This window comes from Gopherus evgoodei, chromosome 1 (assembly GCF_007399415.2).
Source record: "Gopherus evgoodei ecotype Sinaloan lineage chromosome 1, rGopEvg1_v1.p, whole genome shotgun sequence".
Classification (NCBI taxonomy): Eukaryota; Metazoa; Chordata; order Testudines; family Testudinidae; genus Gopherus; species Gopherus evgoodei.
In genome coordinates, this window is record NC_044322.1 from 224820936 (window position 1) to 224965114 (window position 144179).

The 144179-nt window shown below is 48.4% G+C and overlaps 1 protein-coding gene across 1 annotated transcript; it reads right to left on the reverse strand.

The window, feature by feature from the left end:
* Positions 1–45367: 45367 nt before the first annotated feature.
* LOC115644505 (alpha-2-macroglobulin-like protein 1) lies at positions 45368–101050 on the reverse strand. Its single transcript, XM_030548940.1, has 37 exons — positions 100983–101050; positions 98098–98281; positions 96740–96781; positions 96139–96283; positions 95375–95427; positions 93548–93568; positions 92736–92904; positions 84809–84893; positions 83645–83768; positions 82006–82120; positions 80519–80628; positions 79340–79504; positions 77350–77583; positions 76769–76832; positions 74756–74901; positions 74378–74524; positions 73111–73299; positions 68960–69074; positions 65025–65145; positions 64178–64403; positions 63305–63431; positions 63046–63167; positions 62680–62731; positions 62207–62290; positions 60766–60942; positions 59893–59974; positions 59613–59769; positions 56023–56097; positions 54030–54192; positions 51551–51753; positions 50934–51149; positions 49030–49154; positions 47982–48072; positions 47080–47148; positions 46772–46874; positions 46074–46115; positions 45368–45402 (listed from the first exon to the last, which is right to left on the reverse strand). Exons 1-37 carry the CDS (start codon positions 101048–101050, stop codon positions 45377–45379), a joined length of 4437 nt encoding a protein of 1478 aa, XP_030404800.1. The 3' UTR covers positions 45368–45376.
* Between the last annotated feature and the right edge of the window lie 43129 nt (positions 101051–144179).

Below are 144179 nucleotides of genomic sequence, written 5' to 3' on the forward strand. Positions count from 1 at the left end.
CATCCCTGATCCAAGAGTATCTGGGCTGGGAATCCATAAACTGAGAAATATTTTTCCCACAGTACTCGAGCGACAGTGGTGGCCCTCTGATCACGTGTGGGATATGCCTGCGCATATCGTGTATAATGGTTGGTCACTATTAGAATGTTCCCAATATTCCTCTTGTCCATTTCTAAAGACAAGAAATCAATGCAAACCAGCTCCAAAGGTTTGTTGCTGGTGATGTTCTTCAGATATGCAGCCCTCGTGGGCAGAGTTTTCCTTTGAATACATCGAGCGCAGGTCTCACATTTCCTGCGAACATCTTCAGTCATCCGGGGCCAATAGACTCATAGACTTTAGGGTCAGAAGGGACCAATATGATCATCTAGTCTGACCTTCTGCACAAAGCAGGCCACAGAACCCTACCCATCCACTTCTATAACAAACCCCTAACCTATGTCCAAGTTATTGAAGTCTTCAAATTGTGGTTTGAAGACCTCAAGCTGCAGAGAATCCACCAGCAAGTGACCCATGCCCAACGCTGCAGAGGAACGTGAAAAACCTCCAGGGCCTATGCCAATCTGCCTCGAAGGAAAATTCCTTCCCGACCCCAAATATGGCAATCAGCTAAACCCTGAGCATGTGGGCAAGACTCACCAGCCAGCACTCAAGAAAGAATTCTCTGCAGTAACTCAGATTCATCCCATCCAACATCCCATCACAGACCACTGGGCATACTTATCTGCTGATAATCAAAGATCAATTGCCAAAATTAAGCTATCCCATCATACCATCCCTTCCATAAACTTATCAAGCTTAGTCTTAAAGCCAGATATGTCTTTTGCCCCCACTACTCCCCTTGGAAGGCTGTTCCAGAACTTCACTCCTCTAATGGTTAGAAACCTTCATCTAATTTCAAGTCTAAACTTCCTAGTGTCCAGTTTATACCCATTTGTTCTTGTGTCTACATTGGTACTAAGCTAAAATAATTCCTCTCCCTCCCTAATATTAATCCCTCTGATATATTTATAAAGAGCAAGCATATCCCCTCATAGCCTTCTTTTGGCTAGGCTAAATAAGCCAAGCTCTTTGAGTCTCCTTTCATAAGGCAGGTTTTCCATTCCTCGGATCATCCTAGTAGCCCCTCTCTGAACTTGTTCCAGTTTGAATTCATCTTTCTTAAACATGGGAGACCAGAACTGCACACAGTATTCCAGATGAGGTCTCACCAGTGCCTTATATAACGGTACTAACACCTCCTTATCTTTGCTGGAAATACCTCGCCTGATGCATCCTAAAACCACATTAGCTTTTTTAACGGCCATATCACATTGGCGGCTCATAGTCATTCTGTGATCAACCAATACTCCAAGGTCCTTCTCCTCCTCTGTTGCTTCCAACTGATGTGTCCCCTATGTTGTCATAAACAGATAGCTAAGGGTTAATGTCTCTTTCACCTGAAGCACCTGACCAGAGGACCAATCAGGAAACAGGATTTTTTTTCAACTCTGGGTGGAGGGAAGTTTGTGTCTGAGTCTTTGTCTGTCTGCCTGCTTTTCTCTCAGCTTTGAGAAGTGATTTCTGTTTTCTAATCTTCTGTTTCCAAGTTGTAAGGACAAAGCGATCAAATAGTGAGTTATATGATTTCTTTTCTTTGGTATTTACATGTCTATAGTTGCTGGAGTGCTTTGATTTGTATTCTTTTTGAATAAGGCTGTTTATTCAATATTCTTTTAAGCAATTGACCCTGTATTTGTCACCTTAATACAGAGAGACCATTTTTATGTTTTTTTCTTTCTTTTTATATAAAGCTTTCTTTTTGAGACCTGTTGGAGTTTTTCTTTACTGGGAAACTTCAGGGAAATTGAGTCTGTACTCACCAGGGAATTGGTGGGAGGAAGAAGTCAGAGGGAGATCTGTGTGTGTTAGATTTATTCTCCTGACTTTGCATACCCTCTGGGTGAGGGGGGAAAGAGAGATTAACTCTCGGAAATTCTGTTCTCCAGGACTGGAAAACGGGGAGGGGGGAGTCCCTCTGTTTAGATTCACAGAGCTTGTGTCTGTGTATCTCTCCAGGAGCACCTGGAGGGGGGAAGGGAAAAAGGATTATTTCCCTTTGTTGTGAGACTCAAGGGATTTGGGTCTTGGGGTCCCCAGGGAAGGTTTTTGTGGGGACCAGAGTGCCCCAAAACACTCTAATTTTTTGGGTGGTGGCAGCCGTACCAGGTCCAAGCTGGTAACTAAGCTTGGAGGTTTTCATGCTAACCCCCATATTTTGGACGCTAAGGTCCAAATCTGGGACTAAGGTTATGACATGGTGGCAGCGTTATGGGAAAGATAGAATCCAGAAGCCAGTAGGAATATTATATTTTTCTTTTCTCTGCTAGGAGCTTTTTAGCAGAGAGGGTTTGGTTTTCAAAGAAACCAGAGAGAATTTTTTTTCTGCTCTCTCTGGCAGTTTGTGGCTTGCATATTAAGCAAGAAGCCATTAAGAGACTGTTAAGGGTCTTTTGTCACACAATAGCACTCCCATTAGGAGTCGAATACCAGCACTACATACATGCAAATAAAGTGGTTTTTCTGGTTTACTTTACCTTGAAAACAAAGGGAATAAGGCACTGTTGCTAGGCAGACCCCAGGAGGCAACAGAGCCTGCAGTTCAGAAGATAAACACCGGAGGGCACCCTGTCATAAACAGATAGCTAAGGGTTAATGTCTCTTTCACCTGAAGCACCTGACCAGAGGGCCAATCAGGAAATCAGATTTTTTCAACTTTGGGTGGAGGGAAGTTTGTGTCTGGGTCTTTGTTTTCTGGCTGCCTGCTTTCTCTGAGCTTTGGAGAAGTAGTTTCTACTTTCTAGTCTTCTGTTTCTAAGTGTAAGGACAAAGAGATCAGATAGTAAGTTATATGGTTTCTTTTCTTTGGTATTTGCATGAATATAAGTGCTGGAGTGCTTTGATTTGTATTCTTTTTGAATAAGGCTGTTTATTCAATATTCTTTTAAGCAATTGATCCTGTATTTCATCACCTTAATACAGAGAGACCATTTGTATGTATTTTTCTTTCTTTTTATATAAAGCTTTCTTTTAAGACCTGTTGAAGTTTTCTTTACTGGGAAATTTCAGGAAAATTGAGTCTGTACTCACCAGGGAATTGGTGGGAGGAAGAAATCAGGGGGGAGATCTGTGTGTGTGTTGAATTTGCTAGCCTGATTTTGCATTCCCTCTGGGGGAATAGGAAAGTACTTTTTGTTTCCAGGACTGGGAACAGAGAGGGGGAGTCACTCTGTGTAGTTTCACAGAGCTTGTGTCTGTGTATCTCTCCAGGAGCACCTGGAGGGGGGAAGGGAAAAAGGATTATTTCCCTTTGTTGTGAGACTCAAGGGATTTGGGTCTTGGGGTCCCCAGGGAAGGTTTTTCAGGGGGACCAGAGTGCCCCAAAACACTCTAATTTTTTGGGTGGTGGCAGCAAGTACCAGGTCCAAGCTGGTAGCTAAGCTTGGAGGTTTTCATGCTAACCCCCATATTTTGGACGCTAAGGTCCAAATCTGGGACTAAGGTTATGACATGAGTGGCAGTGGCTGGGATATAGACAGAATCCAGAAGCCAGTAGGAATATTATATTTTTCTCTTCTCTGCTAAGGGCTTTTTAGCAGAGAGAAACAGTTTGGTTTTAAAAGGGAACCAGAGAGAATTTTTTTTTCTGCTCTCTCTGGCAGTTTGTGGCTTGCATGTTAAGCAAGAAGCCATTAAGGTGCTATTACGAGTCTTTTGTCACACAATAGCACTCCCATTGAGAGTCATTACCAGCACTATATAAATGCAAATAAAGTGGTTTTTCAGGTTTACTTAACATTGAAGATTAGCTAAAGGCACTGTTGCTAGGCAGACTTCAGGAGGCTACAGAGAACCTGCAGTTCAGAAGATAAACACTGGAGGGCACCCCAACACAAGAAAACAGGAACCATGTCTACCAAGACAAAAATGGAGGCTGAAGAGCACTTCAAAGAAGCTGAACACAGGCGAGAGATGGAAAAACACAAACAGGAACTAGAAATAAAACAAAAAGAGATGGAGCTGAAAGAAAAGGAAGAAAGCATCCAACTGGCAGCCTTCCAAAGAGAACAGGCAGCCAAAGAGGCAGCACACAAAAGAAAACTAGAAGAAGAAGAGGTGGCCTACCGAAAGAAACAAGCAGAAGAAGAGTTGGCCCACCGCCGAGAAATGGAAAAACAACAAAAAGAAATGGAAAAACAACAAAAAGAGAATGAAGAGAAGGAAAAACAGAGAAAACATGAACTGGACTTGGCAAAAGCTGGGCTGCATGTGCCAGCCAACCCTAACAACCCGGCGCCAATTATTGCTCCACAGCACAGGAAATTTCCCACCTACAAGGCAGGTGATGACACCGAGGCCTTCTTGGAAAATTTTGAAAGAGCCTGTCTTGGGTACGGCATCCCTGAAGACCAGTACATGGTAGAATTAAGGCCACAACTCAGTGGACCTTTAGCAGAGGTGGCAGCTGAAATGCCTAAGCAGCAAATGAATGACTATAAACTTTTTCAAACCAAGGCCAGATACAGAATGGGGATAACCCCAGATCATGCCCGTCGGCGCTTCAGAACCCAAAAGTGGAAACCAGAGGTGTCATTTCCCAAACACGCCTACTACATTGCAAAAAAATATGAGGCCTGGATAACAGGAAACAACATTCAAACCTTGGAAGAACTGCACCTCCTCATAAAAATGGAGCTGTTCTTGGATGGTGTTCCTGAAGACATCACACGGTACATACAAGATGGAAAACCCAAAGATCTCGCTGAGGCGGGGGAGATTGGAGCCAAATGGATGGAACTGGCAGAAAGCAAGAAAGCTACTGTCAAGGGGAACGATTACCCCAGGGAGCACACAGACTATAAACCCTACAACCGAGGACAGCCAAAGACCCCACATACCACCCAAGTAAAGCCACAGACACCCTACCCTTCCACCTCACCAGTCTCCAGTAACTCACCTCGGCCCAGTGACCCATCAGATGGAAGATGCTTTAAGTGTAATGAACTGGGACATATCAAGGCCAACTATCCAAAGAACACCATGCGAGTGCAATTCATTACACCACCATCACACCAAAGATCCCCAGGCCCAGATGCCTCTCAAATACCCTTGGAGCGAAGGGAAAATTTGAGAGTGGGCGGAAAGAAGGTTACTGCGTGGAGAGACACGGGGGCACAAGTGTCAGCTATCCACCAATCCTTCGTTGACCCCAAATTCATCAACCCAAAGGCCAAAGTGACAATTTACCCCTTCATGTCACAAGCTGTAGACCTGCCTACAGCTCAACTACCTGTCCAGTACAAAGGCTGGTCAGGAATGTGGACTTTTGCAGTCTATGACAATTATCCTATCCCCATGCTACTGGGGGAAGACTTGGCCAACCAGGTGAGGCGGGCCAAGAGAGTGGGAATGGTTACACGTAGCCAAACCAGGCAAGCTTCCAGACCCATTCCTGTTCCTGAGCCGTCCACAGAGGCCCCGTCTGTGTTACCAGAGACCCAGACAGAGGTAGTGGACCCGGATTCCATGCCTACCACTGAAACAGCCACAGCATCTCCAGTCCCAGGCCCGGAACTGGAACAGCAACCAGCACCAGCAAGTGAAACCACATCTTCAAACTCAACGCCAGTGGGCGCCAGTGAGCCAGAACTGGCAGAAACAACAGACAGTCATACCCAAAAGGTTCAGCCAGAGCCTGAAATACCCTCAGGTGCACCAGCGGAGAGCAGTTCACCAGCAACGGAAACAACCACATCACCTACACCGCTTCCAGAGGGACCAAGCCCAAGTCCACAGTCTGAGGAAGAACTGGTGACCCCAGCCTCAAGGGAACAGTTCCAGACTGAGCAGGAAGCAGATGACAGCCTTCAGAAAGCGTGGGCGGCGGCACGGATCACACCACCGCCTCTCAGCTCTGCTAATCGATCCCGATTTGTTATAGACCAAGGACTTTTATACAAGGAAATTCTTTCTGGTGGACACCGGGAAGAATGGCAGCTGCAAAAACAGTTGGTGGTTCCAACTAAGTACCGGGGGAAGCTCTTAAGCTTAGCCCATGATCATCCCAGTGGCCATGCTGGGGTGAACAGAACCAAGGACCGGTTGGGGAAGTCCTTCCACTGGGAGGGGATGGGCAAGGATGTTGCCAAGTATGTCCGGTCTTGTGAGGTATGCCAAAGAGTGGGTAAGCCTCAAGATCAGGTCAAGGCCCCTCTCCAGCCATTCCCCATAATTGAGATCCCATTTCAGCGAGTAGCTGTGGATATTCTGGGCCCTTTCCCAAAAAAGACGCCCAGAGGAAAGCAGTACGTACTGACTTTAGTGGACTTTGCTACCCGATGGCCAGAAGCAGTAGCTCTAGGCAACACCAGGGCTAAAACTGTGTGCCTGGCCCTAACAGACATCTTTGCCAGGGTAGGTTGGCCCTCTGACATCCTTACAGATTCAGGGTCTAATTTCCTGGCAGGGACCATGGAAAAACTGTGGGAAACTCATGGGGTGAATCACTTGGTTGCCACCCCGTACCACCATCAAACCAATGGCCTGGTGGAAAGGTTCAATGGAACTTTGGGGGCCATGATACGAAAATTCATCAACAAATTCTCCAGTAATTGGGACCTAGTGTTGCAGCAGTTGCTGTTTGCCTACAGGGCTGTACCACATCCCAGTTTAGGGTTTTCACCATTTGAACTTGTGTATGGTCACGAGGTTAAGAGGCCATTACAGTTGGTGAAGCAGCAATGGGAGGGGTTTACACCTTCTCCAGGAACTAACATTCTGGACTTTGTAAGCAACCTACAAAGCAGCCTCCAACACTCTTTAGCCCTTGCTAGAGAGAACCTAAAGGATGCTCAGGAAGAGCAAAAGGCCTGGTATTGCAGACATGCCAGAGAACATTCTTTTAAGGTAGGAGACCAGGTTATGGTCTTGAAGGCGCAACAGGCACATAAGATGGAAGCATCATGGGAAGGGCCATTCACGGTCCAAGAGCGCCTGGGAACTGGGAACTACCTCATAGCATTTCCCAATTCCTCACTAAAGCCTAAAGTGTACCATGTTAATTCTCTCAAGCCTTTCTATTCCAGAGACTTACAGGTTTGTCAGTTTACAGTCCAGGGAGATGATGCTGAGTGGCCTGACGGTGTCTACTACGACGGGAAAAAAGATGGTGGCATGGAAGAGGTGAACCTCTCAACCACCCTGGAACATCTGCAGTGGCGACAAATCAAGGAGCTGTGCACTAGCTTCGCCCCATTGTTCTCAGCCACCCCAGGACGGACTGAACGGGCATACCACTCCATTGATACAGGTAATGCTCTCCCAATCAGAACCCCACCCTACCGGGTGTCTCCTCATGCCCAAGCTGCTATAGAACGGGAGATCCAGAACATGCTACAGATGGGTATAATCCGCTCATCTACCAGTGCATGGGCATCTCCAGTGGTTCTGATACTCAAACCAGATGGGGAAATACGCTTTTGCGTGGACTACCGTAAGTTAAATGCTGTAACTCGTCCGGACAACTATCCAATGCCACGTACCGATGAGCTATTGGAGAAGTTGGGACGTGCCCAGTTCATCTCTACAATAGACTTAACCAAGGGGTACTGGCAAGTACCGCTAGATGAACCTGCCAAGGAGAGGTCAGCATTCGTCACCCATGCGGGGGTGTATGAATTCAATGTCCTTCCTTTCGGCCTTCGAAATGCACCCGCCACCTTCCAGAGGCTGGTAGATGGTCTACTAGCTGGACTGGGAGAATTTGCAGTTGCCTACCTCGATGATGTGGCCATTTTTTCAGACTCCTGGCCCGAACACCTACTACACCTGGAAAAGGTCTTTGAGCGCATCAGGCAGGCAGGACTAACTGTTAAGGCCAAAAAGTGTCAAATAGGCCAAAACAGAGTGACTTACCTGGGGCATCAGGTGGGTCGAGGAACCATAAACCCCCTACAGGCCAAGGTGGATGCTATCCAAAAGTGGCCTGTCCCAAGGTCAAAGAAACAGGTCCAATCCTTCTTAGGCTTGGCCGGATACTACAGGCGATTTGTAGCACACTACAGCCAAATCGCTGCCCCATTGACCGACCTAACCAAAAAGACCCAGCCAAATGCCGTTAAGTGGACTGATGAGTGTCAAAAAGCCTTTACCCAGCTTAAGGCAACGCTCATGTCTGACCCTGTACTCAGGGCCCCGGACTTTGACAAGCCATTCCTAGTAACCACGGATGCATCTGAGCGGGGTATAGGAGCAGTGCTCATGCAGGAAGCAACAGATCACAACTTCCATCCTGTCGTGTTTCTCAGCAAGAAACTGTCTGAGAGGGAAAGTCACTGGTCAGTCAGTGAAAAGGAATGCTATGCCATTGTGTACGCCCTGGAAAAGCTGCGCCCATATGTTTGGGGACGGCGGTTCCAACTACAAACTGACCATGCTGCACTAAAGTGGCTTCATACTGCCAAGGGGAACAACGAAAAACTTCTTCGTTGGAGTTTAGCTCTCCAAGATTTTGATTTTGAAATTCAGCACATCACAGGAGCTTCTAACAAAGTAGCTGATGCACTCTCCCGTGAGAGTTTCCCAGAATTCAGTAGTTAAAAAGTGTTCTTAAAATGTAAAAGTCTGTTAGTTATATACTTAGTAGTATATGTAAAGGTGCATGTGTTGTAGTAATCTGTTTATTTTAAAGTTCTAGAAGGAAATCGCCGCCAGTGAGCTTCCCCACTGTCTGCAATTTGGGGGCGTGTCATAAACAGATAGCTAAGGGTTAATGTCTCTTTCACCTGAAGCACCTGACCAGAGGACCAATCAGGAAACCGGATTTTTTCAACTTTGGGTGGAGGGAAGTTTGTGTCTGGGTCTTTGTTTTCTGGCTGCCTGCTTTCTCTGAGCTTTGGAGAAGTAGTTCTGTTTTCTAATCTTCTGTTTCTAAGTGTAAGGACAAAGAGATCAGATAGTAAGTTATATGGTTTCTTTTCTTTGGTATTTGCATGAATATAAGTGCTGGAGTGCTTTGATTTATATTCTTTTTGAATAAGGCTGTTTATTCAATATTCTTTTAAGCAATTGACCCTGTATTTCATCACCTTAATACAGAGAGACCATTTGTATGTATTTTTCTTTCTTTTTATATAAAGCTTTCTTTTAAGACCTGTTGAAGTTTTCTTTACTGGGAAATTTCAGGAAAATTGAGTCTGTACTCACCAGGGAATTGGTGGGAGGAAGAAATCAGGGGGGAGATGTGTGTGTGTTTTGAATTTGCTAGCCTGATTTTGCATTCCCTCTGGGGGAATAGGAAAGTACTTTTTGTTTCCAGGACTGGGAACAGAGAGGGGGAGTCACTCTGTGTAGTTTCACAGAGCTTGTGTCTGTGTATCTCTCCAGGAGTACCTGGAGGGGGGAAGGGAAAAAGGATTATTTCCCTTTGTTGTGAGACTCAAGGGATTTGGATCTTGGGGTCCCCAGGGAAGGTTTTTCAGGGGGACCAGAGTGCCCCAAAACACTCTAATTTTTTGGGTGGTGGCAGCAAGTACCAGGTCCAAGCTGGTAGCTAAGCTTGGAGGTTTTCATGCTAACCCCCATATTCTGGACGCTAAGGTCCAAATCTGGGACTAAGGTTATGACACACCCCAACACAATAAAATAGGAACCATGCCTAACAGGACAAAAATTGAGGCCGAGAAACAAATCAAAGACGCAGACCACAGGCGAGATATGGAAAAAAATACAGGAACTAGAAATAAAACAAAAAGAGATGGAGCTAAGAGAAAGAGAAAGAGAGGCCGCCTACAAAAGAGAGCAAGCAGCCAAAGATGCAGACCACCAAAAACAGCTGGAACTCCAGAGGGAAGCCCACCGACAGGCCATGGAATTGGAAAAGGCTAAGCAAAACACAGCCAACCCTAACAACCCGGCGCCAATGATTGTTCCACAGCACAGGAAATTTCCCACCTACAAGGCAGGCGATGACACCGAGGCCTTCTTGGAAAATTTTGAAAGAGCCTGTCTTGGGTACGGCATCCCTGAAGACCAGTACATGGTTGAATTGAGGCCACAGCTCAGTGGACCTTTAGCAGAGGAGGCAGCTGAAATGCCTAAGCAGCAAATGAATGACTATAAACTTTTTCAAACCAAGGCCAGATACAGAATGGGGATAACCCCGGATCATGCCCGTTGGCGTTTCAGAACCCAAAAGTGGAAACCAGATGTGTCATTTCTCAAACACGCCTACTACGTTGGGAAAAATTATGAGGCCTGGATATCAAGACACAATGTTAAAACCTTGGAAGAACTGCACCTCCTCATACAAATGGAGCAGTTCTTGGATGGTGTTCCTGAAGACATCACACGGTACATACAAGATGGAAAACCCAAAGATCTCACTGAGGCAGGGGAGATTGGAGCCAGATGGATGGAAGTGGCAGAAAGCAAGAAAGCTACGGTCAAGGGGAACGAATACCCAGGGGTCACACCGACCATAAACCCTACAATCGAGGACAGCCAAAGACCCCACATACAACCCAAGTAAAGCCACAGATGCCCTATTCTTCCACCTCACCAGTCTCCAGTAACTCACCTCAGCCCACTGACCCATCAGATGGAAGATGCTTTAAGTGTAATGAACTGGGACATATCAAGGCCAACTGTCCAAAGAACACCATGCGAGTGCAATTCATTACACCACCATCACACCAAAGATCCCCAGGCCCGGATGCCTCTCAAATACCCTTGGAGCGAAGGGAAAATTTGAGAGTGGATGGAAAGAAGGTTACTGCGTGGAGCAACACGGGGGCACAAGTGTCAGCTATCCACCAATCCTTCGTTGACCCCAAATTCATCAACCCAAAGGCCAAAGTGACAATTTACCCCTTCATGTCACAGGCAGTAGACTTGCCTACAGCTGAACTGCCTGTCCAGTACAAAGGCTGGTCAGGAATGTGGACTTTTGCAGTCTATGACAATTATCCTATCCCCATGCTACTGGGGGAAGACTTGGCCAACCAGGTGAAGTGGGCCAAGCGAGTGGGAATGGTTACACGTAGCCAAACCAGGCAAGCTTCCAGACCCATTCCTGTTCCTGAGCCGTCCACAAACGACTCGTCTGGGTTACCAGAGACCCAGACAGAGGTAATGGACCCGGATTCCATGCCAACCACTGAAACAGCCACAGTACCTCCAGTCCCAGGCCTGGAACTGGAACAGCAACCAGCACCAGCAAGTGCAACCACACCTTCAAACTCAACACCAGAGGGCGCCAGCGAGCCAAAACTGGCAGAAGCAACAGACAGCCATACCCAAAAGGCTCAGCCAGAGCCTGAAATACCCTCAGGTGCACCAGCGGAGAGCGGTTCACCAGCAACGGAAACAACCTCATCACCTACATTGCTTCCAGAGGGACCAAGCCCAAGTCCACAGTCTGAGGAAGAACTGGTAACCCCAGCCTCAAGGGAACAGTTCCAGACTGAGCAGGAAGCAGATGACGGCCTTCAGAAAGCTTGGGCGGCAGCACGGAGCAACCCACTGCCTCTCAGCTCTTCTAATCGATCCCGGTTTGTTATAGACCAAGGACTTTTATACAAGGAGATTCTTTCTGGTGGACACCAGGAAGAATGGCAGCTGCAAAAACAGTTGGTGGTTCCAACTAAGTACCGGGGGAAGCTCTTGAGCTTAGCCCATGATCATCCCAGTGGCCATGCTAGGGTGAATAGAACCAAGGACCGGTTGGGGAAGTCCTTCCACTGGGAGGGGATGGGCAAGGACGTTGCCAAGTATGTTCGGTCTTGTGAGGTATGCCAAAGAGTGGGAAAACCCCAAGACCAGGTCAAGGCCCCTCTCCAGCCACTCCCCATAATTGAGGTCCCATTTCAGCGAGTAGCTGTGAATATTCTGGGTCCTTTCCCAAAAAAGACACCCAGAGGAAAGCAGTACGTACTGACTTTAGTGGACTTTGCTACCCGATGGCCGGAAGCAGTAGCTCTAGGGAACACCAGGGCTAACACTGTGTGCATGGCCTTAACAGACATCTTTGCCAGGGTAGGTTGGCTCTCCGAAATCCTTACAGATTCAGGATCTAATGTCCTGGCAGGGACCATGGAAAAACTGTGGGAAACTCATGGGGTGAATCACTTGGTTGCCACCCCGTACCACCATCAAACCAATGGCCTGGTGGAAAGTTTTAATGGAACTTTGGGGGCCATGATACGTAAATTCATCAACGAATACTCCAATAATTTGGACCTAGTGTTGCAGCAGTTGCTGTTTGCCTACAGGGCTGTACCACATCCCAGTTTAGGGTTTTCACCGTTTGAACTTGTGTATGGTCACGAGGTTAAGGGACCATTACAGTTGGTGAAGCAGCAATGGGAGGGGTTTACGCCTTCTCCAGGAACTAACATTCTGGACTTTGTAAGCAACCTACAAAGCACCCTCCGATACTCCTTAGCCCTTGCTAAAGAGAACCTAAAGGACGCTCAGGAAGAGCAAAAGGCCTAGTATGACAGACATGCCAAAGAACGCTCCTTCAAGGTAGGAGACCAGGTTATGGTCTTGAAGGCACAACAGGCCCATAAGATGGAAGCATCGTGGGAAGGGCCATTCACGGTCCAAGAGCGCCTGGGAACTGTGAACTACCTCATAGCATTTCCCAATTCCTCACTAAAGCCCAGAGTGTACCATGTTAATTCTCTCAAGCTTTTCTATTCCAGAGACTTACAGGTTTGTCAGTTTACAGTCCAGGGAGATGATGCTGAGTGCCCTGAAGGTGTCTACTACGACGGGAAAAAAGACGGTGGCGCAGAAGAGGTGAACCTCTCAACCACCCTGGAACGTCTGCAGCGGCGACAAATCAAGGAGCTGTGCACTAGCTTCGCCCCATTGTTCTCAGCAACCCCAGGACGGACTGAATGGGCATACCACTCCATTGACACAGGTAATGCTCACCCCATTAGAACCCCACCCTACCGGGTGTCTCCTCATGCCCAAGTTGCTATAGAACGAGAGATCCAGAACATGCTACAGATGGGAATAATCCGCTCATCTACCAGTGCATGGGCATCTCCAGTGGTTCTGGTACCCAAACCAGATGGGGAAATACGCTTTTGCATGGACTACCGTAAGCTAAATGCGGTAACTCGTCCAGACAACTATCCAATGCCACGCACCGATGAGCTTTTGGAGAAGTTGGGACGTGCCCAGTTCATCTCTACAATAGACTTGACCAAGGGGTACTGGCAAGTACCGCTAGATGAACCTGCCAAGGAGAGGTCAGCATTCGTCACCCATGCGGGTGTGTATGAATTTAATGTCCTTCCTTTCGGCCTTCGAAATGCACCCGCCACTTTCCAGAGGCTGGTAGATGGTCTACTAGCAGGACTGGGAGAATATGCAGTTGCCTACCTCGATGATGTGGCCATTTTTTCAGACTCCTGGCCCGAACACCTACTACACCTGGAAAAGGTCTTTGAGCACATCAGGCAGGACGGACTAACTGTTAAGGCCAAAAAGTGTCAAATAGGCCTAAACAGAGTGACTTACCTGGGGCACCAGGTGGGTCGAGGAACCGTAAACCCCCTACAGGCCAAGGTGGATGCTATCCAAAAGTGGCCTCTCCCAAGGTCAAAGAAACAGGTCCAATCCTTCTTAGGCTTGGCCGGATACTACAGGCGATTTGTACCACACTACAGCCAAATCGCTGCCCCTCTGACCGACCTGACCAAAAAGACCCAGCCAAATGCAGTTAAGTGGACTGATGAGTTTCAAAAGGCCTTTACCCAGCTTAAGGCAACGCTCATGTCTGACCCTGTACTCAGGGCCTCGGATTTTGACAAGCCATTCCTAGTAACCATGGATGCATCTGAGCGTGGTATAGGAGCAGTTCTCATGCAGGAAGCAACGGATCACAACTTCCATCCTGTCGTGTTTCTCAGCAAGAAACTGTCTGAGAGGGAAAGTCACTGGTCAGTCAGTGAAAAGGAATGCTATGCCATTGTGTACGTCCTGGAAAAGCTACGCCCATATGTTTGGGGACGGCGGTTCCAACTACAAACTGACCATGCTGCACTAAAGTGGCTTCATACTGCCAAGGGGAACAACAAGAAACTTCTTCGCTGGAGTTTAGCTCTCCAAGATTTTGATTTTGAAATTCAGCACATCACAGGAGCTTCTAATAAAGTAGCTGATGCACTCTCCCGTGAGAGTTTCCCAGACTCTAGTAGTTAAAAAGTGTTCTTAAAATGTAGATGTCTGTTAGTTATATACTTAGTGGTATATATAAAGGTGCATGTGTTGTAGTAATCTGTTTATTTTAAAGTTCTAGGAGGAAATCGCCGCCAGTGAGCTTACCCACTGTCTGCAATTTGGGGGGCGTGTCATAAACAGATAGCTAAGAGTTAATGTCTCTTTCACCTGAAGCACCTGACCAGAGGACCAATCAGGAAACAGGATTTTTTTTCAACTCTGGGTGGAGGGAAGTTTGTGTCTGAGTCTTTGTCTGTCTGCCTGCTTTTCTCTCAGCTTTGAGAAGTGATTTCTGTTTTCTAATCTTCTGTTTCCAAGTTGTAAGGACAAAGCGATCAAATAGTGAGTTATATGATTTCTTTTCTTTGGTATTTACATGTCTATAGTTGCTGGAGTGCTTTGATTTGTATTCTTTTTGAATAAGGCTGTTTATTCAATATTCTTTTAAGCAATTGACCCTGTATTTGTCACCTTAATACAGAGAGACCATTTTTATGTTTTTTTCTTTCTTTTTATATAAAGCTTTCTTTTTGAGACCTGTTGGAGTTTTTCTTTACTGGGAAACTTCAGGGAAATTGAGTCTGTACTCACCAGGGAATTGGTGGGAGGAAGAAGTCAGAGGGAGATCTGTGTGTATTAGATTTATTCTCCTGACTTTGCATACCCTCTGGGTGAGGGGGGAAAGAGAGATTAACTCTCGGAAATTCTGTTCTCCAGGACTGGAAAACAGGGAGGGGGGAGTCCCTCTGTTTAGATTCACAGAGCTTGTGTCTGTATATCTCTCCAGGAGCACCTGGAGGGGGGAAGGGAAAAAGGATTATTTCCCTTTGTTGTGAGACTCAAGGGATTTGGGTCTTGGGGTCCCCAGGGAAGGTTTTTGTGGGGACCAGAGTGCCCCAAAACACTCTAATTTTTTGGGTGGTGGCAGCCGTACCAGGTCCAAGCTGGTAACTAAGCTTGGAGGTTTTCATGCTAACCCCCATATTTTGGACGCTAAGGTCCAAATCTGGGACTAGGTTATGACAAATACTCCAAGGTCCTTCTCCTCCTCTGTTGCTTCCAACTGATGTGTCCCCAATGTATATCTAAAATTCTTATTATTAATCCCTAAATGCATGACCTTGCACTTTTCACTATTAAATTTCATCCTATTACTATTACTCCAGTTTACAAGGTCATCCAGATCTTCCTGTATGATATCCCGGTCCTTCTCTGTGTTAGCAATACCCCCCAGCTTTGTGTCATCCGCAAACTTTATTAGCACATTCCCACTTTTTGTGCCAAGGTCAGTAATAAAAAGGTTAAATAAGATTGGTCCCAAAACTGATCCTTGAGGAACTCCATTAGTAACCTCCTTCCAGCCTGACAGTTCACCCTTCAGTACAACCTGTTGGAGTCTCCTCTTTAACCAGTTCCTTATCCACCTTTCAATTTTCATATTGATACCCATCTTTTCCAATTTAAGTAATAATTCCCCATGTGGAACCGTGTCAAATGCCTTACTGAAATCGAGGTAAATTAGATCTACTGCATTTCCTTTGTCTAAATAATCTGTCACCTTCTCAAAGAAGGAGATCAGGTTGGTTTGGCATGATCTACCTTTAGTAAAACCATGTTGTAATTTGTCCCAATTACCATTGACCTCAATGTCCTTAACTACTTTCTCCTTCAACATTTTTTCCAAGACCTTACATACTACAGATGTCAAACTAACAGGCCTATAGTTACTCGGATCACTTTTTTTCCCTTTCTTAAAGATAGGAAATATGTTAGCAATTCTCCGGTCGTACGGTACAACCCCTGAGTTTACCAATTCATTAAAAATTCTTGCTAATGGGCTTGCAATTTCATGCGCCAGTTCCTTTAATATTCTTGGATGAAGATTGTCTGGGCCCTCCGATTTTGTCCCATTAAGCTGTTCAAGTTTGGCTTCTACCTCAGATGTGGTAATATCCACCTCCATATCCTCATTCCCGTTTGTCATCCTTCCATTATCCCTAAGCTCCTCATTAGCCTTATTAAAGACTGAGGCAAAGTACTTATTTAGATATTGGGCCATGCCTAGGTTATCCTTAACCTCCATCCCATCCTCAGTGTTTAGCGGTCCCACTTCTTCTTTCTTTGTTTTCTTCTTATTTATGTGGCTATAGAACTTTTTACTATTGGTTTTAATTCCCTTTGCAAGGTCCAACTCTACATGGCTTTTAGCCTTTCTCACTTTATCCCTACATGTTCTGACCTCACTAAGGTAGTTTTCCTTGCTAATCCCACCCTTCTTCCACTCCTTGTAGGCTTTCTGCTATTTATTAATCACCTCTCTGAGATGCTTGCTCATCCAGCTTGGTCTACAACTCCTGCCATGTTTTTTCCCCCTTTCTTGGGATGCAGGCTTCTGATAGTTTCTGCAGCTGCGGCGACTTAAAGTAATTACAGGCCTCCTCCGCATTTAGATCCACAAGTTCTTCAGTCATCCACTTCCACTTCCCTAACTAATTTCCTTAATTCTTTAAAGTTAGCCCTTGAGAAGTCAAAAACCCTAGTCCCAGATCTATTTTTGTTTATCTTTCCATCTAGTTTGAACTGAATTAGCTCATGATCACTCAAACCAAGGTTGTCCCCTACAACCATTTCTTCTATGAGGTCCTCACTACTCACCAAAATCAAATCTAAAATGGCATCCCCTCTTGTTGGTTCTTCAACTACTTGGTGAAGAAATCCATCTGCTATCACATCCAGAAAAATCTGAGCCCTATTATTCTTGCTAGCACTTGTCCTCCAGTCTATATCTGGGAAATTAAAGTCTCCCATGATCACACATTTCCCATTAGTGTTTACTTCATTAAAAACATTAAAGAGGTCTCTATCCATCTCCAAATCAGATCCCGGTGGTCTGTAGCACATCCCAGGCACTATCTCAGGGGAGGCTCTAGTAGCTTTCTTTCCCAGTGTGATTTTTGCCCAGACAGACTCTGTCTTGTCCATTCCATTGCTTTTTATTTCTTTACAGTTAATCTCATCATTGATGTACAATGCTACTCCACCACCTTTGCATTTATTTCTGTCTTTCCTAAACAGCACATAGCCTTCAATACCTGTACTCCAGTCATGACTACTATTCCACCATGTTTCTGTTATCCCTATAATATCCGGTTTCACTTCCTGCACCAGTAGCTCTAGTTCCTCCATTTTGTTACCTAGGCTCCTCGCATTAGTATACAGAGATCTTAATTTTTGCCGTTTGGCTTCACTGACATTCTTTACCCTGTTAGGCACAGATATTCTACCACCAGCATCACCTGTTAGTCTGGTATCTACACTACCCTTCCTCCTTATGTCAATTCTTCCGTCCATGGCTGTGTCCCTCTTATTTTGTTTACTTCCCTCTCAAGGTTAAATTCTGGCGTGTAGATCTCCTGGACATCTCTCAACCATCTCCCCCAAATTCCTAGTTTAAAGCTCTCTTAATCAGTTGGGAGAGCCTCCATCCTAGAAGTCTATTTCCCTCCTTACTCAGGTGAAGTCCATCCCGAGAGAACAGTCTTCTGTCTGTAAATGCTTCCCAATGGCCGTACATCCCAAAGCCCTTCTTATAGCACCACTGCCTGAGCCATCTGTTGACCGCCATAATCTTGTCACACCTTTATTGCCCTTCTCTAGGAACCAGCAGAATCCCACTGAAGATCACCTGAGCCTTGATTTCCTTAAGCGTCTTCCCCAGTCTGGCATAGTCTCCCTTGATACGTTCCAGCGAGAGTCTAGCTGTATCATTCGTTCCCACATGAAGGACAATCAACGGATTCTTTCCTGCTCCCGCTAGGATCCTTTTCAGCCTCAGGTCCACATCCTGTATCTTAGCACCTGGCAGACAGCAACTCCTTCTGTTCTCCCAATCAGCTCTAGTTACAGGCCTGTCTATTCTTCTCAGTAAGGAGTCTCCAATCACGTAGACCTCCTTTTCCTGGTGACAGTGTGATTCTCCGGTCTATCCCCTGCACCCACTGGCTGCAAGTCCTCTCGATTCCTATTCATCCTTGCAATCCTCCTGGGGCTATATATCTACTACAGATAAGTTCCAAGGTCCTCTCCATCCCTAAATGTCCAAAGTCATCATGCAGGGCCCTCATGCCAGAGCTCTGTACTCTTTTGGCAGCACTAGTTGATTCCATTTGCTTTTGTAGAGAATCAGTGGTCATGCAGTGTAGCACTCCCTGAATCAGTTTTAGTCTGGTCCATTCTCTCCGTAGTAGTTTGCCCTCTGGGGTAGGTGGGACAACCGCAGCTGGGCCTCGTCCCTCCCCTTTGGCAAGTAGTGTATCACGAATGTCAGTATCTCACAGCTGGGCTTCCTGCTAGTCAGCCGCATTGAGCATGGGCAAGGGAGATTGGTCCAAAGCAATATAGTTCACTGAAGCAGAAGGCACACATTCAGGGGGCAGGCCCAAAGTTTCAGCAACACATCCATAAAGGCTGTCATGAGCCTCCGGCTCTCAGCGACTCACACTGCAAATAGCTCTCCCTCCATCCGTGGGTATCACAGCAACTCTTGGTGCCTGTGGACGCCTGGACAATGCATCTGCATCTACATTGCTTCTCCCTGATCGGTATTGAATGCTGAAGTCATAGCTAGCCAAAGCAGCCACCCATCTTTGCCCTGTAGCATCCAGTTTAGCACTTGTTAACACATAAGTCAGTGGGTTGTTGTCTGTCCACACCTGGAACTGAGCCCCATATAAGTAGTCTCAAAATTTCTCAGTGATGGCCCATTTCAAGGCCAAGAACTCCAGCTTGTGGGTGGGATAGCGGGTTTCACTATCAGACAGTCCTCGGCTGGCAAAGGCTACAGGTTTATGCTTGCCTTCCACCTCCTGGTACAGTACTGCCCCAGACCCTCCAAAGTGGCATCAGTATGCAGGATAAATGGCTTGATTGGGTCAGCAAAGACTAGGACTGGGGCATGAGTTAGGCAAGTAATGATTTCTCGAAATGCCCTTTCACATCTCTCATCCCACCGTGACCCAAAGGGTTCGAAGGGGCCATAGTGTCTCTGCACGGAAGGCCCTTTATTTTTGGTCTTAGATTTGTTTTGCTGGACTGATATCCCCTGGTAAGATCATTGATGGGTTTTACAATTGTAGCATAGTTTTTCACAAATCTGCGGTAGTAGCCACTAAACCCAAGGAAGGTCTTGAGTCCTCTGTAGTTGCTTGGACATGTCCATGTAGTGAGGGCTTCTATTTTATCAGGATCAGTACTCACACCCTCTTGGGACACGATGTGACCCACATACTTTACTGAGGTCCTGCAGAACTGGCATTTGTCAAACCATAATCCTCCAACCTATCAAGAACTTTAAGAAGTCTTTCTTCATGCTCCTCCAAAGTTCTTCCAAACACAATCAGGTCATCCAAATAAACTAACACTTGCAGTAAATTCATGTCTCCCACAACTTTCTCCATAAGACGTTGAAATGTGGCAGGTGCTCCAGAAATCCCTTGGGAAATGCATTTGAACTGATAAAATCCTAATGGGCAGATGAAGGCTGTCTTCTCCTTATCTTCTTCACCCAGAGGGATCTGGTAGTATCCACTTCGAAGATCCAACACAGAGAACAGCAAACAGTCTAAGGCATCTTGGATTGGAAGCATTGTGTACTGGTCAACCACAGTACGGTGGTTTAGGGTGCAGTAGTCAATACACATCCGGATTTTCCCATTCTTTTTATGGACCACCACAATGGGGGAGGTGTATGAGCTGCAGGACTCTGTAATGATGCCATTTGCAGCCAGCTCTTGAAGATGTTGTCACACATCTTCCATCTCGGAGAGAGCAAGCCTCCTAGATCTCTCTCTGAAAGGTCGAGAGTCATGTAGTCTGATGTTGTGCTCTACTCCTTTTGCACATCTCACATCTCACTCATGCAATGAGAACACCTTGGATCTTTCACAAAGTTTCCTTCTTAAGTATCAGAGGGTAGCCGTGTTAGTCTGGATCTGTAAAAGCAGCAAAGAATCCTGTGGCACCTTATAGACTAACAGACGTTTTGGAGCATGAGCTTTCGTGAGTGAATACCCACTTCCTCAGATGCATCTGAGGAAGTGGGTATTCACTCACAAAAGCTCATGCTCCAAAACGTCTGTTAGTCTATAAGGTGCCACAGGATTCTTTGCTGCTTTTCCTTCTTAAGCGATCTTTCCACTCCTCGGACAATGGTGAATCTCCAAAGTCAAACTTTGCTGGGTCTATTGTTGGCACTTGAGTCTCACACTGGGGTTTTACAATTGATTCAGGCTCAAAGAGGTCTGCTATCTTTTGTCCTTGCCTCACAACAACATCTCTAATTGTTTCATTAGCAATCAGTATAGTCACCTTTTCCTGGGCTTCAGCAGGTAGGGTTATGACTCCACTGGGGACCAGCACTCCTTCCGGGAGCTCTCCTTCAGCCAGCTGCTCTGTCATTGCTAATGCCCCTTTACTGCCTTTCAGCCTGGTACTCATGACAAGAACTTCTTGCTCCGTCCTTGCAGGCACTACTAAGGGGGTTCTACCCATGTACTTCAGTGCCCCAATCGGTAGCTCAGATGTCTTCTTTTTAGCGCTCTCAATCTTCCTATAGGCTTCAGCACAAAGCGTATGGATTATCAGGGTACTCAGGTACCAGTCCCCAGCCCATCGTCTGCAGTAATCCGCAAGCACCTTGAAGAGACTGGAGTTAGTCCCTATCAGCACAGACACAGAGGCCCCTTTAGGGTCAGGGCATATTAAGGCAGCTGTGTCTATCTCTTCCCTTACCCCAGCAAACTCCTCTGGGAATGACATACCCTTGATAGGGGTATTCATCCATGCTGAGGCCACACAGACCAATGACAGTCAGTGACTGTATAGGCAGGTGCCTAAGCATCTGTTGGTAGAATGACTGAAATATAATAGTCACTTGACATTCAGTGTCAAGAACGGCTTTACATTCTACCCCTTCAATCCTAACCATGACCTCTGCTTGAGGCCCTATCAGTCCTGCAGGGATCCCAGCTGGACGGTCTCTTCTGGGGGAATCTTCAAATCCTGTAGGCCTAGGTGGTCTCCGTCCACAGACCTTCTGGCAGCTACTGGATCTCTCCCAACTGATCCTCAGCTTTTCATACACTAAGGATGGGTTCTCTTCCTTATGGCAGTTAGCAGCACTGTGCCCATCCTGACCACACCGGTAGCAAAAGAATTGTCCTTTCCCCCTTCACCGAGGTGGGATGGTGGCTCTAGATACTGACTTTTCCCTCGTCACAGTCTGAGGCTCCTTATTCCTGGAAATCTTAGCTTGGTCAATGATGCTTTGCAGCTCAGCTATCCGTTCCGTCAGAACCTGCATTTGTTGGGCAAGTTCCTCTGTGGTGCTCACCATCAGTACACTGGCCATTGGCAGTGGCGTTGTGCTGGCTGGTTCCAATGTTTGGGCTTCCCAACACTCGCTGGCCGCCTGCCTTTCTTCCTCTTCCCTGACCTCCTTTATCAGCTGGGAGTAACTTGGGGGATGTTCCTGCCGTTCTTTTAGTCGGAGATGAAGTAGGATCGGGTTCTGATACTGAGTCCCTCTTACAACTTGAGCCAGTCTGGGCTGATCCATCTGCTCAGCAGTCACTGCTCCCCTCATAACACCTCTCTGAAGCAATCTCTCCAGCCTCTGTATATAGACTGAAATTTTCTCACCCCTTTGCTGTTGGGAATTAAGGAATTTACAGTAACTGTCCTCAGGGCCCTCTACACTCCCAAAGGTATTATCAAGGGCCTCTAAGCAGTCCTTCATGCTGACCCCAGGATCAATGAGCTTTAGGGTGCGAATTACATCTAATGCTGGGCCACTAAGGCTCTCTATTAGACATCGTCACTTTTCTACATCGGGTACGGCCCACTTCCACAGCATTTCATTGGTATGCTCCAACCAGGGCTCAAACTCCTCTTCCCCAGCAAATAACCTTAACTTACGACAAGAGTTTGACGTAGCATAGGCCAACACAAACTTTTCCAATATATGCCCCAGTGCTTTTGCCCAATCATAGGCTGCGTCTGCCGCACCTGAGCTAGAGGCTGCAGGACTGTGGCCCAACAAACCCGACATATTAGGCATTATACAAACCGTAATTTCCTCAAAATATAAACACAATCATTTCCCAATACAGTGGAACACTCAACAGGTGCTTGCGAGGGGTACTGACCCAGAGATACTGGACGAGCCCCCAAAAATGTAACCCTTCTGCCCCTCTGAGTTGGCAGCAACAAGGGCCAGGTTCAGTATCTAGGGGTTCCGTTTCAATAACACAATGCATAACCAGCTCAAGCCCCGACCCAGTGACCTGGGACACTTATATACAACATCCCCCTGGGCGCCTCTAGGAGGCAATACTTCCCCTCTCGCAAGCATGGAGTCTGAGTGTAGCAAAATCCTTTTAATAAAGGAAGGAAACAATGCGGCATCCCATTGGAGAAACACCACAAACAGGATTATACACAAACCGTAAACAAAAACCCACCTCCAAGTACGTTTGGCAATGTCCTTTCCCCTTTAGCTCTTAAGTCCAATCACCCTAAAGTCCAACAATACAAAGTCTCTGGTCAGTTCCACCTCAGAATTCAAGAGCTTATCTGCAGAGTTTTCCCCCCACCCCAGCCTGGGTTGAACTGGGAGGGGGGGAGAGTCCACACAGGATGTTAAGGGGCACCTTACATGGGCCAGGGCCAACTGCTCTGCCTCTCCGTGGAGTTCTGCTGCATCCTTCACCACGACCAGCTGTGCCACTCCTCCAGCTGTCCCTGCAAACCACTTCATTCTGCTCACTGTTCCATGGGCTGCTCCAACACACTGCAAACTGCTCCATTCTGCCAGCCGCTTAATGGTAGGTCTTCAGGCTCCCCCACATGTTAACACAGCACTCAGTGATTCTCAGCTCAGCTCTTTCAGTGATTTTAGCTCTTAGTAGGGGAGCCTTGGTGCTGGTGCACCATTGGCCCAACATGAATTCAGCTCAGCACTCTCCAGATGGACACAATGGAATCAAAATTAGCTCTACTCTTTAACAGTGGAGAGAGGAGGATGTGCAATTCATGTTCCAAGCCGGGGGAGGGGGGGTATAATCAGGTACACACACCAGTCCCCAGCCTCTCTCAGTTCACTGGGTTTTGGAACCCATGTCCCTTATCTAGCAAGTACTACTTAATTTAGGTTGAGTCATTTCTGTCATAAAGCAGTCTAATAGTTCCTCATTCACATTTTTCCTCCTGCCCCAAAACAAAGAAATTGGGGATCCCAGCTGTCAAAATAACCATGCCAGGCTGCCTTGCTGGGTGTGCCCATGCAAATATTTGAGATTTCACATTTCCTGACATTCTTTCTGCACTTCCCATAATTCGCCACCAGATGTCAGGGTAGAGCTCATCCTGACTCTGCTTATATTTATTTTTTTAATTAGTTGCTGTTTAATAAAACATATTTGCTTTTAAGTATATCTAATGATCAGTGGGTCAGGGAAGCATCCACAGTGGAGAGAGCACCCCGGAGTGGGGACACCCTAATCCATGTCCTAACTGAACACAAGAAGATTGGGGCTCAAGCCCCCAGCCTTGTCAGGGTCATGAGAGTGGAAGGGGAGTCTTTGAGGTCAGGCAGGCCTCTGGGTAAAGGAAGTGGGAGCGAGGACTCAGATCCTTTTGCTAGCCAGTGCCACCGGGATAGTGTATAAGCCAGGAAAGTTCCCCACAATAGCAGAACCTTTCCTCTGCCTACATAATTGGTGTCACGAACAAGATCTTATTCATAGGATCCACCCCTTCGGTTTACTGGTTGAGTTCTGGTAGTACTGTCCAGATCTAGTTAAGAACCCTACCATGGTTGGAATTGAAAAACTACAGGCCCAGTTTGCTGAACTTCAGCACAAATTATCAGAGCAGGCTGAGGTATTACAACAAGCTAGAACTGAACAGAGAGAAGCTTTCTCACTTGCTAAGGCAGTAATAGACCAACAGGCAGCAGAAGCTAAGAAACTCCCTACTATTTATTTCCCAAGGGAGAAGAAGGTCACAGAGTTCAGTGGTTTCGCAACTAGACAAGGAGACATTACAGTAGAGAAGTGGGTCAAGTCTGTGAAGGAGGCTCTGCATCTGGTAAGAGTACCTGAAGACGATCGTGTGGACTTCATAGGGAATACCTCAAGGGCCAGGCCAAGGTCACAGTAAAATTCCTGGCATTGGCGACAAGAAAGATGTGGAAAAGGTATTTGAACTCCTCCTAGAAGTGTATGGAGACAAGGTACTTATTGGAACCTGACTACATGAGTTCTTTGAGAGAAAGCAGGAGCCTGGTGAAACTGTCTGGGCATACATGTATGACCTCCAGGAGAGAATGAGCAAAGTGGAGCGGCGAGACCCTCAATGAGTTCCAGACCCAGATACGGTTCTGAAAGAGCAGTTGGTGCTGAGAGCTCTGGACTGATTCGTTCTGCTGTGAAATGAAAAGGAGGTTTAAGGAAGAGCCCAGTAAGAAGTTCCATGAATTCATGCAGGCTGCCATTATGTGATCCAAAGAAGAGGAAGTTCCTGTGGAAGAGATGGCCAAGCCTAACTTTGGTACATGAAGTGGAGACCTAGTGAATGCACTTGCTGAGGGAAAGACCCCGCCTCAAACACAGTTAACATTGGAAAGTTTAAATGAAGCTGTCCAAAAACTGGCAGGCCACTAGGAGGAGATACTGAAAGAGATGACTAAGGACATAAAAGAAAGAAATCCTCATTAGTATGCCCAAGTATCCAAGGGCATCGGGATCCCGAAGAGCCCCACTGAAAGATGAGCTGGGAAGGTACATTTGTTCCACTTGTGAAACTCCAGGGCATAATAGCTGAGAATGTCTATTGAGTAGGAGAACAGAGTCCTAGCACTCGGAACCAAAGGGGCACCAGGAGTGAGTGGCCCACCTACAGTAGAAGGCCAAGCAGTGGCAGAAGGATTCCTAGGCCTGTCCTTGTTGGACAATCACTCTGCATACAGTGTCGTTCCCTGAGCGTGCTGCATTCCCCCTTTCCTCCCAGCGCTTGCCGTGGTGTAAGCGCTGGGAGCTAGGGGGAGAAGTGGAGCCCAGCGTGCTCAGGTGAGGAGGCAGAGGTGAGCTGGGGTTGGAGGGCAGGACAAGGAGCTGCTGGTGGGTGCAGAGCACCCATCAATTTTTCCCCATGGGTGCTCCAGCCCCAGAACACCCACAGAGTTGGCGCCTAAGACCCAGGGAGCTGTGCTGAAGGCAGAGCAGCAGCAGTGCTGAGGCAGAGTGGAGCTGGTGCTGGAGCAGTCTGGAGCCAAGTGAGATGAGCATCTGGGGAGCGCAAACAGGTCCTGGGCAGAGGGCCCAGCATATCTAGTGACTTCTGTAAGCGAGCATTTGGAGACTGTCTAACTGCTGAAGTATGTATAGCAGCGGTGAAGAGCAGTTGTGTGTTAGATACTGGCTCAGAAGTCACCACCATTACTGAGTCACATTTTCAAAAATATTTGAAGGATAAGGAGCTGACTATACACAGTACATGGTTTGCACATCTAGCAGCAGGTAATGGACTGGCAATCCCATTGGTGGGATAGCTCAAAGCAGACATAGAGTACACGGGCTAGACAATGCCAAGAAAATGCACCTTTATCCTGAACGACAAAGTCTCTCAAGAGAGTCACATAGGAGAAGGAGTCCCAGAGATTCTAGGAATGAACATTATGAGTGAGCTGAAGGAGCTACTGTTGCCAGGAGAAGGAACCAGGAGGATGAACCATCATGGGCACTCTAAGAAGAATGTTGTGCTGAGTGAAGTACTGGCTCAAGTGGAGAGACAGAGCCATTCCCTGAGCCCCAGGAGGCAGACTGGAAATGTTAAAGTGGGTATAATTCCCCAATCTGAACCTTAGAGTCCAAAAGATGGGGTACCAGCATGAATCCCCCTAAGCTTAATTACCATCTTAGATCTTGTAGTGCTGCCACCACCCAAAAATTTAGTGTTTTGGGGTACTCTGTTCCCCGCCAAAAACCTTCCCTGGGGACCCCAAGACCCAAATTCCTTGAGTCTCACAACAAAGAGGAATAAACCATTTCCCCTCCCCCTCCTTTCTTCCTTCCAGATCTTTCCTGCCCTGGGTACACTGGGAGATCACCGTGATTCAACTCCTTGAATCACAACACAGAGAAATCAGGTTTTTTCTCCCCCTTCTCTCCCACTCCCAGGCTTTCCCTCCCTGGACTATCCTGGAGAGATAGACAGATTCAAGCTCCATGAATCTAAAACACAGAGGAAATTCACCTTTCCTCCCCCACTCCTCCTTCCCTTCTCCCACCAATTCCCTGGTGAGTACAGACTCAATTTCCTTGAGCCTCAACAAAGGGAAAAAATCAATCAGGTTTTAAAAAGCAAAACTTTTAATAAAAAGAAAGAAAAAAAAGTAAAAGTTGTCACTGTAATTTAGATGGTAAAAGTTACAGGGTCTTTCTGCTTATAGACACTAGAGAGAAGCCTCCCTCCAGCAAAAAAATACAATTTAAAATACTTCCAGCAAAATACACATTTGCAAATACAGAAAACAATCAAAAGACTAATCTCGCCTTTTTCCTGGTACTTACTAAAATTAGAACAGAAGAGATTTTTTCAGAAAGATTGGAGGAATCTGCTTACATGTCTGGTCCCTCTCAGAATCCAGAGAGAACAACAGGCAAACAAACAACACAAAACAAAGACTTCCCTCCACCGAGATTTGAAAGTATATTGTCTTCTGATTGGTCCTCTGGTCAGGTGGTCCAGGTTCACTGCTTGTTAACCCTTTACAGGTAAAAGAGACATTAACACTTAACTATCTGTTTATGACAGGGTTGGAGACAGAAGGCAGTTATTCCTCCCTGGAGCAGCAAGATCCTTGATGAATGCTCCTGGGTACCAGGAAATGCCAATGGATCTCGAGGGCTTGAGAGCCTACATCAGGTGGCAAGCTTACCTAATGGGCTCCGGCTAGCTAAAGTACTGACTAATGCTATCTGAGGAAGTGTACCAATGAGTCTTCTAAATTCAAGTGTGAAGCCTGTGGAGTTGCAGCTTCAAAACAGAACTGCAGAGGTACACCAGCCTGAGGATGTGGTTCCTCAGGTGAAGGTGACATTTGAAGAGGGTGGAGATGAGCTGCAGGTGACAAGGAGGGAGAAAGGAGAACAAGATACCTTTCCTCGAGAAAGACATGGTGGGAGACTGCCAGTTCCAGTTCAAGTGGTGCTTCAAGGGCTGATTCCTGCAGACGTGGCTAACTTAAGGGCTTTGCCAGAGAAGCATCAAGATGTCTTTTCTTAGGATGAGGTGACCACTTTTGATGACTGAGTCAAAGGTGTCCATGACAGGCCAAAGACAGGCAGCAAAGTTCCTTTCAGTACAACTAATACACATCCCAAAGTAGAAAAAGGACTTATGATCACAAGTCCACTGGGGCTCTCATCAGACCTGGTGACTGTGTACCAGTTGGTAACCATAGACACTGCGGACATCATAAAATACAGAACAAGTGAGAGCCAAATCCCCACATTGTGGTCACTCACAACAATTCCAAGCTGCTAGTTTACACTATCCAGCCTTAACAAAGAGGTTCTGAGAGAGTAGCACATAGGGACCAGATAAAATGTTGGACTTTTAGTCCGACAAGGGCTCATAGAAGGCATAGAGGAGCCTGTCCCAAGGAGACTGAAACCAATGAAGCAAATCCAAACTCTGATGAAAGTGACCAAATCCCTCAAATTGACCTGGTGTTACCTGGGGCAGGGGAATAGAAAATATGAGTAATGAACTATCAGTCTTACGAAGATACCTGAGAATTAATGACTGTACACCTGTTAAACTTAGAGATGCTTACGTTATTGGTTCTATGCATTGTGTCAATGAATATTATCATGTATAGTATAAAGAAGTGGACATGGACTGTTAAATATGTTAATTGGTCTTTCGTTAATTGTTAATATCTATCTATCTAAAACATGATGCTGGTAAATGTTGTTAATATGGAACTGGATCTCCTGGTGTGAACATTCTGGCTTTTGGCAAAATTTTAGCAAGGGGAAATATAAGGGGACTCTTGGCCCCTTACTGAAACTTAGTGGGGTTTTTTGGTTGCCCTCTCCCAGTACCAAAACAAAGGGGAAGAGACAATGACAGTCCCCAAGGCCAGTAGTGAGAGGCAAATGCCCCAGAGTAAGCCTGATTGATAGGGCAGGCAGGGCAATGAGGGAGTCAGGAGGCCAGGGGGTCCTGTCCTCCATGTTAGTGGGAGCTGCCTGAGCCAGAGTGGGGCTGAGCTAAAGGGAGAGCAGGAGCCTGGGAAGCAGAGCCACACCAGCCAGAGAGAACAAGAGAAGCAGCCTGAGCTGAGCACAGCAGCGGCAGCCAGAGCAGAGCTGCTGGGGAGACCGAACGGGCCCTGGGCAAAGGGTCCACCACAGGGAGACGCCACCAGCCAAGAGGCCTTGCAGGCTGGATGGGAAGGAGACTGTGACCTTGATGGGGTGGGGGTGGGGCTGATGCTGAGGAGAAAGGCCCTGCCACCTAGAGTGTGAGGGCATGTGGCTACCACTAGAGTAAGTGTCTGACCCACAGCAGAGCCAGGACCTGGGCAAGAGGCCTGGGATGTGTGAGGAACAGACTGTGAACTTCACTTTTATTCCAGAGATGCTGTTTGTGGTTTTCCTGTGCCTACAGAGTGGGGTTACTTGTTTTTCTTTAGCCTTTCCCATTTTTCCTTATTTTTTTAATTAGTTGCTGTTTAGTAAATCATATTTGCTTATATCTAATGATCAGTGGGTCAGGGAAGTGTCCAGACTGGAGAAAGCACCCCGGAGTGGGGACACCCTAGTCTGTGTCCTCACTGACCACAAGGTTGGGGGTCGAGCCCCCAGGAATCCTGGGCCCAGCCTTGTCAGAGTTACAAAGACTCTGCCACACAGGAGAGTGGAAGGGGAGTCCTTGAGGTTAGGCAGGCCTCTGGGTAAAGGAAGTGAGAGCAAGGCCTCAGATTGTTTCACTAGCTAATTCCACCGGGGTAGTCTATAAAGTAGGAAAGTTCCCCACAAGCGCAGTACCATTCTCCTGCTTATACAGAGTATCACTCACAATTAACTCCACCTGGAGACTTGTAGCAGGTTTTGGGGAGGAAATCTGACCACAGGCGGTATTGTACTCAGCAAGACATGCTCTTCTGCAAAAGAAGAAACCCAAACATCACATTCTGTCAAACCATTGCTGTATCTACCACATAAATATCTTCTGCCCCGTTGCAGAATATTCCCAACACACAAATACCTTTGAGAACCTGAAGCCTCCCTGAGAAAGATTTTCTTTTGTGAGTCCTGGAAATGACAGGACAGAGGAAGGTGTTATATTTTCCTTTAATATCAATTTCTCTCCACCAAAGACCCACAGTGGTGGATTCCAAACACATGGCGCTCCCACCTTGCATGACACAATCCACCCAGCGAGTGTCAGTTCACCTAATCTGGTTGCTTTAAGGTTGCTTTATTTGGATTTTTGATCTTCAGGGAAAAAAAATTTAAATGTACCAAATCAAGAAAAAAAACCTAAAACACACCCTGTCCTTGGATTTATGTTGCCCACAAAGAAGAGGAGATGGTTTGTTCTTAGTTTCCACCTGTATCACCATACAATCATCCTGAAGTTTTAAACATGGAAATGGGAAATTAACACCTGTCGTCCCAGAACCTGCAGAAATGGCCACCTGATGGCACCAAGAGACATCACATTCTTAGCCAGTGCGACTATTGGCAGCTCTGTTCATATGAGATTACAGTGGCATCTAGTGGCCAACGTCGGAACTGCAAAGAAATCACTAGGAGGCAGATTTCCAAAAGTATTGTGAAGGGGTGATAGAGCTCCTGACTCTCCACAGTTACCAGGGATGACCAGGATGTGTTTCAGGGGGAGCGTGACCACTGGACAGAGCTGTAAATGTGGCCCAGATGCCCTTCCACCAGGACAGAGAGCAGCCAAGCAAGTTTTAGTGGCTCTGCAATATTGTGTACCTGCTTGGCCACCCGACCTTGGCAGTCCTTCCAGTGCTCATGGGCACTGGGCATTCCCCTCCCCTGGCGAGAGCTGGGGTGAGGAACACCAGTACCCCAGGGCAGAGATGGTTGAATCCTGGCTATTAGTGCTTTCTGTGGAAGTGGAGATGCAGGAGGAGGATGCAGTCTGCGCTCCTAGAATTGCCTGACCCATGGTGGGGATGATGCTTTTCAGCTTGACCACCTCTCTTGGAAAGAACGCGGGGATGAGTGTGGGGCAGGGAGACTGCGGGAGGAGGAAGGGGATGGGTGCAGTGGGGAGAGCTTGGAGCAGGGGTGCAGACAACTTGCAGAGGGGGAAGAGTACAGGGCTGGGTGTGGGGTAGCAGCAGGGCTGGCTTTAGCCAGTGCCAGGCCCGATTCGTGGGAAATGTACTCTCCAGGCGGCACTTCCCATTTCCACACTCCGGCTGTGGTAGCGGGGCCACGGGGTTGCGGGGCTCCGGTCGCAGGAGCAGGGGAAGCCTTACTTACCACTCTCAGGCCGGGGGACCGGGAATGCGGGGTTTCAGGGCTCCGGCCGGGGAAGCGGGAACGCGAGGTTGCGGGGATCCAACTGGGAGAGCAGGTCTGCGAGATTGCGGGGCTCTGGCCGCGGAAGCGGGAACACAGGGTTGCGGGGATCCGACCGGGAGAGCAGGTCTGCGAGGCTCCGGCCGGGGTAGCTGGACCGCTGGAGATCCGGCTGGGGGAGCGGGACCGCGAGATTGCAGAGATCCAGCCGGGAGAGCGGGGCTTCAGGGTTGCGGGGCTGTGGCCGGGAGAGCGGGACTCCAGGGTTGGGGGGCTCTGTCTAGGGTAACGGGTCGCGGGATATGCCTCGCTGCGCCCAGTGTAGTGGGACTGCGAGGTTGCGGGGCTCCAGCTGGGAGAGCGGGGCTCTGGCTGGGGAAGCGGGACTGCGGGCCTTATGGATCCTGCCGGGAGAGTGGGGCTGCGAGGTTCCGGGGTTCCGGCCGGGATAGCGGGACTATGGGGTTGCGTGGCTTCGGCCGAGAGAGCGGGACTGCGGGATTGCGTGGCTCCGGCTGGGAGAATGGGGCTACGGGGTTGCGGGGCTCCGGCCCTGGGAGCGGGACCGCGGGATTCCAGGGTTCCAGCCAGAAGAGAGGGACCACGAGGTTGCAGGGCTCCGGCCGGGAGAGCGGGGCTATGGGGTTGCAGGTCTCTGGCCAGGGTAGAGGGGCCGCTTGACTCCGGCCGGGAGAGCGGGGCTGGGGGGTTGCAGGGCTCCGGCCGAGAGAGCGGAGCTTCGGGGTTGCGGAGCTCTGGCCGGGTAGCGGGGCCGCGGGACCTGCCGCCTTGCGACCAGAGTAGCAGGACCACAGGATTGTGGGGCTCCGGCCAGGAGAGCGGTGCTGAGGGGTTGTGGGGTTCTGGCCGGCAGAGTGGAGCTTCGGTATTGCAGGGCTGCAGCCAGGAGAGCGGGGCTACGGGGTTGTGGGGCTCTGGCCAGGAGAGCGGGGCTGCGGATTTGCAGTGCTCCCGCCGGGAGAGCAGGCCCGCGGGATTGTGGGGCTCCGGCCGGAAGAGCGGGGTGTGACGTTATTGATATAAACTGGGACCATATAGAACATGGGTTGCAACCAAGGGCCTGTAGTGGCACCAGATCTTATGTAAAGGGGCTCATATAAGGTGTCTAAGACCAGGTTATGGGTTACTGATTATGATTATGCGATCTGTATGTCTGTATCATTATGTAGTTAAAGTTATAAGTATTGGCTCTATACTGTCTATATTTCAAACTTGTGCTGTGTTACTGGGAAAGATCCCAGACAAGTGGGTGTTAGCTCTGCTTAGCCTGCTTGATGGCCCATTAAGGACCATCAGCTACACAATTGACCCATTGAGAGGAGGCAGATACGCCTTGTGGCTCAGCAGGGTGTGCAGAAACTGGCCCATGTGACTGCAAACTCCATTTTGCTGTAATTTTCCACAGTAAGAACAAAGAAGTATTCTTACACCTGGAAGAGCCTATATAAGGCTGATGCCTCATCTCCATCTTGTCTTCAATCCTGCTTCTTATCTCTGGAGGGACTTTGCTACAAATTGAGGCTCTACACAAAGGACTGATGACCCATCCCAGCAGGGGATGTTCTCCAGAGACTTGATTTGAACCTGCAGTTTACTCCATCACTGCTACAAGCCTGAACTAAGAACTTTGCCTTTACTGTATGTAGTTGATTCCATTTAACTAATTCTAGCTCTCATTTCTATCTTTTTCCCTTTATGAATAAACCTTTAGATTTTAGATTCTAAAGGATTGGCACTAGCGTGATTTGTGGGTAAGATCTGATGTGTTGTCATAGTATAATTCCCAAATCTGAACCTTAGCGTCCAAAATATGGGTACTAGCATTAATTTTTCTAAGCTTAATTACCAGCTTAGATCTGATAGGCTGCCACCAATCAGGACCTAGGTAGAGCGCCTGATAGACTCTGGTCTCCCCAAACTCTTCCCTGGGGACCCCCAAGACCCAGATTCCCTGAGTCTCACAACAAAGGGGAATAAACCATTTCCCTTACCCCCTCCTTTCTTCCTCCCAGCTCTTTCCCGCCCTGGGTACACTAGGAGACCAACGTGATTCAACTCCTTGAATCACCCCTTCCCCCTCCCTTCTTCCCCGGAGAGAGATACAGAGATAAACGCAGAGAGCAGGTTTTTCTTCCCTCCTCCCTTTCCTTTCTCCCACCAATTCCCTGGTGAGTGCAGACTCCCTTCCCTGGAGTTTTACAAAAGATAACCAAAAAATTAATTAGATTTTAAAAAAAGAGGAAAACTTTAATAAAAGAAGAAAAAACATAAAACTTGTCTCTGTAATCAAGATGGTAAATATACAGGGTTTTTATAGCTTATAGACAATAGAAAGAAGCTTTCTTCAGCAGAAACACAATTTAAGCTACTTCCAGCAAGTACACATTTGCAAATAAGAAAAACAAATTAAAAGACTATAACCGCCTTTTTTTCTTACTCACTATTCTGAATAGATAAGAGACTGTAGCAGGGAGATTGGCATTAACCTGTTTGCACCTTTAGTCCCATCCAGGACGCAGAGAGAACAACGCACAAACCCAAAACCCACAAACAAAGGCTTCCCTCCACCTAGATTTGAAAGTATCTTGTTTCCTGATTGGTCCTCTGGTCAGGTGTTTTTTTAGTTCCCTGTTTGTTAACCCTTTACAGGTAAAAGAGACATTAACCCTTAACTATCTGTTTATGACATGTGTATATTAACCTGGGTCTGGGGCTTGGTCCTTTGGGATCAAGAGAACCTTTTTCTTTTACTGGGGTGTTGGTTTTCATAACCATTCATCCCCAGGACGGGTGGCACTGGTGGTGATACTAGGAGACTGGAGTGTCTAAGGAAATTGCTTGTGTGACTTGTGGTTAGCCAGTGGGGTGAAACCGAAGTCATTTTTGTCTGGCTCTTTTGGTTTGCCTTAGAGGTGGAAAAAACCCAGCCTTGGGCTGTGACTGCCCTGTTTGAGCAATTGGTCCTGAATTGGCGCTCTTAGTTGGGTCCTGCCAGAATCACGTCGTCACATGGGGCTACGAGGTTACGAGGCTCTGGCTGGGAGAGCGGGGCTGCGGGGTTGGGGGGCCCTATCAGGGGTAGTGGGGCCACGGGACTTGCAGCGCTGCGACAGGAGTAGCAGGACTGCGGGGTTGTGGGACTCCGGCCGGGATAATGGGGTTGCGAGGCTGCCATGGTATAATTCCCTACTCTGAACCTTAGCGTCCAAAACATGGGGTACCAGCATGAATTCCTCTAAGCTCAATTACCAGCTTAGTACTTGTAGCACGGCCACCAACTAGGAATTCCAGTGCCTGGTACACTCTGGTCCCCCTAAAACCTTGCCCAGGGACCCCCAAGACCCAGTCCCTCTGGATCTTAACACAAGGAAAATAAACCCTTTCCCCACCGTTGACTCTCCCAGGCTTCCCCTCCCTGGATTACCCTGGAAGAACACTGTGATTCAAACTCCTTGAATCTTAAAACAGAGAGGAAAATCCACCTTCCCCCCTCCTTCTCTCTCCCCCTCCCAGACTCTCCCTGAGAGAGAAAGTAATCCTAACACAGAGAGAAAATAACCTTTCTCTCCACCCTCCCTCCTTTGTCCCCACCAATTCCCTGGTGGATCCAGGACCAGTCCCCTGGGATCTCACCAGAATAAAACAATAACCAGGTTCTTAAACAAGAAAAGCTTTTAATTAAAGAAGGAAAAACAGTAAAAATTATCTTTGTAAATTTAAGATGGAATATGTTACGGGGTCTTTCAGCTATAGACACTGGGAATACCCTCCCAGCCTAAGTATACAAGTACAAATTAAAATCCTTTCAGCAAAATACAAATTTGAACTCCTCCCAGCCAAATACACATTTGCAAATAAAGAAAACAAACATAAGCCTAACTTGCTTTATCTACCTAGTACTCACTATTTTGGACATATAAGATACCGTATCAGAGAGATTGGAGAGAAACCTGGTTGCACGTCTGGTCACTCTCAGAACCCAGAGAGAAAAACAACCAAATTCTAACAGCACACACACAAACTTCCCTCCCTCAAGATTTGAAAGTATCCTGTCCCCTGATTGGTCCTCTGGTCAGGTGACAGCCAGGCTTACTGAACTTGTTAACCCTTTACAGGCAAAAGAGATATGAAGTACTTCTGTTCCATTAACTCTTAACTATCCGTTTATGACAGAGGCTCTGGCCAGAAGAGAGGTTCTATGAGGTTGTGGGGTTGCGGCTGGGAGAGTGGGGCTTCGGGGTTGCGAGGCTATAGCTGGGGTAGAGGGGTCTTGTGATTCCGGCCAGGAGAGCGGGGCTGCAATGTTGAAGGTCTCTGGCAGGGAGAGCTGGGCTGCGGTGTTGCGGGGTTCTGGCCGGGAGAGCGGGGCTCCGGGGTTGGGGGACTTTGTCCAGGGTAACGGGCCACGGGATATGTCGTGCTGCGCCTGGTGTAGCGGGGCTGCAGGGTTGTGGGGTTCAGGCCGGGAGAGCGGGGCTGCGGGGTGCGGGGCTCCAGTTGCGGGAGCGGGACCGCGGGGTTGCGGAGCTCTGGCCAGGAAAGCGGGGCTGAGGGGTTGTGGGGCTCTGGCCGGGAGAGCGGGACTGCGAGGTTGCGGGGCTCTGGCCGGGAGAGCGGGGCTACGGGGTTTTGGGGTTCTAGCTGGGAGAGCGGAGCTTCGGGGTTGCGGAGATCTGGCCGGGGGAGCGGGGCTGCGGGGTTGCGGAACTCTGGCTGGGAGAGTGGTGTTGTGGGGTTAGGGGTCTCTGTCCGGGATAGCGGGGCCGTGGGACTTGCCCCACTGCGACCTGAGTAGCCAGACCTTGGGGTTGCGGGACTCCGGCCGGGGGAGCGGGACCGATAATTTGTGGGGATCCTGCCTGGACAGCGGGGCTGTGGGGCTACTGCCAGGAGAGTGGGGCTTCGGGGTTGCGAGGCTCTAGCCGGTGTAGAGTCGCCGTGTGACTCCGGCCGGGAGAGCGGAGCTACGGGGCTGAAGGTCTCCGGCCGGAAGCACCGGGCTTCGGGGTTGCGGAGTTCTATCTGGGGTAGCGGGGCCGCGGGACTTGCCACACTGCGACCTGAGTAGCGGGACCTCGGGGTTGCGGGGTTTCTGCTGGGAGAGCGGGGCTTCAGGGTTGCGTGGTTCTGGCCGGGAGAGCAGGGCTTTGGGGTTGCAGGGTTCCGGTCGAGAGAGCAGGGCTACGGGGTTGCGTATTTCTGGCCGGGAGAGCGGGACTTCAGGGTTGCAGGGCTCTGGCTGGGAGAGTTGGGCTTCGGTGTTGCGGGGATCCGGCTAGGAGAGCCGGTCTCCGGGGTTGGGGGGCTCTGTCCGGGGTAGCGGGGCAGCGGGAGTTGCAGCACTGCGACTGGAGTAGCGGGACCGCGCGGTTGCGCGGCTCCGGCTGGGAGAGCGGGGTTGCAGGGCTCAGACCAGGATAGCAGGCCACGTGGCTTCTGCCAAGCTAGCATGACCGCGGGGTTGCGTCGCTCTGGTCGGGAGAACAGGGCTACAGGGTTGCGGGACTCTGGCCGGGGCAGCGGGGCTGTGCGGTTGCGAGGCGCTAGCCAGGGGAGCGGGACCACGGGGATCCTGCCAGGAGAGTGGGGCTGTGGGGTTCTGGGTTTCGGGCCGGGAAAGCTGGGTTACGGGGTTGCGAGGCTCATGACTCTGGCTGGGAGAGCGGGGCTGCGGGGTTGCGGGGCTTTGGCCGGGAGAGCGAGGCTACGTGGTTGCGGGGTTGCGGCAGGGAGAGCGGGTCTCCACGGTTGGGGGGCTCTGGCCAGAGTAGCGGGGCCGTGGGACTTGCTGCGCTGTGACCAGAGTAGCAGGAGATCGTGGGGTTGCAGGGCTCCGCAGGGAGAACGGGGCTACGGGATTGCGGGACTCTGGCCGGGGTAGCGGGGCCGCAGGATCTGCCGTGCTGCGACCGGGGTATCAGGACCAGGGGGTTGCCGGACTCAGGCCGCGGAAGTGGGGCGGCGGGGTTGCGGAGCTCCGGCTGGGGAGCCGAGCCAAAGGGGTAAAGCTGACATTAACATTGTTTCAGTCTCTGTGTTACTTGACATCCTACATTCAGTGTCACCATAGAAGGGAAGGGCTCTGCAGAGACAGAAATTTGCCTGGGCATCAGTAGAAAATGTTAAGTAAAATTTGCTTCAAGAATTAAACCTGGCGCTTTGTCATCTTGTGTCATCATTTTATTTCTTAGCTTTCAGCTATTTAAATGAACTGTAAAACTTTCATACTAACTATTCACTATCTGCCATTGTATCTCTCTAATCTCCTTCATAACCATCATTGACTTTTTTCCATTTTAATACTATCTCATAGTATCAGAGACAGTGAGAATAATAGCAAATAAAAGTACATGACTATCTTTCTATCTCTATAGAGAATGATAGATATACATGCATCTGTCTCACCTAGAGAGATGTGATGTATTCCCTGCAGCAGGAGGGGAATGTGTGTAGAGGTCTGTGCAGAGAGGAGAGTGGAGGGCTGATTGCAGGAACAGCAGCTGGGAGTTTGTGGCACTGGATGCAGGGTAGAGGAGGGAGAGCTCTTGGCCTCATCCTTAGTAAAATTCTGGTGCACCCCTGTCCACCACTAAAGGCATTGATATGATGTCTCCAGCTCAGGTTCCGTAACAGTGCAATGAGCTATTACAAATTCCCACTGTGCTTGGGTCAGGAGGCTGCACACGCCAGATGCCCTAAAAGGCAGCGAGGCCCCAGGCCCAGCTTGTGCTCATCCCCCTATCAGAGAGTGTGAGGAAGCCCTTGCTCTGGCATTGATGTCAGTGATAATTTATCAAAGGACAGAAAGGCTAGAAAAGAGTCTGTTAAATTCCCAAGGGAGTTGCCAGTTGCACCTGGTCTGCTGCCAAGCCCCAGGGCAGATACAAAGGTCAAAAGTGCAGAGTAAACAGACACGGAGAAGAGTCAACTGCAAATGCAACCCCAGGCTCCACAAACATGAGAAAGGGGGTTAAACGGCTACAGGAGAGCATGTGCTGTTAGAGGTGGCATGGACATGGAAAGGGTTCTGTGATGTCATAGCCCACCTGCGATGCAAACAGTAATAACCAGTTTTACATACAGAAATCAGGACTGCTTTCTTAGTGTTAGCAGCAAAGAATCCTGTGGCACCTTATAGACTAACAGACGTTTTGGAGCATGAGCTTTCGTGGGTGAATACCCACTTCTTCAGATGCATGTCACTGCATTTCTTAGTGTTGTCTCCCTCTGGAGTGTAGGGGGAAAAGGAGGGTGCTTATGAGAGTGTCTAAGCATGTGTGAGGTGGGCCCTCTCCTTGGATTTTGGAGATAGATTGAGATCAAGTGGTGGGGCAGGTAATGCCAAGGGGGATGGGCTTTCCCAAGGGAGTCTGGGTGGATCAGAGGGATGTGAAGACTGATTCATATTCTAGATTCCATGTGTCACATAAAGCAGTTGGATGTGTACTGGCTATTCACTAGCACAACATACTCTACTGTGCGACCTGTAAAATGGGAACAACAGGGCCGCACCACCACGTGGGAAACCCTGACAAGAAAGCAGGGATAAGCCACATCCCCAAAGAGCTGTTGAAGAAAGAAAAAGATTGTGGTGGGGTGCAGGGACATTAAGAAGCAATAAGAATCAAATCCCAAAGTAATCCCTCTCCCTGGCCTGTAATGTGAAAGCAGAGCTCAGCACTGTGTTTGGAGCAGCAACTGGGGGGAGATTCCTTCATGCTGTCCTACACTGTGGAGACCATTTAGGACCCCAATCCAACCACTGGATACTGCGAAGATCCCACTGCGTAGAGAGTGAAATCATACTATGCACGCCGCAAACAATTCCAATACATAACAACAGCCAGCAACTCAGTTCTCTCCCAGTAGGAGGAGAGGGGTCATACTGCAGCCCCAATAGTGCTTCCTCTGACCAGATACTATTCTCCTTTGGCCCTTCTCCCCAGCTCTCCCTCAAATTGACAGGGCTCCAAGGAATCTCCTTGAATCACCTCCTGATTGGAGCTGGCTTTTCAACCCCTGGACACCCTATGGCACTGGTTCTCAATCTTTCCAGACTACCGTACCCCTTTCAGGAGTCTGGTTTGTCTTGTGTACCCTCAAGTTTCACCTCAATTGCTTACAAAATCAGACATAAAAGTTCAGACGTGTCACAGCACACTATTACTGAAAAATGGCTTAGAGTTTCATTTTTTGCCATATAATTATAAAATACATCAATTGGAATATAGATATTGCACTTACATTTCAGCGTATAGTATGTAGAGCAGTATAAATTAGTCACAGTCTGTATGAAATTTTTGTTCATATGCTAGTGCTTTTCATGTAGCCTGTTGTAAAACTAGGCAAATATCTAGATGAGTTGATGTACTCCCTGGAAGACCTCTGCATACCCCAAGGGAACATGTACCCCTAGTTGAGAGCCACTGCCCTGGAGAGCTCAGCAATGTGTCCCCAGAATCCCTTGCAACTGCCCAGCCCCTTGCCAGCAGAGAGAAAGTACCGTTCCAACCCTCTCCTCCTTTGCTGGGCTGTACGCAGTGTAGGGGCTGGTAGCTGCCCAAAGGTGGCGAGGCTGCTGCAGCCATTCTTCTTTAGGTCAGGCAGAGACCCCCTTTGCTTACGTGGGTCTGGAAACTCCTCACACAAAGACCCAGTGGGCTTCTGAGACCCTTGCTCTAACAAAATATTAGGCAGGGGGATGGGAACATACCAACCAGCCCACAGGGGAGGGGGAATTCGCAGCAACAGTGAAACAATAGCCCAATCCCTCTCCCACCTCTGGAAGTGCCCAAAACTTTCACACACACACAACCCAGGGCCTCTAATCCCACATAAAGCTGGATGCGCTTGCCTGGCAAGGTAGCAGCTTGCTGGCTGCTCAGTCAGAACTCTGGATTGGTGGGGTATGTTGCTCCCTGGCCTTTGCCTGCCCTTGGGGCACACACAAATCTGTGTCCGAGGGGTTCACTTCCGGTCCGCAGCCCCAGTCTGGCAGCATCCATCACAGCCCTTTCCCCAGGCTTGCACATCCTCACACTCAGGCCAACACAGTCCTTAGTCCCTCCTCAGAGGGCCCCCTCCCCACCAACTACACCTAGATTCCCACCCTCCAGTTCTTCCCAGCTGTCCTGGAATCCTCCTGCTTCTTGCCCCTCTTGGCTGTTGATCCTCCAGGGCTTTGTTGCTCACTCTGACACCATCTGATGCCTGATTACACTGCCACTAGGCAAGGGCAGGGCCCATACTGGGCAGTGACCAGTGCAGTGCCCACAGACAGCGTCAGGCCCCTTTTCAGTTCTCGTCTCCATTCCTAAGTTCTGCTCCAAGGGGACCCAAGAGGCCCCTTCATGCAGAGCTCTTGCCCCAGTGAGGCCTGCTCCTAGGAGGCTCAGGAGCTCTGGATGACAGCTGCCTCCTGGCTGTGCTTAAATCCTTTTGCAGCTAACACGATCGCTAAGGCTGCCAGACATCCGGTTTATTACCAGCATGCCCAGTTGAAAAGGGACCCTGCAGTACTGCTGACTGGGCCGTTAACAAGCCAGTCGGCAGCGCTGTGGGGACCCAGGGCTAAGGCAGGCTCTCTACCTGCCCTGGTTCTGTGCTGCTCCTAGAAGTGGCCACCAGGTCCCTGCAGTCCCTAGACACTGGGGCAGCCAGGGATTGGGAAGCTCCGCATGCTGCCCACACTCCAAGTGCCAGCTCCACAGCTCCCATTGGCTGTGAACTTCTACTAATGGGAGCTGTGCGGGTGCAGGGGGTGCCTGCGGGTGTGAAGGCAGTGTGCACTGCGCAGAGCCGCTTTGCTGCCCATGCACCTAGAGGCTGCAGGGACCTGGCAGCTGCTTCCTAGGAGCAGTGGTAAGCAGCGCCAGGACCCAGCACCCCAACCCCCTGCCTAGCTCAGATCCCCCTCCTGCACTCCAAACTGTTCATACCCAGCCTCACTCTCAGCCAGAGCCCTCCCCCCTGCACTCCAACCCCAACCCTTGGTCCAGCCCGGAGTCCCTTCCCACACCACAAACCCCTCATCCTTAGCCCCACTGCCAGCTGGAGCCCTCCCCTCTCCTCCCACACACACACATTGCAATACCCTGGCCAAGCCTGGAGCCCTTCGTGCACTCCAAAGCCCTCATCTCTGGCTCCACCCCCTAGCTGGAGCCCTCACCCCCTAATCCCTTGCCCCAGCCTGGAGTCCCCCAGAGCCTACACCCCCAGCCCAGAGCAGTAGCATAGCTGGCGGGGTTCAGTGGAAGCAGCCACTTCCACTCAGGTTGGCAGATGCAGAAGTGGCGCCTGCCGGCTGGCGCTGCCCACCACACGGTCAGAGGAGCCCCGGGGCAGCAGGCGGGCACGGAAGCTGCGCCTGCTGGCCGATGCAGGCACAGCCAAGCACTGGGACAGGAGCTGGGGACAGGCAGCAGTGCAGGAGGGAAGGTGAGCGGCGGGGGGGAGATCCGGTGTGGGGGCATGGCCAGAGGAGGAGTCAAGGGGGCATGGCCAGAGGGGGAGCCAAAGGGGGGCACCTTTTTTATGTTTTTTGCTCCCCCTACACTGAAAACCTGGCTACGCCACTGGCCCAGAGCCCATACCCTGTCCTGCACCCCAACCCCGGCCCCAGCCCAGTGAAAGTGAATAAGGGTGGAGAAGAGTGAGCGAGGGAGAGCAGGGGGAATGGAGCAAGTGGGTAGAAGGCGTGGGGCATGGGAGGGGCCTCAGAGAAGGGGCGGGTCAGGGGTGTTTGGTTTTGTGCCTGGCTTCTCCTCCAGCAGTCCCTGCCGGGTGAACCCTCCCCCAGAGGTGAGGCTCTGTAAACAGAGGAGGGCCACACTGAGCAGCTGAGAGTCAGATGGAAATGATCATTTCTGGGACTATGTTGTACGTGGCTCTGTGATGGGGAGTAAAAACCCCATGCGGGAGAGGAAGGGGTTAAGGAACAACTCTGGGCCTGCTCCACCTGCAGTGCATGCCCAGGCTGGCGGGAGGAGCTGAAAGTGGGCATGGAAGGAAGCGAAATAGCTCACTGGCAGGAAGCCAGGGGAGATGAGCGGACAGGTTCTGCAAAGGAGCATGATGGGAGGCCAAGCTCCTGGGGTCCTGACTACTGATGGTCTAGCCGACCTGGGGAGGGAAAAGAACTCGGGCCATTTGCAATGTTGGAGATTTATTCTTTGATTTATTTCATTTACTGGCTTTTGCTTTTCCCTCTTGTGTGGGGAGGCTGGTAGGAAGTGATCCAAGGGGCAGCACGTAGCACTCCAGGAGGCAGGACTCAGCTGCCTAATTTTGGGCCCTGGTGGGGCTGGGTTCCCCTACTAACCAGGGCTGGAGGTGAAAAGCCTATACCCGGTACCAGCACTAGGGAGCCCCCATATCCCAGAGAGTCCAACTCTGGGTCTTTGGCTGGGTGAGGCCTGATGCTCCTGGCTGGATGGCAGAACCAGCCTTTGTTGGACTCTTTAGATAACCTGGAAGGGTGGAAGCAATTTGTGTCCCAGCTGGATGACCGAGTCACAGAAGGGGAAAGCCCACTGCAGGACAGGGATGGCTATCAACAGAGAGTGCCAAGACAGAAGAGCACCCACCACTCCCTTGCCTGACCACTAGGTGGCACCTGTGGGAAGCAGACCCCCTCACAGGCACCTAGAGAGATTTAAGTAGCCCCTTTAGTAAAAGGTGAATAGGGTGACCAGATGTCCCTATTTTATAGGGACAGTCCTGATTTTGGGGTCTTTTTCTTATATAGGCTCCTATTACCACCCACCCCGTCCCAGTTTTTCACATTTGCTGTCTGGTCACCTAAAGGTGAACTCTGCAAACACTCCTACAACCCCTGCTTTCCGCGGACACAGGGCCCAACCTCATGGAAGCTGGGGGAAGCCCCTCTGTTTGAATTGCTCAAAACTGGAATAAACAAACCTGCCTTCACCACCAGGAGCAGGATAAAACCCTCTGGGACCAGCCCATCTCCAGTGGCTGTGCTCTCGCCAACTCCCAAGGTTCAGAAATCAGGAGGCCGATCAAAACTCATGGCATTGGCTCAAAATTCATGAGATTTTTTAACATTATATTGTATTTTGCACCCCCTAGTCCCCACATCAGTTCTGCCTCTCAGTCCCAGTCCCACATTGGCCATCCCCCGCCACCCAGGTCCCAGCAATTAGTGCCACAGCTGGCCCAGCCCCATGTCTACTCATTGTCCCTCAGTGCACCTCTTTCCTCCTGCAGTATCACAGGGTCTTCATTCCCTTCTGACCCTTCTCAGATTGAGTGCTGCAGGGATGCAGAGGGGAAGAGCAGGGAGCAAGTTGACCCATTGTTCACAAGAATGGGGAGCAGTTTCACCCTGAGCTGCTCTTTCTGGCCTCCACCTCCCACCCCCTTGCTTCTGTGAGGATGGTGTCATCTGCTCCCGCTCCCACTCCCCTACCTGAAAACAGCTCTGACCCCTGATGGGAGGGGGGACAGCTTTGTCAGACACCTGCAGCAACCCTGGCTGGCTGCTATTCCCCATGAGGGGGTCAGGGAAGGGGGGAATAGCTCAGTGGTTTGAGCATTGCCCTGCTAAACCCAGAGTTGTGAGTTCAATCCTTGAGGGGGCCATTTAGGGATCTGGGTAAAAATCTGTCTGGGGATTGGTCCTGCTTTGAGCAGGGGGTTGGACTAGATGACCTCCTGAGGTGAGGTCCCTTCCAACCCTGGTATTCTATGATTCTAAGTGGAGAAGGTAACCAATCAGAGGGATTTCCCCTGTGCAGGATCTGAAATGCATGAGAGCTGGAACCTTGAGTCATTCCCAGACTGGTTCCAGCTGGGGCCAAAATTGTGTCAGTGGCTATGAAATCCCAGGCATTGGCTGCTGTGCTAGGAGCACTGCAGTAGCCCGTGCTACAGGTCCCAGGATGTCATGACTGAGGGCAGCAGCACCTACAGGAGGAGTAGGAGAAGGAGTAGGAGACAGCTTCCTCCAGGACTGGAGTGATACAAGTGGGGGGGGCAGTGCTATTGCATAGGAGCTAAGGGAGATGGGGCTCAAGAAGAGAGAGACAGACCAATAGCTAAACATGCTGCATGAAAATAGCAACCAACGATTATTAGATGTGGCTGTGTTTCCCTTTCTGACATGGTGCCATGGGCAGGAAAAGGCCATTGCAGTAAAATGGTGCTGGAACAGAATCTCCTTGCTGTTGGGCTAAGGCCAAGCAGAGGCTCTTGCTGATGTGACCATTCTGTGTGGTCCCTGGATGCCAGATAGAGCTGACCACTAATGCCCCTCAATCCTGATGTGCAGCTCCCTTCTATTCCAATGCTGGACTCCCCACAGAGCTCTGCCTGTGCCCCTCAGTCCTTCCCTGCAACCCTCCTGCTATTCCAGTGCTGGTTTCTTCACAGCTTTGCCCATGCACCTCGGTTCTGCTCTGCATCAACTCCTGCTCTTTGCTGAGTGTGTCAGGGTGGACCAGCATTGTGGGAAAAACTGTCATTCGAATTGAAGATGGCATCTAATGACCTGTCTCAGTCCAGTACCTAATGGGACAGATGCTCCCTAGAACCACCATCAGGATATTAACCTCTTGTTTACTGTCTCATCCCAGCAGTGATGGGCAGACCACAGCCACTGAACTGCCTGTCATCCCAGAGGAATTCCCTCAGGACAGAGTGATGCAAGCTGGTGACCCAGGGTGTGCATCTGTAGGAAGCTGGCCCTTGCTACTGTCCTTGCTCTGCCTGGTCTGGGGTTAAAGAGAAGCCATTAGTGCCCCAGGCTGTCAATCTGGCAACTTTTACCAGTGCTATGTTTTAAAACAAAAACCAGAACCTCGTGGATGTAAAGATTTTCAATTTGCTGTAGGAAGAGAAGAGATTCCGAGACAAGGACCATGAGACACGGGTTCCATAGGCGCACAGCACACAGGCATCCATAGTTCAGTTTATTCATTTTGCTTTTAATACAGTAGGAACTGAACCAAAACTGTGGAAGCAAACTCCCTGCTGCTCTGGGGGAATCAGGATCCATATCTGAACTTTTCAGGTCAGGCCTTTCCTTGATTCCTAAAAAAATCCCACGCAAAGAAAGAAACCAAGGCAAGGAAGAGATCATAGAGCTCCCAGCACATCCTGAGGGGACCGTTTTCTCCAGCTCTTCCTCCTTCTTTCTTACCTCCTTGCTTCCAGCAGATAGATCCCACCTGGATATGACACCCCCCATGGCTTTGCTCTCCTTTTTGCATGTCCTGACCCATTAATTTGGCTCTCATGGTCACAGCCCAGTTCCACACTATTGTATCTCAAGCCAGATTTCCCCATGAGAAGATGGTGCAGATCAAAAGAAGGAGAAAAAGCGAAGGGGAACAGAAATGAGCCTCATAGAAAAGAGGCCAAAGCTGGAAAGTTCTTCCTCTACCAGCAGTGATGCCCAGACTGAGGAATTCAGGGCCCAGAGCCAGAGGGCTTTACTGGGAATCCTCCTCCTTGACATCTGCAGAACAAAAGAATAAGTATCAGAGGGGTAGCTAAGTTAGTCTGTATCCACAAAAACAACAAGGAGTCCAGTGGCAACTTAAAGACTAACAGATATATTTGGGCATAAGCTTTTGTGGGTAAAAAGTCCACTTCTTCAGATGCATGCCACCGGATTCCTCGTCGTTTTTAAAATAATAAGAACATCCACAATGCTGGATGAATTTAAAGGACTCAGGGAATGAGATACTCTGTCTTCACTAATATCCATGTGGTCAGTTCCAGTCCTGGGCTAAATTGGGATGGTGTTGGACTGCATCATTAAAGTGGATTGGAAATGGAGGACATAGTCTTTCATCTCTAGGTGGCATGTTTAGATCCAGCTCATTAACCAGGTCTCAGGGGCTTGGATACAGATCACATAACCTCTCCATCACTGGTTGAAATTCAGTCCTACATCAGAGAGGACTGAATGCCTAGAGTTGTGCAGGAATGAGATGTGGAGCTTTGTACCACTAGGGTAAACATCACATGGGGAAACTGAGCAGCAGCAGGTGCAGTGATGTGTCCAGTGTCACACAACAGGTCAGTGGCAGAGCAAGGAATAGTACACATCTGTTCTACTTATGGGCCCCTGCTCTAACCATTCAATATGCTGCCCCTATGAGGGTGTATTCATGCCACACCTACCTGAGCTGCAGGGGGCGTTGTATTCTGTAATCACACTGTCACCTGTATAAGAGAGGAGAATTTGCTGTGAAATGCAGAAATGCACAAGACCCGGAGCTTGCTCCCCTTCAGGACAGCAATCTCTAGTGACTGCAGTTCCCTGTCACATTCTCTTCAGTGCCTACGTGGCAGGACAAGCATCTTCCCAACATCCCTTGGGAAAGGAGAGTGACCAGTGGCCACTGGGGTTACTACAATACTCATGAGATGCATAAACTTAAATTCTGCCTCCAGATTAGTCAGGGTTTGTAGCGTTAAAGTCCCTTTAAATGTATAGCTAGGCTAAAGTCCCATTCCTATCTCATTAAACAAGAGCCTAATATTGCCAGGAGACTTGAGGAGCTGGAGGTGACAGAGCAGATTAACAAAAAAGCCCCATTTCTACGAGTCCTGAGTTAAGAGCCAGAGCAGGCCACAATTGCACTGAGTTTGCTTTTCTCCACATCACAAAACCAACATGGTGACAGCCTGCCTGTGCTCAAGAGAGGAACAAGGCATGATCAAGGCAATATGCAAGTCAAGTCTGGGAGGTTGTATGTGGCAGCCCCAGGACTGGAACAACACGGGGTTCGCAAGGCACGACGGAGAGGAAGGGGCAGAGCTGTGTGTGTGGACAGAGGAGAGGTTGGTGACTTACCTCTCTGACAGTGAGATCGTACCTGGCTGGTAATAATCATAGACCATCACTGTCGCTGGCTTCAGGTTCTGCACTTCGATCTCTTTTTTCACTGAGATGTTGAAGCTGATTGGCGACTTGTCCAGCTAAGGAAGAACAATGAAAGGAATGAGGAAGATTATGATCATGCTCACCCCAATCCCAACTGTGTCTCCACAGTGTCAGGTCTCCCATTCACTCTCTCCTGCTCATCTTTAGCCCCAGCTGTACCCACCACCCTGTGCTCCCTGGTTGTCTCACGTGCACCCACCTACTCCGTGTTGAACAGATAGAGCCCTGCACTGCACTCACCTCCTCCAGGTAGATGGTGACTTTGCTGGGCTCGACCTCCGTCTTCTTCACCAGGGGCATCTTCTCCAGCTGCCAGGGAGCAGGAGAGATGAGCACAGTTTAGCATCAGCTCATTGGACTTTACTGTGAACTCATACATGCCAGTATCAGTGAGGGGTTCATGGTGTTACATCCGTGTAAAACTGTGGTGAGTGACATCACAGCCAGGCCCAATGAGTCTCATGGCCCCAGCCTATGGAGGGTGTCACACTCTACAGACCCCCCGTCCTCCCTTGACTGTATTTCACAAATCCCTTTGCTCCATTAGATAAACAAATTCTGCCTCATGGATGTGGGAGGGGGCAGCAAGTTTTCCAACACATGAGAATGCTGCAAAACTTGCTGCCCCCACCCCATCCATGAGGCAGAATATGGCTTTCCTGATTATGACAGCACTGGGTTTGTAGGGAGAACATAGGATACAAGGTGGGGGCCTCTGTCAGGTTTAGAACATACCCCCATAAACAAATGGAGGCCAGCTCGATCTCTTCAGCAGGAACACTGAACAGAGCTTCCTGGTTTCCTTCTGGTATAGTGTGACATGTCCCATAGTGACTTCCTTGGAATCAGTGTTGCCTTAGGACATATCCCTAGACATCGTGACAGACCGCATGGCAATGCTATTTTCAGATATACTGGGATGTGTCGTGGTGCAACTCCCTTGGATTCAGTGTTGCCTCGTGATGTAACTGAGAACATGGCCAATCTTTGCATTTAGTGGAGTCTCAATATACAGTATGTACCATGGGTGGAGATCTCTCCATAAACTGTCCTGAAGCGCTGGTGGTTTCTGACTGAGTCATGCATGGTACATAGGGTCCCTGTATGATCGGGGAAGGACAGCTGGGGTGGGGATATCTCACCTTCTTCAAGGACTTCTTCACGGGGATGAACCCTGAGAGCATCGTCACCTCTATCAGGGCCATGTTGCTACTCTCCCGATCTCCGATGTAGCTGAAGGAAGATGGGAGAGAAGGTGCAATGAGAGGGATGGTCAGTGTAACAGTCCTTGGAGTGGGTGATGAAGAAAAGTTGACTCCCCTCCAGCCAATCGAAGAGAGAGCGAGAAACCCCTCCCTCGTACTCTCTACCCTGCCTTGTCAGCGTGTCCATCTTGAAGTAACACCGGTCAGTCAGGGTTCATGTTTCACTCTCCCCTGTCTCAATCTCCATTTCCCAGGGATGGGGTCACTGAGCAAGAAGTGATAAAATATCTTAGGCTCCATAGCTGGTGATAGGCCTGGTCCCCAGCCTCTCAGCTCCTGCCATTTAGCCTCAGGAGGGAGAACGGGTGAAGCTGTTTGAGGTCAGAGCAGCTGTGGTCTCAGGAGTATGGAAAGTATGGACCAGGATATTCCCCATCCAGAAGATTGAACATGGGTGGAACTGGACTCTCTCCTCCCTCCATGTGTTCCCTCTCTTCCACAATGCTCTCGTGATTCTCACACAGAGCAGAGGGGTTGCCTGAGGACTGTCCTGAACAGCCATGTCCTGCCTATAGACTCTGCAGCAGCAGGGGAGCTTCTGCTCCTAGAGGCCCATTATGGGTGTGATGCTCACTGCTTATGGCTCCATGAGCTGCTTCATGCTGATTGAGATCTCTGGGAGGTTACTTGAGACCCTGAGCATGATGCAAGTTGACCCCTTCTCCTGAGTAAAAGAAAATCTGCAGCTGCTGTCTCCTAGTCCCCTCCTCCCTGCCTTCCTCCCATTTCTGGACATATTATAAGGGCTGGCACAATATGGAAGAAGCACGGGAAGAGAATGTCAGACAGTGCATCTCAGTCCTCACTGCCACAGAGCTCCATTGGGCAGCTTTTCATGGGGTTGCCAATGTTGCCCCAGCCCTGTTGCAGAAAAGGGAGCCAGGGGAGACACAACACAGAAGCAGCACAGGCAGGGATCCCATACCTGACTTGCACGTAGAGGTCAAAGCATTTCCTGGCAGCACGGTTGCACTCCTCAGGTACTGTCTTCACATCCAGGACAAAGGTTGCTTTGCTCTCTGGGGGTGGGACGTTATAGCGCAATGTCGTCTGGGGGGAAGAATTTGTCTATGTAGTGCCCTGGGGGCTCGCTATGTAAACAGACCCATCTACACCACAGGCTTCTCACCAGTTTGTCACCAGCTGGTACCTGGCTGACCCTACACAAGCGTCTGTGTCCAAATACAACATGGTTAACCTATAGAGCCAAATGCATCCCTGGCATAAGGCCTCTGCTTTAATGGTTACACCAAGGATAACTCTGTGGTGAAGCTGCTCATGAGCCTGGCTTTGCACAGCTGTTAGATGGTAGCTGAGTTCTAAGGATATAGGCAGGACTAACTGTGTTAGTGTATCAGACGTTGTCAGATATTAGAGACAAGGTGGGTGAGGTAATATCTTTTATTGGACCAATTTCTGTTGGTGAGAGACAAGGTTTCGAGGTACATAGTGCTCTTCTTCAGGTCTGGGAAATGTATTCAGGCCTGGTCTACACTAGGAAATTAGGTTGGTATCATTAGGTTGCTCAGGGGTGTGAAAAAATCCACAACCCTGAGTGATGCAGATAAACCGATCTAAGCCCCAGCGTAGACAGTGCTATATCAATCGAAGAATTCTCCTGTTGACATAGGTACTGCATCTCAGGGAGAAGGAGTACCTACGCTGATAGGAGAAACTTTCCTGTCTGTATAGGTAGCATCTTCACTGACACTCAACAGCAGCGCAGCTGTAGTGTTTTAAGTGTAGACAAGCCCTCAGAGTATCAGCTAAATACAAGTTTGAACAGATCCTTTAAAATAAGTACTTAACACATATTTCAAGGGACCATTCAAGGTGAAGAGTCCAGTTAACACCTCTCCAGTCATAGGCAGAAAAGGGAAAAAAAGCTGGGAGGAAGCGGGGGATTAGGAGTTATAGATTGTTGTAATAAGGCATAAATCTAGTATTTTGATTCCATGTTTGTTTTTTAGCATCTAGCAAAGCCAAGTTATGAGGTTAAGCTCCCAGGCTCATTTCAGAAAGTGCAGATTTCCTTTGAGGACAAGGACTGAGAGGTCAGATACGGAGTGATTGCTTTGTAAGAAGTGTTCTCCCACAGGTGTTAGGGTCTTTTGTCTTTTATCATTTTCCTTGTGAGTTCATTTGAGAGTGTAGTGATTGTCTGGTCTCACCCACACAGTTGTTAATGGGGCGTTTAGTGCACTGGATGAGGTACACCACATGTTGTGATAGCCATATGTAGGACCCAGGGGTCCTGAAAGGTGTGTTGTGGGGGTGCTACGCAACTAAAGATATTATCTCACCCAGCTTGTCTTTCAGCGTACCATGGTTAGACAGCTCTCCTCCATTCCCCATCTCTGTATGAGATGACATCCCCAAGGGACATGCATCATGGAGAAGGTAGCCACAGTCCTCACCCCATCAACCTTGTTACAAGGATTATTGGGACTTGATGCAGGAACCATGGGTGAAATTATATGGCCTGTGTTCTGCAGGAGGTTTATCATAGCTGCATAGAATCTAGGAACAAAGAACCGCTCATATTCTCCCAGAACATACCAGGGCACAGCACAGTAGTTGTGGATGGGTCAGCAGGGCTGACGTGCTCCTGCAGGGAAATGCTGTTGAGTGGAGGCACTCAAGCCACGTTTGTTGTAACTACTTCTAGTGACCATGCCAAAGTCCTCTGAGACTCAACCTTTAGTATAGACAGGGTCAAAGGCAGACCCAGACACAGAATAAAGACCGACAGATACAGAGTTGGGCCAAATCCTGCTCCCCTGGGAGTCAGGGCAAAACTCCTAGTGATTCCAATGGGCCGTCACTCACCTGCACGTACACACAGCCATTCCCGACTGCCTGCACCACGTACTCCCCTGGGACTTGATGGAGAGATGCCTGCTGCAGCACCAGCTGGTTCTTCTTATCCACGTGAAACTCCTGCTGGGAGCCCTCCTTGGATTTCACCGTCACCGTTACCCCTTCTGCTTCGTGATACGTCAGGGCTGCGTATCTGGCCAAGGCCTGAAGGGCAACCACCGTGTCCTGGGGAAAGAGAGATAGGCACCTCACTGTATGTGTCACGTCTTTGCAATCAAGAGTCAACACTTTGGAGTGATGGGGCCTGTGCATTGTGGGGCACTTGCACCAGCATGCATACTCCAGCCCTGATTCCAGTGTCAAGATCCCAACTCTCAGCTCACAAACAAACAAGATCTACATCATCCAGGCCACAAGCTGCCAGATTCCCATCCCCAGCCCTCATTACAGCATGATCCTCAGCACAGGTCACCAGCATGGGGATTGACACTCCGACCCTCCAAGCACTGCAGGTTACTTGTATCCCCCCCTTTAGGGTTTCATTGCCAGGTTAGGCTCATGGCCCCTGATTCCCCAAGCATGCAGGGTCTCTCTCTCACTCCATTTTTGAGGGAGCCGGGTGGTACCTGAGTGGAGGCAAAGCCCCCATTGGGGTTCTGTTGTTTGATGAGCCAGCGCACAGTCTCGGAGATAGCTGCGATTTCTGCAGCTGACACCTCTGGCTTCGAAATGTAAGCTAGGAGGATGTAGGCCTCTGTCTCAATTAATGAAGAATCTTTCACCACTTCTTCAGAGGAGTCCTCATCATTTTCCTGGGGTGGGTTCTCTCCTGAGGTGGGAGGAAAACAGTGGAGGAGAATATACGTCTGACAGAACAGCAGATTACTATGTTCTGGAGCTCCTGGGGTCCCCCAAATCCAGATGATAGTAGCCTTGCAATGGAGGGTTGTTTGTATTTAAAGTGCAGTTCTCCTCTGAACAGTGACTATGTGAAAATGGCCTCTTCTCACTCAGGAGCTTTGCTCCATGACTTCAGTGGTAACAATAACATGTTTTTCAAACCCATCTGCCCTGCAGAGCCAGCACGGCTCAGACAGAGAGAGCAGGATTCCAGTCCTTCCTGTACATCCATGGAATTATTCAGTAAGGTCCTATCAGGGACACAAGAACAAACCCACAGAAGACTAGGGAGCTGCCCTGGCATCAGTGAGGTCACTGGATCTTCGTAGCAAATGATGATGTGAGAGAAGGAAAGGGCCCAACTTGACTCTCAGAGCCATGAGAGTGTTTTCAGGGCTGGCAGGTCGAAACAAAAACTTTCCAATGAAACCCATGTAATGCTTAATCACTGAGAGACAGACGTGGGAACCTACTATGCGAACAGTAGAGTCATTATTCAGAGCAGGCCATGCATTTTAAGGAAGAGATACAAAACAAGAAAAAAGCTTTTACAGTGACTCGTTTAGGTGAAGGCTGTGCAGACCTCTCTACGACAGGCTAGAAAACAGAGCTAGAAAGGGCAGAAGCTGGTAGCTCTTTGGGCCACATTGTGGTCTCAGGGTACGTCTGCACCACAGTTAAACACATGCAGCTTGTCTGGGTCAGCTGACTCGAGCTCAAAGGGCTCAGAGTGTGGAGCTGTAAAACTGTGGTGTAAATGTTTGGGCTTGGGCTGGAGCCCAGGCTCTGGGACCCTCTCACCTTGTGGGGTCCCAGAGCTCAGGCTGGCTGTTTTATAGGAAAGCCTAGTAGCCTAAGTCCCTCTTACCAGCTCTCCCCTCACTTCTAAGAAACGCTTCAAGAACTTCATGTGAGTAAGGTAAGAATATATGGAATCTGGTAACAACTATATCTGGACATCGTTAACTGGAAGGTCTTTGGGGTCAGTAACTGTAGTCGCACCTCGGACAAGACATAGAATTTGATTTTAAACTAACAGAACCTACTAGAGATTTTAATAAGCCTGTAGGTCCATATAGCAACACATCCCCAACATGATTTCCATGTGGCCTTTGTTCACACAGAAAGGACAAAATCCTAAAGAGCTGATTCTGCAATGTGCAGAGAACTCTGGCCACCATTAAAGCTGACAGAAGTTGGGGGCCCTCTCTACCTTCCAATTGCTACCTTCTAATCCTGACGTTTTCATTCAGACTAACCTCCCACTGGCTTCACTGAGAATTTGATGCTGCAAAGACTAAGTAAAAACCAAGTAAAGACAATAGAGTTTGGCCCACTGACTCTAGGTTCTATAATTTGCTTAATTATATTTATATGAGATATTTACCATGGCAACTAATAATGTTCTGGCAGGAAAGATTTGTGATTAGCTACTTCCAAGGTGACACAAGTGGAACAGTTTTTCCAAGAAGTAGCAGAGGGTTTTCTGGAGTCAATACAACTCCATCTGACCCACAGTTTATCTCTGAGGTCTTTCAATAAGAGGTTCTGGCTTCAACTACTTGGCTGCCAATTGTAATTATATTCATTAAGTGAACAGAAACCACCAGCGAGTGAAACCAAAGGAGGAAGAGAAAGAAAGTTCTGTTTCAGGACAGCAATGGATACAGCCCTCAAATGTAGTCTAAGGTCTCTAAAAATTACTCAGGGAGCATTAAAATGCTTGGACAGACTAGGCAGAATGCACAGCCAGAGAGCTATGATTTTCTCCTCTCACATCGGTTTGACTCTGGTGTAACTCCATTGTTCTTGGTGGAGATACTCCCAATTTAGTTCAGTGCAAATGAAGCTGAATGAACCCGTCGCTCATTAACTATATGGTGTAAATTTACAGTGTGCCACATCCTGAGGTCTTTGTTCAGTTCTTACTGGGTGGGATTCTCAGAAGCACCTAATCAGGAACACAGAAGTCTAACAAATTCTCCAGCTTTTAGTTCATACTCAGGCAGATCTCCTACTGACTTCACTTCAGTGGGCAGGGGGATGCCCGACTAATAGCAAAACAAACTGAATAAGGACCTCAGGATTTGGCCCATGGACATCCCAGGAAGTTGGCAGTGCTCAGAACTTGTCAGGATCAGGTGTCACCAACAGCCAGAGTAATTTCCTTTGGGAACAAGTAGCTACTAAAAGAAGCCACCATACCAAGTTGGTCAGCCTGTTGGTCTAGCAGCTCCAGGAGCTGTTGCCTTGTCTCCATGTCCTTGGCCAGTGTGAAGACATAAGCCATCAAGGCTTGGGCGTAGGTGCTGTTCACATCGTGTGATGCCTTCTTGAGGCAAAGTAAAGCATCATCCACCATGGTGCCCTTAGAAAGGAACATGAAGATGGTTAGGCCACATATAGCTTCCAGGAACGGTTCTCAATCCCCCAGTCATTCTAATACATCCAAGGAACATGTCCTGGAAGGATCTCCCCTCATGGCCCCAAGTAGAGCTTGGAAACAACCGAAGTAGAGTATATCTCTGTTGGAGTTGGAGGTGTAATTTCCTATTTGGGTAGATATACTCTTACTAGCTCTCACTGAGTGAGCACACCAAAAATAGCAGTGTAGCCACAGAGGCATAAGTGGTGTCCAAGTCTGTATCTTGGGTTTCAAACAGGATCACATGTGAAGCATATGCAAAGTGCTGCCCTGTCACCATGGCAACACTTCTATTTTTAGCACACTAGCTTGATCAGAGCCAGCCAGGTATGTCTGCTTGAGTTGGGAATCACACCCCCAGCTCCATGTAGACTAGACATACCCAGAGGCACAGCGGACAAAGAATCATCCTGGATTTTCCATGAGAAGCATTGTAACCTGGGACAGGACTCCGGCCATGTGTGGTCACTTCTGTACAGCATTCATGTCAGGTGGATGTACCCAGTAATATTCCTGGAAAAATATTTTCAAACCTGCATGTCTAAGATGAGGCTCCTAAATAGAAGTTACCTGATTTTCAGAGGCATTGAGCACTCCCTGTTCCCTTTGAAGTCAATGGGAGTGGTGGGAGTACTGCAGCATGGAAAACTGAGCCTTTTTTTATTAAGGACCCTAACGTTCAGCACCCAGGTTTGGAAGTTCTGCTGCTTGGCTCTTTAATATTGAGTCCCAGGGCCAGATTTTCAAGTCAGCATTAACTGAGTTTCTGGTTTTGTATCTGCAGCTTTGCAGGCACACTTGAAGCCAGTTGGGTATCTAAGCACCTGATAGCACCCATGAAACCAGTAGCTAAATGTTTAAATGATAGCCGAACATGCGCCCCCACGTAACTGTAGGTGCAAAACTATACCTCTGATTATTTACATCACAATTTACAGGTGCAAGAATGAAGGCCAGTGCTGACAGTCTCGCCCACAGCCTATTAATTCCAGTCTCCTAATAGCAAAACAAACTGAATAAGTATGTTAGGATACTAGCAGTTCCCATATTTAATTAAGTTATTTCCCTAGGAAGCATGGATCAGATATTGCATCTTGCATTGGGTAGGTGGAAACTATTTGTATGTTATGTTTTTTCCCAAGGAAGTTTGACTTTCACACACAGAGCCTGGTTTCCAGGTAGAACCCTGCTGTTTATTAGGGATGGGGGATTTCTTATGGCTCAAGCACAGGACTGTGAGATAAGGCCACTGGGTTCATTTCCTGACTCTGCCACTGACTTGTTGTACAATCTTGGGCAAGTCACATGATTTCTCTCTGTGCCAGTTTCCCATCTATAAAAAGCAGATTGTACTTGCCTGCCTCAGTGGAGGATTCTGAGGCTTGATTCATAGGTGGAACATGGTTTGGGCTGTACAATGTGTTATCACTATAACCCGATATTTCAGTCAAGTGACCCAGGCAAAAGAAGATCAAATTATCTTGGTCCTCCAGTCCCATGGTGACAGTCAGCAGCTTTGGGAGGAAATAAGAATCTGGGACTTTGAATTTCGCACAACATCCACCCAGCAGGGGATTGACAGATTCTTCCTCAAAGAGATGCTCTTCACTTCTGAATCAGCAGCCCTTTGCCTTCTCCATGACGTACAAAGCAGAAATGAAGTGGCAGTGGATTTCCCTGACTTGGATCCACCATTCCCTGTATCCTACGGTTCTGGAAGGAGGATGGGTGGAGGGTTCCCCCAACCCCTGTGAACGTTCAGGAGCTACTCACATTCTTCTCCAGGTGGAGTTCCAGCAGCGCGGCAGTGATGTAAGCCGTCAGCGAGATCTCATCGTCCACGCCACCCTGTGGGGTGCACAAAGAAGCAGGCAAAAGAGATGAAACGAGAGCAGAGGGGGCATGCATTACTTCCTTACCATGTGGAAACTGCTTCCAGACATCCCTCAGTAAGAGACATCCCTTTGTCAGATTAATGCTGACACAGAGGGAGCAGTGAGAAGCAACTTGCACTGTGGCCAAATTTTCATGCTTTGCAAATTGGGTTAGAGAAATCTTTAGCCAGAGAGGTTAATGAGAGGAGGTGCAGAGACCCTGTCTCAATACCAGGTTCTGATCTCCCCAGATCATGAGCCCTTTGGATTCTCTTGGTTTATGGGATCCCAGAAAGGATTTGGCTCCAAAGATTCACACAACGCTCCATCCATTGCAGCTTGGAGATTTGCTAGGCTTATAAACAATACAGCTGAGCCTTAAACCTTTTTTCTCCCTCTACCTGAGCCTCCTCAACTCCCTCTCCTGGGAAGCAGATCTGAAAGAATTTCCTCCTTTATATGTGCCTGGGGCTGTCTATGCCACCTAGGATGAGTAAAGAAGAAGCCAGAGCTCTGTTGAGGGGCTTGAAGGAGTTGGCCTGACTTCCTTACTACTGACAGTCCAGGGCAGGGTGTAACCATAACTCCTGGTAGAGCCTGGCTGATCAGGACTATTTGGCCTTATCACAGGATATCTCCTAAGTCAAAATTCTAGTGAAAAATCTCCATCCAGTTCTTATTTGTTCCATTTGGTAAACTAAGTTTCAGAATCGAGCCATGGATGTTTCTTGGACTACTGGTCCTCCAGAAGAAACCAGAAGATCCCAGCAGAGACCAGTGGAAGTTTTCTAATGGCATCTATATGTATTTCTACTGGGGGTGAGCCTTCTGCTGTCCTCATGATACAGAAGTGGCCAGTACTTGAGCTAAAGATGCCCTTGTAGCTTGAAGCACTATTCATGTGGGTGAGAGGATGAAGAGGTGACTAGCAGGGGAGGCAAAAACAGATACTTTAGCCTCAGTCACCAGTCCTTCCTCATTGACCTCCAGCTCAGAGATGTCATCCCAGGTGAATTGAGCCTAGGTGACCCAAGGACCCCTTGGTGCCAACTGGCAGAGGGCATAAGGGGTGCATAAGAGTTACAGGGATCCCCTGGGTCTGACATCTACCCAATAGTTCAACAATGGTAATATGTAAGGTTCCTGCTGAAAGCCAGCAAACCAGTGGTCATCTTTCTCACAGTGAACAGCATGACTTGTCTCACTGTGCAGATAAGGGGGTGCATGCTCTTCTGAAAGTCAGTAACCCACTGGTTGACATAATCGTTATAAAATGTATGGATGGATAATACTTAAGGAGTTATGTGTATGTACACTGAAAATTATGTTTTTAAAGTCTGTGACTCAGGGCTGGTCAGCAGAAAGTAATAGACAGGTTCCTGTTAGGCAGGAGGTAAAGGACGCTTATCTCTCTGTCAAAATATATGTATAGAATGTATTGTCCGCTTCACAGTTGAGGCAAATCTACAGACTGAGCCAAATGCTAATCAATAGATTGTGCAATCAACAAGAAAGGAACATACAGGAAAAAACAACCAGTTTGGGGGGGTGGGGAGCATCATGTTCATCAGTAAAGGCAATGAATTCCTTGAGGATAACTGGGGGTGCAGAGGTATACCTGGCATCTTTCACCTAGGAGGCAAACCGGTAGCATGACTTGTCTCATGAATGGAAGATCCCAGCCAAGCCTGGCTGAAAAATGCTGGAAGGACTTTGGGGTTGAGCACTGCTCTGTAAGAGTTGTTAGTCAAGCCTAGATTCTCAAATGAGTGTTATGATTGTATTTTAGATATAACCTTGTGTTTCCAGTACTCTTGCTTGCTGTCAAGCCAGTCTTTTCTCTTCATTAAATAAACTTTCCCTCGTTTTCACTGTAAACATATCTAAGTGCTGTGTGTTAAGTGGAGCGGAGATCTGAGGTGGAACTGGTAAGCTGGGGCATACAGCTTCTTTGGAAGTAATGTATCTGTGAATTCTGTGTGCCCAGTGGACCAGGGGCTGAACACTCCAGGGGGATGCTCGGTGGGCTGTTGTGTGCCTAACGCTAACCTGCAGAGTGACAGTGAACCTTGCGAAGTCTAAAGGGGAATTCTTGTGTTGCTAGTGGAGTTGGGAGCTGACCCATGGCAGGCACAGACAAGGCTTCCTCATGCTAAGGGAAGTTAGTAGGGAGATGCTTCACAACTCTGTATACTCCAGGAAGCGTCACAGCAATCTATGCTTTACAGGAGTTTCTGCTTCCTCTTGGGGACGTATGGAGAAAGGAGATTGGAGATTTATATCTCTTTGTGGCTGGGTGCAGCCACCCTACCTGAACTACCAGACAGCAGACAGGGAACTTCTCGCTCAGGTCTCTCCAAGGGTAAAGGAACAAGGCAGGGCTGAGCCTGCAGGGCCAATCTGGCATTCAGAGGAGAGCCAGGGAATGTGACAGCTCCACAGTACTCAGAGAGGGAGAGGGAGAGTGGAGCTCCCCATCTCATTGATAGAAAGCTGGCTTGGAGCCTGAGCTGGGCCTTTTCTCTGACAGACTCAGGGAACTCTAGCTGATTAGAAAAGACTTTCTATCTTTTGTTACAAGCTGCGCACAGCAAGGGCTAGATTCTCCGATCACTGAGACTGGCACAAATCTGCAGTAACTCACTCCACTAACATCAGAGCAGCGCTCCACACTCACCCGGGAGTAATGGAGAGTAAAACCCAGGTTTATGGCTCAGGAAATACAGCCTCAGGGAGGTCTCACTTTGCACAAGGCTTATTTGCTGCTTCCCTCCACCAATCTGCAATCAGTTGTTTTACTACAAGTGCTGTTCTATTCTGAAAAGTGACTATATAAAAATGGCCCTTTCTTTGACCAGCTTTCTGCGTGTCCTCAGTCAGAACTGCTGGTTTTGATGCCTTCTTCCGCTAGCCCTACAGAGCTAGCATAGCCCAGAGAGAGAGCTGGGCTCTATTCCTGCCTGTGTGTCATCAGCAGAATGGTTTTCTGAGTCTCTATCATTTACAGCCATGCAAACTTAATGAAAAGGGCTTGCACAGGTATCAATGAGAATGTAATGTGCTCTGCAGAACCTTTATGGCAGGTGATGATGTGAGAGAAGAAAAGAGCCCAAACTGACTCTTTGAGCCTAGAGTGGGCTTTCTGGGGCATTAGTTAGGAAAAAGTATCTGCATTTTGTAAAGAGAGCCCATTTGATGTGGATTCTCCCAGAGACAATGAACATGGCATCCCAGGGTGCTGTTCTGATAGTCACTTTTCAGATTCAGAGGCAATCCCTTGAGGCGATCCAGAGGAGATCAAATCAGTAAGAGAGAGGATACTGATGTTATAAGACACTAGTTTCAATTACAGTTCATTCTAGCTAGCAGTGTGGTGGGAGAGTGCTTCCCTGTGGTGAGTGGGAGCAGAGAGCTGTTCTGTGTGAGCTGTCGGGCACCCAGCTCTCCTCCTCACTACTAGGGTTTCTCCCACTCCTTCACTGTCCATACCTTCAGGGCATTGTTGAAGAGCTTCCCCACACTCTGGAAGCAGCCGTTGGGCAGCTGGTTCTGTCCCAGCCAGCGGACAGCATCCTGTATGTGCTGCTCATTGATGTACAGGTAGGAGCTGGCCTGGCCAAAGGACCGGGCCACAAAAGCCGTCAGCCTGCAAACAGAGAGCAGAGGAGAAAGGATCTTTGTATCTATTGGCCTCAGAAGCAGGAAGGCTCAGACCATTCATACTCCTGGCCATAGGCATGGCTGGATGGCCCCAGTTTTGCTCACTCACCAGGTGTTGCCTTCGGCATCATGCTTCCCAAAGGCACTGTAGGAGCCGTTGTCATGTTTGTAGAGCAGCTGGCGCTGGTAACCTGGGGAAACAGGAGGAATTTGATGGTCTCTCAATCCTGAGGACTTGCAGCACCCCCTGAATTATAGCCAGGAGGTGAATTCCACAGGATTGCCCCACACCTACAGAGAGCATCTCGTTCCCTATCAGATCCTGGCAGCTTGAACAGGTGCCGGAGCCTTAGCACATCCACTGGAGAAGCAAATTCTTGTTCAAAACGCATTTAAATCTGATTTACCCCAAAGGGCTGGTAGGTACCATGCACTGCTGGGATAACCCTCTCGTGTGGGAGACCCTGGTGCAGCGATCTAAGCCCTGGTTTGAGCTCTAGCTGTGAGCAAAAAAATGTTGCCAGAACATGTGAATTTTCAGAAGAGCTGGTTTTACTCTGGTAGCTGTATCTCAGGAACCCCTTCATCAAATGGCCCCAAATTTGGATCACTGACCTTACACCAAATCCCCATGAAGTACACCAGTTTTCAAGGCAATCTGCCTAACTGCATGCATTTTAGAGCACTTAGAACAGTCAAGTTTTAAGCAGAAAGCTGATCTTAATTTTAACTATAGAGGAGTTATCATTCAGTGTAAGTGCTGTTTGTTAAAAAGTATGGTCTTTCCTTCCATGAGGCTTATTTCTTGTGGCATCTTGTTATGGAACAGATCGCCACAGTTCTCCCAATGCCCCTTAATCCTGCCTTGCAGCTCTGTGCTATTCCAGTCCTGGGCTCCCCACACAGCTCTGCCAATGCCCCTCAGCCAAGATGTAGAGCATCTTCCTTATACCAGAGGAGGAGAGAGAAGGGCACTGCTTACCGGTCTTCATGAATTCCAGTGCCTTGTTTCTGATCTCTGGGGTATCCTGTTTTGTCTTCTCCAAGTATTGGAGTACAAAGATGTTTGGAGCAAACAAGACCATGTTCTGTTCACCGCAGCCAAAGGGCAAATGAAGTAGCTGGTGTAAGTTCTGTATGGCTGCGCCCATGATATCCCCTGGAGGTTAAGGATGGAGAGAAAACACATGAGATCAGCTCTATCATCCAGTGTTGGTCCTAACGCTTCTAAATCATGAAGGGAATTTGGATATGCCCTGACATCACATCACGGAACAGAGAGTTGATAATCACTCTCTCTATGGACCTGGTGTGGCTCTTCCCTGATATACTGAGTTTAGCTCTGGACACCACTGCCTAGGTCCTCAGAGGTATTTGGTTCTCCCAACTTCCACTGATTTTGAAGCAAGTTAGGGGCCTAAATACCTTCGAGGATCTGAGCCCACAGCACTAGTAATACATCAATACTCTGCAGGGAATTCAGTGAAAAGCAGGGGTGGATGTAGCCTCCTGATTCAGGGGATGCACTATACTAAACTGCTGTGGGGCACTGAGCACCTGCAGCAGCATATGCCACCCTGGCACCCCAATCCTAATCCCAGCCTGGTGCAGAGGGAAAGCCCCTGGAGGGAGCAGGGCTGGAGCATGAGTCAGCTCTGCACGCCTCTCACAGCAGCAACTCCTGTTCCGTGGGGCTTTGCCCAGCTCTCTGCTCAGGCCGTCGTGACCTGGGAGTGGGCCAAGCTTAGTGGGACAGGAGCTACCACTGCCGGGTGAGTGTGGCTCTCAAAACCACACCACACTCCAGGACCCCTACTCCAGACCAGGCCAGGAGAAGTGTATGTTTGCTTTTTTTCCCACCCTGGTTTTCATAATTTCTGTGGGTGCAGTGGAACTCATGAACCCACATTAGAGCAGCCCCCGGAGAAAGAAATACACTGATTACGGGGTTTGAGGGATTATGTATAAGGAGATACTAATATAACTAAGTCTGTTTCCTTTGGCTAAGCAATAACTCAGGGGAGTGGGGAGATGAAAACCCTCTACAGTTATCTGCAGAGTGGCAATGCCGAGGAGAGAGAGGATTTATTTGTGGCAGAGATTGCCAGAGACTGAAACTGGGATGAAATTTGAGCAAAGGGTGGAATTCTCAGCCTCAGTTTCAAGAAATCTTTCCTAATGTTGAGATCTGTGGCATGGTCTCCCCAAAAGTCTGCCTTTCCCAGTCTAACTGTTTGGGGTCCTTTTCGTTCTGGATAGTTCTTCCGGGAGGGCAGTGGCTCCAGAAAAGGATTCTGGTTTTTTATATAGCTTTCAGGAGCTATAAGTTTCAGCCATGTCTGATGGAGGACTAGTGTTGGTGCAGCATTAGTGCCAGGTGCTGCATGGTATCTTCCCCGAGGGAATAGGGAATGGGTCTTCACCAATGACAGAGACAGTGGCTCGGCCTGATCCTTCCAAGACTCCTTCTGGCAGCTTCAGGGAAACTTCATCAGTAACTGGATTCTCTGAGAGAGACAAAACCCAAGAATTAATAATGTGGGAGATTGGGGAAAGTGGGAATCATGGGCCCAAGGCAGCAGGAGGAGGCACCACTCAGAGAGTGTGAAGAAGGAAGACCCCAAATAAGAAAGTGAAGGTCCTGGCAACATGCCCTGCACATATAAACAGCATGCACTTCTCACCTTGGGGAGCTGCTCCTCACAGCACGGAATCAGCATGGAGTGTAACTGCGGCATGGGCATGGTACTCATGCCTGACAGCGCCTGTCTCTCGGAAGGGACTGGTGCTCGTGGTGCTTACTTTCTGAAAAGTTGCCTCCACTATTTGCGGCCCAGAAATAACATAGAAGCCTCCATTACAAGCCAAAGCAATCAGGGGACTAGTTTATCCATACCTGTAGCACACAGGAAGACATTGTGAGTCTTCTCTTCGAGGACACCACCAGGCTATGGAAGGAAAAGGAGTGTGAGTCTGAAAGGAGATGACAGAAAGGCAAACCGCTGTCCCAGTGCCAGCCTGTCTGTGCCTGAAGGGGGCTACTCACCCCTTGATATCTCATTTCCCTTCCGTAACCCCACTGCCTGAGTGCCACTGTATCTGTGCCCAAGGAGAACGAATCTCGCCCCACCACCTGGCCCTGCTGTCCTGGTGCTGGTCTATCTGTGCTTGAGGGGCTGATGTCCCCCTGCAGCTCCACTTCCCTCTCTGACCCTGCTATCCCAGGGCTGGACCCTCCTGTTGCCTTTCAAGTCTGACTGACCTTGACAAGCAGGGATCGTACCACCGTGTCGGTACGTCCCTGTGGGGGCGTCACGGCAATCACATTGCTGCACAGATCATGTGACTCCTGTGCCTCAGCGCTCACGGTGACATTCACCTTGCCTGGGGAGGCGACAGGAGAGCATCACTGAGGGCTCAGAGCCAAAACTGGCAAAGGGGAGGGGGCAAAAGAAATATATGGGCAGACAGATAGACATTCAAATTTCCGCCTGCCCCCACTGCCCTCTCAACTGCCTTACCCAGTTTGGTGGCTGTCACGTTCCAGGAGAAGGTCTTGGCTTCATTGGCGCAGAGGCAGCTGGTGTATTGGCAGTCTGAGCAAGACTCCACCTGGAACTCTGGAGACTTTGCCAGGCTGGTGTGCACCTGAGCATGAGGGGAACAAACGCAGGGGCAGCATGTTAGTACTGGGCACCCATAGGTGTGGGAAGTAGGGGTGCGGGGGGGGGCTGCAGCACCACAAGTTTTGCTCCTGGGATCCGAACCGCCGGCCTCACACCCCTGCTGCCCAGGGTCCCGGCCACCAACCCCGCACCCCTGCTGCCCAGGGTCCCGACCACCAACCCCGCACCCCTGCCGCCCAGGGTCCCAGCCACCAGCCCCGCACCCCTGCTGCCCAGGTTCCCGTCTGCTGGCCCCGCTACTGCCTGGTGGCTCACTTCCAGTCCTGGGTCCTGCTTAGCCCACTCAGCCCTGGGTCCCACTCAGCCGCCAGCCCCACGCCTGGGACTCGCTGTTGGCCCAGGGTCCTGCTCAGCAATGGTGTCCCGGCCACTGGCCCACTGGCCCTACATGTGGAATCCTGGCTGCCTTATCCCTGTCTCTGCTCCTGGCCCCAGCTCTAGAGGGTGGTGAAAGTGCAGACAGGGATAAGAGGGGTGCAGCTCCACACCCTCACTCCAAAAAGTGTTCCAGTGCCACTGTGGGCACCTGGCAGCTATCCAAGGAAGAAGGAACTCTGGTACTATGAGGCATCAGTCTACATGGTGTGAACCAGATGTGCATGACCGGGGCACTTCAGAGTCTAGTGTACTCAGTCTCTGGACCAAGAGCTGTGGGTATGTCCTTGCTAGGGCATGTGGGTGGGGTGAGGTGGGGTAGAGAGAACTCACCTGGATACAGTCCTCCAGGTAGTTGAAGATGTTGGCATTCAGGGTGAAGGTCTCTTCCCGGACCACAGAGTATGGCAGTGTCACATCCACAAAGAAGGGTCGGAAGACCCTGAACTTGGCCGGCTGTGAGAGTCCAAAGCCACTATCTGCAACGCAGAACATGTTGGCTTGCCACTCTGTGATGGTGTCAGGAGCAGTGGCCTGAAGAGATGCCTGCCCCTCCTCACTGCAGAATGGATAGAGACAGTAGATCCTTCAGCACCACCACAAACCAGACTGGGGAGGCCAGTGCACTGGGGAATGGGGCATGGAGCCTCTCACCTCTAGGGCACTGGTTTCCATCCAGTGCCAGCTCTGGGGTATTGGCTGACTCAGGGAGATAGGGCAATTGGATACAAAACCTTTCATCTCTACGGCACCAGTTTCTTTAATGAAAATTATTTCATATAGCTCTTTTCATAACCCCCCAAATAAAAGACCGGGAGCAGAGACTGGGCAGGGGGGAGGAAATGAATTGTTTCCCTGATTTTGCAGACTCACAGAGGGGACTAAATGTTTCAGTCAAATTTTGGGTGCCTGTTGTGTACGTGTGACTATGATATATTGCTTGGGAAACATGAGAGGCCCACTGGGTATAGACAGAAGGTCCCACTCCCTACAGTGGGACCGCCCAAATCACAAAGATAGGGATTTTCTAGCAAAGGCTCTTCTCAGCCCCTATGCTGTTGGAGTATTTGAATCCCATCATGAGGCACTGTGAAGTGAGGCGCAGCACCCACTGGAGATGGCACAGGGTTTCATGCCCAGTGATTTTCTTCCTAGTTGGATCTGTAGGGGGGTCACTCACCCAACAGGGACCAGATCCCAGATCCAGGTCTCTGGAAAATGTGTCCGTGGTTTTGTCTTCTCTTCCTTCTCGGGGCTTGGTGCCACACCATCAGACGGTTGATGAACAGGTAAGGGAATGACTGTCAGGAGTAAAGGGGCTGATCAGTAAAGATATACGGGCTACTGTGTTTAGTGTTTCAGGGGGAGATTAGCCCCTCAGTCACAGACAGCCCAGCCCATCAAGTTCTGACGGAGAAGAGGGGTGTGTGAGAGCATCAACCCCTCAGTTGGACAGTCTGATACCAGGACAATGACTTCAGGGAGAGAAAGAAGGCACCAGTGGGAGATCAGCCCTCAGGAGCACATAGTCTGGCATGGAGCTAGCAGGCTGAGGATGGGTGTCGAGGGTGTAGCAAATAGAGTATTCCTTTACAGAATTTAGAGAGACAAGGTGGGTGAGGTGATATCGTTCATTGGACCAGCTTCTGTTGGGGAGAGACTAGCTTACACAGAGCTCTTCTTCAGGTCTGGGAAAGGTACTCAATGTCACAGCTACATATAGGGCTGAACAGAGAGTTTACCAGGAGTAGTCAGCACATATTCTAAGGGAACATTCAACGTGAAGGGCCTGTTAACACCCCTCTAGTCATAGGACAAAAAAGGAAGGCTAGTGAGTTACAGATTGCTGTAATGAGCCAAAAATCCAGTGTCTTTAATAAGACTATAATTTTTATTGTCTAGCAAAGTTATGAAATTAAGCTCCCAGACTCATCTTCAGAAAGTGCTGTGCAGGTTTCCTTTGAGGACAAGTAGTGAGAGGTCAGATATGGAGTGATCGCTTTGTGTTTTTGTCTTTTATCATTTTCTTGTGTGAGTTCATTCGAGAGCCTAGTGATTGTCTGGTTTCATCCACATAGTTGTTATTGGGGCATTTAGTGCACTGGAGGAGGTACACCATATGTTGTGATAGGTATGTGTAGGACCTATGGATCTTGAAAGGTGATGTGGGGAGTATTGATCATTGTTGCAGTGCACCAATACTGTAGGTGTTGCATCTGTTGTTCTGGCAGGGTCTGGTTTTGCTTTGAGTTGTTGTGTCCTGGTCTTTGGGGAGTTTGCTTCTGATGATGAGCTTGGAGAAGCTGGAGGGTTGTTTGAAGGCCAGAAGAGAGGGTTCATGAAAGATTTCTTTCAGCATGGAGTCCTCACTGAGTATAGGTTGTAATTTGATGATAGCCCATATGGGTTCCAGTGTGAGATGGTAGGTGATAATTATGGTGTGTGCTGTGTAGTCAGAGGGAGCTTTAATTCTGTATTGATGCAGGTTCTCCTGGGGTATTTGGTTGACCAATTCCATGATGCAATCTACTTCTCTGATGGAGTGTTTTTGTTTGGTGAAGGTGATTTTGATTGTGCTAAGCTAAGGTGTATATCCTGAACTTTCTCCTTGGAGCATATTCTGTGGTATCTGAGTAGTGGCTGTAGATAACAGATTTCTTGGTGTATTTGGGGTGGCTTCTGGATTTATGAAGGTAGATGTGGTGATCCATGGGTTTTTAATATATAGTTGTCTGTAGGGTTCCATTGTTGCAACTGATCGTGGTGTCCAGGAAGTTGCTGCTGGTATGGGAATGTTTCAGAGGGAGTTTAATGGACAGGTGGTGGTTGTTGAAGTTTTGGGGGACATCTATGAGACAGTTTAAGTTGCCTGTCCAGAGGATGAAAATATCATCAATGTTTCTCAGGTATATCATAGTGCATTTGTAAAAAATTATTCTTCAAGGTTGTTTACAAGGAAGTTGGCATATTGGGGCGCCATTCTAGTACCCACAGCTGTTTGCACGGTTTGGACAAAATGTTTGTTGTTGGATGTAAAATTGTAATGGGTGAGGATGAAATGGATGAGTTTGGAGATGTGTTTGGGGTGGATATCTGAGCAGTGTCCACTGTCTGTAAATATTTGAGGTTGTCTGTTATGCTGTCATTGTGAGGAATGCTGGTATGTGTAGGGAGGTGACATCCGTGGTGGCAAGGATGGTGTTTTGAGGGATGTTGTTAATGTTGCAGAGTTTCTGGAAGACGTTGGTTATGTCCTGGAGGAAGGTGGCCTTTTCACTGGTTTGAGGGTGGTTTCTATGCGTCTCAATATTCCATCAGTAAGAGTGCCGTGGCCACATATAATGGGTCTGCCTCAGTTCCCTTGTTTGTGTACCTTTGGAAGCATGTAGAACATCCCTGCAGGAGGTTCGTGGGGAGATGAGTCTGTAGAGTTTCTCTTGGAGTTGTCTGGGGAAGGATTTAATGATACCCTTAAATTCATGGGTAAATTGTGGTGTGAGGTCTTCTTTGAGTTCATAATAGTAGATAGTGTCAGAGAGTTCTTGGTTGGCCTTGTTAACATAATCAGTAGGGCCCCACCAAATTCACAGACATGAAAAACGCATTACAGACCACTAAATCTGGTCTCCCACAGTGAAATCTGGTATTTTGTGTGCTTTTACCCTATACTATACAGATTTCATGGGAGAGACCAGCAATTCTCAAATTGGAGTTCCTGACCCAAAAAGGAATTGCAGGAGGGCTCAGAAGGTTATTTTAGAGGGACGTCAGTATTGCCACCCTTACTTCTGTACTACTGCTGGTGGGGCACCACGTTCAGAGCTGAGCGTCCAGCCATCAGCCACGCCTCTCTAGACATCCAGCTCTGAAGGCGGCACCCCATCAGTAGCAGCACAGAAGTGAGGGTGGCAATACCAGACCATACCTCCCTTACTTCTGCGCTGTGCTAGTGACAGCTCTGCCTTCAGAGCTGGGATCTTGGCCGGCAACTGCCGCTCTCCAGCTGCCCAGCTCTGAAGGTAGCATTGCCACTAGCAGCAGTGCAGAGGTAAAGGTAGCAGTACTGCAACCCCTTCCCACAATAACCTTGTGACCCAACTCCTTTTTGGGTCTGGACCCCTAGAATTACACCACCATGAAATGTCAGATTTAAATATCTGAAACCATGGAATTTATTATTTTTAAAATCCTGTGACTGAAATTGACCAAAATGGACCACGAATTTGATAGGGCCCTAATAACCAACATGGTTAAGGACTATGATGGCTTCCTCTGTCTGCCTGTTCAGCCACTTTCTGGTGGTTAGATTTCAGATACTGTATAGCTGTCCTCTTGATACTGTATAGCTGTCCTCTTGATGGTGGAGACATTGTGGTGGATGTGATGTTTGCTAAGTACTTCACAGTCATTTTTTTCCTGGAGCAATCAATGCCATGATCAAGAGTATGGTTTTGTCTGCTCTGTGGTGTCCAGTCAGATGATTATTTTTTTCTGATGGTTGTCGGAAAGGACATGGTAATTGTGAGTGGTGTCATTATTGTTATGAAGGAATTCTATGAGGTGGAGTTGGCAGAAGAATTCTTCTAATTCTCCACATTAGTATGGTATCAGGTTTTGTGATAGTGCAGAAGTTCAGTCCCTTAGGGAGAACAAGTAATTCAGCTCTAGTTTAGGGCAGTCTTGATAAATTGATGATGTTCTGGTAGAGTTCACATAGTGGGTACTGGTGCCATGGTTCTCCGAGAGGTGGTGTTCTGTGTGCTGTGGAGTAGCTGTAATGGGTTCCACTTGTTTGTGTTGGATGGAGTTTGTTAGACTTCTGGTAGTGTTCACTGTGTTGTATGATTCAGGAGCCACAAGAACCCACACAGACCAGCAATGTGTATATGTAGCTGGCCTTGCATGTTGTACATAGTTAATAAACTTAGTTAGCTGGACCCCTCTTTGCCCCATGGGTCCTTCATCTTATGTTTTTTGCGTATAGAACAAAAGATGCAACAGGAGAGAGGATGGCAGCAATTTCAGAGGGAGAAAGGGGAGTGTCAGGTGAGGATTAGCCTCCCTCAGTCAGACACATTCTGGCAGGGAGTCAGCAGAAGATTATTCAGTTCTCACCATTCTCACTGTCCTGGATTCTGTTAGCATGCAAGATTCTTCTCTCGAAGGTTGGCCGTTCACAGGAAATGGGCTTCTTCACTTTGGTGTTGGTTAAAATTTTCATTCTCAAATTCTGTAGAAAATGGAGAGAATGAAAAAATAGGAGGGAAGGGGGAACAATGAAAGAAAAGCCATCACAACATGTTCTAATTAGTGAGACAGTGGCAGCCAAAGTGTGGCAAAATTATGTATGTTCATATAGAATCCACATTTCATACCATCAAGCCCATGAAAATGTGTGACAAAATGCAGACAAATTTGTGATAAATATTGGAGCTGATTCTTCTCTCTCATGGGAGTAAATCAAGTTCAGCTCTACCTAAATCAATGGAATTACCCAGGTTTTACCCTGATAACAATGAGCTCAGAATCAGCTCCACTAAATCTATTCAAACACAATTCATGAACAAAACCAACTTTACTATGTTCCAAATCTGTTCAAAAGTTGGACCATGCAGTATCGGAACACCAGGCCAGACCCTAGCATTCTTATGCAATTTATTACTCAGTCCTAACTCATGGAAAGCTCCCATGCAAGTTACTGGCAGCTTATCTGAATAGGGTCTTAATTAAGCATGTGGCCCATTGGTTTGAATAAAGACTCCAGGATTTGACCCTAGGAGGGGATGAAATGTTGTGCTGAATGCACACCGTTCAAGAGGGATAAATTTCAATCTTTATGTGTAACAGTCGCTTTTATACGTGACAAAACTGGCTAGTTAGTGCACAACTCCTCTAGTTATGTAATAACCTTTTGAAAAGTGCCATAACCATTCATGTAAGGTATAAGCATTTGTAGAGTATACACGTTCCTGACAAGTTAGAGTCTTGACATTTGGTACACAGTCATTCATTATGGGTCCCTGTATACAGAGAAAAAATCCTTGATTTGAAAGGTCATTTCCCTACAATTCCCCCAAAGATCATTATTCTTGGGTTGTTTGTTTTTTTCTTGCTATCGAGGATTCTGGGTAGCGTAGTCCAGAGGCATTTCCTGTATTATAAAGCTTAGACTGTCCTGTGAAGCCCTTGACATAAGTTAGTGTCATGAGTGGGATTCTGCTTTTGCTGAAGTCACCTGCAAAACTCATTTACTGCAATGGGCATTTTGCCTTTGTAAAAGACCATTCACACCTCACTGGAAAAATATAGCACAATTTGGGAGGAGAATTGCTTGCAACGAAACCATAATTCCCATAATTCTCTCCTCGTCTTCAGAACCTCACCTCTCCTAGCGGTGTAGGCTGCAGAAGTCATAGAATCATAGAAAATAGGACTGGAAGGGACCTCGAAAGGTCATCTAGTCCAACACCCTGTGCTGAGGCAGGCCCAAGTAAACCTAGATCATCCCTGACAGGTGTTGGTCTAACCCATTCTTAAAAAAAGTCCAATGATGGGAATACCACAACGCACAACCTCCCTTGGAAGCCTATTCCAGTGCTTAACTATCTTTACAGTTCGGAAGTTTTTCTCCCTTGCTGCAGAAAGCCCATTACTTCTTTTCCTACCTTAAGTGGGCATGGAGAACAACTGATCACCATTTTCTTTGTAACAGCCCCTAACATATTCAAAGATGGTGATCAGTTCCTCCCTCAGTCTTCTCATCCCTAGAATAAACATGCCCAAGTCTTTCAACCTTTTCTCACAGGTCAGGCTTTCTAAACCTTTTATCATTTTTGTTGCTCTCCTCTGGGCTCCCTCCAGTTTGCCCATATCTTTCCTAAAGTTTGGTGCCCAGAATCGAACACAGTACTCCAGCTGAGGTCTCATCAGTGCTGAGTAGAATGGCACAACTGCCTCTTGTGTCTTACATACTGTGATAAATGAAGGGGTGCAGGAGCTCCCTTTTATAGACACTCAGCCAGCCACTGAGCTATAAAGACCTTGTTGGTGGCTGTTTTCTGCTTGCTTTACCTGTAAAGGGTTAACAAAGTCCAAAGGGCACCTGACCAAAAGAGCCAATGGGAAGGCTAGAACTTTTTAAAATTGGGAAAGAAGCTTTCCCTTTGTGTCTGTGGTTGTTCTCCGGAGAGCGGAGACACAGAGCAGCAATGCTGTAAGCAGCTTTAAGTCAGGTATGATCATAAATCATCAGATCATACCTGGAACTACTTATCTGGAACTCCAATTGTGCAAGTAGATGAGGAATGTTTAGAAAGACACGACTAGGGTTATTTCTATTTATTTCTTATGGCTAATGGACTCCTCTGTGCTAACCCCAGATGCTTTTGTATGCTTGTAATCTTTAAGCTGAACCCCCAAGAAGCTACTTTGGGTGATTATTTTTTGGAATTGCTCTTTTAAAATCTAGCAACAGCCTAAGTTCCAGATGTATTTTCTTTCTTTTTTGCTTTGAATAAAAATTACCTTTTTTAAGAACAGGATTGGATTTTTGGTGTCCTAAGAGGTTTGTGCATGTTGTTTGATTAGCTGGTGGCCACACCTAATTTCCTTTGTTTTCTTTCTCAGCTATTCCCCAGAAGGGGGTGTGAAAGGGCTTGAGGGTTCCCCACAGGGAGGAATGCCCAAGTGATCCTTACAGGTCCAAGGGTGAGGGGTTTTTTTTTGCATTTGAGTTGTGGCAGTGTTTACCAAGCCAAGGTCAAAGAAAAGCTTTAACCTTGGGAATTTAATACAAGCCTGGGGTGGCCAGTATTAATTTTTTTAATCCTTGTGGGCCCCCACCTTCTGCACTCGAAGTGCCAGAGTGGGGATCAGCCTTGACACATACAACACTGCTGTTAATACACCCCAGAATGATATTAGCCTTTTTAACAACTGCTTCAAATCATTGACTCATATTCAGTTTGTGATCCACTGTAGCTGTCCTCACCATTTGGAAGAGTAAGAGGGGGACCCTGCTTCAGCCCCCACAACCCAACCTGGGATAGCAGGAGTGAAGAACCCCATAAGCAGCAGAGGGAGGCTGGGGGAGGCACAGCTGATAGGAGCTGGGCAAATGAGAAAGCAAGAGGCAGAACTGATGTGGGGGCTGAGTCAATGCGGGGGCTACAGGGCAGAACTGATGAGGACTGGAGGACTGAATTGATGGGGGCTGGGCAGATGCACTTCAGTTTATTTTCCCTCTGTTTACTGTTGTGCCATATATTTAGCTCAGAAACTTTTCATTTACATTTAAACACACTGGAGTTAAACTGGGTTGATACATTTTGATTTAAAGTGGTACACTTCTAATCAGACACTTAATCAGATCCTTATGCAACATAAAGTGATCAGTGATTGATGTGCTTTCATTGGTTAACTTGACTGAGTGTGGTACTGTACTTTTCCAGGAAAAAAAGATGGTGTGAGCGTCAGTTAAAATTCAGGCAATGAGAAAGGGAAATTAGATGGCTGTTCATTCCTTTAGAGTTTAACTTCTAATTTTAATGTCATTGTTTCAACAGAATTCATATTAATAGCATGCTGTTTTAATAGCACAACAGTGTATTTGTATAGCTATTTGTTTGCCATATGTTGTTGGAATATTTTCTATCAGCACTCTTAAACTTTTATTCTGTGATTAATAAATACAATCTGGCACACCACTCTTGGAAGGTTGCAATCCCTGTCTGGTGGCAGGCTCACTAAAAAGCAAACACCTGATGAGCCCTTTGGCCCTAGAGAGCACCCTTTTATCACCAAGATTTGGACACAGCCTTATCCAGCCTTACAGAAAAAGTACATGAATACCACTGCTATACGGAAATTCGCAAATTAACACCATACATTACGATGCATATTACTATCAACAGGTGCTGGAATTAAAATGGTTTCGTTTGTTTTAATTTTCATTCAGCTTTACAATTGGTATACCACATTTCAAAATCAGAACTGAAATAACCACAATAATTTAAAAATACAGTATTTGGCTTTGAGAGGTGGTAAAACAGCAAAGGTAAGGAACTGAATATGCAGACAAGGACCCCCAAACTATAACATCCCCATCAAACTTAATTTGGTCTTGGGAACAATTAAGCACAGGGGATTGTTAGCAAATCTCACAATTCTGGTTTTCCTTACAAACTCCGATGTATGTACAATATGCCATACCAGTGATCAATATTAGGCTTAGGAGAAGTTGGTGCAGGAGCAAAGAAGATACCCACCTTAAACAGACTATAGACATCAGCCTCACTTTGATACCAGGGAGCTCCCATCAAGGAGCGTCTGTTTCGGGGAGTGGGGAGGAAGGGTAGGACAGGGGGCAGACAAGGATATGGCTCAAAGTCTTCCAAGTGATAAACAAATCCTCGGCCGCCAATCATATAAGAGTCTTCAGATCCCAGGTTGTACACCTGGAATGGGAAAACAGAGGTTACTGTACTGAACTGGTTACAGAGAGAGAGAGACAGTGTGTGTATGTGAACCACAGCCCTCTACCGGCAAGGAGCAGGACAGTTGAAGTTTTGCGTTATAGGCCCCATACTGCTAAAAGCTCATGGCGATTCTCCTTTCGCTCAAGACCTTTTGAAGCAGATCTAAATTCTATCCCTGCTATCAGCATGAAGTTTTGAGGAGTCACAGTCTGCAGCATAGTGCCAAATAAAATCCTAAGTAGCACAGTTTTATTATTCTATAATAATACTTTGCCTGTCTCCAAAGCTGTTCACACAAGGGTCTCACAGAAGCACATGAACATCAGTGAATTAAGTCTCACAACCTGCATGCCAGATGAAAGAGAAACTGAGGCAAAGAGAGGTCCAGTGACCCAAGGGCACCCTGCAAGTCAGTGGCAGAACTTGGACTAGAACCCAAGAGTCCTGGCTTCTAGCACCCTGACTGAACCATTAGCCCAGATGGGTACCGAAAAGTGGCATAGGTGAAATAGCAGGAGGTACCAGGAGGGCAAGCAGAGGGCCAGCAGCAAACCTACTGCCAAACCACACCTTCCCTGGAGGGAGCTCCCACTGCTCCTGTGAAACTGCCCCTTCCATCTCTCTGCCTTCCGCCCCCATGGCCTTCATTCCAAAGGTGGCCCCTGGAGCAGCCATTACAGGAACAAGGAGGAATCAGCCACCTACCTGGCAAGAGGACAGACTGAGGTAAAGGTTTGCTGGCAACCAGTACATAATTAGGGACAGCTCTATCATTTTTGCCGCCCTAAGCAAAAAAAAAGCCACCCGGACTGTGCCGCCCCAAGAACGGACGGAATGCCACACCTTAGCATGTGCTGCCCCAGGCACGTGCTTCCTCCACTGGTGCCTGGAGCCGGCCCTGTGCATAATGTAAGGGGTCAGAGAAGCTGGTGGTGGTTGGGTTCACCCACCTTCTGTGACAGCCCTGTTCCAATACATCGGAGTGCTTCTCTCGCCTGGTACCTCCTGCAGGGTTAGTTTGGCCAGGGTGTGGCTGGGACACAGCAGGTTTACTCACACTCTCTGGTGTCATGACTTTATCATCCTTCAGCAGGACGCTCTTGTCCACGGTGCGGACAGAGCACAGGGAGCCAGGGTCGGCCTTCAGGTGCAGATTGATCTTCGATCCTGGGAGGTCCTCCTCCGCCGAGAAGTCCAGTGCCACCTAGAGGAGGAGACAGGATGTGTTTATCAAATGGAAGAAGGGCACAAGACAATGGGAGTGTATGAGCCACAAACGACAGAGAGGGAGAGAGAGACTGGGAGAGGGAGGGAGAGTGGGAGAGAGAGCCTGCTAGGAACACAGACAGAAGGGCACAGGGATTGTCGAGTGTATGTCATCCCAGCCAGATCACCCCTCTGCCACACATCCCATTTCCTCCTGTGGGACCCTCACCTTGTGTTTGAAGCATTTGCTGACTGTGAACACATCCACATCGGCTGCCACCTCTCCATCAACGAATATGGTGTAAAGCAAAAGCGTGGCAGAGGGTGCAAGTTCAGAGCTGATGGGCAGAGTCAATGAGAAGGAGCCCTTCAGTGCTGTATGCAGGAGCAGGAAGTGAAGAAAATGGTTATTTAGATCCAAGTGAAACAGAAAAAAACCTGTGGAACTTACTGTTGCTGGATGTTATTGAGGCAGAGGATTTCATAGTTCCTGCATCTGGTGTGACACTGGCAGACCAGTTCCAACTCATGCCAAGGCCATGGGTCTCACTGAACACTGACAAATGCACAGCTGGAAACTAGTCCGGCTTACCTGTGGGTTCATATCGTTAAAATAGATACTAGTGTTATAAGAATGGGCTTCGTGTTTAGATTTTATGGAATGCTAGTAGAACGCTGCATGTATTAATCCTACTTATAATTTCTGTATTCCATGGTATACAGTTATATTGAGTGTTTGCATTGTAAACCTCTCTAATTGTGTAACTCACTATGATGGGGCATCTGCCCCACATTGGCAGAAAGGGGGTTAAAAGCAGCCCTAGGGACGCCATGCAGGAGATAGCCAATCATAGAAGGGCTTATAAGAGTAGCCAATCAGGGACGGGCAGGCCTGTATAAGAAGGGCTGAAGAACAGAGCTGGGTCAGTCACTCCCTAGAGCTTGAAAAGAGAAGAGGACTGACTGCCTTTTAGGCGGAAGGTAGCAAGTACCCTGGGCAAAGCAGTATTGTAGGCAGAGACCCAGGAAGCTAAAGGCAGCTCCTAGCAGGCTTCACAGATCTGCAGACTGAGGCCCTGATGCAAGAGCAAGGAGGGTGCTGGGGCCACTGAAGGAAATGGTTGGACAGTGGACTGCAGGTCCCCCGGAAGGGGGGGAACATGGAGTATGACACAGCTGGAGGGCAGTGTCATGAAGAGGACGCCATGGTCCTGGGAGTGACATGGGTCCAGGAACAGAGGTGACAGTGGGCGAGACACTACCAGCAGAAGGTGCAGTGCTAATTCACCAGACAGCCAGCAGGAGGCACTGCAGTGGTGAGTCGCACTCCGTCACACTCACCAAACAGGAAAAGAAGCACTAATTAAGGTAAACTGCCTGTCCTGCACACCGAATGGCCCACTGAAGGCAAATGAGGGATTGTGTAGAGCCAAAGGACAGAGACCTTGTTGATTCCATTCCTTACTTCCTCCAGGAAGAGGAAACCTGTGCATGAACTCATCTCATCAGCTTGGATTCTGGAAAGAAGGGGATAAAAATCCCTGACAAGGAGAAACCCGTCTTTTTATGCTCTCTGGATTGAGAGAAGCAAAGATTCCTAAATGTAAGCAAGAGATCCCCATGCTGCTTGGCATGGGTCAGCCCTAGCTTGGTGAAATCGAATCACAGAACATATTATCGGTTTGGTTTGTTTGCCCTGCTTTTTGGCAGTCTGCCCTGCGGTTGGCACTCATGGTTGTGAGCCACACTAGACAGTGTGACATGTGGATAAGAACAGAGATATTCACTAGGATAAAATTGACCCCCCAGGATATACTTACCCCTCATTGTCTCAGGGTCAATAAACCTTCCTCCCTCATGGAAGACTATTGAACAGGTGTGGTGTGTGCGTTTTATGCCTCCCTATGAAGCATCTGCCCTGGGCCAGTCAAGAAATCATACAAATGTAAGATGGAAGGGATATCAAAAGGTCATTTAGTCCATCCCCCTGCATCAAGGCAGGACCAACTAAACCTAGACCATCCCTGACAGGTGTTTGTCCAACCTGTTCTTAAAAACCTCCAGTGATGGGGAGGATACTGGATTAGATAGACCAAGGCAGGAGGTGGGACACTGGACTAGATTGTCTATAGCCTGGAATGGCAGGAGCCTGCCTACCATACTAAGATATCCCAATAGCCTGATCCATTGTGATGATTTCCATGGAGTTTATTTCAGGTGCATCTTAGGTTTTCCCACTTACTCTCATCCTGACCAACTGGCACCTGAGTCTGTCCATTGAGAACAATCCTGCCTTTTGAGACAACCTGCAGAGAAGATAGAACAGCCTGTCAGGGGACCAGGGTTCTGAGGAGAGAAAATGCAGAGCAGGGAGAGTCTGGCAGAGACATTCAGAGGTGCTTTATCTTTAAACTCCGAATGGACAAGGGCCCAGCTGCCTCAGAGACTTCCTCTGAACAATGGGACCTGTAGGAAATCCAAGGCCAGCCTGCCAAGGTGCTCCCCAGGCAGCCATGCCTTCTGATACCACCCACAGAGTCAGGCCAGACTGGCAACAGGGGAAAATAGCCTGTCCCCCAAGGCTCAAGACATTCCTAGCTGGATGAGCTAGCTGGGGTGGCTGTCAAATGCTGTGGGGCTGGGAGGCTGTCGGGGGAGATTTCAGAGACATGCATTCCAGGTACCAAGACATCTACAAAGAGAAGTGTAAAATGGAACCCACAAATTGGTCTATAGACCCATGAATAGTTACCCCTCGTGCACGGGTCTGTAGGTGCCATTGTTGTATAAATATCATGTGATCCAACTGCCCTGGGTGCTCACCAAATAATAGAAATCCACGTGATCTGCCCCAGGGCCCAGCTCATTCCGGTCCAGGATATAATCCACCCGCACTTCCTGTTCCTGGTCACAGGGTAGCTCCTCCTCCACCTGCTGGATCTCTAGGAAGCTGTTGCTCTCAGAGTAGAAGGGTTTCAGCCAGTTGTAAGCCTCCTCTCCTGCTACTAAAATGGCGTAGAGACCCTCCTCAGTTATGTTCACAATGGAGTATCTGCCCTTCAGAGCAAAAATGCATGGCAAGCAGTCAGAATTAACCAATGGAGGAGCCTACAAATGGGGTACCTGCTGGAAATACTCAGTGCGATCACCAGAATTATATGTCCAGAGCCCCATGTAATCCACAGAGGCAGAAATTACAGCAGAATCTAGCCCCAGCTGCAGACTTGAACTCCAGAATATGAGTTTTCTTCTTCTTTTCAACATTGTTTTGAACACTTGTGATTTCAGATAAAACTTTAAAAAGTTGAACTACATGCAGTCAGTAATGCCTGCTTGAGTTTTCAGACAGCCAGAAAGGTATGAACTGGCCATTCATTGCAATAATGTGTTAACTTGGAAACCTACAGATAACAGTTACATGGCAACATTGTTAATTATTTTGCTGCAGAAATATCCAGCTAATGTACTTGTCCCAGAATCCCAGTCTACCTTCTCCACCTTGCCAGGTGCCAAAAGTCCCAGTAATGCCCTGTTCAACTGCCCCCCACCCCAGCCCTGGGCTCCCTCCCACACCCCCTTGCTGCCCCAGCCCTGGGCTCTCCTTCCCCCCCCACCCCCTGCCGCTCCAGTTCTGCCTCCCCCCACCTGCACTCCACAGCTGCCCCAGCCCTGGGTCACTGGTTACTCGCTCCCAGGGCGGGTCATTCAGCAGGAATTTTGGATGTGCACAGAACACAGACAGGATTGGTTCCCATATGGTTACAGAACTGCAGTAAAGTGGAACTTTACTTTTCAGCTTGTGTGACTGAAGGATATCTGGATGCATATTATAAGACATAAATGAAGAAATAAATGAGATGCCTTTATTATTCTTTTGTTCCACTCTTTGTTTCTATGGGGAATTTGCCAATGCAGTATCACTGTCTTCCTTTTAAACAAATAAAACTTTAAAAAATAAAAAGGCAATGGCTGTTGAAAATAGGAATTCCAGTCCTAACAACCACTGGGAAGCATTTCTTGCTCAATTTTATCCTACTTTTTCTACAGCAAGTTACAGTGGATCAGTATATTTGATTTGGGAGAAATGAAGTAACAGCTGCCCAAATTGAGCTTGAGTGCTCCTGAATTTTGAGGTGTTCAAATCCGGAAGGCAGGTGCTAGATTCCCTTTCTGAATATTAGCCAAATCTGGAAAGGAAAAGTCAATTTCTGCTTCCATGGCTCAGAAGTGGAAATCCTCCTATGTGCCTGGTACTGTATCTAAAGCTGCCCAGCTCCTCTAGCACAGCCTCCCCTCCCTTTCTTTCTATTTAAAATTCTAGTGGGATCCACGTACCTCACTTGCTAGGCTTCAGATAGAGAGAGGCACTGTCCATTTAGTCCATCCTATTCTTTCTTTGGGGCTGCAAGGTGATGTCACACTAGTATCCCTAATCCAGTCTGGGGATGTCTTCTGAAGGGGATATCTGGGCCAAAGCCTTCTACTCCTTGGGCACACTAGTTCCCCATTTACAGTGCCACTGCGCTCTAGCAGTGAGCTCTCCATTCACAGTAAGTTGCAGCATGAGGTCTCAGCTACCTCACTCCCTCCCACTCCCTTTCCCAAGGGAATGCTGGGAAATGTAGTTCTTTCCCTGCTCCAGGGCTGGCTCTATAAGAAGGGAGCTAACCAAGGAACTACAGCTCCCAGGACCCCCTGTTGGTTCTCATCTCCCATGCTGCATCCCTGCTGCCCCTGCAGATGTGCCACCCAAGCACTTGCTTGCTTTGCTGGTGCCTAGAGCTGGCCCTGCTTGTCCACCTGTGTGACTCACCCTCAGAGAAACCAGGGTATTGTTCCATTTCGCAGTATCTAGTGAGAAGTGGACTTCGCCCTTCTCATCTGTGACATATGGCAGGTGTGTCTCCACATCATTGACATCCACAGTCAGGTAGACAGTGTGGTTTTTGATGGGAACATTATTGACGGTAAAGTTCATCTGCAGAGAAGAAAGGGAAATAAACACCTCCTCTTCCAATAATCGCTGTGCTTAGGGGTTTGGGAGACGTGATACCCTCTACATGCTGGAAATCAGATGAGTTCTGGCACTTAATACCAACCCTTTCCATGTAAAGGATCAGAAAGTGCTTGACAAGTTACAGGCAGCATATAGGGGTCCTAATATCCATTGCTGAAACAACATCAGCAGCTGTGCCAGAGAAACAATATGCAAGAATTTAGCACAAGAAGGAAAAGGAGAGACTACTGAAGGGATTTTAAGGACAAGAAAAATAATTATCTTGGCTACTGAGTTTAACACGTCTTTTCCTTTCCATAATAGTACAGTGTTAGTCCTTAAAGATTAGAAACGGTTCTGACTTCAGTTTTAAATCTCATCAGAAACTCCAGCAGCATAATTCTTCCTAGCCCACATTGGGGCATTAGGTCAATACTGACCCAGAGGGGAAAGCATCCCCTATTGAGCCAGGACACTGCTCATTGCAGTACCATGCTCTCTAGCACCACACTAGGGCGTTGGGGTCAGAAGTGATTGCTGTCAAATCACTGCACAGTAGCCTATGCTAGGCCTGAAGTGAATGTGCAGAGACCTTTCCAAAGGTAACACCATCCCCTGCATGTATGTCCTTACAGAGACAGATTTTTAAGAGCAGAAGAGTACATCACTGTTGGAGAACATTGAGAAATGTGCCTACAAGCCCTCCAGAGACCACAGAATCCATCTTGCAAACAGTTAACTCCCCATACTTGGTGACTAGGCTGGGAGGGAGGAGGGAATGAGGGCGGGGTGTCAGAATTTCTCATAAAGGTGGACACAGAGGAGTCAATCCTCACCTGGCATAAATCAGCATAGCACCATTGACTTCAATGAAGCTACACCAATTTACACCAGCTAAATATTTTCCACATAGTTTATTACCAGCAATATTATTCTCTCCTCTCCCCCATGCCTGCCTCCCAAGTATGAAGAGAGGTCACTGCCTTGGTGCGTTACCTTTCCCGTGTATGGAAATCCAAGTTTGTAAAAGGGGTTGAGATTGACAAAGTTCACCTCCACTATCTTGGTTGCGATAGCAACTTCGACTGCTCCTGCATTCGTGGCTCCTGGGTGGAGAGAGGAGACGTCTGTTAAAAGCTGACTCATTTGTTAAGCACTCAACACTAGAGGAGACAAAAAATAAGGCAAGTGTCCTCTGCATGAAGCTTACAGTCTAAATGTCAACTACATAACAAGCCTGAGCCACAACCATATGGACATTGAGACTTGAACCCACAACTTTCAACACCAGCCACTATTACTAAAGCCAAAGGAGCAACTCCATTACTTTGGGGTAGGTAGGAGGCTGCTCTGGTCACTGCAGTCAGCCACTATGGGGAGACTTTGTCACATCAACTAAGGCAGTTGATTACTGGCTGATAAGATGCATTGGGAGAGCCAAGGGACTGTGTTACTTTAGTAAAACATGTCAAGCTCCGTTTACTCTCCCATGTCTTCCCTCCCATGTGCGTTTGGCCTGGAGAGGACTTATGACCGATGAAGATTAGTGTTTGCAGACCACGCAGAAGAAGCAAGTCTTCAGGAGGGACCTGACTGAGGAGAGGGTTGGGAGGCAACCAGACTGGGATTGGGACGTTATTCCAAGCACAGGGGACAGCACAGAGAAAGACATGGAGATGGAAGAGTTGGGACATGGAGGGCTGAGACAGAACAAAGAAGGACACAATAGGAGGTGACATAGGCTGGGGTGGAGCTGTGTCAAACCCTGAAGGCAGGGGAGAAAAGCTAGAACTCGATACAGTGAGCAAGGGGTAGCTGGTAGGGGTTTGGAGGATGGCATGCTATGGTCTGATGGATGAGTAGGCATTTGGGGCAGATTAGAAGAAAGCAGTGTTGATATTGGGGATGCCAGAGAGCAGAAGCAGGACAGGAATATGTGAACAAGACTACCTAATCCTTAGCATAGGAACTTATCAAAGAGACTGTGGTGAGTGACTAACTGTGGGGGAAAGACTCTTATGACTGACCGGGGACACAAGAATAAGATGCTGCTTAGCCTATGGCTAGCTATGGTTCTGTGGCTGATTGAGAGTCACGTTTTGTGGAGCTGGAGCTTACTTTAGTGACTGGCTGGTGAGTTTTGTTAGACACTCTTTGGGGAACTAAGAAATCTAGTCAGCAGGGACACTAAAAAAAGGAATTCTAATCACTGGTGTAGCAGAAGACTATTGACTCCTAATAGACCCCATAACCAAGACACAGTGGAATTCAGTCCCCCTGAAGATACCAGAAACTGGAGATGGCTGAGGCTTGGCTCAAAGATCCGAGGTTAAAAAACAACCTGTACTGGAAATGGAGAAGTGTGGAGGCAACCAAACACAATTACAGTTAGTCAGAGGTTTCACATAAAAAGGGTAGCACAGGCCGATGGGTAGCACTCCCCTCTCCTCTTCCCCTCCTGCCGTTCCCCCCCCCCCCCGCACCTGTTCCTTCTTCTTCCAGTTCTGCTTGAATAAAAAAAATGTTCTTGTAGGCAGTGCTGTTTAGTTCTAGCTCAGCCAAATCTGCTGTAAAAATGGCACAGCCTTGCTTGTTCGTCTGGGGACACAGAGATGGATGGAGAAAAAGAGAAAGAGAAAGAGACACATTAGTGAGGCTGTGGTTTATAGAAGTTGAGTAGTCTTAAAAATCCTCCCCTCTGTCCCATGATTGCTTAGAAGTTCAAACTCATGTACATCTTATCACTTAGGGAGAGGACAAATGACACTGATTAGAGAGGCACCGATTAATGATATATCCATGGCTGCAGACAAAAGGTACATTCATTAGAGAAATCACACACATTCCTAGAGAGAACTGGGACCAGATCCCATGCCCTTAGCTGTAAAAACACAGGCTTTGACAACTTGAGTTAGGCCGTGTTCAGCCAGGTAGTATTGGTAGAGTGTCTTTCCTATTCTCTGCCTGTGATGCATAATAGGTTAGTTTCTTAAGGCCAAAATACTTTGGTTCCAGTACCGTTATTGAGCTTAGTGTGCATGTGCTGGGTGGTGCTGGTGGCCTTTGATAGACAGGACATCTGACTAAATGATCTGGTGATCCCGTCTGGTCTTGGAAATTTCTGACCTCTCTGATGGTATGTTCAGTCTCTCCGATGCAGGAGAGAGGGCAAAGAAGTGTTGTTATTGTGGTTTGTGTCTAACACACATAGTTTTGCTTCTGTTAACACTGTAGAGCCCATACAGCAGAGAGCTGGAATCCAACCTGCCTTGTGCCTCCTTGGCAGAACTGTGACGGGGTTCCAGCTGCAGAGCCTTTACTGTTGGTTGAGTTGTTAGCACTGCAAAGACCCAGCTGGACTTTCAGGTCTCAGCTTTGAGTGCCGACATTTAGAAAATCCTGGTTTGACTTGTAGATTGAGTGAGGAGAACCTGGAGTCATTAGGAGAAGTATATAGAACAAATTGCATATTTAGGTGCATTGTGTATGGGGGTTAGCTATGAAGCATCCAGTGCTGGCCCCTGTCAGAACCAGGATACCAGACAGCCGAGATGGATCAGTAATCTGTTTGATTATGGGAGGAAACAGACCACTGGAATAGATAGAACAATTGGTGGTCTGATCTGGTTTAATGAGAGGTGAGCTGCAAGAGACCAGTGATCTGATTCCATGTGATATGATGGAGGGTACTGGAAGAAGAAATTCCTCCTGTGGGATAGTGTTGCACATTCTAGAGGGCTTAGCTAACACAGACATTCTGTTTCCAGGCTGTTGATCATTATTTCCCTAATCCTGTCTCCCAAGAAATGAGACTTCACCCATCTCCAGTTACTTAGGTCAAGCCAGCCTCACAATACTCTTCCCCACAACCCCCCACCCCAACCATTCAGCATTGGCTTCTGTCAGATGTGGGAGACAGGAGGAGCAAGACCAATGCTTTAATGTGGTAAGTCAGGTGGCAAGATAACAGGGTAGATCGACTTATGATCTGCTTGGATGAGGCAGGAGAAATAATAATCAGACTAGCTGGACCTGGGCATGTTAGAAATGCCTAGATACATTAGATGAACTGACATTCTGTTCTTGCAGATGACTGTCATCTCCCCTTCCTCATCTGCTCACCTGGTTCTTATGCTCCACACTTTTCACAGGCCATATCATGTTTTCTTCTTCTTCATGGAGAGGGATCATTTTCCGAACCAAAGCAACCTGTATCATCCCCTGAACAGGTTTCCCATAGGTGTACCTGGATCAGAAGGATAGGAAACACTGACAGATGGATCAGATACTTCAGCAAAAAGATTAGAATGAAGGGCACCAGCAAACCCTTCTGAGGGAGAAGATGAATATTAAGAATGTCTATCTTTCGAGCCACTGCACCCCCTTTGAAATAAGGAAGAGGGCCTGAGATGTCTGCAGGATATACACTCCTGGAAGTCATCTCACTTGCACTGTATCCTCTTTAAATGAGGAATAGTGTTTGTATAAAAGGATCCTCCGCAATCAGTATCTCCACTGAGGTCTGGGCTTTCCCCACATAGCCCTGTGGCAGAGCTAGTCGGCAGTTCTGTCAGAATGTTTTGCTGATGGAAAATTCACTTTCTACAAATAAAGGCATTTTCTGTGGAAAAATTTCAATTTTGTCAGGAAAATTTTGATTTTCCACTGGAAAGTCATTCCCAGCATTTTGGCTCCCGCACTTCTTTGCAGCTCACCTGGCAAGCTGCCAAGGGCAGGCTTCTAGGCTCCAGCTCCCCAGCTCCAGAGACACCTGCTAGGTGGAGTGCTGCAGACCTGGGGTTACTGGGGTTTCCAAGCTTCTGGCTCATCAGCAGCCCAGAAGCCCTGGGAGCCCCAGTTTCCAAGCTCCCAACATTTCTAAGCTGTCTGGCTCCCTACCTGGCAGGTTGTCAGGGCTCAGGGCAGGGTGGGGAGTCTTGGAAATGTTTCAAAATGGTCAAAACCAAATTTGGGAGCTGCGGTCCTGTGGTAAATTCAGATTGTTTTTGTTCTGTTTTGGAACAATGGGTTTTTTTGTTTTTTTTTTTATTCAGGAATTTCTCACAGAACAGGAATTCCAGGTTCCGAACACCTCTACCTTGTGGCTCTTCAGACATGTCTAATGATTGGGTGTTGGAGGAATCTTTTCCTTGCAGTGATTTGGGCCCCTAGCACTAGGAGAGAGAATACGCCACTGGAAGTCCTTATGCTTCTGCCAGTACATTGGCAGAAAGAGGTCACTCTCCGATGTGGGGGATGGGACAGTGACAGAGCAGTGCCACTCACCTGCCACAAACCGTGAAGTGAAATTCTTCTTCTGAAGTGGTGACCAGTGGTGGAACATTAAACACCAGCTCAAACTTGGGCAGCTCTGCAGAAGAGAGTTGAGGCAGCTTGAGGGCATAATCCAAATAGGGGAATTCACCCACTGCATCCACAGCAGAATCTCTGAAACACTGACCCAGCACTAGATGGATATGGAGTGTAACTCACCCTTAGGAGGGAATAGGTACTATCAGGCCAGGGTCCCAGGGAGAGAGCAGTTGAAGGGTGGAAGGGAGCAGGAAGTCAGGACTGAGTTAACATGGGGAGTGAATTCCTCCTCACTCACAGGAGACTGGGATACCTCCAGACTAGGGGAGCACTGATTGTGTGAAAGTGAAGTCCTGGCCTGAATGAACATGGAAACTAAATTGCTGGAGGAGCTGTCAGCACAGGGCTAGGGCCCTGTCATAAACAGATAGTTAAGAGTTAATGTCTCTTTTACCTGTAAAGGGTTAACAAGCTCAATGAACCTGGCTGACACCTGACCAGAGGACCAATCGTGGGACAAGATACTTTCAAATCTTAGTGGAGAGAAGTCTTTGTTTGGGCTTTTTGGGTTGTTCTTTGTTCTCTCTTGGGATTAAGAGGAGCCAGACGCACAACCAGTTTTCTCCAATCTTTCTAAAACAGTCTCTCATATTCAAAGTAGTAAGTAATAGCTAGAAGGCAGAATAGTCTTTTTGTTTGTTTTCTTTATTTGCAAATGTGCATTTTGCTGGAAGAATATTTTACCTCTGTTTGCTGTAACTTATACTTAGGCTAGGGGGGAGGGAGTCCCTCTGATCTATGTAAAGCTGAAACCCTGTAAACATTTTCCGTCTTAATTTTACAGAAATAATTTTTACTTTTTTCTTTCTTTAATTAAAAACGTTTCTTTTTAAGAACCTGATTAATTTTTTCCTTGTGTAAGACTCAAGAGGACTGGGTCTAAACTCACCAGGGATTGGTGGGGGAAAGGAGGAGGGGGGAAGGTGAATTCCTCTCTGTTTTAAGATTCAAAAAGTTTTGAATCACAGTAAACTCACCAGGGCTGGGGGGAGGGAGGGGAAGGAGGAAGGGGAAGGTGAATTCCTCTCTGTGTTAAAATTCAAGGAATTTGAATCACACTATCTCTCATGGTAATCCATGGAGGGGAAAATCTGGGAGGAGGGAGGAGGGGGAATGGTTTACTCCTCTTTGTTTTAAGACCCATGGAATTTGGGTCTTGGGTTCCCCAAGGAAGGTTTTTGGGGGACAGAAACTGTACCAAACACTATATTTTGGTTGGTGGCAGCGTTATCAGATCTAAGCTAGGAATTAGGTTTAAAGGGCTACATGCAGGTCCCCACTTTCTGGACACTAAAGTTCAAAGTGGGAATAAGACCTTGACATGTTGGTAGAAGTGGGATGTCTAGGACCCAAAAGCCAGTGAATTTTTTTCTCTCTCCTTTCTAACTGCTTGAATGCAGCCTGAAAGGATTGGGTTTCAAAGCAAAAGCCAGTGGAATATATTTTTTTTCTTTTCGTTCTTTGCTAGCTGCTTAAAAGCAGGCTGAGGGGAGTGGGTTTTAAAACCACAGCCAGGGAATTTTTTTTCTCTCCTTTCTGGCTGAGGAAGGCAGCCTGGAGGAATAGGTGTTAAGTTCTTTAACAAAGGTCTTTGTTGAAAAGGAGGCTCAAGCTGTGAGCAGCAGACAACCAGCAAAAGACATTTGCAAATAAATTGTTTTTTTTTCTTTCTATCTCTCCGGGCATAAATAGTTAGGAAGTTTCTGTAACCAAGCAACCCTGGGCTGCAGCATTCCAGGCAATAAGCTGCAGAGGGCGCAGCCAGCACAATAAAGCAGAAACAATGAGTTCCAAGGAACGGGCAAGACTGAATGCAAAAAAACAAGCCAAAAAAGCTGCCCACAAAAAAACATAAAAAAACAAAAAAAGCTAAAAATAAAAACAAAAAAGATAGAGCTAAAAAAAAAAAAAAAGCCACAGAGGCAGCCGACAAAAAAAAAACACAAAAAGCCAAAGAGGCTGCCCACAGAAAAGAAATAGAGAGGCAACAAAAAAAGCTGAAACTCCAGAGGGAGGCCCACCAGCAGGCCCTGAAATTAGAAAAGGCTAAGCAAAAGGACACAGCCAATCCTAACAACCCTTCTCCAGTTATTGTTCCACATCCCAGAAAATTTCCCACCTACAAGACAGGTGATGACACTGAGGCCTTCTTAAAAATTTTTAAAAGAACCTGCCATGGGTACAACATCTCTGAAGACCAGTACATGATAGAGCTGAGGCCACAGCTCAGTGGACCCTTAGCAGAGGTGGCAGCTGAAATGCCTAAGGAGAACATGAACAACTATAAACTTTTTCAAACCTAGGCCAGAATCAGAATGGGGCTAACCCCTGAGCATGCCCGTCGGCAGTTCAGAGCCCTAAAATGGAAACCAGATGTGTCATTCATCCGACACACCTACCAGATTGAAAAGAATTAAAATGCCTGAATATCAGGAGCAAATGTTAAATCTCTAGACGAGCTGCACCTTCTGATACAACTAAAGCAGTTCTTAAAGGGTGTTCCTAAAAAAATAAAAAGGTACATCCTAGATGGAAAGCCCAAAATGGTAACCGAGGCGGGGAAAATTAAAGCTAAATGGGTAAAAGTAGCAAAAAAAAAAGCTATTAGCAAGGGGAACGAATATCACAAGGGGCACACAGACGATAAACCTTATCCCCAAGGGCAACCCAAGACCCCACCTACAACCCAAGGAAAGCCCCAGACTCCCTATTCTCCCACCTCACCAGTCTCCAGCAACCCACCTTGGCCCAGTGACCAGTCAGCTGGGCGATGCTTCAAGTGTAATGAACTGGGACATATAAAGGCCAACTGCCCCAGAACCCCAACCGAGTGCAGTTCATTACACCACCATCACATCAAAAATCCCCAGGCCCAGATGCCTCTCAAATACCCTCGGAGCGAAGGAAAACTTTGAGAGTGGGCGGAAAAAAGGTTAGTGCGTCAACAGACATGGGGGCACAAGTGTTAGCTATCCACCAACACTTAGTGGACCCCAAATTCATCAACCCAGATGCTCAAGTGACAATTTACCCCTTCATGTCACAAGCTGTAGACTTGCCTAAAGCTGAACTACCTGTCCAGTACAAAGGCTGGTCAGGAATGTGAACTTTTGCAGTCTATGACAATTATCCCGTCCCCATGCTACTGGGGAAAGACTTGGCCAACCAGGTGAAGCGGGCAAAGAGAGTAAAAATGGTTACATGCAGCCAAGCCAGGCAAGCTTCCAGATCCATTCCTGTTCCTGAGCCATCCACAAGGGCCCCGTCTGTTTTACCAGAGACCCAGACAGAGTGGTGGACTCGGATCCCCTGCCAACAATGGCAACAGCCACAGTGCCTCCAGTCCCAGACTCGGACCTGGAAACACAGCCAGCACCAGAACCGTTGCCAGCTCTGATGCCAGCGCTTGCAAACCCATCTACAACCCCAACGCCCAAGGGCGCCAGTGGGCCTGAACTGGCAGAAGCAGCAGACAACCATACCCAAGAGGCTCAGCCAGAGCCTGAAATACCCCCTGGTGCACCAGCGGGGAGCGGTTCACCAGCAACGAAAACAACCCCATCACCTACATTGCTTCCAAAGGGACCAAGCCCATGTCCACAGTCTAAGGAGGAACTGGTATCTCCAACCTCAATGGAACAGTTCCAGACTGAGCAGGAAGCAAATAACAGCCTTCAAAAAGCTTGGGCGGCAGCACAGAGCACCCCACCGCCTCTCAGCTCTTCTAACCGATCCCGGTTTGTTGTAGAACAAGGACTTCTATACAAGGAGATTCTTTCTGGTGGACACCGGGAAGAATGGCAGCCGCAAAAACAGTTGGCGGTTCCAGCTAAGTACCAGGGGAAGCTCTTAAGCTTAGCCCTGATCATCCCAGTGGCCATGCTGGGGTGAACAGAAGCAAAGACAGGTTGGGGAAGTCCTTCCACTGGGAGGGAATGGGCAAGGACATTACCAATTATGTCCTGTCTTGTGAGGTGTGCCAAAGAGTGGGAAAGCCCCAAGACCAGGTCAAGGACCCTCTCCAGCCACTCCCCATAATTAAGGTCCCATTTCAGCAAGTAGCTGTGGATATTCTGGGTCCTTTCCCAAAAAAGACCCCCAGAGGAAAGCAATACATACTGACTTTCGTGGACTTTGCTGCCCAATGGCCGGAAGCAGTAGCTCTAAGCAGCACCAGGGCTAAAACTGTGTGCCAGGCCTTAGCAGACATTTTTGCCAGGGTAGGTTGGCCCTCCGACATCCTTACAGATTCAGGAACTAATTTCCTGGCAGGGACCATAAAAGATATGTGAAAGCTCATGGGGTGAATCACTTGGTTGCCCCCCTTACCACCGTCAAACCAATGGCCTGGTGGAGAGGTTTAATGAAACTTTGGGGGCCGTGATACGTAAATTCATAAATGAACACTCCAATGATTGGGACCTAGTGTTACAGCAGTTGGTTTTTGCCTATAGGGCTGTACCACATCCCAGTTTAGGGTTTTCACCGTTTGAACTTGTGTATAGCCACAAGGTTAAGGAGCCATTACAGTTGGTGAAGCAGCAATGGGAGGGGTTTACGCCTTCTCCAGAAACTAACATTCTAAACTTTGTAAGCAACATACAAAGCACCCTCCAACACTCTTTAGCCCTTGCTAAAGAAAACCTAAAGGATGCTCAAAAAGAGCAAAAGACCTGGTATGATAGACATACCAAAAAGTGTTCCTTCAAGGTAGAAAACCAGGTTATGGTCTTGAAGGTGCAATAGGCCCATAAAATGAAAGCATCATGGAAAGGGTCCTTCATGGTCCAAGAGCGCCTAGGATCTGTTAACTACCTCATAGCATTTCCCAATTCCTCCCTAAAGCCTAAAGTGTACCATGTTAATTCTCTCAAGCCCTTTTATTCCAAAGACTGGATGGTATGTCAGCTTAAAACCCAGAAAAAAGATGACGCTAAGTGGCCTAAAGGTGTCTACTACAAAAAAAAAAGTAACGGTGGCGTGGAAGAGGTGACCCTCTCCACCACCTTAAAACGGCTGCAGCGGCAACAGATCAAGGAGCTGTGCACTACTTTGGCCCATTGTTCTCAGCCACCCCAGGATGGACTGAACGGGCATACCACTCCATTGACACAAGTAATGCTCACCCAATTAGAACCCCACCCTATCGGGTGTCTCCTCATGCCCAAGCTGCTATAGAACGGGAAATCCAAAACATGCTACAGATGGGTATAATCCTCTCCTCTAACAGTGCATGGGCATCTCCAGTGGTTCTGGTACCCAAACCAGATGGGGAAATACGCTTTTGTGTGGACTACCATAAGCTAAATGTGGTAACTTGCCCCGACAACTATCCAATGCCATGCACCAATGAGCTATTGGAGAAGTTGGGACATGCCCAGTTCATCTCTACAATAAACTTAACCAAGGGGTACTGGCAAGTACCGCTAAATAAACCTGCCAAAGAAAGGTCAGCCTTCATTACCCATGCAGGGGTGTATAAATTTAATGTGCTTCCTTTCGGGCTGCAAAACGCACCCGCCACCTTCCAAATACTTGTAGATGGTCTCCTAGCAGAATTGGGAAAATATGCAGTTGCCTACCTCAATGATGTGGCTATTTTTTCTAATTCATGGCCCGAACACCTAGAACACCTGAAAAAAGTCTTTGAGTGCATCAGGCAGGCAAGACTAACTGTTAAGGCTAAAAAGTGTCAAATAGGCCAAAACAGAGTAACTTACCTGGAACACCAGATGGGTCAAGAAACCATAAACCCCTTACAGGCCAAGGTGGATGCTATCCAAAACTGGCCTGTCCCAAGGTCAAAGAAACAGGTCCAATCCTTCTTAGGCTTGGCCGGGTATTACAGGTGATTTGTACCACACTACAGCCAAATCGCTGCCCCACTAACAGACCTTACCAAAAAGACCCAACCAAATGCAGTAAGTAAACTGATAAGTGTCAAAAGGCCTTCCCTCAGCTTAAGGCGATGCTCATGTCTGACCCTGTGCTAAAGGCCCCAAACTTTGACAAACCATTCCTAGTAACCACGGATGCCTCTAAGCATGGTGTAGAAGCAGTTTTAATGCAGAAAGGACTGAATCAAAACTTCCATCCTGTCGTGTTTCTCAGTAAAGAACTGTCTAAAAGGAAAAGCCACTGGTCAATCAGTAAAAAAAAATGCTGATGCCATTGTATATGCCCTGGAAAAGCTATTCCCATATGTTTGGTAACGGTGGTTCCAGCTACAAACTGACCATACTGCGCTAAAATGGCTTCATACTGCCAAGGGAAACAACCAAAAACTTCTTCAATGAAGTTTAGCTCTCCAAAATTTTGATTTTGAAATTCAACACATTTCAGGAGCTTCTAACAAAGTAGCTAATGCACACTCCCGTGAAAGTTTCCCAAAATCAACTGGTTAAAAAAATTGTCCTTAAAATAAAAAAAGTGTCATAGTTTACATAATTAGTAGTATATGTAAAGGTGCATGTGTTTTATTAATCTGTTTATTCTAAAGTTCTAGAAAAAAATCACCACCAGTGTGGTTCCACACTAAGATTTGGGGGGGGGGTTGTCATAAACAGATAGTTAAGGGTTAATGTCTCTTTTACCTGTAAAGGGTTAACAATCTCAGTGAACCTGGCTGACATCTGATCAGAAGACCAATCGTGGGACAAGATACTTTCAAATCTTGGTGGAGGGAAGTCTTTGTTTGGGCTTTTTGGGTTGTTCTTTGTTCTCTCTTGGGATTAAGAGGAGCCAGACGTACAACCAGTTTTCTCCAATCTTTCTAAAACAGTCTCTCATATTCAAAGTAGTAAGTAATAGCTAGAAGGCAGAATAGTCTTTTTGTTTGTTTTCTTTATTTGCAAGTGTGTATTTTGCTGGAAGGATATTTTACCTCTATTTGCTGTAACTTATACTTAGGCTAGGGGGGAGGGAGTCCCTCTGATCTATGTAAAGCTGAAATCCTGTAAACATTTTCCATCTTGATTTTACAAAAATAATTTTTACTTTTTTCTTTCTTTAATTAAAAACTTTTCTTTTTAAGAATCTGATTAATTTTTTCCTTGTGTAAGACTCAAGGGGATTGGGTCTAAACTCACCAGGGATTGGTGGGGGAAAGGAGGAGGGGGGAAGGTGAATTCCTCTCTGTTTTAAGATTCAAAAAGTTTGAATCACAGTAAACTCACCAGGGCTAGGTGGGGGGAAAGGAGAAGGAAGAAAGATGAATTCCTCTCTGTGTTAAAATTCAAGGAGTTTAAATCACACTATATCTCAGGGTAACCCAGGGAGGGGAAAATCTGGGAGGGGGAAGGAGGGGGAATGGTTTACTCCTCTTTGTTGTAAGACCCATGGAATTTGGGTCTTGGGTTCCCCAGGGAAGGTTTTGGGGGGACAAAAAGTGTACCAAACACTATATTTTTGTTGGTGGCAGCATTATCAGATCTAAGCTAGGAATTAGGTTTAGAGGGGTACATGCAGGTCCCCACTTTCTAGACACCAAAGTTCAAAGTGGGAATAAGACCTTAACAGGCCCCATTGTGGAGGTCTGTGCACTGGTACCTATAAGTAGTTGGAATTCAGGGCTGAATGCACGTTGGAGTGAATTCCACTCTCTCCCTCCAGAGTGGGACTGGGATGCCACCAGGGAAGCAGTGTGTGGTAGCGTGAATGAAGCACAGGATGGAAAGCACTGGGGACTGGATGGGAGGAGGGGACTCTGTACCCTAAAACTGCAGTTTACCTAAGCAGAGAAATCTAATGAATAGAAACATGGACTCTAGCAGGGAGGCTCCTATTACAGGCTCCATTCCCCAGCTCCTAATGCTGTCTCACACTTCCTTCCGAGACTTACCATATTCCTCCACCTTGAAGGTTGCCTCAAGCTCTTTAGGCATATTCTTGCCCACTTTGATCTGGTATATCCCCAGGGCTGCTTCAGAGGCCAAGGGGAAGGACAGATCCACAATGCCTTGTCTTGGCTTCACGTCCACCCACTGGCTAATCCGGTTCCTATTGGGATCCTGTGCCAGAACACACATGCATAACCACATGTGTTCAAATGTGCACTGCTACGAACAGTCATGTATACATGCACAGCCTCTCAGAAGCACAGTCATACACACACACACACACGAGTGAGGACAGTACCAGGGATCACAGCCCCATGCATTGCCCTGATGGATAGGCTGTCTGAGGAGTCACAGCCCCATGCATTGCCCCGATGGACAGCCTGTCTGAGGGGTCACAGCCCCATGCATTGCCCCAATGGACAGGCCATCTGAGGGGGGTCACAGCCCCATGCATTGCCCCAATGGACAGGCCATCTGAGGGGGGTCACAGCCCCATGCATTGCCTCAATGCACAGGCTGTCTGAGGGGTCACAGTCCATCCTGAGTCGCCTCATCCTCTTTGTTTTCTGGGGGGTTTTTTTGGATAGCTGGATATTCCCCTCATTTACTGTTGCTTCAAGTCACGCCTCTACTTTCGCCCTGGGTCATTAACCACTGATAACAGGGCAGGGGCAGGGTGTTGGGGCAGGGTACAGCCAAGATGCAGGTATCTTATCTCTGAGGTAGCAATTTAGGGCATGGCACCCCCTTGGAGCACAAATGGCATGATAGAGCAGAAGAGAAAGCTCCTGGAGGTCAGCTCCTGGTCACTCACCTGCATCAGCACCAGGGGATGCTGCAAAACACAAGAGAGAAACAACATCATTTATGTAGAGAGCAACAATGTTCACGTGCCCCAGCATCATTAACACCCAGACACCAGCCCCACCTCAGGAGAGCCTACCTAAACTCAGACCCAAACAGTCCCCATTTCACACCAAGGTCTCTGCTCCCTTTGCCATGGGAATGGAGGCGTCTGGGGAGGTGACCCCAGAGGTGTGTTTCCCATGGAGTCCCAGGCCCTGTTGTGGTCATTGCGCCTACAAATGTATCCTAATTGTGAGCTCAACTGTAAAGTGATTCAGGCACTGTGTTAAGATCATGCTTGGTAAACAAGACAGTGAGACTGAAAATCAATGAACCAAAGTTGGTATGTTGGAAATTCAGCCTAACTGGTGGACAGAATAACAGGGGACAGGCTACTCCACCCCTCGTTCCTTTTTGAAGAGAAAAATTGGTGACTGGAGCGAGCTTCACCATCATGGGTGCCATCCTCACTGTCCCCTGGAACCCTGGACCTTCTTTATTCTAGTCCTGAGAGACGTCCTAACCAGACTGGGACAGAAAGGGAAGCCAGATGACACTGTTACCCCTACCAACTTCAGTTGAATCCCAAAAACCACCTAGCATGTGAGACCACACAATCCCTGCCCCCAGTGTGCCACCCCCTTTGTGTGCTCTTCTCCTTCCCCACCTCATTTCTTCTCTTTCCTACCCCTCTCCCCATGGCACTGAGTCACAGAGAACAGGTCAGCTGACTCGGGCTCAGGCTCATGGGCTAACAATAGCAATGTATACATTTGGCTCAGGCTATAGCCCAGGCTCTGACCCTCACCCTCTCGCAGGGTCTCAAAGCCTAGGCTCCAGCCCAAGCCTGAATGTCTGCATTGTAGTTTTATAACCCCACAAGCCAAGCTCTGTGAGCTCAAATCAGCTGACCTGGGCCAGCTATGGCTGTTTCATGGGTCTTTTATTGCAGCATAGACACACCCTCAGAGTCTGGCTTAACTGGCCAAGACTATCTTTTACAGCACTGCTGTAAGTCTATGACCAGAAAGAGGCAACTTAAAGCAATGCCCTAACCAGTCCGATGTTGATAAAAGTTTGCCAGGTCTTAGGCATGGCACATGAGTTTGTCAGCCGCTCCCGTGCTTTTCCAGCAGTGAGGCTGCAAGTGAAAGTCAACCTCAGAGACAGAAGCTGCATTTTCTGTCTTTGCTGGTTTTTTCTCTTCCCTTCCTATGTGTGTTTGTCTTGTTTTGTCTTCTTAACAACAGCAGCAGCAACAGCTCCAGCCCATTTCAACTAACTTCTTTTTCACCCCAAAAGAACAGCTATTACCATCTTTGATGCTACCTAAAAACTTGTCAGAAGGGAGGTTTCCTTCTAAAAACTCTCTACAGCTGAAGGGAAAAGGAATAAGGGATTTTATTTAAATGAAAGCCTTACTTAATACTTTACATCTCAAAGGCATTAACTGTCTTGCCTTCTTTTCTGGATCTTTAATGAAAGGTTAGCAGGATGTTTAATGGTGTGTTTGCCTTGGTAATAAGCAAGCTGAGGTGCCTGTATGCCAAATCCTGAACCTTGTTTGACACTGTTGATGCTAACACCTTCGGCTCTCTGGGCCCTTTATTCCTGTTAAATTAAAACAACAGGAGCTATCGCAGCCCTGTTCTCTGTTAATAGGGGGCACATGGGGCAGGTTAGGTGTCTCTCACAAGTGTCATTTCTGTGGGTATAACTCTGTTTATCTGCTGAAACTTGGCAAACTCAGCACACTGATGGCCCCTACTTCCTGGAAAGTCAGAGGGATACTCACCACTTCATCAATGGCTTTAAAATCCTGATCAAGGGTCACAATCCGAAACTTCACTGAAGAAATATAGAAAGCACAGCAAGTTACTCAGTGTGCAACAGACCCTGGATAGCTCTATACCTCCCTTCCTATTCTCAGATATCCTCTCCCTGTTCTTATCTTCAGAGCTGCTGACCCTTTCCTGAAGAGCCCCTGCAATAACACACACCTGCCTATGATGGTTTATACAGATGAAGCCCGGCAAACTCATTACATTTGTCCTGGAATAATAATAAAAATTTAATTTTATTTATTTATTTTATTTATTATTATAAAACAGCAGTTCTTCTTGGCCCTTCCCACCTGTTGTCTGTCTGGTCTATTTGAACTGTAAACTTTTGTGGGCAGAGACTGTCTCTCATTGTGTGTTTCCCCAGCAGCTAATACAATGGACATCTGGTGTGGTGTTTCTAGGTGCTGCTTTAATACAGACCATAATACCCTGGCAAAAGCTCCAGGGGATGTCCCATGACCTAAGTAGCCATGGCCTTGCTTTCAGGTCCCACCTGAGAGACAGTACTTCCACCATCATGGTGCCCCTGGGATCAGTGCTGACTCAGAGGGGAGAACACCTTGTAGTGACACACCCACCCCACTCCCTGCAGCACCTGTTTTCCCTCAGGCCCGGTACTGCATAGCTGGTTATATCTGAAGAGATCACCATCCCCTGCTGTGGACAGCCACTGAGTCTCCACCCCCAAGCTCCATGTGCCTCTTGCCATTCGTACCTGTCTCTCCAGGTTTATAGAAGGGCTTGTCTGTGTCGATGACAATCCTTGGCGTCTGTCTTCTTACCAGCACCTTCTTGCGTGCCTCGTAGCTCACCCTCTCCCCCCTGTGGATCACTGCATGCACAGAGGCCACTTCTTCTGCCTGAGAGATGCAAAGGAAACTGGTGCCTCAGTGGCAGGACTGAGAACCGGATGCCACTTTGTGTGGGGAAGCTACTCTGCCAACCCACCCAGGGTAGGTCCTAGGAGACAGGCCTTTATCTGCCATCTCCTGTGTTCCCAGGAGATGATGGATTAAAAAAAATCCCCATTCCTCTTATCTCTCTCTATCCTCACCCTCAACAGGCTTTTTCTTCCTTCTCTTCTCCCTCTCATACCCATTCTTGGGCTCCCTTTGTTCCCCCTACCCTCTCTTCTGCCCATCCTCCTCCTATTGTGTAAGTCTCCATTTTCCCTCCTCCTCCTTTTCCGCTGTCTCATCCCAGCCTCCATATCTTCTCCTCCTCTCTTCATTTACCTGTGCTAGTCCCTGGGACGGGGGCGGATTGGAGCCCTCGGGCTTGTGGGAACAAAGGGGGTTGGAAGATATGAGACTTACTGGTTCATTAAACTGTTTTTCCCTAGGAACGAAGGCTGGCACCTGCAGAATGCAGGGGAGGGGAAAGGGGTGAGTTGAAGCAAGAGGAAAAAAGAAAACAAATACATCAGTGAGATTTCATTTCTCACACACCAGGATAGTAATTGGCTTCAGAGCTAAACAACCCCAAAACTCCAGGACATTGGAGATCTGGCTCCAAATTCTGTGGCTGGAACCCATTTCTAGCCAACCTGATCCTACAAGAAACATTTGGAAGGATAAGGAGCAGGAGGGGGCATGGTGGGAGGTGGGGCACTCACCCACCTGCAGTGATCATTCTTGATTTATTTTTGTAGGGTTGCACCACTTGAAGACCAACCTGTAAGCGGGACCCTGGAGACAGTATTCTTGGACTAAGAGAGGCCATGTGTTGTCTGATGGAGAGCCAACTAACACAGCACTGGTACGACTATTATACTGTGCACAGTTCAGTGCACCTCAGTACAAGGGTGATGTCAATAAAGTCTGGGGACATCCAGTGTGGAGCACCACAAATAAATAGAGAGCAGTTCTACTCTGAAAAGTGATGCTGTAAGAATGGCTGTGTTGGGCTCCATGTTTATCGTCTCTCAGGCTAGATCGAAGGGACTTAGTTTCCAAGTAGAAAGATCTTTACTAACTGCATACTCCCCCTGGGCTCTGAGAGTCACACTGGGCTCTTTCCTTCACCCACATCATCACCTGCAATAAAGGTTCTGCAATGAGAACTTAGTAACTCTTTTGTTGACACCCAGACCAGACTCCAGCTCCCTCTCACTGGGCTGGGCTGACCCTGTGGGAAGAACAGAAGTGAAAGAGAGCAAAACCAGTGTGTCAAGAGAGTCTGGAACCATGAACCTGAATGCACATAGAAGCTTGTGTGTTAACTGCTTATGAAGGGAACCGTTTTACCTACTCACATTTTAGGGCAGAACCACACTCTTAACAAACTAGAGTGACTGATTTATGAGGAAAGATGAAAAGAACTTAGTCCATATACATTAGTTTGATTAATGAATTACAAATACTTGAACAGTGTAAACACCAAGAAAGAAGAGGGCTGGTTTTCCTGCAGGGTTTAACTAGGATTAAATGGCATGAAACTGAGCAAAGTAGTAAATTTTGGTTTAAATAATGGAAATCTTTTCTAGTCTGTTAGACTGTTGGGTGCTCTGCCCACGGGTGGTGGGGATGGACTGAACTTGCTTGGTTAGAGAACTCAGGGTAGCATCACACACAGCAGTGGGGTGTAGCATAGTGTACACTAGGGGCACAGGGCTCTTTTCTGACTTGGAGGTGAGAGCGCCCCCTATAGAATTAGGAGCAGCACCTGAGCTCACCTTGAAGCTGATGCACTCAAAGATTCCTGGCTTCTCCACATCCTTCTCCACTAGGGTGTGATTCTGGGTTTGCATCTCCAAGGTGACAGCCAGGTGGACAGTCTCAGGGAGGGAGCTGAGGTGGATGCAGACCTTCTCATGGCCAGGATGGTGAATGATGGCTGGGATTACTACCACATAGTAACTAGGAGAGAGGAGGAGATGGGGGAAATGGGGGATGGGTAATTCATTGTTTCAGGTGGACAAGCCAAGGGAGGACTGTCTACTGCTCCAATTAAGGAAGACACCATGGATCAGTGGGGGAATTTGTGGTGCAATTTCCTTCCCATCCCAGGAGGAGGCAGCGTGCCCAGTATGGAATCAGAACATGGCACAATACACTGGCATAGATCTATCATACCTAGAAGATGAGTGTCTGATTCAGGGCAGGAGTAATCTAGTCCAGTGTGTGCAAACTTTTCCAGTTGCATCCCCCTTACCATTCACAGAATTTGTCATGCCCCTCATTACTTGTAATCTAAATTAATTCCTTATTTCTGTGCTGCTGCTGGTGGCGGCGCTGCCTTCAGATATGGGTGGCCAGAGAGCAGCAGCTGCTGGCCAGGGCATTCATGTTGTTTGCAGCATGGGAGAACTATTGTTTTAATCCCAATCCTGTCCTTGCAATACCCACTCTAATTTTATCCTGCTCCTGCTATTATGGCACTGGGTCCTGTAGGAAGCACGGGATCCCAGTTTCTTCCTCCTCCCACCCCCAAGAACTTCCTCCCACTCCCCCCCACCCCAGTTTACACATCACTGCTCTAGTTCATTCCTCAGGTCCTCACACACACAAAAAAAAACAGTAAGAGGACCAAAAAATGCCACCATGGCTAAGCAGCAGAGTTAAAGAGGGGATTAGAGGCAAAAAGGCATCATTGAAAAATTGGAAGTCAAATCCTAATGAGGAAAATAGAAGGGAACTTAAACTGTGGCAAGACAAGTGCAAAAGTATAATTAGATCAGCCAAGAATGAAACTGAAGAACAATTAGCTAAGAACACAAAATCTAACAGCAAAACAATTTTCCAGTACATCAGAAGCAGGAATCCTGGGGGCCACTGGATGATCACAGTGCTAAAGAAGCACTCAAGGAAGACAAGGCCGTTGTGGAGAAGCTAAATACAGTTTTTTGCATCAGTCTTTCAGCAGAGGATGTGAGGGAGATTCTCACACCTGAGCCATTCTTTTTAGGTGACAAATCTGAGGAACCTGTCCCAGACTGAGGTGCCAGCAGAGGAGGTTTTGAAACAAATGTATAAATCAAACAGTAATGAGTCACCAGAACCAGATGATATTCACCCAAGAGTTCTGAAGGAATTCTAATGTGAAATTGCAGAACTACTAATTTTGGTATGTAACCTATTCCTTAAATCAGCCTCTGTACCAAATGACTGGAGGATTGCTAATATAACACTTATTTGTAAAGAAGTCTCCAGAAGTGATCCGGGCAATTCCAGACTGGTAAGCCTAACTTCAGTATCAGGTAAATTGGCTAAAATTATAGTAAAGAATAGAGTTATCAGACACATAGATGAACACAATATGTTGGGATAGAGTCAATATGGCTTTTGTAAAGGGAAATCATGCCCCATCAATCTCTTAGAATGCTTTGAGGGGGTTAACAAGCATGTGGACAAGGGGGATCCAGTGGATATTGTGTACTTAGATTTTCAGAAAGCCTTTGACAAGGTCCCTCACCAAAGGTTCTTAAGCAAAGTAAGTTGTCATGGGATAAGCCAGAAGGTCCTTTCATGGATCAGTAACTGGTTAAAAGATAGGAAACAAAAGGCAGGAATAACAGTTCAGTTTTCAGAAGGGAGAGAGAGGAATGGAGCTGGGTCCCCCAGGGATCTGTACTGGGACATGTGCTGTTCAACATATTTATAAATGATCTGGAAAAGGGGGTGAACCATGAGGTGGCAACATTTTCAGACAATAATAAATTACTGAAGATTGTTAAGTTCAAAGCTGACTGTAAACTGGGTGATAAAGTGACAAAATAGCAGATGAAATTCAATATTGATAAATGCAAAGTAATGCACATTGGAAAAATAATCCCAACTATACATCCAAAATGATGGAGTCTAAATTAGCTGTTACCAGTCAAGAAAGAGATATTGGCATCATTGTGGTTAGCTCCCTGAAAACATCTGCTCAGTGTGCAGCAGCACTCAAAAAAAGCTAACAGTATGTTAAGAACCATTAGGAAAGGGATAGATAATAAAACAGAAAATATCATAATGCCTTTATATAAATCCATGGTACACCCACATCTTGAATACTGCACGCAGATCTGGTTGCCCCATCTCAATAAAGATATACTAGAATTGGAAAGGTGCAAAGAAGGACAATGAAAATGATTAAGGGAATGAAACTGATTCAATGTGAGGAAGTATTAATAAGACTGGGACTCTTCAGTTTAGAAAAGAGACAGCTAAAGGGGGATATGATAAAGGTCTATAAAATCATGAATGGTGTGAAAAAAGAGAACAAGACCAACACCAAAGATCTAATTTTCAGGGCCGTGACCAAGGTTAGGCAAGTGGGGCATCCGCCCAGAGTATAAAGCTGTGGGGGCAGAAAAACGAGTCCCACCCCAATAGGTGGCACAAATATGCTTCCTTGTCCCGGATGCTAAAATGCCTAGTTACAGCTGTGCTCATTTTCATAGGTGCCATAACTCCCATTAAAGTCACTGGGAGCTGCAGGTGCTTGGCACCCCTGAAGATAAGGCTCCCAAAAGCTCAGCACTGGGATTCTAGCCAATTCAGCCACCTCCCCTCCTCTCCCTGCAAAGACATTCCTGTCTACTGAGCCCCAGCAAACAAAAGTGGAAAACCTTACGGATTCAGAGTTGCTGGAGCTGCAACTGGGAACAGAGCCAGGGCCCAGAGGAGCAATACTCCCTGCATTGCTTGGGCTGGGACGGCCCGCTGGTGAGATCCACACTTAAGTTTAGAGCAGCTGGCTATCAGCTCCAGAAGTTGAGTCCTAAATATCCCCCCAGAGACTCCTAAGTCCAAAGGGTGCTTGCGGTGTAAGTATCTCATCTCCCCTGGGCTAATGACATTGACAATATTTACCCACCTCCACTAGGAACTTGGCAAAAGCCACATAGTCCCAGACCTCCTCCTACCCCATTCTGGAATGTGTCTGTGACCAAGTGTGTAAAAAGACTTTGATAGTGAGTTATGGATCTGGTGAGCTGTAATACAGACTGAGTAGGTATCATGAGAGTGAGAATCTTCACATGTGTCTGGCATGGTATGTGACTATAGCATGCAATGAAAGTTAAGGTCATGCACCAGTCTTTATCCCCTGTTCTCAGCTCCTCAGCAGGGCGAAGGCATCTTGAACGCTACCACTGTCCATTCACCTTCACAGCGATCCACCCTTCACCCACCTCATGCTCACCTCAGGGATATGGCACCTTTAGATCCGCTGCAGGTTGTCATCTATCTCACCACTCCCCTCTGTCACAGATCTGGTCAGGCTGCCCCTGCTGGCGGCCCACCAGATTGCTGTGAGGAGACAGTGGCTGCATCCCTGGGTGTTTTAATCTCCCAGAGGCATAACAGAAGCCCAGGCACTATTGCAGTTTTGGGTCTCTAGGCACACTCTCAGCAAGGGATTCTCCTTCCTGCAATTTATTCCAGAAGGTTTTTTATCTCCTCCCTCTGAAACATCTAGCCATGGCTGGAGATGGGACACTGGTCAGGGTGGGCCAGAGTCTCTGAGGCGGCACCGAGCATTCTCTCTCTCAGGGGCTGGGCTGGCTGGGTCTTGCTCACATGCTCAGGGTCTAACCACTCACCACGTGTTCAGTTGGGAAGGAATTTCCCCCCAGGCCAGATTAGTGGGGACCTTGGAGGGAAGGGGGTTTGCCTTCCTTTGCAGGGTGTGGGTGCAGGTCACTTGCCAGGATTATTTGGGTATATCTCACTGAATCATTTCCCTGCCACTGCCTTAATCCCTCCTATTCTCTGCCTGTAGCACATAATAGTCTAGTCTCCTGTGGGTCTCATTTCAGTTTTTGGGCTTAGTGTGTGGGAGCTGGGGGATGTCGGCAGCCTGTGTGGTACAGGAGGTCAGACTCGGTGATCTAATGGTCTCTTCTGGCCTTAAGCTCTGTGACTCAGTAGCCCTCTGTCTGACAACCCATCCTGAGAGCTAGGAACATATGGCCCAGCTGCTGTCCCTGAGTTCAGTGCTGCCTCCTCAGACTCCCCATAGCTAAACATATCCTCATTCAGTATCTTGCCCAAAGGTGTGAGCCTTGTGTGTTACCTCTTCAGGGAGCGTGGCACAGGTGTGGCACATAGCGCACAGACACTGCATCGGGTTCTAACACCATTGTTCTTCACTTCTGCAATAAAGCACGAGAGTAGAGATCATTTAGAAAACAACACATACACATTGAAGACAATGTCCCTCTTTATCTCACCCTTCCCTGGGGAGTCCTTAGAGAACTCTCTGTAGTCAAGTAGGCAGGGTATCCCCTGGCCTCATCTGGTTCCTGCACCAGCTACCCTCAACTTAAACTAGTGGGAAATGGCCAGATTGTCTCCATGCCCCATGCACAAGCTGCTGCAGGCCTTTATAACCTTCCAGTCTCCTCTGTCAGGTCACTTCCTGATCTGCCTCAACAGGTGTCCTACCAGTAGTTTTGTTACTAGGTGACCTCTCCCCATGATTAGAGTGAGTCCATTATCTGGCATGTTTTATTTCAACGGACTTAATGATCCTCTTTTCTCAGCCCTGTGCCACTGCCCTGTTGGGACATCAGTCCAACATGGAGTTGAAGAGGCAACAGAGAGGGTAAAGAACCACACATCCAAAATAGAGTTCTGCCATCTGTCACAGATACAAATGGCCCCTAGTGTCAAACATGTAACCAGAGTCTAGGTGAGCTCTCCCCTGACATCTCATGATGAGCTAAGGGAAAAGACTTCAAGAGCAGACTGTATTTGCATATACACACTTACTCTGTCTAGATGTGCAGCAGATGGAGCTGCTTTGCCAATGTGATCAATTTTGGCTGGTTGTGGGTTATAAATCACTGTAGCTTTTGAATGCAGGGGTAATTAAATGTTGTTATCCTTATTGTATGAGTAAAGGACAGCAGAACTATACTTAGCATGCATGGATGGGAGGGGGTCATCTTACATTAAACCTCACTTGCTAAGAAGGGGATAGGGGTGCCAAAGACCAGTGAGGCTGGGAGTGGGGTTACTTGTGTGTGTGTGTGTGTGTGTGTGTGTGTGTGTGTGTGTGTGTGTGTGTGTGTGTGTGTGTGTGTGTGTGTGTGTGTGAAATCACTCTCTGTACCCATAGCCTGATATAGCAGACCCAAACGGACATTTAAACTAGTTCAGAAGGGCAGATCAATATATGGGCTCACAACTCTGTACGTCCGTGACCCTGAGGCACATCAATATTCTGGCATCATTTTATGCAGACTCAGATATTTCTAGACTTCACTCATGAGTGGCTGAACTGGTGGGATAGGGTGGACAGCCATCAGCACTTGACCTGCTGCAGAAACCTTCCCCCTGGCTCTCTTTCTCTGGTTAGTCACTCTGCTATGAGCCTCTGACCTGAGTGGGAGGAGGAAAGAGAAAAGATTGGTGTTTCATTAAGACATAAAAACTTTACCCCTTTATTTCCATTTGTCTGAATTTTCACTGATGTTAATTTTCTTTAGAAAGAAAAGTAGGACTGAACAAATTCAGCTCTGGAGTACAGTCCATAAAATTCATGAAGGATGAATTTTCCCCACTGTTCTTTTAATAAATACACCCTTTCATAACACTAATGCAGCTCCCACTGTGTCTCCTGTGGCCTTGAATGGTGATGCAAGGAAGTAAAGAACAGAGCAGACATCTTCCCACAGAAGCACTAGCAAACCCAACAGAAATCTTGAAGCGAGTGAGCCTAGAAAGTTGGTTTGTAAATTCTGTTCTAGCAGTGTCCACCTGCCCACTTCCCAGTGGCAGTCATATGCTGCCTGATTTCTACCCTTTGGATTAAAAGCAAAGAGCCAGATACAGATACCATAACAGTGAGAGACATAGGTGGTGCTTCAGCATAAACTGAGAACAAGGGAAGTAGAAGAGCCAGAGAAGGAGAGGTGTAGAGCAGGAACACATCCCGGTAGTCTGAGCCCGCTGGAACCCAGCTATGAAGAGCATGGCTTTCCTGTGGAGCTGTGTCCTCCTTCTGCCTCTCACAGCTGGAACTGCCGCAATGACGTAAGAGCCCTGGTTATTTCATGTCTATACGCTGATTAGTGGGGAATGTGTCAGAGCGGGGGAATTCTATAGTGGCAGATGCCTGTTATGGGATTCCTGGGACCAAAGGGATATTTCCATAGGGTGTTTGATCTACCATTTCATTCAGTCCTGGGTCTCCGTTTGCTGCATTGCTCTGGCTCACTGGAGTTCCTTTGGCTTCCTGCGTCCTAGGAAACCTCACATATCCTGCTAAGTGTGTCTGTGTGTTTCACTTGTACCTGCCAATGTTCCACATACTTTATTATTGTCCAGGAAACATTCTATTTTGGGCTATTCCTTTCCTCCGAGAGCCACAAGTCACCATTTAAATCTTCAACCAGAACACTTAGATGTTGCAGCTCAGCAAGACTCTTAGCCAACTTTAGTGGAAACACAAATTTTAGTTCCGCCTACTTTTCATGGTCCTGCTATAATTTATTGGCTTTGTGTAGTTGTGGGTGCCTTCTGGAGAGCCCTTAGAGGCAGACTTTTGTGTAATTCTGAACAGAAATACAGCTCTGCTTGTATTATAGAAGAAAAACCTACACTGGGTCTCAGCCAGTGCAGGATCATTTTCTACTGTGTGTCATCTGGCATATTGGCCAGTCTAATATTAAATGTTCCAAGCGCTGCTACCCTTTCCCCTGGAAGACTATGACACAACCTGCTCTATCTCACTGTTCGATAAGATTCTGCTGATGTTCAGTCTAAAAGCTACTTTAATAGAGTCTTGCATGTTATAATACTCTTAGCTTTGACAAGTTGCCAGCTGTCCCTTATGAGTGCTAATGCTCGCTTCATCAAAGCAAGATTCAGACTGACAGATGAAACATGCTTATTAAGAACATAAGAATGGCCATACTGGGTCAGACCAAGGGTTGATTTAGCCCACTATCCTGTCTTCTGACAGTGGCCAATACCAGGTGCTCCAGAAGGAATGAACAGTAATCATCAAGTGGACCATCCCCTGTCGCCCATTCCCAGCTTCTGGCAAATAGAGGCTAGAGACATCATTCCTGCCCATCCTGGCTAATGGCCATTGATGGACCTATCCTCTGTGAACTTATCTAGGTTTTTTTTGAACCCTGTTATAGTCTTGGCAACATCCTCTGGCAAAGAGTTCCACAGGTTAACTCTGCATTGTGTGAAGAAATACTTGCTTTTATTTGTTTAAAACCTGCTGCTTATTAATTTCATTTGGTAACTCCTAGTTCATGTGTTATATGAAGAGGTAAATAACACTTCCTTATTTACATTCTCCACACCACTCATGATTTTATAGACCTCTATCACATTGCCCCTCATTCGTCTCTTTTCCAAGCTGAAAAGTCTCAGTCTTATTAATCTCTCCTCATATGGCAGCCATTCCATAGCCCTAATAATTTTTGTTGCCCTTTTCTGAAACTTTTCCAATTCCAGCATATCTTTTTTGAGATGGGGCAACCACTTCTGCATGCAGTAGTCAAGATGTGAGTGTATCATGGATTTATAATTCTCTTGGGAAAAATGCCATGAGATCTTTGAATGGCATAGGTAGCCAAGAGTAGGACCTTGGTTTTATATCTCATGCTAAGAACTGACTCAATAATGATGGAGGAAGGGAAGAGAGATTCCAAATAAATGGAAGTCACAAAGGAATTATGTGAGCCAGCAAATCAATGCAACAGCTCATGTTTGCACATTTGCTTCTCACAGCCCAGAGAGAAGAGGGCCATGAATGCCACCAGTGTAGCAGAACAAAAAAACCTGGCACAAACAGAGAAAGCCATTCTCAGTTCAGCTCTGTAGATACTGGCAACAACTGGATGCCAGTTCCTGAGGCTGATGCCACACAGGGTACCAGCTCACTCCTGCCTGGGTATTAAGCCACAATGTAAAAGCTGTCATACTCAAACTGACCAATGGTCCAGCTGCTTATATACCTGGCCTCCTATAGTACTAGCTTAGGCCAGTATCCCTCCTACTACCCCAGATCTATCTATTGGCCCATCTAGTCTGGTAGATGTAACTGGGAGGTATTAAGGCTAAGAGAAGTGTCATCAAATCTGATGCTTCGATGTAAGCCTGTGTGTCAGAAATAAAACTAATCCATTATATAGCAGTGCTCAATTAATCATGTATGTTCTGCCCAAGTGTTACATGTCTTCTCTTGAAACATCAAGTACCAGCAATTGTCAGAGACAGGTGACATGAACAGATGTACCTGTGGCCACAGCTGGTACAATAGTTGGCAGGATACTGGGGTAGATAGTTCAGAAGTTCCCAAATTATGGTCCATCAAGCACTTTTTGGCAATATGTGGAGAGCTGACTGCTCAAACAGTGCTGGCTCCTCCTTCTTCCCTGCTGCTAAATTGCATTAAAAGTCTTAGTATTGTGATAGACCCAGGCCAGTTGGGTATAGCAGAAGGCAGATATACTGGCTTTAACAGTTTTCTGTTCCCTGAGTGACCAGAGCAGGGGTTGCTCCAGGCTAATGAGAACACCTGACTGATTAGCCTCAAAGAGTCAGGTGAGGCCATTAAGTTAATGTGACCACCTGACTCTAATTAAGGCCCAGCTGATACTAATAAAAAGGGCTCACTCCAGTCAGGCAGAGGAGAGCCAGTGGAGAGCAAGTGTGGCTGAAGGGTTGGTTAATGAAGATACTCTCAAACCATTGTTAAGGGTGCCCTAAGGTAAGGGGAAGAAGGGAGAAACAGGAGAGCTGCAGGGAAGTGGCCCAGGGAAATGTAGCAACTCTGGCAGTGAAAGGTTGGCTGCCAACAGCTGCTACCATTAGGGTCCCTGGGCTGGAACCTGGAGTAGAGGGTGGACCTGGGTTCCCCCTCAAACCCACCACTACAGGAACATCTCCTGGGAGGGGAAGTCAGGCCCCTGTCAGGACAGGAGGCTAAACTGTTTTGAAATAAGCCCCCAGGGACAACAGAGACTATGGGAGTTCTCTCACCAACCTCCTTACTGGTCTATGATTAAAAGGGCTCAGTAGACTGTAACCCTGGCCCTAGAGAGAGAAGGGCTATGTGGAGGGTCACAGTGAGCCACTGAGGCTAGCATAAACCACTGAGAAGTGCAGGACCCATGGGGGCATGGTCAGAGCTCTGCCACAGTGTAAACACACTGAATACTTCTCTAGTGCTACCCAGGTACACAATGGCTGTAGTTGCAACTGAGGTGTTCTGGGGTCTGACTTGAGGAGGAGGTGGCTGGCATGACGGTGAAGGCTGGTTCCCATCCATTGGTGAAATGGAGATTAAGTGTCTGTGAGATTCTTTCTGTGAGATGTGGCCCAGTTTTAGGTATGACATGTAACAATGGCATGCAATATCAGTTGTATTAAACCTGTGAATGATTTATGTATGATTGTGTCCTACTCTGTGGGAAGGGTTACCACAGCTCCTCCAGGAATTAAAAACAGTGGGAGTGATTAAGGCAATTCACTGCAAGAGAGTTGCCATTCCCTGGAGTGGCTTGCTTTGACTGGTTCAGGCTGGGTTTTCCAGAGACTAGTAGACAAAGAAGGACCTTTTGGTATAAGAGAATGAGCTTGAACTGACTCAGAACCTTCTTTCTGGTCCAGCAAACAGGGCCTTCTGTCCACGAGGAAGGGTTGGAAAGACTGCAGTCTACGAGAGCCCCATATGGCTGATAGGTGACCTCTGATGAGCTGTTAGAATGTCTATAGGGACTTTGATTGTTTTTATGTTTTCTCTAAAATGCTTTGTCCTTAAGAATAAAGGTGCTTGCTTAGAAAGAGCAGGGTGGTAACTTGTAACTGCTGACAATACATTAGTCATAGCCCTTGGGGAGAAAACATAGAGCTGGCACTAGCCTGTAGGCACACTGGCTTCTGGGGATATCACAGGGCAGATTAGGGAGCTGGGCAGCCTTAACCCCCCCAGTGAGAAAGGAGGCAGATGTGGGTCTCCACCCAAGAGGGGTGATGGTTGGGAGTTGAAAACCTTGAGTGTGTGCCCTTATGGTACCCTGGAGTGGGAATACAGGTACAATTACCCTGACACTGTGACAGAGGTTCCCATACATCAAGTGGCAGGATTTTGGGCTACATAGAACAACAGTAAGATCCAGTATGACAGGAAGCCAGATGCTTTTCATCACTGGCTTGTTTGGTTTGGTAAGAGTGGTGCAGAGGATAAGGCACTGGACTGGGACTCTGTAGACCTGTGTTGTATTCCAAGCTTTGCAGCCGACCTGCTGTGTGACCTTGGGCAAGTCCCTTACCCTCAGTCAGCTCTGTTTGCCCTCCCACCCTATGGCTGTCTTGTCTGTTCAGATGGTAAGTTCTATGGGGTAGGGATTGTCTCTTACTATAAGTTTGTGCAGTACCTAGCACAATGCCCCCCACAAACTGGGGGCTTCTAGGCGCTACTGTACTATACATAATTAAGAGGAGCGGTTTAGATTTATTAGGTGCTAGGGGAAACTTTTGGGAAAGTGGAAGCCTATACAGGAAGGATGGGCTCCACTAAACCAAAATGGAACCAGATTGCTGGCACTTAAAATTAAAAAGATCGTAGAGCAGTTTTTAAACTAAGGGCTGGGGCGAAAGCTGACAGGTGCAGAGAAGCATGTAGTTTGGATAGAGACATCCCTTAGGGGAGGATCTATTAATGGAGATTCTCTGTCCTAGTAAGGAGAAGAAGATGGAAGATGATAAAATACAGATAGGATCCGATGAGAAATAGTCAAAGGAAAAGTCCCATTTAATTACATCACGTAATGGCAGAAAGCTAAAAAGTGACAAATTTTTAAAGTGCTTATATACAAATGCTGGAAGTGTAAATAATAAGATGGGTGAACTAGAGTGCCTCATATTAAATGAGGATATTGTTATAATAGGCATCACAGAAACTTGTTGGAATGAGGATAGTCAGTGGGGCACAGTAATACCAAGGTACAAAATATATCAGAAGGACAGAACAGGTCATGCTGGTAGGGGAATGGCACTATATATGAAAAAGCATAGAATCAAATTAAGTAAAAATATTAAATGAACCAAACAGTACCATAGAATCTCTGTGGCTAATAATTCCATGCTCAAATAATAAGAATATAACAGTAGGGATATGTTACCGATCACCTGACTAGGATGGTGATAGTGACTGTGACATTCTCGAATTAAAGAGCCTATACAGAAACTCAAAAATAATGAGGGATTTCAACGATCCCCATATTGACTGGGTACATCTCACCTCAGGACAGGATGCAGAGATAAAATTTCTTGACACCTTAAATGACTGCTTCTTGGAGCAGCTAGTCCTGGAACCCACCAGAGGAGAGGCAATTCTTGATTTAGTCCTAAGTGGAGCACAGGATCTGATCCAAGAAGTGATTATAGCTGGACTGCTTGGTAATAGTGACCATAATATAATTAAATTTAACATCCCTGTGGCAGGAAAAACACCACAGCAGCCCAATGCTGTAGCATTTAATTTCAGAAAGGGAAGTACACAAATGAGGAAATTAGTTAATTAGAAATTAAAAGGTACAGTGCTAAAAGTGAAATCCCTGCAAGCTGCGTGGAAACTTTTTAAAGACACCATAATAGAGGCTCAACTTAAATATGTACCCCCAAATTTAAAAAAATTGTAAGAGAATCAAAGTGCCACCCTGGCTAAACAAAGTAAAAGAAGCAGTGAGAAGCAAAAAGACATCATTTAAAGTGGAAATTAAATCCTAGTGAGGAAAATAGAAAGGAGCATAAACACTGGTAAATGAAGTGTAAAAATATAATTAGGAAGGCCAAAAAAAGAATTTGAAGAACAAAAAAGACTCAAAGTAATTTTGTTTTAAAATTTATCAGAAGCAGGAAGCCTGCTAAGCAACCAGTGGGGCCACTGGATGATTGAGATGCTAAAGGAGCAGTCAAGGACAATAAGGCCATTGCAGAGAAACTAAACTAAGTCTTTGCATCAGTCTTCATGGCAGAGGATGTGAGGGAGATTCCCAAACCTGAACCATTCTTTTGCGGTGACAAATCTGAGGAACTTTCCCAGATTGAGGTGTCATTAGAGGAGGTTTTGGAACAAATTGATAAACTAAACAGTAATAAGTCACCAGGTCCAGATGGTATTCACTCAAGAGTTCTGAAAGAACTCAACTGTGAAATTACAGAGCTACTAACTGCAGTTTATGTATCAGAGGGGTAGCTGTGTTAGTCTGGATCTGTAAAAGCAGCAAAGAATCCTGTGGCACCTTATAGACTAACAGACGTTTCGGAGCATGAGCTTTCATGGGTGAATACCCACTTCGTCGGATGCATGTAGTGGAAATTTCCAGTGGCAGGTATATATGCAAGCAAGCTAGAGATAACGAGGTTAGTTCAGTCAGGGAAGATGAGACCCTGTTCTAGCAGTTGAAGTGTGAAAACCAAGGGAGGAGAAACTGGTTTTGTAGTTGGCAAGCCATTCACAGTCTTTGTTTAATCCTGAGCTGATGGTGTCAAATTTGCAGATGAACTGAAGCTCAACAGTTTCTCTTTGAAGTCTGGTCCTGAAGTTTTTTTGCTGCAGGATGGCCACCTTAAGATCTGCTATAGTGTGACCAGGGAGACTGAAGTGTTCTCCTACAAGTTTTTGTAAATTGCCATTCCTAATATCTGATTTGTGTCCATTTATCCTTTTCTGTAATTTGTAACCCATCATTTAAATCAGCTTCTGTACCTAATGACTGTAGGATAGCTAATGTGATGCCAATTTTTAAAAAGGGCTCCAGAAATGATCCCACCACTTATAAGCTGGTAAGCGTGCCTTCAGTACCAGGCTAACTGGTTGAAACAGACAGTAGGAAACAAAATTGCCAGACATATAGATGAATATAATTTGTTGGAAGAGTCAACATGTTTTTTGTGAAGGGAAATCATGCATCACCAGTCTACTAGAATTCTCTGAGGGGGTCAACAAGCATGTGGACAAGGGAAATCCAATGGAAATAGTGTACTTAGATTTTCAGAAGCCTTTGGTGAGGACCTTGCCATGGGCTATTAAGCAAAGTAAACTGTCATGGGATAAGAGGGAAGGTCCTCTCATGGATTGGTAACTGGCACAAAGGTAGGAATAAATGGTCAGTTCTCAGAATGAAGAGGTAAATAGTGGTTTCTCTCACGGGTCTGAACTGGGCCGAGTCTTATTCAACATGTTCATAAATGATATGGAAAAAGAATTAAACAGTGAGGTGGCAAAATTTGCAGATGATACAAAACTATTTAAGATAGTTAAGTCCCAGGCAGAGTGCAAAGAGCTGCAAAAGGATCTCTCTCAAAACTGGGTGACTGGGCAGCAAAATGGTAGATGAAATTCAATGTTGATAAATGCAAAGTAATGCACAGTGGAAAGCATAATCCCAACTATACATATAAAATGATGGGGTCTAAATTAGCTGTTACCACTCAAGAAAGATCTTGGTGTCATTGTGGATAGTTTTCTGAAAACATCCACTCAATGTGCAGCAGCAGTCAAAAAAGCAAACAGAATGCCCCAAAAAGCTTATGCTCAAATACATTTGTTAGTCTCTAAGGTGCCACAAGTACTCCTGTTCTTTTTGCTGATATACTAACATGGCTGCTACTCTGAAACCTGTCATTAAGAAAGTGATAGATAAGACAGAAAATATCAGGTTGCTTCTGTATAAATCCATGGTAGGCCCACATCTTGAATACTTCATGCATATGTGGTAATCCTATCTCAAAGTTATATTGCAGTTGGAAAAGGTTCAGCAAAGGACAACAAAAATTATTAGGGCTATGGAATGGCTGCCATATGAGGAGACATTAATAAGACTGGGACTTTTCAGCTTGTAAAAGAGATGAATAAGGGGGGATGTGATAGAGGTCTATAAAATCATGAGTGATGTGGAGAAAGTAAATAAGGAAGTGTTATTTACTCCATCTCATAACACAATAACTAGAGGTCCCCAAATGAAATTAATGGGCAGCAGGTTCAAAACAAACAAAAGGAAGTATTCTTTTCGCACAACGTACAGTCAACTGGTGGACCTCCTTGCCAGAGGATGTTGTGAAGGCCAAAACTATAACATGATTCAATAAATAACTAGATAAGTTCATGGAGGATAGGTCCATCAATTGCTTTTAGCCAGGATGGGCAGGGATGGTGTCTCTAGCCTCTTTGCCAGAAGCTGGGAATGGGCAACAGGGGATGGATCGCTTAATGATTGCCTGTTCTGTTCATTCCTTCTGGGACACCTGGCATTGATCACTGTCAGAAGACAGGATACTAGGTTAGTTGGACCTTTGATCTGACCCATTATGGCTGTTCTTATGAAAGCTAATCACAGCTAGGGCCTTTCTCTCTTATAGAAACTATGCAGTGGCAATACCAGGTCAACTCTTCTACCCCTCCACAGAGACAGCAGAGGTCAGCAGAGGTCAAGGGGTCCCAGTTCAGGTGACTGTAACTCTACAAATCAAAACCAGGAATCAGACACTGATCACACGATCTGTCTACCAGTCCAGCTTCTTTGACTGCACCAGCTTCCAGGTGAGCAACAGAGACCATGCACTGAAGCTACAACCGCAGTAACATGGGATTGGGAGAACACCAGCTAGGTCCTTCTATTCCTGGAGGAGGTAGGCAAGGATTGTATATGTGGATATCTCAGCCTTCCCCATGCACTCCTGCTTTTCAAGTACTGAGCCTCTCTGCTCCTCCTGACAGCTGTACCAATGCACATCAGTCCTGCACTGCAGTCCCCTGCTATTGAAGTCCTGAGCTCCTGACACACCACTTCCAACACCCCTTGATTCTGCTCTGAAGCACTGTTGTGGTCCTGCTCTGGGTAGGAGGGAGGCCATGCCACCTAACGTGATACTGGGATCACTGCCTAGTATAAGGGAAATTAGAAGACCAGATGTTAACATCCCAACCATTCTAATGGGATAGAACCTCAAACAGTCTATAAGATCAGGCCCTCAGGCAGAGCTAGTAAGTGGTCTATGGGCTCAGGCTCTCAAGCAGGGCAGAGCACCACATAGTTTGTCATTCTAGCTCTGGTGCACAGCAGAGAAATGCAGGCCTTTGGCCTATTGTGGGGTGGCTGCTCCCCTAGGGGTGGGGTTGGCGGCAGCAGCAGTGTAGGGGGACCTGCCCCCCTAACTCCACCTAACAGTGGTGGAGTGTTCTGCCACTGGGTCAGCAAGGAATCTAGCCACAATGTGCTAACTTGGATTCAGGCAGCAATGCAGCCAGACTAGCCAGCTGTCCCTGGGCTACTTCCTACTACCCCTGCATTCGGTACCTCAGCTCTGTGGATGTCCTCTGAGTAGGTAGGAAACAACAGTCCCAACAGCTCACTTGGGAATGCAGGCTCCTCTAGGAGCAGGGTGTCCCTTGGCTCAGCAGTGAAGTCAGCAGCCTGCAGTGAGCAGGATGCGTCTGTCTCCCTCACTGTCTCGACGCAACAGAGGTGGAGGCTTTGCCTTTTATACTGTCTGTCCTGCATTCCCACTTCCGGTAGAAAGGACGAGTCTGGCCACCTGGGCACAAGGGGTAGCCCCTCCTCCTCTGGGTCAGAGGGAAGCTACACTGTCTCCCTACACGCACTTCCTTATTTTCTTCACTTCTTAATAAAAGACTTTATAAAGAGTGAGCTCCAGGATGAGACCAGCTGGAGCAAAAAAGTCCTCTTCATTATTTGTATTATTGAAACCTCTAGAGTTCTGCCTATTAGCTATGGTTGGTTTGACTCTGTCTGCGAGTCCCTCTGAACTACCCACAGGAGAAGGAAGTGGCCTTTGCTGAGGTCACAGGCTTTGGGGCTGGCTCAGGGTTTCAGGAGAGACAAAATCCTGATCAAGCCTGTGATGAAGATGGCCTTCGTACAGATAGACAAACCTGTGTACAAACATGAACACATAGGCAAGGACAGGTGTGGCCAGGAGCCTGGGCAAGAAAGCAGGAAATTCACCCTACCATCATGGCATATCCACCATCTCCCTTGACATGCAGCTAAGCAGGGCCTGGGTCACAGGTGAGGCTGATGTGCTGTCAGCACAGGCCACAATAGAGATGTCTCCCTCAGGTCCTCCAATGTCATATCTGCTCTGAGGATCTCTGGGAACCCTCTCTGCTCCCCACCCCCGCTGTGGCTGTAGCACTTGTTCAGCTCCATCACTGCTAGCAATGATGAGTGCTACTGTGGACAGGGCTTGGGTGTCTCTACTGAATGTCTCAGGAAAGATGACAGGGTGATAGCAATGTTAGTGGTCTATCTATACTAGAGCTGCATAATTGCTAGCACTGGCAGAGCTGCAACAGGGCTCAAGCCACAGCACAAGATTTCCCTAAGGCCCTCAGTGGTGGCAAGATCCAAATGACTCTCTGCATCAGAGAATTATGGCATTGCAACCCCCATCATCACAGCTCTTAGCACACTTTTATCCCACAATCTCAGCCCATCCCACAGTCCCACCCACAACTGCTGTCAATGGGGCAAAGTTGGTCACCCCAATATTGGGATTGCCTTTACTCTGAGCAAACTAACTATTGTGTTACACTACACTATTGCAGTGCCAGCATGAACAGCAAGTGGTGGCCTAGCAGATGCCAATACTCCTGCCAGAGCAGCTTGGACAGTTCAGAGCACTGGCTCTGACACCTGTCAGGTTAGCTGCATGCAGGCCAGAGAGCAAGTGAGATGGGTCTTAGCTCTGCCACTCCCTCCTCAATAAGCCATGCATGCCTTTTGATGATCAGGATCCTGCTTTATTAGTCCTTAAAGACTATTAATTTGCTTGATTAAATTTCACCCAGTCCCTCTTTCTTTTGATTTGCAGTCAAGGCACGAACTATAACCTTGGATCAGAACTTTATTGCTAGCAATGAAGGAGGAAAGAATCTTTAAGCATGAAACTGACTGGAGGCCAGGTCCAGGACCCCAGGGGTTAGTGTTCTGCACTTCTAGGAGAGCTGAGCTAATTTGTAGCTCCAGTCCCTTGCTCACAGTTCAGTGATTCCAACCCCTCATCAGGCATGTCCAACTCAACCATGAAGCTGAGTCACTCAGAACCAGAAAGATTTCAAGGGAGACTTATGGATGTTCAGTAGATCTGAAATTCCCATCCCCAAATTTTATTTCAGAAGCAACTGATCAATTGCTTCATTCTTTCCTTTCCATAGCGCCGCCTGGTGGAGCTGCAGGTAAGTGATGCCATTCTGAAAGATTTTAATGATCAGAACAGAAGGAGTTATATGGGGCAGCCACTTATGCCAAGATGCACAGTAACAGCCCCTGATTTCTTTCAGTTCCTCCCCTCATTACCCACAACTTTGACAGATGTCTGAATACCAGACCCTCCCTGCATTCAGGCATCTCTTCCTGAACCACATCAATGACTCGTGATGTCACTGCATGACAGCCAATTGGTTGGCAAACATTTCAAGAGTACCATGTACATTTTTATCCTTGAATGTTGTGGAGACTCGGGAACCCCTCCCCCACTTGAGTTTCCTTAAGAAAATGGTGAACTTTATTTAACCTAGAAACAGTTAAAGAGTTTGAGATTAATACTTCAATAAGACAAACAATAGAAGCTCCCAGCTCTTCTCCTTATCTGTTTTTTTCATAGTATGGACAAAGTATGGCACCTGGTCACTTGAGCTAAAGGAGAATCGCTTTAGCAACAAAAGGCTCATGACGCCAATTTAGAGCAGTTCTAACTCCAGCCAGTTGAGGGTCGTAGAGTGTACACACTTTGCATATTACACCCATACCGGCACCCACTACAGTTTATTACGCTACAGAAACAGTTGCTTCTGAAACCTGTTTGAACATTTTAGAGCAATGTCTGCAGACATGGAGTTATAACTAACTTTGCCCTTTCAGTAACTGTGGGAACGTCCCAGCAACAGGAACACAGCTGCTTCCGTTTATTCCAGTTTAGTCCATGTGCTTCCAAATCAGAACCTGGTTCTCCCTTAGTTCCTGGACTATGGTATTGCACAAAGCATATAGTGAAGAGAACAATGGTGTAATAGACTGGCTCTATGTATATGTGTGGGAGGGAGCTGGAGAGAGAGAATCCTACCCTCTGTTGGATGGAACCAGAACTCATTTGTGGCATAGGCTCTGCACTGCTAGCAGCTAATGGAGATTTTCCTTTAGCTCACATTGGAGCAGGAGGATATGATTTCTATCCCTGATGCTCCTGTGAAGTTCCAAGGGCCCTGGTGTACATCATAACAATGACTGTTATTGGCAATAACCATCCCTTATTCCCATCGCTGCAGGACTCCAAAGGGAATTGCATGGTCAATGGTTGAACATGACCCCATATCAAGGCATTGTGGATCTATTCTTCCCATTGGCTGCAGAAGCACCTTTAGGAAAATACACCATCAATATGCCTGGCCTCAAGAACACCTTCAGTGTAGAGGAATATGGTAACGGCCATTGTGGCAGGGATTTGAAGGGAGTAGGGAATGAGTGTTTCTTACAGACCGCTCCACCCCATGTCAGAGGGGTGAGACCTTCCAGATGTGGGCAGGTAGCTATTTGGGTGCACTAGTGGCTAGCAATGTACAAGCAGCCATGCTGAACCGAGCATTAGTTCTCACCCTTCAGTCAATCCTGTGTCTTCATTCTCCCACTACTGGGGTCTGCAGTTGTATCCTGGAGAAGACCTATCTCTCCTGGGAGTGAGAAGGAAGATCTGGCTCATTCATTGATCCATTCACTCTCTCCTCCTGCCCTTTCTCACACAGACAGGCATTTGCTCTGCTTCCCCTCCTGAGACCTGCATGCTGGGCCTGAGAAAAGATGAGAGGTCTTTCCCATCAGGTCTGCCCATCTCTTTCCTGCTTGGGCACATATTGCTGTGGGATCTTGTTGGGCCTTGCTGGGTAGAAAGGTGAAAAAGGAACTTGTTCTCCAGAATCCTTGAGGCTGGAGTGGGAGGGGAAGCCCTCTGAGTCAGACCCACTGGCCATTTCACTCTGCTCCTCTTACTTCTTGCAGTGCTGCCCAAATTCAGTGTGGTGATTCAGATGCCTCCTGTAATCAGCATCTTGGAGGAGAAATTCCATTTGCAAGTCAGTGGCAGGTGAGCTGAAGTTAACACTTTTCCTTTGGCTAAAGCTGTCCAATGAAAGGCTTTGAACACCAGCACCCATCAAAACTGAAGGCTAGAATAGTTCCTGCAGCACTCTCCCACTGCAGCATCCAGCCATTCTGCCATGCAGTTCTTTGTCTGTGGTTCCTAAATCCATGTAAGCCTTAAAATACAGAGGTGCATCCCCCACTGAGGGACATTCCTTGCAGCATTGTACCCCCTGGAGTCAGTACTGATGCAGGTGGAAGATCATCTCCCACCCAGTCACCCAGCTCATTCCCTGCAGCATAGCACCAAGCTGGGGCATCAGGGTCAGTGCTGACTGAGAGGGGAGAGCACCTGCTATTGAGTCACCTTGGCCACCATCTGCTAGCTTTTTTTCATGCAGCTGTTGCATCATTGCCTTCCTCTGACCTTGCTTAGCTTTGAGATATGATGAGTGCATGGCTGTTGGCCAGGGCCATTGACTGATGCTTGTTTGCCCAGCAGGGCTGTTGATTTGAGATTATCTGTGTCAATAAATCTTGCTGTTCTCTCTCTTCTAAACCAAGTACACATATGGGAAGCCAGTCCAGGGCAAAGTGCGGGCCAAGGTGTGCACAAGCCAATACGCTATAGTTGGAGTGTCTTCAAAACAAACCAGGATATTTGTCAGGAATATTCTGGCCAGGTGAGCACAGGTAGTAGTGGTGCAAACACTGTGCCTCTCTCAAAGAAAGAGAGGAACAGAGAGGGGGGATGTGTCATTGGGGAGGGAGAGAACTAGTTAATGCGGTGATGGAACAAAATCTATTAATCTGTGACACTCTCAACCTGGTGGGATTTCAAGAGAAATCCCTGAACTCATGAGTAGCCCCACTGACCATTGTTTATAGCCCAGAAGAGGGATTTGGTCATCAGGGGAGTCTCTAGCTTTTTTGCCACCCCAACCATGGTGGGCAGGCGATCTTCAGTGGCATGCCTGCAGGAGGTCCTCAGTCCTGCAGATTTGGCGGCACGCCACTGAATCCACGGGACCAGTGGACCTCCCACAGGTGCACCGTCGAAGGCTGCCTGACCGCCGCTCTCATAAGGACCAGTAAGGTGCCACCCATGGCTTGCCGCCCCATGCATGTGCTTGGAGCCCTGGTGCCTGGAGCCGTCACTGCTGATCATCCAGGACCAGAAGAGTTCATCTGAGAGATTTAACAAAACAGACAAGAGTGGCCTGTGCCAATGCAAGCTCTACCCACCCACCCACTGCCCACATCCATGCCTCCACCTTGACCTGGAGAATCCATGGGTCAGGCCCCAGCTGGTGTCAATTGATATATGCTGATTCACATCAGCAGAGGACCTGACCACATGTCCTGAGGGGAGCTTAGTCTTCAGTCTCTATTACCCATTTACTTCTCACTCCTGAGGGCCTCAACCGCTGCCAGCTGTGACTCATCACAAACTTTGCCTTCTAGGGTGAGCAAAATGATTGATTTATACATTTTTAAACATATCCAGCAAACATCTTAAAGACCAGTCCTGACCCAGGGAAAGGAATGATGCACTCAGAGGGATGGTGCCCAGTGTCTGGCTAATGGCATCTCAGTGAACATGTAAGACATGAGCTAAGCATATGGGATTGTCTCCTGCTAGTGACTGGACCAGACAGAGCATGTGGACAAGGGGGATTCAGTGGAGATAGTGTATTTAGATTTTCAGAAAGCCTTTGACAAGGTCATTCACCAAAGGCTATTAAGCAAAGTAAGCTGTCATGAGATAAGAGGGAAGGTCCTCTCATGGACTGGTAACTGGCTAAAAGATAGGAAACAAAGGGTAGGAATAAATGGTCCATTCTCAGAATGGAGAGAGATAAATAGTGGTTTCCCCCAGGGGTCTATACTGGGCCCAGTCCTGTTTAACATTCATAAATGATCTGGAAAAAGGGGTAAATAATAAGGTGGCAAAATTTGCAGATGATACAAAACTACTCAAGATAAGTCCCAGGCAGAGTGCAAAGAGCTACAAAAGGATCTCACAAAACTGAGTGACTGGGCAACAAAATAGTAGATGAAATTCAATGTTGATAAATGCAAAGTAATTCACATTGGAAAGCATAATCCCAACTATACGTATAAAATGATGGGGTCTAATTTAGCTGTTACCACTCAAGAAAGATCTTGGTGTCATTGAGTGGATGTTTTCAGAGAACTAGCCACAATGTTTAGTGGCATTAAAAAAGCAAACAGACTGTTGGGAATCCTTAAGAAAGGGATAGATAATAAGACAGAAAATATCATATTTACCGCTATATAAATCTGTGGTATTCCCACATCTTCAATATTGCGTCAAAATGTGGTCATCCCATCTTAAAAATATATTGGAATTGGGAAAGGTTCAGAAAAGGGCAACAAAATTAAGGCTATGGAATGGCTGCCATATGAGGAGAGGTTAACAAGACGGACTTTTCAGCTTGAAAAAGACAACTAAGGGGTGATATGATAGAGGTCTATAAAATCATGAGTGGTGTGGAGAAAGTAAATAAGGAAGCGTTACTTACTCCATCTCATAACACAGTAACTAGGGATTTCCAAATGAAATTAATAGGCAGCAGTTTTAAAACAAACCAAAGCAAGTATATTTTCACACAACACACAGTCAACCTGTGGAACTCCTTGCCAGAGGATGTTGTGAAGGCCAAGACCAGGGGTGGCCAACCTGAGCCTGAGAAGGAGCCAGAATTTCCCAATGTACTTTGCCGAAGAGCCACAGTAATACGTCACTAGCCCCCACCCACTCCCCAGCCCCAGTGCCTCCTGCCTGCCAGCAGCCCCCACCAATCAGCACCTACTTCACTCTCCCCCTGCAATCTGCTGTTTCACATGTGCAGGAGGCGATGGGGAGAGGAGCGAGGGCATGGCAGGCTCAGGGGAAGGGGCAGGGGCCTTGGAAGGTGTGGAGTGGGGCAGGAATTGGTGCAGAACAGGGAGTTGAACAGTGAGCACCCCTCAGCACATTGGAAAGTTAGCATCTATCGCTCCAGCCCCAGAATCAGTGCCTAGGTAAGGAGCCACATATTAACCTCTGAAGAGCCTCCTGCAGCTCCGGAGCCACAGGTTGGCCACCCCTGGCCAAGACTATAACAGGGTTAAAAACAGAACTAGATCAATTCATGGAGAACAGGTCCATTAGTGGCTATTAGCCAGGATGGGCAGGGAGGGTGTCCCTAGCCTCTGTTTGCAAGAAGCTGGGAATGAGCGACAGGGAATGGATCACTTGATGAGTGCCTGTTCTGTTCATTCCCTCTGAAACACTTGGCACTGGCCACTATCTTACAGGACACTGGGTATGGTATGACCCAGGATGGCCGTTCTTATAAGAGCTGCTTGTTTTCACAAAATGAAGATGTCTCTGCAATAACTGAAGTGCCTGGGCCTAGGGCTTGGGCTTTTGGTTCTCTCGCCCCTAGATTCAATCCCTGCTGGTGAGTTGTGCTGGGATTGTTGCACTCATAGTTGGTTCATTAGGGCACTCTCCCATCTCCCAGAAGAATGGGGAGGGCTGCCTCGCTGCGGTAGCAGACTCTAAGGTCTATAACCTGACTCTTCAGAACAGTTACCAGTTCAGTCTAGATGCTGTGGCTTCCCTGGAAGAAAGTGGAACAGGTACGAGGATTTCAGACTTGGAAAAAGGGCTCTGATTCTCCACTGATGTTTTTCCTCACCCTGCATATTCTCCCACAAGGCTCCCGAGGGAACCAAGCTTGTTTCCGTTAAAGCCAATGGGAGTTTCGCCATTGACTCCCTGGGGAGTGGGACTGGATCAAAGCCTGCAAAATGGAGAGGATGTTTCTGCTCATACAGAGGTGTTGGTTCTTTTACTTTGGATGCATTAGAAATGTGCAGGAAGCTAGGTCAGACCCAGCTGGATTCTTTTGTCCTTTATTAGCAGCAAAGAGTCCTGTGGCACATTGTAGACTAACAAACGTATTGGAGCATGAGCTCTCATGGGTGAATATCCACTTTGTCGGATGCATCTTTGCTGCTTTTACAGATCCAGACTAATATGGCTACCCTTCTGATACTTGTTCTTTATTGTAATCTGGGAAAGGTGTTTCAGCATGGGAGGGGGAGGGAATGGGTCAGGAGACCCATGATATCTTCAGCAGTCCCACAAACTCCTCAGACATTGGACGTGCGTTATTTGGGAGCTTGCATTTTGCCTATCCCTCCCTCTCCTACCCAAACACAAATAATGCAGGATTGTTGCCTACAGGTGTTCTCTGGGACTTTGTGCTAATTCTAAATGTCCCTAGCAATGGGGCACCCACCCCTTCCCTTGGGGAGGCTCTTTCTCCATCTCATAAACTCCTTCCCTGGTCGAAAATGTTTCCTGATTAGCCAGCCTAGAATCTTCCCTACTTGCTCAATTTCATCCCATTCCATCTAACTCCCCTGCTTTGAGCCCTAATAATGAACTCCCCTTTCTTCTCAAGCCTTATTCTCTACAGATCCATGTCACAGTCCCTGCTCTACATAGAGCAGGCTCTATCTCTGCTGCCTTGTGAAAAAGATTCTCAGGTGTGAATGGAGAAGCCCCCAGACAATCTCATAAACCACGATACCGGGTGCATCTAATCTGACTGCCTTCTCTCAGTCACATTCTCTGTTCTCATAGAGTTGGAGTTCAATGCCACTCAGACCTGCAGCGTAACTTCACCTGTCACTATGTTCCAGTTTTTGGATAATATCTACTACCAGCCAGGAGAACCATACCATGGGAGGGTAAGTGAGCTAGAAAGATACTAGGAAAGGAAGAGGAAAGTCCAACCTCAGGGGCTAAGGGAATGCCATTGTCATGAAGTCCTTAAAGGGAGTCACCTTGCTCTGAGCTGCCACAGCCCCCTTGTGTGTAGCCTCTCTCTTTATCTCTTACTCTCTCCCTCAGCGAGGATGTTAAGGCTGGTCACATTATTCAGAACTGGTGGGGGTGGGTTAGGGATTTGTTCATGGGCTTGTCAGCCTGGGTGGGGGATTGGGGGGAGAGGGAGAGATCAGCTGTTGGGGAGGGTTATGAGGCTTGTTGCAGGGTGATTTGTGAGCTGGGAGGGGGTGGCTGGTCAAGTCTACACCTTTATATGCCCTGCCTCCTTTCTCTCTTCTTGCAACTGAAGCTCAACTGTGCCAGTGGGATGCCCTTGAACACACAGTTTTTTTCTTGCTGTATACTACAGGGGCAAAATGCAGACTGAGACCTACCTCATGGACCACACTGGGGTGGCCTCTTTCACCTTGGACACTTCACTGTGGAGGGACAGTGACAAGGTTCCTTCATAGGTGAAGCCCAACTTCTGAAGAATGTTTTGCATTTATATGGGGCTGTACAAGCATTAATCGGTGATCCCCACAGTGAGGCAGACCAGTGTCATTAGGTCCATTATACAGAGGACAAAACTGAGGGGCAGAGCTGTAAAGTGACTTGCTGGAGGCTATAGAGGAAGTCCATGGCAGAGCCAGCATTAGCACTGAGTAATTCCTGGCCCCTAGTTCCATGTGCAGTGCCATAGGCCAAGCTGTCTCTAAATGGGAAGGCATTGCTAAAACTAGAGTTTGGGGTAATGTGCCATGGGGGGGTTGGGAGGGACACACCACAGCTGCTCCTGCAAGTCAGTGATTTGGGGGCATCCAGGTGCTGACTCCTCCTGGGCTGGCATGGAAGGACTCTGTAGGTTTGGCCAGCTGGAGAGATTAGAGGGAGCTGAACTATCCTGCATGGGAAGGAGAGACAGGAAGAAGTGTGTGAAATGATGAACAGGGTAGAGGATGCCCACTGGTGGTACAGTCTATGCCATCCTTGTAACCGCAGAACAAGGAGGCACTTACGATGTAAGAAGCAGAAGGTGTAGAACACATCAAAGGCAAAGCTTTTCTTGGAAAGTCTGGTCAGACTGTGGAACCTGCTGCTGCACAGTAGACTGTAAAGAGTTCTGAAGCCATCAGTGAAGGAGAGGAAAGGTGGCCCCGTGGGTAAGTTCTATTTCAGGACTCAGGAGAGGAGGCTGCAGTTCTGACTCTGTTGCAGACTTCCTCTGTGGCCTTGGGGAAGGCACTAAGGCACCTAAATGCTTTCAAGAATCTGAGCCTAACTCCCATTGATTGCCATGGGAGTTAGGCACCTAAGGATCTTCAGTGGATCTGGTCCTTAACTGCTCTGTGCCTTGCTTCCCCAGCTGTAAAAAGCTGGTAATAATACTTCCTTTCTCCCATCTTTTGGCTGTTTTGACAGTAGGCTGTCAAAGGCAGAGGCTGTCTTATTCTATGTATGCCCAGTGCCCAGCACAATGGTGCCTAGCTCTTGGGTTGGGGCTCTGCTAGGTGTTAGTGTAATACAAACATTAATAAAGTCTCCAGCGAGTAAGAACATTTGAAGAGCTGCCACCAGGACAAAGGCTACCGGGGCTGTCACTCCTTATGCTTTAGTTTGTGAAGTGATCACCAGCTGATGCTGCAGGATTGCTGAGGTCAGCATTTCTCCAGGTGAGAGAGCATTGCACGAAAACATGCATTACAGGTGGCTTATACCTTCCCCATAAGCATCCAGCCTTGGCCTCTATATACAAGACATGCACAGAAGGACCAGAGGTCTCATCCAGTAACTCAGGAGGCAGGATACCAGAGTCTGGTGGTCTGATCTGTTCCAGTGGGAGGAGGGACACTGCCATGGTACAGCCCATTGTGACAGTAGGCTAGATACCAGCCAGATGTGGATCAGCTCATGTCTTGTTGAACAGGGTTGTGTGGGAAATGCCAGCCCTATGCAGAAGGGTGACAATAGACCCACAGCTCTCCTTCCAGCCTTGTCAGGTGGACATCTAGCCCTGATATTTGAGACAGTGCAGAGTCTACCCTATGGACAGCATCAGTCCAGGCTGGGCAAGAACTGGGAGGTACCTTCAAAGCACACCACTGCCCTTTCTCTGTCCCAGGCGAAGTCCATGCTGGAGATCTGTGATGAAGTGGGGGGGGAGTTTCTTGAGGAGTTGTGTTTTTCCAGTTTGAATGCACAGGGAGTGGGACTCAGTGTCCCCAGGTGTTACTGGTTTAATGAGGTGAGGGGAGAGGGAGTTTGTTACAAAGGACCAGAGGGGGACTCGGGACCCTGGCCAATAGCCTGGAGGATGGAGACCCCAGTGACTGTTGACCTGGTGACCCAGAGACCCAGCTCAGGAGACACAGCGGGTTCTGGCCAGTAGGAGGACAACGGGCTGGAGAGAGAGGACCCCGGTGACCTGACCAGCTGGTTCCAGCCAGAGGAGGGCTGAGAGGAGAGGAGACCCAGGCCTTCCTGTTTATGACCCTCTTTACCTGGAGAGAAGACAATGGACAGAGGTAGGGCTTGAGGCCAGGAATATCGGAGTCCCAGCTGGGAAGCAGGGTGGCTTGGGGCTGGAGACAGGAAGCAGACAGAGCCCACCTGGATGTAGGGGGACTGGGATATGCTGTGCTGAGAGAGGCCAGGCCAGAGGCCCTAAGTTTCCTGTGCTGTGTTCAACTCTCAATAAACCCTCCTGTTTCATGCTGGCTGAGAGTCACTCTGGTCTAGAGAGCAGGGCTGCATCAACCCCTTCAGGGGTGAGACGGCCCAGGGGCTCCAGAGCGCATGGACTCCCTGAGGGGGCCCATGGCAAGATACAGACATGCTAAGGCTGAGGTGCAGCTCCAGGAGGTGAAGGGGCCTGACCCCGAGAGAGAGGACTCCCGAGAAGGGCTGTCACACTGAAAGGGGCACCCCCCACGGACCACACAGGGCCAAGAGTGGGCACGATCTGTGAGTCTGTGACAAGATCCCACGGCACAGCTTTACGAAAGTGGTCCCATCTTACGGCATGGCCTTCTGCTCACTGAGGCCCTCCTATTTCTCCAGCAACAGCTCAGTGAAGATCCACCCCACATATGGCATGCAACAGGTTGCAATTTGCTATCAAATCCTGGCAAAGAAGCTGGAAGAGGGGGCTGCCTAGGTGCAGTTCTACCACCTGGTGGGTGCACATCCCTCCCCTGAGGTTGCCCAGCTACTGCCTCAGCAAACCATAGAGACGAGAAACCCTCAGCCCATGTCTGTGTATGTTTCTTCTCAGGTCTTGGCCAGAGGATCCCTTGTTCTTCACAGCCAGAATACAGTCCCTATTGATGCCCAGCTAGGTAAGCTCCCAGCTACTTTCTGGGTGACAGAATAGGGAGCTTATAGAAAATAACCCTCCATCTGTGCCCTCTTAGTTATTTGGAAGGAGAGGGCAGAGATCAGAGAGCCTGAGGCAACAAAAGAGAGCAGGGAGGGCATAGACATACAGGAGTGAACAGCAAGTTACAGGTGCCTGCAGTGCCATATTGCAGCAGAAATATCCTGTTTGTCTTGTTTCCTTTTATTCTCTTCTTCTCCCCCCTTCCCCCTGACCAACTTGGGGAACTCTGATCCTGTTAGATCTCACATTCAAAGCAGCCATGGCCAGGGTCAGTTCTTGTCTGAGAGCCCTCGAAGGGGAACGCCAGGGTTCTGTAGAAACTCGTGGGGTGACTCATTAGGGACCACTCTCCTATCAAGTCTGTGCTGACCCCAACGTCTCAATGTGGCATTAGGGGATGCTGTGCTGCAGGGTGGGGGAAGCTCTTCCCTCTGAGTCAGTATTGACTCCAATGCCTAAACATGGTTTGTTGTTTGGCATCACAATAGCTCTGCACAGTCTTGTACAGGAAGAAATTGAATTAGGTTTGGCTGAGTCATTAGCATTTGAAAATTGCATATCATATATGCACAGCAGATGTTTTTGCTAACCTAATTAGGTTCACACTTAAGGAAGACTCCAGTGTGCATTTGCATTCAGATATCGGAGCTGTATAGTGAACAACTTACTCCCTGAATTGCCCCAACCTGGCAGGACAACAGGGATCCTCCTCCTGCAATTTTCTTCACCTAAAAACACTCCCTTTGCCTGGGGAAATGTTCCTATAGCTGGTAGCTAGAAGGGCCAGCTACTAATAAACTCATCTGTTTTACAACACTGGCTGAGGGCCACTCACATTGTTGACAGAAGAGGTGCATTGCTCCCTAAGATTGTACAAGTCTCCTTGAGGGATCTGTCTCAGCTGGACTCGCTGAACAAAGATCAGGAGTGCTGAGGGACCAGAGATCCAGCATAAGGAGGCAGTGGATTCCCCTAGAGGGTCTGGCATACTGAAGGCTGTTCCAAAGCAGAGTGGGGGGGCATAACACCCATCCTGTGGAACTAGGACACTTTGCGGAACTCAAGTTTGCAGGCAAACTGCTGCAAATGGGAGGACAGCTTCCCTCTACTACTACAGGACTCTATTATGCAAGCAAGCGGCTGTCCACATACTAAACCAACCAAGAGTAGAACAGCTGAGGAGCTTCACTACTGCAGATCATAGGAACTCTGTATGAGTAGGGGGATGGATAACTCAGTGATTTGAGCATTGGCCTGCTAAACCCAGGGTTGTGAGTTTAATCCTTGAGGGGGCCAGTTAGGGAACTGGAGTAAAAATCTCTCTGGGGATTGGTCCTGCTTTGAGCAGGGGCTGGGACTAGATGACCTCCTGAGGTCCCTTCCAACCCTGATATCCTATGATTCCCTTCACAGAGCAGGCAGATGTTCTCTTGTGCAGCTCCTACCCTGATTGGCAGCATCACTTCCATGGGGTGCCACTACTGCTGAGATTAATAAATTTGTATGTTGTTTGCCATTTATTGCAAGCCAGCAGAGCTTCCAAACTACCTCTATGATTACTGAAGTTTCTTCACCTGCTTATTCTTTTTCTTTTTAAAATACATAGGAAATTACATGCAAAAACTAATGTTAAGAAACACTAAGATCGCAAAGGGTAGCACTCAAAAGTCAGCAGGGATGGAAGTTAACATTGTTCACATATATTTAAATCTGGCCCCTATTCATCTGCATTACGATACAGTCTTCATCATGTTGTACACAAATACATCATGTACTATTTTTCAAGTTACAAATATAGAGTAACCTACAATTTTCCCAACAGCCTTCATTGTTGCCACTCTCAAAAGTTAAACAATCATGAGTCAGTCCCTCCAAAGTCATGAAATTGGTCCTAAGGTGTATGGGAATACATCACATCTCTCTATGTGAGACAGATGCATATATAACTATCATTCTCTATAGAGATAGCAAATAAAGGTACATGACTATCTTTCTATTATTCTCACTGTCTCTGATACTATGGGATAGTATTAAAATGGAAAAAAGTCAATGATGGTTATGAATGAGATTAGAGAGATACAATGGCAGATAGTGAACAGTCAGATGAAAGTTTTAGAGTTCACTTAAATCGCTGAAAGCTAAGAAATAAAAATGATGGCACAAGATGACAACGTGCCAGGTTTAATTTTTAAAGCAAATTTTACTTAACATTTTCTACTGATGCCCAGGCAAATTTCAGTCTATGCAGAGCCCTTTCTGTCTATGGTAACAATGAATGCACAGATGTCAAGTAACACACCGACTGAAACAATGTTAATGTCAGCTTTTGCCTTTTGGCCCTGCTCCCCCAGCTGGATCCCCGCAACCCCCGCGGCCCGCTGCCTCAGTCGCAGCCCGGAAAGTCCCGCGGCCCCGCTACCTCGGCCAGAGCCCTGCAACCCCAGCAACCCCGCTCTCCTGGCCGGAACCCCGCAACCCCGCAGCCCCGCTGTCCCAGATGGAAATCCGAAACTCTGCAACCTCGTAGCCCTGATCTCCTGGCCAGAGCCCCGGAACCCCACGGTCCCACTGCCCCAGTCGCAGCCCGGAAAGTCCCACGGCCCCACTCTCCCAGCCAGAGCCCCTGGCCCAGCTACCCCGGCCAGAGCCCCGCAGCCCACAGCCTCACTTTCCTCGCCGGAGCCCCGCAACCCTGCCACCCCACTACCCCAGTCAAAGCCCCGCAACCCCGAGGTCCCACTCCCCAGGTCGAGCGTGGCAAGTCCTGCGGCCTCGCTACACAGGCCAGAGCTCCACAACCCCTCAGCGCAGCTCTCCCGGCCAGACCCCCCACAACCCCGCGATCCAGTTCCCCCGGCCAGAGACCTGCAACCCAGCAGTCCCATTCTCCTGGCTGGAGCCCCGAAACCCCGTGATCCTGATGCCCTGGTCAGAGCCCTGCAACCCCGTAGCCCCGCTCTCCCGGCCAGATCTTCTCAACCCCTCAATCCCGCTCCGCCGGCCGGAGCCCTGCAACCTCGCGGTCACGCTCCGCTGGCTGAGTGCGGCAAGTCCCGGGGCCCTGCTATCACGGCTAGAACCCCACAGCCCCACTGTCCCTGCAGGAGCCCCGCGGCCCCACTACCCTGGCCAGATCCCCGCGGTTGGGCTCCCCTGGCCGAGCGTGGCAACTCCTGTGGGTCTGCTACCCTGGCCGGAGCCCCGGAGCCCCGCTATCAGGGTCGGAGCCCCGCAACCCCGCTGTCCTGCTCCCCTGGCCAGAGCCCTGCAACCCTGTGACTCCGGTCCCCTGGCCCAAGAGTGGCAAATGCAGCTGCCCAGTTCCTGCGGCCAGAGCCCCGCAACCCCGCGGGCACATGGCCCCGCTACCACCTCCAGAGTGCAGAAATTCAAAGTGCAGCCCGGAGAGTACATGCCCCACGAATCGGGCCCGCACTGGCTAAAGCCGGCTCTCTGTATATACTGCTAGTCCAACTCTCTCCATGTATTCTTTGAGGAAACATCTTGTGAGATACTACAATAAAAAAGCATTGGCCAGCGTGAGCAAAGGGAATATACCCTGTTCTATGTAGTCTACATGATTATAAGAAAATTATTAATAGTAAACCTTAGAGAGGAAAGAATTTGCCATTAAAAAGCATAGGGCACTAAAGTTATACAGGACTGTGATGACTATTACAAAAATGTTCTAGAAATATTCACTAGGGATTTTTAATGAATTAGTTTCAGCTGTTCAAGTGCCACGGTTTGTGTTCAGTTCCCATGAATGTCCCAGCAAATGAGTTTCAAAAACAAATTTTAAACAAATGCAACAAAATTTGTCATTTCAGTCATTTGCGCCCCAGCAGAGTGCAAAGAGCTACAAAAGGATCTCTCAGAACTGGGTGACTCGGCAATCAGTGAATGGAACTAGTGAATGGGGAGGGGGGTTGGGAGAGGCATTTGTGCCCCAGCAGAGTTACGCTCACACAGTCAAGCAACAGAAATGTACCATGTAACTTATGTGTCCAATCAAAATAGCTCTGATTTTGAACTTTTCTCCTCCGTGTGTTCTGGGGGAGGGTCCTTCTCCCTCCTCTGAAGAATCAAAAATGCTCACAACTGGAGGTGGGACACTGGATAGGTGGGCTGGTGCTCGGAGTGACACTGAGCATTCTCTCACTCACAGGTGCTTGGCTGGTTCTTGCTCACATGCTGAGGGCCATACTGATGGCCATGCGTGGGGTTCGGAAGGAATGGTCCCCCAGCTCAGCTTGGCAGTGACTATGGGGGTTGTTTTCACCTTCCTCTGCAGCATGTGGGCACAGGTCACTCGCCAGGCTCATCTGCGTATGTCTCATTAAATCCTTTCCCCAACCACTGCAGGTGCCTTGGGCACTAGTGCTCCTAAGCCCCTTGTATTCTTTGCCTGTGACACAAAAGTAAGTCTCCTGAGGGCTGTGGCACTTTGGTTTAATTGCAATTGTTGGGCTTGGTGTGTGGGTGCTGGCTGGTGTGTAGTGGCCTGTGGCATACAGGAGGGCAGACTGGATGATCTCATGGTCCCTTCTGAACTTGAATTCTGCATACAACTGTAGTGCTGGTGGTTCATGACTTTTGCACACTCGTGTAAACTTAATGGTCCCGCAACACAGTTTTCGGCCTGTGTATATTTAGGCATTCAAGTTAGCAGCATATAAGGCTGAAGATTCCATGGACCAAGTCCAGGGGTGTTCTGACCATTTGCACTAGCTATGTGCTGAGGGCTGAGCTACAACCAATGTCGGAGCCATAACTGACTTCCCAGCTTGATAATGGTTTCTTTAAACTTTCCTCTCTCTTTTGGGTCTCCTCCTCCATGCAGCTCAAAATAAAGGGACCTTCACCATCAGCCTTCCTGTCAACGCCATCTGGTCCTCAGCTACCATACTTGTTTACTCTGTTTTCCACTAAGGCCAGGTGGCTGCCGACAGCACCAATGTGAAGATCTCCAAATGCTTCGGGAACAAGGTAAGTTGGGAGTGCAACATGGGGAATGGAAGCACATGGAATGGACAATTCATTGCCTGTCACCTGCCTAGGAAAGACGGTCACCACCGGGATGATCCAAACAGCCTCTCTCTTCCCTGGTCTTTCTCTCTCCATTTGCTGAGTGCCTGCCCCTTGTGCCATTCTAGGTGAAGCTATGCTTCTCAGAGAAGATAGTTCTCCCGGGATCAGCTGTCCGCCTCCAGGTGAAGGCCACCCCGGGCTCCCTGTGCAGCGTCCATGCCGTGGACCAGAGTGTCTTTCTAATGGGGGCAGTGGCAGCGTTGTCCAGGGCCAGTGTGAGTCACTCCAATGCTGGGAAAGCTGAACCGCACCAAAGTTAGAAATATTTCAGTGACAACTCTGGCTGTAGGCGCTGAGGATTCTGGGGCCATATACGTCACTAGGCATGTGACTAGGGACATGGTACAGCCTGATCTGACTGAAAAAAAAGCTAAGCTCAACCTTCAATCCAAATCCAACACCCCAGCCTACTCCTATGGAGAGATCTTACAAAAGAACCATCCTACGGGATTTAATCCAGCATTCTACAGAGAGGCTGTCATCCTCTGTTATGTTCTGTAGGACTTTAGCAGAGAGACTGATCCCTATTTTGTTTCATTCTTATTAAATGCTGTAGGACCTGGTCATCAGAGCACAGCCAGAGCGGGACCCTAAAGGTGGAAAACTCTGTATCCTGTTCCATTCAGGTGCCCCCAGCCTGGGCTGGATTGGAAACAATGCCTTAAACAGGAAAGGTCTCAAACACCAGTCTCCAGCTCTCCTGAGCCATTCAATCTCCCTTTACCCTGAGCCTGGGTTAGAATTGGGGCCCTCCCAGTGAAAGGGTTTGTATATTCTCCCTTTGACACGAGACTGGGTCAGATCTAGTGGTGACAGCTATGTATCCTATTCTCTGATCTCCCAGAGCCAGGCCATCCCCTGGTCTTGGCTTTAGGGATTCTGAATGAGTTGTCAGTTAAATTTGAATGCCTTCTATGGAGTCTGAGTTCATGCTATGGCCATAGGAAAGATCAGCTTCTCTCGGTTTGCATTAAGGTCTCAGCTTTGACCTATGAACTTGGTGTGGTCATTATTACCATAGCCTAGTCCCAGACGGACTCTCCCATCCTATCCTTAGAGAGTGCCTCTTCACCCTAATATTGTCTGTTTCCACCTTCCTCTGTGTGGGTCCATCCCTGTCTCCAGGTATACAGTATGTTCAGCTATCGCAAGGAATACCCCTACATCATCAGAGACACTTACAATGCCCCTTGTGATGGCCACAGGCATTGCAGGAGGAGTCTTGAGGCTTCTGCTTCTCCAGGGACCTCTAGTTCTCCTTATCGGATGACTGAGACTCCTACAACTACTACTCCACTCTTCATGCATGAATATTACCACACCTATTCTTATGCTGTATCCCTACCTGATCTGTATGAACTTTTGAAGGTAAAGTCTCCTCCCAACCCTCAACTGGTGTCCTAGGACCCCAGAATCTCACACTCCAGACTCCTGGATTGTGGCCCTTCCCGTCCCCCAGATATCCAGTTTTAAATTCTCAGATCACTTGCCTCCCAAGTATTTAGAACTTCAAATTCCCAAATTCCCAGTACCCTGGATCCCAAGGTCCTGGACTAAGATCACTGGAGCCCCAAGCTCTCAGCTCCCTAATACCCCAGAACTCCAGACCTATTGTCCTACAGACCTCTTGAACCTTATATTTCCCTGCTCTCAGTTCCCCTTTATCTCAATTTCCTAGGCCACCAGAACTCAAAGTGCCAGACCTTCAGACTTCTGGACAGGAGGGAGGGAAGCAGGGAAGGCTGGGATGTGGAAGAATAAGAAAGAAAGAAAGAAAGAAAGAAAGAAAGAAAGAAGGTTGGGGAAAGGAGGGTGAGAAGAAGAGGAAAGCGAGGGGAAGAAGAGAGGTGAGAGGGAGTAATAGGAAGATGGGATGGAGGTAAATGAAACAGATAAAGGAGAGTAATAATTGAAGGATGAATCAAGTGAGAGAGCACAAGTCTGAGAGGTCATATGGGAAACAGATTACAAAGGTCAGGCTACTGTGATGAACATATATGGGTTTATGTGTGAGCCACTGCACTCTGTTGACTGCAATGAGAACTATTCATATGTGTATCATAGGCACTATACAGCTGTCAACTGATGGGGATTCTCCATTTTGAGAGGTCAAGGCCTGGGCTTTTGGTGCAGAAGGCTCTGAGTTCTTGCCCAGATGTTGCTGTAAAGCTCTGAGTGGCCCTGGAGTGCAGCAGAGGGACAGCCATGACATCCTAAGAAGTCATTATCACTGACTGGGATGTGGGCAGTCACATCTAGTGGTTACAGCAGGAGTCAGTAGGCAGGAATCAGAGCCCAATCAAGGTCAGGGTCAAAATCAGAGATCAAGAATCAGAGCCAAGGGTCAGACCTGGGTTACTGGAAGTGAGAAAGAGTAGGAGCAAGGTTGGGGAAAAGGCTAGAAACAAGCAGGCACCATCACAACCATGGGCAATTGGCTTGAGCTACTCTTGAGCAGCTGTTGCTGCTAGACTCAAGAGCTGGTCTGCTGAAAGCTGACCCTTCCCACCCATCGGGCAGCCTGCTATGAGCCAGCTGTGCTTGTTTGGTTCCCTAGGCACTGGCACTGGTGTAGGCCCTGCTTCCAGACAGTTGTGGCTCTGTTACAAGACAAACCAAGCAGGTTTGTGCCCCAGGAAAACTGGCCATCCACCCCTCCCACTCCGGCATTTCCCTTCTCCTCCTTTACACCCAGAACACAGGGTTGAAACTCTTAACCAACCTTAAAATCAAGTCTCTCACTGAGTGCCGCACTGGGACCACTTACCATGGAGTCCTCATGAGTACGTCTTGTTTTATCACTATTGTCTTTGATAATAATGAGCTGCTGGATAGCCCAAGGAAAGTGAGAGTATGAAAGAGGCTTAAGATGTTGGTCACATGGGACCATGTCCAGAGTATTGGAGAGGGTTTCCAGAAATGGACAGGTGGGTTTCATGGGATGCATGCAGCTGAGGAGGGGCAGGGTAAGTTTCTGGTGGTGTGGAAGTGGATGGTCTGGGATACACATGCCTGGGGAACCGGGGCAGGGCTCCAGCAGCAGGGAGGAGGATCACCTGGTGAGTGCATGACCAAGGGAGGAGAGTCTGAGAGAAGTGGCAGAAGAGGGAAGGGTTTGGTTAAACGACTGGGAGGTGGGAATGGTCAGGATCCTCTGTCTAGAAAACAGCAAAAGGAAAGATCAGCACTTGGTGGGAGTCTGGGGTCCTTTGGGGGAGGCAGAACACAAAGCAGTTGTAAGGAGGCTTGGTCCCTCAAAGGGGAGTATGGGCATGTGTTTGGGTGCTGGGTTACAATCAGGTGCCTTGCTGAGGGAGACAAGGTTGGAGGAGGTGGGGAGTGCTTTCAGGGGGTCCTGGCTCAAGGGGGAAGGGCCTATGAAGCGATCAGAGTGGGAAGAGGGAGAGATGGGGACCTGATTACAGGTCACTAGCACCCCAAGGGTCAGGGTGCGGCATGCCCAGTGCGTGTGATGTGGGACAGCGCCATTGGCACTAGAAAGAGCAGTGACTTTATTTTCCCCAGCTGAGCATGCCCTTGACCCCAGTGATGCCTTCCTGCACTGATTAGTTTATATACCTCACCTTAGCTATGGTGGTACTTGTGAGCCACACTTCGGGCACTGAGGCGGACATGGTTAAGACAGTAACGAGTCAGGAGGCAGTTCAGGCACACGCCTAGTTCCTGGAGACCTTCCTGTGGAGTCTGGTCCCCATCGAGTAAGCAGCTGTATTGCTACAGGCTGTCGCCTCTTCAGACCTCACAAGCCCCCCAGGCTAACAGAGCTTGGATGGGAGCAGAGGCAGGGGAATAATTAATAATGTTTATGCTGTGAGGAAAAGTGGTCTTGTGGTTGAGGGAGTAGCTGGGGCTCAGGAGGTCTGGGTTCAGTTCCCCTCTGTACAATGGGGCTAACAGCACTTCGCTGCCAGATCTGTTTAGACTGAGAGCACTTCAGGACAGGTGCTATCTTTCATTCCGTGTGCTCTAGTGCCCAGCACCGCAGGCCTGGCTGAGGTTGCACTTGTCATCTGTACATATTCCAGGGAATGAGCCTGAGAGGGGAGACTGCTCCCAGCCAGGATTTTCAGCTGGGGCCTTGATTGGAAGCAAATTTCTATTTGCAAAATGTTTGCATGTGTCTCCTAGTCAATGTCCTTTCCACCAGCCTCTGTGCCCCCCACCCACAGTCCCAGATTCCTAGCCCTCTGCATTTCTCTCAGCCTCCTATCCCCCTCATCCAGACCTCCACCTCTGCTCAGGCCAGCAGCTGCAGCCTGGGCTGAGCGTCAGCTCAGTTTCTTTGCGTAAATGTTAAATATTGCTCTATGTACATGGGATATCTGGTCCGTGGGCATCTGGTCCAGGGCGCCATCACAGCTATATGGTCCTCGCTGGGTGGGCCCCCCTTGCTGAGAGCCTTCCCACTTCCAGTCTGCCTGTGGGGATGTCTACACTGGAGCTGGAGGTGTAATTCCCAGCTCGAGAGACATACCCGCGCTAGCTCTGATCGAACTAATATGATAAAATGTGCAGCAGCAGGAAGGTCTAGCCAACGTGAGTACTTACCTAGGGCTCAAGGTGCTAGCTGCTCCTGCTGCTTGCTTTGTAGCGGCTACATTGTTTTAGGGCGCTGGCTTGATCAGAGCTAGCATGGGAATGTCTCCTCGAGCTCCAACTCTAGTGTAGACAGGCCCTATGGCTTCTCTTTACACCCATGCTCTGTGTTAGTGTGGAGTATGTACGCTACATCACAAGCGCCTAACACTTTGTCATATCCCCCACTAAAACCAAACAAACCCCATAATACTTAAATACACCTCTTCTCCATGAGGCCAACAAACCAAACGTGAACATTGGAGGCCAGGCCATTTTGGAGATGTCATGAGCCAGTAAAAGTCAGGGATATTTTCCAAAAAGTCAGCTCCAGGGGTGTTATTTTTGAAACACCATCACTTCCTTTCTGATTCCCGTCCTGTCCCCGTCAAATCACCCAGAAAACCCTAGGATGAGATATAGCATGTGACATTTCAGGGCAGCTGGTTCTTTCTGGTGAAGTGAAGTAGCTGCTGAAAATCAAAAGTATAATGGAACACTAGCCTCAGTCTTAATTATCAAGTGGCAATTGTCCTCATAACCTTACGTTCCTCCCACTCCCACCCACTGTAGTGTGTTGGCAACAGTGGGGTGCTGATGGGACAGGGGGTTGCACAGTCCCATTCTGAACAGCGCCTCTCCTTTTCTCCCCAGTGACTCGGGGTCTGCTGAGCTGCCGCTCACGGTCCCTGACAAAATCACCAACTGGAAGGCCATGAGTTTCTGTACCTCAGAGCATAGTGGTTTGGGACTCTCTGAAACCATCAGCCTGTGGACCTTCAAGCCCTTCTTTGTGGAATTGGCCTTGCCCTACTCTGTGATCCGGGGGGAGTCATTCCTCCTAAAGATTAAAGTGTTCAGCTACCTAATGCAGTGCATGGGGTAAGTGGCTTATCTGTGGGGAAGGACCCTCTAATACCACTTTCCCCATTGACAGAGATCCAAACAAGGTGTTACCTCAGTGAAGGGTAGACCTTATCAATCACCTTGAAACAGGATCTCTGTGGATCCACGCAGCTCTTCACAATGCCATCCCACCCCAGTCTCCCCCATTGCCCCTTTCCAGTAGGGCTGAGCCCCACAGGAATTGTGGTGTCCACTGAGGGTTAATTGCTCCCAGGTTATTTGCCACACTAGAGGCCAATGATCCCTGTCCTGGGACTAGGAGCCTGACTAACATCTGAATCAGAAGTTTGAGGCAAAGAGGCAGAAGCAAATCTCACCCCAGTTCCCTTTTTGTCTCACCCCAGATCCTGTTTAGCCTAAAGGACTCTGGGGATTTTGAGTTTGTGCAACTGAATGTTGAGTTCATCGCCTGCCTCTGCCCTGATGTGGCAAAAACCTTCTCCTGGGACATGGAGGCTACAAAACTGGGTAAGAAGGGGTGAGTGACTGGAACTTCAGGGCAGGACAGAGGGGCATTGGCAGGGTGCCCAGGACTGGAATAGCAGAAAGGCTGCAGGGCAGGACTGAGGGGCATGGGGGAACTGGAGGAAAGGATCCAGCTGGCCAAATTCCAGAGTACGTTTAGATGATATAGTTCGATATATTTACAATTGATTTTACAGGGGAGGTGAATTTCACCATCACTGCGAGGCAATTGAACAAGAGGACATTTGCACAGAGAACATAACTGTTGTGCAAGAGATAGGAGGGAAAGGTACAATGATTAAACCCCTGCTGGTCAAAGTCAGGTCCTGCTGTGGGGACCTCTGAGGATGGGGTTTGAAAAACTTTGCGTCAGTCCCAGCCTTACACTGAACCATTGACTTATGCAGGGAAGAGGTGGAAGATAAAAGACAGTTACTCACCTTTGTAACTGTTGTTCTTCGAGATGTGTTGTTCATATCCATTCCAGTTAGGTGTGCGCGCCGCGTGTGCACGTTCGTCGGAAACTTTTTACCCTAGCAACTCCAGTGGGCCGGCAGGTCACCCCCTAGAGTGGCGCCGCCATGGCGCCTGATATATACCCCTGCCGGCCCACCCGCTCCTCAGTTCCTTCTTGCCGGCTACTCCGACAGTGGGGAAGGAGGGTGGGTGTGGAATGGATATGAGCAACACATCTCGAAGAACAACAGTTACAAAGGTGAGTAACCATCTTTTCTTCTTCGAGTGATTGCTCATATCCATTCCAGTTAGGTGAATCCCAAGCCATACCTAGGCGATGGGGTCGGAGTGAGAAGTCGCGGCATGGAGCACTGCATATCCGAAGGCCGCGTCCTCTCTGGACTGCTGGACCAGGGCGTAGTGGGCAGCAAAGGTGTGGACCGATGACCAGGTCACTACCCAACAGATCTCCTGGATGGGCACGCGGGCGAGGAAAGCCAATGACGACGCCTGCGCCCTGGTAGAGTGCGCAGTCATACGGCCCGTAGGAACATGAGCCAAGTCATAGCAGGTCCTGATACAGGACGTTACCCACGAGGATAACCTCTGTGAGGAAATGGGAAGCCCCTTAACGCGGTCCGCTGCTGCCACGAAAAGCTGGGGGGATTTGCGGAAGGGTTTGGTCCTCTCCACCTAAAACGCGAGAGCCCGACAGACATCAAGCGAGTGGAGTTGTTGCTCCCTGCATGAGGAATGAGGCTTGGGGGAAAAAAAACAGGAGGAAGATTTCCTGGTTGACGTGAAAGGCTGAGACCACCTTGGGGAGAAAGGCAGGGTGCGGTCTCAGCTGCACCTTATCTTTATGGAAGACCGTATACGGGGGATCTACCGTGAGCGCCCGGAGTTCTGACACCCATCTAGCTGAGGTAATGGCTACTAGAAAGACAGTCTTCCAAGAAAGATAGAGCAGGGAGAAGGTCGCTAACGGCTCAAAGGGGGACCCCATGAGCCGAGTCAGAACCAGGTTAAGATCCCAGGTATGGGCAGGGGGTCGGACGTTGGGGTCTAGACGTTCCAGCCCCTTAAGAAATCTAGTCCCGTCGGGTGAGAGAAAACGGAGCGGCCATCCCCACCCGGGTGAAAGGTGGAGATAGCCGCCAGGTGAACCCGAAGGGACGATATCGCCAGGCCCTGTTGCTTGAGGGACCAAATATAGTCCAATATATTGGCGACCGAAACTTCCATAGGGAGGAAACCCCTCTCCGTGCATCAACAGGAGAAACGCTTCCACTTGGCCGAGTACGTCGCTCTAGTGGAAGGCTTCCTGCTGCCCAAGAGTACCTCACGTACCGGGGTAGAGCAGCGTAACTCGGATCCGGTCAGCCACGCAGGAGCCACGCTGCTAGGTGCAGTGACTGGAGGTCTGGGTGACAGAGAGTACCGTGGTCCTGGGTGATCAGGTCTGGGTGAAGGGGCAGGGGGACTGGGTTGGCTATGGCCAGGTCCAGCAACATTGGGTACCAATGCTGCCTGGGCCATGCTGGGGCTACCATAATCACGCGGGCCCTGTCCTTGCGCACCTTCAGAAGGACCTTGTGGACTAGTGGGAATGGAGGGAACGCGTAGAACAAGTGGGTCATCCACGGAATAAGGAAGGCGTCCGCTATAGACCCGGGTTCCCGGCCCTGAAAGGAGCAAAACGCCTGGCATTTCCTGTTCCCCCTGGACGCGAAGAGGTCCACCCGGGGACAACCCCACCTCCGGAAGATCGAGAGGGCGACATCCTGGCGGAGGGACCACTCATGTGAGAGGAAGGATCTGCTCAGGCGGTCCGCCAGCATGTTCCGTACTCCAGGGAGGAAGGAAGCCGTGAGGTGAATGGAGTGGGCTATACAAAAGTCCCAGAGTCGCATCGCCTCGTGACATAGGGGAGAGGATCTGGTGCCGCCCTGCTTGTTGATATAGTACATGGTCATCGTGTTGTCGGTAAACACCGTGACACAACGACCTCGAAGCTGGCGACAGAACGTTTGACAAGCAAGGCGGACCGCTCTCAACTCCCGCATGTTGATGTGTAGATCCACCTCCTGCAGGGACCACAGGCCCTGTGTCCTCAGGGTTCCCAGGTGGGCCCCGCAGCCGAGATCTGAGGCATCCGTTGTTAGGGACACCGAGGGCTGGGGTGGGTGAAATGGGAGTCCCGCACACACGACGGACTGGTCTAGCCACCAGCCGAGGGAATCCAACACCCCCTGGGGGATTGTGACAAGCGTGGCTAGCGACTGTCTGGCCGGCCGGTATTGTGCGATGAGCCAAGATTGGAGGGGCCTCATGCGGAGTCGTGCATACCCTGTCACAAACGTGCAGGCCGCCATGTGGCCTAACAGGGTTAGGCATGTCCTTATAGAGGTCAAGGGGGCCGCCAGCAAGCGCTGAACGATGGTCGACAGCGACTGGAACCTGGGCAACGGTAGAAGGGCCCTGGCCAAGGTGGAGTCCAGGATGGCCCCAATGAACTCTACCCTCTGCGAGGGGAGCAGAGTGGACTTGTCCACATTGATCATGAGGCCCAAGGTAGTAAACAGGCCAGTGATCCTGTGGACATGGCTGCGGACCTGCAGCTCTGAGGTGCCCCGAATCAGCCAATCGTCGAGGTAAGGGAACACGTGAATGCGACTGCGTTGAAGATGTGCGACGACGACAGCCATGCATTTGGTGAATACCCTTGGGGCCGTAGAGAGGCCAAACGGGAGGACCGCGAATTGGTAGTGATGGTGGTCGACCACGAACCGAAGGAAATGTCTGTGGCGTGGCCATATGGCGATATGAAAATAAGCGTCCTGCATATCGAGGGCGGCGTACCAGTCTCCAGGATCCAGAGATGGGATAATGGTCCCCAGGGATACCATGCGGAACTTCAACTTCACCAGATATTTGTTGAGTTCCCGCAGGTCGAGGATGGGTCTGAGGCCTCCCTTGGCCTTGGGGATCAGAAAGTAGCGGGAATAAAACCCCTTGCCCTTCTCGTTCTCCAGAACCGCCTCTATGGCTCCTTTGTCGAGGAGCGTCTGCACCTCCTGGTGGAGGAATTGCTCATGAGAGGGGTCCCTGAAGAGGGACGAGGGTGGGGGGCAGGAGGGAGGAAAAGACATAAACTGCAGACGGTATCCCATCTGCACCATGCATAAGACCCAGCAGTCCGATGTTATTTGGGTCCACGCCTGGAGGAAAAATGAAAGGCGGTTGGAAAACGGGGGGGAAGGATCCGTGGGGGAAACTGGTACTACTCCCTCGGGCGCACCTTCAAAATGAAGGTTTGGGTTCAGGTGGGGCTTTAGAGGAGCTTTGGTTCTGCCCCCCTTGATTCCCCGACTGTCTGCGCCTGCCATTTCTGCTGCGGCGCCTATTGAGGTCCTGCCGCTGGCGGAACTGGGGGTACGGCCGGCGCTGCTGCTGTTGTTGTGGCCGGAAGGGTCTGCGTTGTGTCCCAGGTGTATGCATCCCAAGGGAGCGTATAACGACCCGATTATCCTTCAGACTTTTTAGTCTGGGGTCTGTCTTCTCCGAGAACAGGCCCTGGCCTTCGAACAGGAGGTCCTGGATGGTATGTTGGAGCTCCGGTGGAAGGCCAAAACCTGAAGCCAGGAGGTGCAGCGCATTGTCACCCCCGAGGTGAGGGTACGAGCAGCCGAGTCCGCAGCGTCCAAGGAGGCCTGCAACAAGGTTCTTGCAACCTTCTTGCCCTCGTCAAGAATTGCCGCAAATTCTTGACGCGCCTCTTGTGGCAACAGCTCTTTAAACTTATCCGCTGCCACCCCAGAGTTAAAGGCGTAGCGGCTAAGAAGGGCTTGCTGGTTGGACACCCTGAGCTGAAGGGCCCCCGCCGAATAGACCTTGCAGCCGAGGAGGTCCATACGCCTGGCCTCCTTGGATTTGGGAGCTGGGGCTTCTTGTCCATGACGCTCCCTCTCATTCACCGACTGCACCACGAGGGAGCACGGTGTCGGGTGAACGTGGAGGTACTCATAGCCCTTGGAGGGGGCCATGTACTTCCGCTCGACGCCCCGTGCAGTAGGGGGGATGGAGGCTGGCGATTGCCAGATCGTATTGGCCTTGGCCTGGATCGTCCGAATAAAGGGCAGGGCGACCCTGGTGGGAGCATCAGAGGAGAGGATGCTGACGACGGGATCCTCGATCTCGGAGACCTCCTCAGCTTGCAGGCTCAAGTTCTGCGCTACGCGCCTGAGGAGGTCCTGATGTGCCCTGAGATCTAGTGGAGGAGGGCTAGAGGAAGAGGTGCCTGCCACAGCCTCATCGGGAGAAGACGATGAGGAGACCCCTGACAAGAGAGTGTCCAGTGGGGGGTCTGTCTGAGCCCTTGCCTCTGACTCCAGAGGAAGCTCAGGGTCTTGCTGTTTTGACCTCTCCTCTCCGTCCGGGGAGGAGGGGGGCGAGACAGCAACGCCTCCGGCGCCCTGTGCTCCATCGTCGCAGGCCTAGGAGGAAGCTGCTGGGGGCCCTGGGCTTGGTGATACGCCCAGGGTGTCCAGAACCCCCACTGCTGCGGTCCCTGGTCCTGTTGAGGAGGGTCTTGAAAAAGGGCTGCTTGCCTGACTGTGCCCAATGCGTAAACACTGTCCGCCTGCGACGACACAGACGGCTGTCTGGAAGGCCATGGAGGGGCCAACCGCGGCTGGTAAGAATCTCCTCGTCCTGGTGCCGAAGATGTTCTCGGTGCCGGGGACCGGTACCGGGATTCATACCGGTGCCGGGATCGGGACCGGGGTCTGTCTTGGACTCGGTGCCGGGATCGGGACCGGGACCGGCCGCTGAGTCGGTGCCGGGATCGGGACCGGGACCTGCCACCGACGCGGTGCCGGGAGGTCGACGGGACCGGGACCTGCCACCAGCTCGGTGCCGGGAGGTCGACCGGGGAGCTGATCGACGGCGGGAACGGCTCCTAGAGTCCCGGTGCCGGTATCGATGACTAGAGCCAGACCGGGACTGCCTGGAGGACGACCGATGCCGCGAGTGCGACCGGTACCGCCGAGGGGAGCGGTGCCGGGACTGCGAGCGGCGCCGGGATCTGGAGCGACCACGGTGAAGGGACCTCAACAGCGAGCACGAATCCCGAGACGGCGCTCTCATTGTCGGTTTGCCTCTGGACACAACCCGCACCGGATGTACCGGGGGTGGAGGCTGAGTTGGCTCAGTCAGGGCAATTAGGTCCCGTGCCGAGGCAAAGGTCTCCGGCGTCGATGGGACCAATAGCTCAACCCCAGATCTTATGGGGTAGCTAGACGGGACCGGACTCGACGGACCCTCCGGGCCCGGAGTCGATGGGATTCCCGTCGGTAGTGCCGCGGCAGAGGCAGGTGCCGAGTGCTCCACTCAAGTCTGCCTGGATGGAGTTTCAGACTTCGAGGGCCTTGCTTCGGGACCCGGTGCCGGGGAAGGTCGGTGCCGGGGAGTCTTTCTGGTGCCGGTGCGGTCCGGTGCTGGTGTAGAGGTGACGGTCTGTGAAGCTGCCGGGTCAAGTGCCGCTTCCATAAGGAGAGTCCGCAGTCTCTGGTCTCTCTCCTTCTTTGTCCTAGGCTTAAAAGCCTTACAAATGTGGCACCGAGATGTGCGATTCCCCCAGGCACTTTAGGCACGCGTCGTGGGGATCGCTGGTAGGCATCGGCTTCTTACAGGCCGCGCATTGCTTGAAGCCCGGCGAACCAGGCATGGGCCAGGTGCTGGATGCCAGGGAGGGCTACGGCCCAAACCGGCTAACAATATTTATACTATTATTTACAACTATTTACTATATTACTACTTAACTAACTACACTTAACTACTAACTACAACTATAAACAGTACAACGAAGGAGAGCTAGGGACGTGGAAGACAGCAAAGCCGTGCTCCACAGTTCCAACGACCGACACGGCGGTAAGAAGGAACTGAGGAGCGGGTGGGCCTGCAGGGGTATATATCAGGCGCCGTAGCGGCGCCACTCTAGGGGGCGACCTGCCGGCCCACTGGAGTTGCTAGGGTAAAAAGTTTCCAACGAACGTGCACGTGCGGCGCGCACACCTAACTGGAATGGATATGAGCAATCACTTGAAGAAGAACCCCTGGTTAGCCCCCTCAGGGACAGTCCAGGCCTGCCCAATGCCTCGTGGTGAGGCTGACTAGGATCTCTTGATGAGCACAGATTTCCCTGTGCAGTCCCCAGGGTTTGGTGTCTAACAAATACCTGGCCACTCTGAGAGGTATTTTGGGGATCCCAGAAGGGTTACTGCGTAAGGTGTTCTGGGGACCCAGTGGTGCTTTTGGTGCCTTATTATCTGTCAGTATTTCCCCTTGTGAGCCTGTCTGCACTCTCCCACCAGGCAGAGGGACTGCCAGAGGAGAACACCCACACCTCCCTCCTGTGCCCGAAAGGTAGCAGGGGTTGCTCCTGGGCACTGGGAATGGGAGGGAGGCGGCTGATATTCTACTGGACACTTACGTGTGCATGGAGATGGGCGGTGAAACAGAAATAATGTGATCTACCAGCAACCCCTATGGTATCAGGCTGGGAAAGAGGAGCCCTGATGAGAGGGGACAGACCGGAGCTGTGGGACGTTTGCAGGAAGAGGGCTGCTGTCAGACAATAAGGTCTTTCATGGCAGCGCAACCTCTTGGTACCACTGAACAATTGAATAACCATGTCACAGAGCCATTATGCCACCCTGTCACTGACAGCTTGGGCCACCGTGCCTCGAAGGGTATGTCCACCCTGCAGTGTAAGCTCAGGATTAGTAGAACTCGAGTTAGCAGACCCTGGGTTCATTAACGTAGGGCTTGAGCATCTATACTCTCTTGTAATCCTAGATTAGGAATTGTTGAACCTTGGGTCCCAAGCTGGGGATCCAGCATCTACACTACATTATGAGGGCCCAAGTCCAACCACCCCATCCCAGAATTCCTAGC

What these genes read in the sequence shown, in the direction of transcription:
- LOC115644505 (XM_030548940.1), bottom strand. Translation starts at nt 101,050, where the DNA reads ATGCAGGGAGTATTGCTCCTCTGGGCCCTGGCTCTGTTCCCAGTTGCA. An exon ending in CTATAAACCTGGAGAGACAG is followed by an intron (nt 95,428 to 96,138) that starts GTACGAATGGCA and finishes ATATTTCTTCAG; the next exon opens with TGAAGTTTCGGATTGTGACC. An exon ending in GCAAATGCTTCAAACACAAG is followed by an intron (nt 74,525 to 74,755) that starts GTGAGGGTCCCA and finishes CTCCTCCTCTAG; the next exon opens with GTGGCACTGGACTTCTCGGC.